The sequence below is a fragment of the Panthera leo genome, chromosome F3, assembly GCF_018350215.1.
Source record: "Panthera leo isolate Ple1 chromosome F3, P.leo_Ple1_pat1.1, whole genome shotgun sequence".
Lineage (NCBI taxonomy): Eukaryota > Metazoa > Chordata > Mammalia > Carnivora > Felidae > Panthera > Panthera leo.
The window spans coordinates 39,543,660-39,687,838 of record NC_056696.1 but is presented as its reverse complement, the minus strand read 5'-3'; the positions used below and the strand labels follow the sequence as shown (position 1 = coordinate 39,687,838).

The window sequence follows — 144,179 nt, the reverse complement described above, 5'->3', positions numbered from 1 at the left end:
GACTCAACCTTATAAAAAGTACTTTAGGTGTGGGGACAAAACTAATTAAGATGGAACATTTCAGGGGCCAAAAACTCTCTTTACCCCCCCAAAAATCTGCAAATGGCACTTGCTAACAGCTTTCACTCCTCTGAGAGCTACAGTTACGTTGAGCTGGAAAATAACTTTCAATCATTTAAACTGATAACTTGCTAGATTATTAAATGCTTGTAAGTCATTCAAATTTTTTTAATGTTTATTTATTTTTGAGAGAGAGAGAGAGAGAGAGAGAGAGAGAGAGAGTGGGGGAGGGGCAGAGAGAGAGGAGACACAGAATCGGAAGCAGCCTCCGGGCTCTGAGCTGTCAGTACAGAGCCAAACATGGGGCTCAACCCCACGAACTGTGAGATCATGACCTGAGAAGTCAGATGCTTAACCAACTGAGCCACCCAGATGCTCCTAAATCCTTGTAAGTCATTCAAATACATATTTTTGATATGGCAAGTACTGCAAAGGTGAAATCCAAAGTAGAAATCCAGGGTCTCTGCCCTCAAGGAATTACAGGGAAGTGGTGAGGCAGATAGGAAACAGGCAAGCAATCTCTGTAAAGAGCTCTGATAGAGCCTGAGTGTGATTTTTCCCCCTCCAAAATAATTATTACATAATAACCCTGAGTGAAAGGTGTATCTTGTATTCGACTATATTAGCATTTCCCTGACACTCACCCCACTAATCTTTTGCTTAAGCATAGTCTCCAAGAGATGCAAACACAATGACATCCTTGGCTCTTGACACAACTTAAGCCCTTCTAGAGCTAATGCTCTGACAGCAGTTTTCTAACACAGTTCTGGGTCTGCCTGCCATAGAAAGGCCTTTCATGTATCCTCCTTGGAATTCAGGGGAAGTCACAAATGATCAATTAATTATGAAAAGATTATTTATGTAAGTGGTCACTGAAACCAGCATTAGCATCCCGAAAATATCTTTTTATTTTTCTTTCTTTAGCTCCAGACCATGTGTTTAAAATTTATTTATTTTTGAGAGAGAGAGAGAGAGACAGAGACAGAGAACGTGAATGGGGGAGGGGCAGAGAGAGAGGAAGACACAGAATCCAGGCTCCAGGTTCTGAGCTGTCAGCACAGAGCCCAATGCTGGGCTCCAACTCACGAACCAGGAGATCACGACCTGAGCCAAAGTCAGATGCTTAACTTACTGAGCCACCCAGGCACCCCCAGACCCTGTGTTTAAATGAAATCAACACTTGGTATAAAAATGAAGTCTGTTACCCCCCATTCCCAATTTCCAGGTGCCTCTGTAGAACTCCTGATAATTTTTAGAATATTGAATTCAACACAACCAAAATATAAACAAAGACTTAAAACTTGAAAATTGTTGCGAGGGCTTCTTTTCATGCTTTTCAAGAGCATATATCTTCTTGCTTCGTGTAATAATAATAGTACTAATAATAATATCTTATATTTTATAATGCTTTTCACTTTTGGAAGGGCTTTTCTATGAATTATCTCAGATTCTGTGGTCTGTGTCCCCTCCAATTTTAATGTAGTCATTTCTAATTTCATGGTCTATGTCGGAGAAGAATTTGAAATTATAACATATTCATGGATTTTTCTGCTTAAAGGAGCATGGCCCTTCAACTGAGTAGATCTCTTCTTAGCAAGTATGAATTGACAGTTATTTTCCTTAAGCCCAGTTATCATCAGGTACTGCTTGATCCACCCACTTGCAGCAAAGTGATTAATCAACCTATTAACATATGCTATATGTAATAAAGAGAAAATCCCCAATTGTTTAAAATACTTTTATATAATCCCTCAGACTATTTATAATCTGTTTAAACACATCTGTTAATTCCCACAGTATATCATTATACTATCAAATTGAAATTTGTTTTAAATGTGCAATATTCATTGTTATTTGTATTTATCGCTGTTAAGGGATTAAAACCAAATGATAACTGGTCATGGGGTAGGGGAAGGAACAAGAATGCAATCTGCTAAAGTGGCTTAAAGTATTAAACTCCATTTGCAAAATCACATTGAATGTATTACCATCCAAATTAAGATTTTAAAGTACAGAAGTTTCTTGCAATGCAGCAAACAATGAAAAGTCAAAAATGGAAAGGCATCCAGCCTGAAATGAATCACCACACAAAGTGAGAAAAATAGGAACACCCACAGATTCCATTATTTGAAGGGGGAAAAAAAAAACTTCCTCTATTTTACAGTAGAGAACAGTAAAGAGATGAGGGAAATGGATGGGGAGAATGTCCTTCTTCCAAGGACAATTATTTAACTTAAGAATGAATGGCCTTGGGGCGCGTGGGTGGCTCAGTCGGTTAAGCGTCCGACTTCGGCTTATGATCTCGCTGTTCCTGAGTTCTAGCCCCGTGTTGGGCTCTGTGCAGACAGCTCAGAGCCTGGAGCCTGCTTTGGATTCTATGTCTCCCTCTCTCTCTGCCCCTCCCATGCTCATGCTCTGTCTCTCTCTATCTCTCCGTAATAAATAAACGTTTAAAAAAAAAAAAAAGAATCGCCTTAAATCCATGAACCTCTACACTTAATTCTAAGAAGTCATCTTGTTGAGATAAACCCTGTAGCCAATAACTTTGTTTCTCTTTTCCTACAACCAGAAACACTGGTTCATTGTAGAAGATACAGATGAACAAAAAGATCAAATCAACATAAGCCCATCATCCAGAAATAGATACTGTTAACGCTTTTAAAAGCTTTATTGGGGTTCACATACTGTACAATTCACCCATTTCAAGTGCACAATTCAATGTCTTTTAGTATATTTACTGGGTTGTACAACCATCATCGCAATATAATTCTAGAACATTTCATGACCCTATAGAGAAACCCATTAGCAGTCATTTTTCATTTTCTCTACCACACATTACCCCTCCTCAGCCCTAGGCAGCCATTAACCTGTTCTCTGTCTTTCTAGATTTGTCTATTCTGAACATTTCAAATAAATGGAATTGCGTTTTGTGACTGACCTCTTAGACTTAGCTTAATGTTTTCTAGATCCAAGTTGTAGCATGTATCAACACTTAATTTCTTATTGCTGAATAATATTCCATTATATGGATATACCATATTATGTTTATCCATTTATAAGGAATATTGGGCTGTTTTCACTTTCTGACTGTCGTGAAAAATGCTGCTATGAATATCATGTTCAAATTTTTGTTTTAACACCTGTTTCAAGTCTCTTGGAATCTGGGAGTGGAATTTCTGGATCATATGTTAACTCTGTGTTTGACATTTTGAGGAACTGTCAGTCTATTTTCCAAAATGACCGTGTACCACCTTACACTCCTGTCAGCAACATACAAAGGCTCTGATTTCTCACATCCTTGTCAACACTTATTGCCTCTTTTTTTTTCTTAATTAGTGTGAAGTGGTATCTCATTGAGGTTTTGATTTACATTTCCCTAATAGCTAATGATGTGGAGCATCTTTTCATGTGTTTATTGGCTATTTGTATATCTTCTAGGAAAAATGTCTATTCAAATCCTTTGCCCTTTTAAAAATTAGGTTATTTTTCTTTTTATTGTTCAGTTGTATGCTTCTTTACATATTCTGGATATAATTGTCTTATTGGATATAAGCATTACAAATAATTTCTCTCATTCTGGGGTTGTCTTTTCACTTTCTTAATGACACCATTTCTAGCACAAAGTGTTAAATTTATCTATTTTTTTCTTTTGTCTCTTGTGCTTTTGGTGGCATACCTAAGGAGGTTTTGCCTAACTCAAGGTCACAAAGGTTACTTGTATGTTTTCATCTAAGAGTTTAATATTTTTAGTTCTTACATTTGTGGGTATCCATTCTGAGTTAATTTTTGTATATGGTATGAGGTAGGGATCCAATTTCATTCTTTTGCATGCAGATATCTAGTTGTCTCTGTTCCATTTGTGGAAAAGGCTACCCTTTCCCCTATTGAACTGTCTTGGCACCCTTCTTGAAAATCAAGTGACCATAAATGTAAAGATTTATTTCTGGACCCTCAATTCTATTCCACTGATCTATGTATCTACCTTTATGCAACTACTATCAATATTTGGATACTATCAATATCATGGATCCTTCCTCATCTTTTTTCCTCTCTGTGTATTTATTCATATATTGTTTTTTCAAGACAATCACATCATACCACGTATACAGTTTTTAGCCTGTTTTTTTTTCTTAAGAGATCATTAATATCCTCCCATGTCATTAAATAGTCAACATGAGTTTCAATGGTTGCACTAATTTCCATTGTATATGTGTACAATGATAAGTTGAATGAATTCCTTGTGGTTGAATATTTAGGCTGAGGCCAGAATAATATTATTTTCAAATAATGTAATCAATACACCCCAAATACACTTTTATTTGTATCAGTAATTACTTTACAACAAAAAACCTAGAAAGGGAACTGGTAAGTATGAATATTCTTAAGCATCTGATACATACTGTTATTGTACTAATTGATTGGCAATGTACAAGAGTATCAGTGTTCCACACACTTACTAAAGGTGGATATTATTTTGAAATCTTGACCAATTTTGCATTCACGTATTACTATGGATTCACAAGAAGAGAAAATCTCAAAACCAATAGTTTTTGCTAGATTGACTAAAAGTCAAATAACGAGCTTTTCTCTGTCGTAAAAATCTTAAAAGTTAAATGTTATTTTCTTTCCTGTGTGAAGCACCGATTGATTTCCTTCATGGAGTAAACTGCCATTGGAAGAAAACATTTCAAATGAAGTAATCAAGTGATGTAGACTCGTAGAAATGGTGACCAGTTCTAGCAGGGTCTCACTTGATTAGTTTATATTGTCGTGGTCATCAAAATTGAGGCTAGTCATACACATCCAGAGAGTAAATTTGGTCAGTATATTTAGGGTTGTTTGGTCTCTGGTGAAACGATTCACAATAACTGACTCACAAAAGCTGGATGTTGAAAATAAAATGCCCACCTATGAACTTCTTGTGAGTCATCTCACTGACACAGACCAGATTGCTCATGACGTTTGCTCAGCGCATGTTTTCCCTTGCGTGAGGCCTGGCACATAGAAAGTACTCGATAAACGTCAGCCACTGTTATTATTGATATTTATTATTATTTCATCATTATCATTATAGCGCCATGACTATTGTTTCGCTCTTGTCTTTATTGGTAACACATTCTGATCTTTGGTGTGGCTCGATGTTTTGGGGTCATGCTCACTGGAGAATTGAATGAAATGCATACACAGTTTTAACAGGCAGAGGGGTTGGATGGGAGGAAAAAGAATGTATGTAGATATGGACAATTTTATGGGCCAAAATCTATGCTCTTTTCTCACTATGGTCCCTTTCTCTTTTTGCCTTTCCAAGGAAATGATGCTCAGATTTGGGTGAGAGTAAAATGTATTTGAAGTTCACAATCAGGTTACCATGCCAGAAGATTGGGTTGGAACAAACTCTCTTAGCTTTTTCCTTTCATATTGTGTTTGGTCCCTTCTCTTTTTTATAAATATCTTCCCCTCAGGAAGCCAAAGAGTGGAAAGACCAGGCCTTACGTAAGGCATAATTAGTCCTCATCCCACCTGCCTCGCTGCTCTCATTTTCTTTTCTCTCTCTCTCTCTCTCTCTCTCCCTCTCTCTCTCTCTTTGTTAGAAATTTCCATTTTCATATGGATGGTCCATTTGACACTTTGGTGTCTCAGTTCTTTAGCCTTTTTTTTTTTTAAATTTATTTTTGACATATAGACAGAGAGACAGAGTGTGAGCGGGGGAGGAGCAGAGAGAGTGGGAGACACAGAATCTGAAGCAGGCTCCAGGCTCCCAGCTGTCAGCACAGAGCCCGACGTGGGGCTCAAACTCACAGACGGTGAGATCATGACCTGAGCTAAAGTTGGATGCTCAACCAACTGAGCCACCCAGGCGCCCCTACCTTTTCATTTTCTTAATGGTGTCTTCTTTCAGGGAATTTTAAATTTTGATGGAGGCCAATTAATTTTTTCTTTTTTCTTCAGACTGTGAGATCATGACCTGAGCTGCAGTCAGCCGCTTAACTGACTAAGCTACCCAGGCGTCACTCAGTTCCTCAGCCTTCTTGGCCTCTAAAAATCCAATCCTCTATCAGACCTCACTCATCCATGGTCACATTCCTTGCTTTGTCATGACAATCACTGCACTACCTCTGAAATTCTGACTTCAAGAATCCCACTCTCTGGCCACCATTACCCATCCTTCGGGCTCCCCTTCTCTAGAACTCCTGCTCCAGCAATTATTCGACCTCATCAAGAACTCCCATCCATAAATTCTATCATTTTCTCAACTGTAATCATCTACCCATATCATCACATCCTCCTCTTCACCCTGCCAAAAGTCTATAGTTAACATTTATAATTACTTCCTGAAGATATCCTTAAAATCCTTGCCACTCTTTCCCTGAGTTCTACCTGTTGTATTCATTAGGAAAGTCCCCAACTCTGGTTATACCAAACAATCTGCCTACTTTGGGTCTATACTAGAGCAGCTGAATATAACTCAGCTGGTCTTATTTACCATGTCCGCTAGACTTCTTTAAATTCATGGCCCCAAATCTCAACTGGGTGCTTAGTATTGCTTGACAATCCTATTATATGTCTTGTAATGTTCTCTTTCCCACTCTTCAAAACAACTATTTCACACCTTCTATCTTTTGAAACCTCCTAAATTATGGTCATAAAAAAGTAAAGAATAAAGGAGAAGCCTAGGCGATTCAGTCGGTTAAGCCTCTGACTTCGTTTGGCTCAGGTCATGATCTTGTGGTTCGTGAGTTCGAGCCCCACATCGGGCTCTGTGCTGACTGCTCAGAGCCTGGAGTCTGCTTTGGATTCTGTGTCTCCCTCTCTCTCTCTGCCCCTCCCCCACTCCTTCTCTCTCTCTCTCTCTCTCTCTCTCTCTCTCAAAAATAAATAAACATTAAAAAAATTTAAAAAATAAAGCAGACCATCCAAACTACAACTACAACCACTCAGACTACAACTTACCTTCATATACACCCATGTGATTTTCCTCCTAATTCTCTGGATCAAGTGTCCTAGTTCATTTCTAAGGTCAGTCCTTCTACTTGTGTTCTGGATTCTATGTAGTTTTTCATCTTCAAGGACTATGCTTCGGCAATCATTTCCTCTCTCACATAAATCATACATTTTCCCCTTTCTAATGGCTTATTTCCACAAACAATATATCACAATACCTTCTATAAGAGAAAAAAATTATCTTGACCTCATTTGTCCTTCATTTCTAGTTTAGTTTCTCTGATCCTCTTCTTAACAAAATCTCATGAGTTAACTAACTATAATCACTGACTTAACTTGTTTCCTCATATTTTCTCCATAGTCCATCCCCCCCCCCCCCCCCCACAAGAGTCCTCTTGTCCAGGTTATTAACAGCTTTCTTCTTGCCAGACATAATGGTCACTTCTCTATTCTTATCTTGAATCTCTGAGCATTAGGCCCACACTCTCTTTTTCTTGAAATGTTTTCTTCATTTGACTTCTAGATCAAAACAATCTCTGGGTTTTCTTTTTATTTTAATGAAGTTTATTCTCAAACCCTTTGCAGGTTATTTTCTGCTCAGCTTTGAAATAAGCTCTCTGTCCTAGGGCCCTTCTCTCTATATACACATGCTCCTTAGGGACCATTTCCTGTGGCTTGAAATTCCATTTATAATCTTGCAAGAGGAACAACTAGAAAGAACCAGAAGAACTAGAGGAATATTGTAAAATTGGTACACCAATTTTTACCTTTGAACTTTTGTACAATGACCGTTACGTATTCAAACAAATAAAACTTTAAATAAATACGTGGCAGAGAAATTAATTTCTCTCCTGTTTAACTCACAATTAATGAGGGTCTTCTTTACATCTTGGCTGATGCAGAGGGATGGGTTGAATTTGTAGGGTAGAATAGGGGTAACTACCAGTGTTAGGGTTCTGGGAAAAGGCAGGAGGGTTGGGATCCAAACTCCCAGGGGAAGAATCAACCTTTGGTAGAAGGAGGGGCACATCCTCTATTGGCACAGAGTAAAGGAGTTAAGAATCAGTGTAGATATCGGAAGGTTATGTGTTTGATAAGAATCTGAAGCAGTTCTTATGTGTGGCTTCATGTTGCCTATGAAATAGGAGGAAAGTTTCTCTACTCAGAGTGAGGGAATGAGATAGTGGAAATTGGGGGAAGGGACCCTTGAGGCTTGGAGGTAGTGATGGTTTAAAATAATGGTTACTGGGGTTCCTGGGTGGCTCATTTGGTGGAATGACTCTTGATCTCAGGGTTGTAGGTTCGAGCCCCACGTTGGGTGTAGAGATTACTTAAAAATAAAAATCTTGGGGCGCCTGGGTGGCGCAGTCGGTTAAGCGTCGGACTTCAGCCAGGTCACGATCTCACGGTCCGTGAGTTCGAGCCCCGCGTCAGGCTCTTGGCTGATGGCTCGGAGCCTGGAGCCTGTTTCCGATTCTGTGTCTCACTCTCTCTCTGCCCCTCCCCCGTTCATGCTCTGTCTCTCTCTGTCCCAAAAATAAATAAAAAACGTTGAAAAAAAAAATGAAATATTTCTAAAAAAAATAAATAAATAAATAAAATAAAAATAAAAATCTTAAAAAAATAATAAATAAAATAATTGTTGCTATGAGTGGAAGTGCAAGTTGACCAGAGAAAAGCAATAGAATTGTTGAGGGCCTGATTGTAGCTGGTGATCATAAATTTATAGGGTGCCATGCAGCAGATATATATGAGTTGTGACTTTCTTGCATGAAATCTAGGTTCTGCCAGTAAATAGTTGTTTGATCATAGGCAAGTTAGATCAACTTTGTAACTCAAAGTTTCCTTCTTCATAAAATGGAAATTTATTCACTCATTTGTTCATTCATTCATTCAACAAATATGTATTGTCCACTACATGCCAAGCATAGTTCTTGGGTTAGGGATAGAGTAAAAGGCAAGAAAAATTATCTTCCATTATGGGGCTCATGATAATTGTACCTCCCTTTGGGATTTCTGTAAGGGTTACATGAGATTCTAATTTCATCAATTTTAAAATGTACACTATTCCTTGCCCCCCCCGCCCCCCCGCGCCCCGACAACATTTTAAATCTCTGAAACTGAGATGTATCTTAGGACTAATTTGACAGGATGTTTTTCTTTTCTTTGTGTTACATAAAGTAATGGTGCCTCTTATAATCGACAGAGTTCCAGATTCAGTGAAATATGATCAGACTTGTAAATGCTTAATAAAGTGTCTAGTAAACTATGCATTGCAGAGCTGCTCTTAATAGCAGAGAATTGGAAGCAACTCAAATAGTTATCAACAGGAAACCAGAGGTATAGTGCAAACATCCAATGGAGAAAGGGAAAAGAGTAAAGAGTATTTCTATACACTATTATAAAGTGATCTCCAGGATATGTTGCTAAATGAAAACAAAGTGCAGAAAAGTGTCTGTTGTAATTACTGTTTCTCTAAAAGGCATGTACATATTTGTGCACATATATAAAATATTTGCTTATATTTTCAAAACTGGAAGCACAGACAAAAAATTTTTTAAGTTTTAACAATGACCTGGGAGCTCTCTGGTGGCTCAGTCGGTTAAGTGTCCAACTTCAGCTCAGGTCATGATCTTGCAGCTCGTGAGCTCGAGCCCCACATCAGGCTTGCTGCTGTCAGCCCAGAGCCCGTTTCAGATCCTCTGTCTTCCTCTCTCTCTGCCCCTTCCCCGCTCACGTGCACACCCTCTCTCTCTCTCTCTCTCTCTCTCTCTCTGTCTCTCTCAAAAGTAAATAGACCTTAAAACAAAACAAAACAAAACAAAAAACCTGTAAGGAAGGCAGGAATAGGGCAGAAGAACCAAAGATAAAATCTAACCTTTTCAGAACATACACTATTTTTGAAGGGTGCCTGGGTGGTTCAGTTGGTTAAATGTCTGGCTCTTGATTTCAGCTCAGGTCATGATCTCACAGTTTGTAGGTTCGAGCCCTGTGTGGGGATCTGCACTGACAGTGTGGAGCCCACTTGGGGTTCTCTCTCTCTGTGCCTTCCTCCCTCAAAATAAAGAAATAAACTTAAATAAATAAATAAATATTAACAACAGCAACAACAAGGAAACTGCTTAAGTATTAAAAAAAAGAATATACACTACTTTTTAGATTTAATTTCAAATCATGTAAATGTCTTACATAATTACAAAACAGCACTAAATCAAAATGGAAAAGAAAAACAATTCCTAAAACTCAGAAGCAAAATGAAACAAATGAGCCCACCAGTACATTGATTTCATGTCTTAACCACACAGAAAAGAATTATTTTACATGGATTCAAAACACAATAATTTGATTATACATACCTAGTGGAATAGATGTGAAATTTTTTTTAAAACTTGAAAGACATTTAAAACTGTTTTCAGTAATCATATGATTAGTAACAATTTTGGTTGTCACTCTGAAGTTATTCAAATATTATTTTTTGCAAATAAATAATTACATTAATATTCTTAGAAACCAAGATTTTTGGTATAAAAATGATACCAGTATAAAGTCAAAGGAGTTAAATAAACTTGTAATCTTATAATTCTAAATTTGAATTGAATGAACTCATGAAGAAAAAGAAGAAGAAGAAGAAGAAGAAGAAGAAGAAGAAGAAGAAGAAGAAGAAGGAAGAGGAGGAGGAGGAGGGGGAGGAGGAAGAGGAGGAGAAGAAGTAGAAAAAGAAAAAGAAGAAGAAGGAGGAGGAGAAGGAGGAGGAGGAGGAGGAGAAGATGATCATCTTGGTTCTGTCCACTAAAAAGGTCTAAAAGACAACAATCAAGTTAGTAGCAATTAGCATTCCTAATGCTTAGACTCTGGCTTTTAAATACCATTTTCTATTAAAGGGAACTCAGGGAACCAGGCTCCTGGCAGAAATATCTTCCCAATCTGGGGCAAAAATATGTCAGATGATTCTGGACTAGGCTCTGTCATACCAGAAAACAAGGAAACAAAGACTGTTGGGACTAATTATGTCTGAAGGACCCACAAGCCACCTTAAAGAGATTCCCACGTCAAAGATGGCACAATTTCAGCTTCAGAAAGAAAACATTAGTGACATGAGCTGAAATGCATCAAATATGTTAAAATCTTTGAGTTCATAAAGATTAAAGAAAAAACCCCAACACCTTCATAAGGTCGTATTTGGAGGACGCTAGGGAACCAATTTCTCAGATTCTTGATCATAAAGCAACACCATTAATCAGCACATTTCATGCCTTGACAGGAGTCTGTGTAATTCTGGTACATTTCTGATCTCAGTGAAACAGCTCAGGCTTATCGTAGGCATGTTGGAATTAACCCTCACAGTACAGAATCTAAATTGCATACTATGGAAAAGGAAGACAGAGATGGCAGAAATGTTGGGAGAAAATAGAAACATTAATAGATTATCAGTCCCTGTGTGGATGAAAAATGATCACGGTGGGAGAAGCTAGACAGGTAAAGTTAGAAGGAAAGGAGGTTATTGCCAGATTTAAAAAAAAGAAAAAATACATATCTGAATCGGTGCTCTCAATTTGTCCCACTGCTGAGAAATTTAGAGTTCCTTGGAAAAACTTAGGATGCTCTTCTCTTTCTCTTTCAAGGATTTAATGACCCAGCAACATCCCTAACCTTGAAAAGGAGAATCCAGTACAGCATTTTTACCTCTGTAAAATGAATCCATACTGGCAGCAGGTTTCTAAGTGTTCTGATGGTCATAGCTGTCATATGGTGTCTTCAGAGTGTGATGGCCTTACAATGTTGAACTAGTCAAACCTGTATGTATTTCCCTTTGCTAAGGTTTACAAAAGAAGACTTTATAGCTCAGCACCCATCTATTTTTCCTTAACTCCCCAATGACATCTTTGTGAGTTCAAGTTTTAGGATGAATGTCAAATTATAAAATAGACATACTCTTAACAAGGCATCTCCTAATTTTGCATCCCACAAGCATCACTGTCAAGAATTCTGTACTTCTGTGAATGCATCTGTACTAGGAACTTTGGCAGAAAGAACAATATTAATCACTGAGGTCATAAACTCCATGCTGTATTTGAGATTAGTAGGAAGGTATTTCTAAAGTTATCAATAATAAAATAGCTATCATGCTATTGTATTTAGTTCATCTATAAATGCTTTTATCTTCATGTTATGCTTTGTGGTTAAAGCTACATAGTATATAGGGGCTGGCTCAGTCGGTTGAACGTCTGACTTCAGCTCAGGTCATGATCTCATAGTCCATGAGTTCGAGCCCCGCGTTGGGCTCTGTGCTGACAGCTCAGAGCCTGGAACCTGTTTCAGATTTGTGTCTCCCTCTCTCCGCCCCTTCCCCGCTCATGCTCTGTCTCTCTCTGTCTCTCAAGAATGAATAAACATTAAAAAAAAATAATAATAAATAAATAAAAATAAAGCTACATAGTATAGATTGAACTTGGGTGTCAACTATGACTTCTGTTTCATGCTCCATATCCAATCCATCAGGAAGAGCTATTAATCTAATTTCTACAAATCTCTTGATTCTATCCACTTCTCTGTCTCCACTGCCACTACCTTAGTTCAGCCTACCATCTTTTCTGGCTTGAATCACTGCCTTAGCCTTCCTACCTCAGTTTTACCCCCCTACAATCTTTCTTCCACATTTGCAGCATGAGAAAAAAACCTTAGTTGTGCCACTGGCACTGAGATGTTGGGGTCTTTTGTTACTGCAGCATAACCTGACCTAAGTAGACTGACACACCTGACTCCTTTCAGTTCCTTGGATGTGCCTTTCCCTCCTCTTTTCTTTCCTGTTTTAATTGTTCCAATTCCTATTCAGCCTTCAAATCTCACTTAAAAAAAATTTTTTTTAACGTTTATTCATCTTTGAGAGACAGAGAGAGACAGAGCACATATGGGGGAGGGGCAGAGAGAGAGGGAGACACAGAATCTGAAGCAGGCTCCTGGCTCTGAGCTGTCAGCACAGAGCCCAACATGGGGCTTGAACCCACAAACCGCGAGATCATGACCTGAGCTGAAGTCAGACACTTGACTGACTGAGCCACCCAGGCGTCCCCAGATCTCACTTTAGATGACATTTCCCCTGGGAAGTTTTCCCTGATCCCCCAAGTCTGGATTATGTGCCCATACGATACATTCCTAGGACATCCTGTGCTTCCTTTCTCATACCTAGCCCTCACTACTCTGTAATTGTCTCCCCTCCTCTACTGTAAGCTTGGGTGAGAACAGAGACTACATCTTTCTTGTTCATCACTGTATTCCCAGGTCTGCCACATGGTAGATGCCACAAATCTATTGAATGACTAAATAATTCAATTTTTAGAACTTGAAGGTGTTGTCATATGACTTATCAGGAAACTGCTGTAGAGTTTGAGCTGTGGTCTGATTCATTGTGATGGTACATGTGAAAAAAATATCAATGACAGGCCAGTCATTATCAATCTGTGCTTGACTGTCCTTACCTAGATGTAAATTTATACAGGTTTTCCAAGCCTCCCTATTAAAAGAGTAAGGAGTAGTTATAAACTAATAGGTGTGAGACAGAAGATTCCTGGGGTAAAAGAATGGTAGGCATTATTATTTCCATACATGTCTCAACAGCACCTGAGAATAACATACAGGTCAGCTCACATCTTTGCAGCATTTCCTGTTCTAAGGCACAGCTTAAGGCAAACTCTCAGAATGGTTACGGAGGATGTATGCATTCCACAACTCTTGTCTAATTGAGTCACCCTGGATATGTTCCTGTCCCTCCCTGCCATAAAGCATAATGCATAATAGGAATGTATTAGTAATGCCATCTGTGATTTCCATGTGAACTACTATAGGGAAGGTTTTCTGCGGTCCCACAATTAAAAGACCCTCATAAAATCATGTCAGTGAAGAAAACAGAAATAGCAGTTTAGATTAATTAGATAGTGTTCTGGGAGACCTAAGAGGAAATTTGAATCTGAGCCCTTTATTTTTTCTTAAGTTTATTTATTTATCTTCAGAGAGAGAGAGAGAGAATGAGCAGAAAGAGAGGGAGAGAGCGGCCTCATAAGCAGGCTCTGCATTGCCAGCACAGGAACCCGATGTGGAGTTCAAGCCCATGAACCGTGGGATCATGTCCTGAGCCGAAATGAAGAATCAGACGCTTAACTGACTGAGTCACCCAGGTGCTGAGCTCTTTATTAAAGAACATACATCTGAGACCTGCATGGTTCTGAGGTTTGACTTATAAACCCTGGAAGATAAAGGACTTGATGTTAAATATTAGGCTTTGTTCCTCAGGCCTAATTCAGGAGCGGAAATGAGTTGGAACTCACTAAGCTGTGCATTAAGAATGAAGCATCCCACATGGAAAGACTGACTAGTTTTCTGAAAGTAGTAGTAAAAATACGTGAAGGTGGGGCACCTGGCTGGCTCTGTCGGTGGGGCGTGTGACTCTTGATCTCGGGGGTCATGAGTTCGTGCCCCATGTTAGGCATAGAGATTACCTGAAAGTCTTAAAAAAAAAAAAAAGAATACATAAAAAATACAAAAAAACCCCACAAAAATACAAAAAAAAAAAAAAAGAAGGCATATGGCAAAGGGCCAAAGCTTCTAAGAGAAAACTGAGGAAAGCTGGGCAGGGTTATGGAACGCATATTAGCTGCAGTTGCTTCTGAGGCTTCCAAGGATTTGGGAAGTGCTGGGAACATTAACAATAGTGGTTAGAGCGACATGATTTGAGACCTAATTAAAAACTTAGGAGTGTTGGGGAGCCTGGCTGGCTCAGTCTGCAGAGCATGTGACTCTTGATCTCTGGGTTGTGAGTTCAAGCCCCACATTGAGCGGAGAGATGACTTAAAAAACAAACAAATAAACAAAACCTGTAGTCTAGTGGATTTAGGAGACAAACCTGGGCTTAAATTTCTGCTGTTCCACTACTACCTGTGCAACCTGGAGCAAGTTGCTTCATTACTCTATTTCCTCATAGTACAATGGGAACAAACTACCTACTTGATAAGTTTGTGCGAGAATGAAACATGATGTTTGTAAAATGCTTTACATACTGCCTGGTCTTAGAGTCTAATTAAGTGGGGACTATAATCAAGCAAAGATCTCCAAGGAAGAACTGGGCTGCCCTATAACGTAGGAAGCTGGCTGCCTCTAAAATTATTCAATAAGTCCATTGGCTGTGTGGCAGCGTGCTGTGAAATCGTTCCTCCTGTATGGGCATGAAGAGTGTCAGGGGTTGTGACTGCACTCCAGTGAATGCATTCAGATCTAAGATCCTATGACATGCTAGTGCTTAACTAACTTTATAAATATTGATTCTGAAATAAAACGGCCCCAAAATACACACAACTAAAATTGCAGGAACTACAGGGGGAAATAGACAAATCCACCGGTATAATGGAAGACTGACTGAACTCTTTTATTTATTAATGGGTAAGAGGACTACTGATGGACAAATGTGAACATGAACATTTGAACTTGAACTCCTAAGCTTGATTTATTTAATATATGCAACTATATATTTATTAGAAATAAACACTCTTAGGGCACCTGGGTGGCACAGTTGGTTAAGCATCCAACTCTTGATTTCAGCTCAGGTCATGATCTCATGGTTCATACGTTCGTGGGTTTGAGCCTCCCAATGGGCTCCATGCTGACAGCCTGGAGTCAGCTTGGGATTCTCTCTCTCCCTCTCTCTCTGTCCCTCCATGCTCACACATATGTGTGCTCACTCTCTCTCACGAAATAAATAAACTTTAAAAAAAAGCATTCTTGGGGCACCTGGGTGGCTCAGTCGGTTGGGCGTCCGACTTCAGCTCAGGTCATGATCTCACTGTCCATAAGTTCGAGCCCCACGTCGGGCTCTGTGCTGACAGCTCAAAGCCTGGAGCCTGCTTCCGATTCTGTGTCTCCCTCTCTCTGGCCCTCCCCCACTCACACTCTGTCTCACTCTCTCTCTCAAAAATAAATAAACATTAAAAAAAAAAAAAGTAAAAAAAAGCATTCTTGTCTGACTTAGAATATTTGCAAATCTGATCAGGGACTAGTCCATAAAGCAAATCTCAAGATATTTTGAAGAACTAATGTCCTATTTCTTTTCTGGCCACAATGCAATAAATATATATTTGAAAAATATACATATAATAATATTTACCTTGAATTACTGAGAAAGCCTGTCTAGTCCTATTACTATTAAAGACAATAAATCTCAATGTAACAATTTTTCCATACACACAAAAAAAACCCTCCATGCCCAGATTATTTAGAGGAAATTTAGAGAGATTATTTCCAAGTTTAAAAAAAAATTGTTTTAGGGGCGCCTGGGTGGCTCAGTCGGTTAAGCGGCCGACTTCAGCTCAGGTCACGATCTGGCGGTCCCTGAGTTCGAGCCCCGCATCGGGCTCTGGGCTGATGGCTCAGAGCCTGGAGCCTGCTTCCGATTCTGTGTCTCCCTCTCTCTCTGCCCCTCCCCCGTTCATGCTCTGTCTCTCTCTGTCTCAAAAATAAATAAAACGTTAAAAAAAAAAATAAAAAAAAAAATAAAAAAAATTGTTTTTAAGTAATCTCCATATCAAATGTGGGGCTTGAACTCATGACCCGGAGATCAAGAGTCTGATGCTTTACCAACTGAGCCAGCTAGGTACCCCCCTGATTATTTTAATCTTATATATGTTATTCCAGAGAATGGGGGCAAGGAAATATTCCCCAACTGAGTGTTTGATGCCTGTATAACCATGAAGAGTGTGAAAAAGGAAAATTATAGATCCATCTCACTTATATGCACAGATTAAAAAATGTTAACATAAAATATCAGGTATATGAAAGGTAACGTATTATGGCCAAATGAGGTTTATCTCAGGCATACAAAGATGTTAAAATTTGAAAAACATATAATTTTTCATCCCGATAGCTCAAGGAAGGAAAAAAAGCTCTTAAAGTGTATTTGAGAAACATTCAAAACACATCATTCTTAATGAGGAATCATGTGACTTAAAGGCTTTTATTTATTATTTATTTAATTTGTTTAAAATCAGGAACTAGACATGAATGTTTATTAACGTCACATTTATTCAATACCGCACTGGAATTCTGGCCAGTATAGTCAGCTAAGAGAAAGAAAAGGAAAAGACAAGCAAAACTAACATTACTTAAATTTACTTATTTTTAGAAAACTGAAACTAAAAATCATTAGAATATGAAAAGCATTTAGCAAAGTGATAAAATTTGTAAAAATTAAATTATATAAATTTATAAAAAGTATATAAATTTTATTTTATAAACCAGCAAACAATTGAAAAACATGTTTTTAAAAGGGGCTCATTCACAATCATAATATAAAGTATAATGAGTCCAGGAATAAATCTGATGAAAGATAGACAAGCATCTTTGGAGAAAATGAGAAATTTCTATGGAGATCATTAAGAAAAGCCTAAAAAACTAGAGATGTATAGGAAGGTAATATTGTAAAAATGTCAATTTTCTTCATGAGTTGATGTACAGAAAATGTATTTCCAATCATAATCACATCAGGACTTCGTGGAAACTGATATGTTGGTTCTAAAATGTGTATGTAATAACAAAGGGCCAAGAATAGTAATAACAAAGGGCCAACACGCTCCTGAAAAAAACTTGCTCAACTGGATAGCAAAACTTATAAAGGCAAAGTAATTAAGACAGAATGGTATTAGCACAGGGATAGAGAACTTGGAAGAGAATGTAAGTCTGGAAACAGACTTGCACATCATGAAACCTTGTTATATGACCAGAGATGTCACTGTAGATCACTGGAGAAATTCTAGTCAATAGACGGTACTGGAAACATTGGCTGGCCATTTGGAAAACAAAGAAATGGATTCCTATTTTGTACCAAACAAAACCCAATTCTGTGTGGACTAATGATTTGAATGTGAAAGGCAAAACTTTTAAAGTTTCCTCCCAAATTCTAAGAATTACTTGACTTTAGGGTAGGCAAGAATTGTTTCTTTTTCTTTCTTTAAAAAAAATTTTTTTTATGTTTATTTTTATTTTGGAGAGAGGGAGAGAGAGTGGGGGAGGGGCAGAGAGAGGGAGGGGACAGAGGATCCAGGCAGGCTCTGTGCTGACAGCCGAGAGCCTGAAGTGGGGCTCGAACTCAAGAACTCAGAGATCATGACCTGAGCCAAAATCTGATGCTTAGCCAACTGAGCCACCCAACGTGTCCCTCTGAAGGTTTTCCATAAACCTACCTGCCCACTCATGCATAGTCTCTCCCTTTATCAACATGTCCCAACATGTTCCGTGGTATGTTGGTTACTATTGATGAATCTATGCTGATTCATCATTTTCATCTAAAGTCCACCGTCACTTTAGGGTTCACCCCTGGTGTTATACATTCTATGGGTTTGGACAAATGTACAACGACAGGATCCACCATCATGGTATCAAACATAGTGCCTTCACTGTCAGAAAAACGTATTCATCCCTCCCACCCCCCAGCCCGGGGCAGGGCAAGGACTTTTTAGATGCCCAAGTTGCAAACTACAGAAGAAAAGATGGACACTTTCAGCTATATTAAACTTAAGAACTTTTACTCATCCAAAGATTCCATAAAGAAAGTGAAAAAATCTTGGACTGGAGGCTGGATTGGGGGGAAAATTGCTCTAAAGAACATTATCGGAACATCTGGGCTGAGTTTCAATATAAACTGTGAATTGGATGTTAGTGTTCTATCAGTGTTAAACTACCTGAATTTGAAAACGGTTCAATGTTAACTATCTAAATTTGGAAATGGGTACGTAAAAGAATATTTTTGTTTTCAAGGATACATGCTACAACTTAGTCCCAAATAGATGAGCAAAAGTGATGTGTATATTGTCTATTTTATACACAAATATAGCAAACTGTGAATTGATGTGAATGGTATGTACACAGGAGTTCACTGTATTTGTCATGAAGCTTTTCTGTAAGTTTGATATTTTTTCCAAAATAGAGTAAAAAATGTTTTTTAATGTGTGAAAACCCATGCTATAAACAGGGAGAAAACATTTCCAACACATGCAACTGACAAAAAGATTGGTATCAAGAATATATTTTTATTTATTATTTTTTAAATGTTTTATTTATTTTTGAGAGTGTGAGCAGCGGAGGAGCAGAGAGAGAGGGGGACAGAGGAGCTGGAAGTGGGTTTTGTGCTGACAGCAGCGAGCCTGCCCAATACAGGGTTTGAACTCACAAACCGTGAGATCGTGAACTGAGCTAAAGTTGGACGCTCAACTGACTGAGCCAACCAGGTGCCCCTCAAGAATATAGTTTTTAAAAAGTAAAACCCTTCAGGGCACCTGGATGGCTCAGTCGGTTATGCATCTGACTTTGGTCAGGTCATGATCTCATGGTTCGTGGGTTTGAGCCCTACATTGGGCTCTGTGCTGACAGCTCAGACCCTGGAGCCAGCTTTGGATTCTGTGTCTCTCGGACTTGCTTCGGCAGCACATATACTAAAATTGGATTCTGTGTCTCCCTCTCTCTGCCCCTCCCCTGTTCGTGATCTGTCTCTCTCTTTCTAGGAAAGGAAAGGAAAGGAAAGGAAAGGAAAGGAAAGGAAAGGAAAGGAAAAACTCTCAGAAGAGAAATAGAAATGGACAATCAACATATGAAAAAATGCTCAACATTATGGTACAGATTTATTCTCAATAGACTAGCAAAAATTAAGAAGTCTGATAATAATAAGGTTTGGAGAGAATGTGGAGTACTAAGAAAGGGCCGATCAGTGCTGCTGGCAGCATAGATTGGTACCACCACTTTGAAAACATTTCAGCATTACCTTTTAAAGTTGAATACCCCATACCCTCTGACCTAGAAGTGGTGCTCCTGGGTTCAAATGAAACTCAGGCACATCCACAGGAGATGTGCACAGAATGCTCCCACCAGCCTTGTTAGTAATTACGAGGGAAGATTTGAGTTTTGTGAGGGCATGAGATTACATAATTGCAGAAGAATCACAACAAATTACAAATGTGACAAAACTGGGTAAAGTACCATACTATTTTTTTAAGTGTTTTACACACCTCTATACCTTTCCCTTTTCCTTTTTTTTTTAAAACTGCATACTCTTTGATCCCTCTTCGTGACCATGATTTCTGTAATGTTGTTTATGTAGAGAGAATAAAAAAGACTAAGTCTTTCTTTTACCATGGTTAATTGAGTTTTTTTTAATTATTAATCTTTAAGATGTAAAAAAAAAAAGTCTGGACAGAATCACTGTCTGTGACCTACAAACTCAGGGATTCTGATAAATTTTACTTTGAATGATTCCCATCAATAAAGGAAAAATGTAAAGTGCATTTATAATGATATAATCATGAATACATTCCTGATGGGAGAGAATTTCCATTTGACTTAAGCATTGGTCAGAACACCATTCTCTGCTTACATTTTTACAGATCTAATAAATTTTTACAGACCAGCTTCTAGCTCCCTCCATTTCAAACTATATATTTTTCCCTCAATATGCATATACTTCTGATGCTGGATGCTATAGGACACATTCATATCCTGGTAAGACATTTGTCCCTGCCCCTTCCTACTCTGGGATGGGAAGCAAAAGCCTAACATTAACAGACTGCAAACCCATAAATACATTCCACTGAACTCAAGTAAATGTATCTGCAACTCAACCCACCTTGGCTGGATCCCCAAATGCCTGCTGCTATCTATCACCACCCAACTTGAGAAGTGTTGACGGAGGGGAAGCCGGAGTATAAAGAAAAAGTGGTCCTAATCCATCCTGGTTTAAATACTTCTTTAGAAGATTTTACAAAAACATATGACCGTGTGAACACATGGACAAGGCTCCTCTTTTTAGGGCTTTGGAAGGGACCCATGGGAGTGGGGGCCCTGAAGCTCAAATTTCATTAGCTTCACGGTAAATTTGCCTCTAATAAATACAAAATACTGAAGACAATTCAAAAGTACATAGGAAAATACACGTAAACAACTTTACAGATACAAAATATTATAGCAGTAAAAATGAATGCTTTACTGCTTGCTTACGCTTAACAACTTAGAGGAATCAAAGAAACAAATGCTGAATGATAAAAAGTGAATCCCACGCGGCTAGATATATATTGTTTTTATAAAGCTCAAAAAGAAGGAAAAGGAAACAATGTATCAATTAGGAATGCATCCAACTCTGATAAAACTACTAAAATGGAAAGGAGAGAGAAAAGAAATCCAGCATAGTGGTCGCTGAGGGAAGCAGCAAGGTGTTCAATCTGAGATGAAGGGATATATGCTCATACTAATAACGTGGCGGAGTCACAGACTTTCGTATTATCAGCACGCTTTAAAACTTAACGTTAATTGCTCAAAATGCTATTTTGTATGCACCAAACATTAGGTTGAAAGTATTTCTGAATAGGTAAGAAAAATGTTGAAGTCGGCAAACTTGGCTTTCCTCCTTCCTTTCCCCCTGCTTTCTCCGTATCACGATCTTTTAACTAACTACCAGCTGCGGGGGGCATGTGGCTCCAGAGTCTAGCAAAGCAGAGAAATGGCAATCCATGGGGACCAAAACCGTGACTTGTGTTATTTTCTGTTTGGTGATGGGTGGGGTGTGGTAGTATGGAAATATTATCCAGCGTATCAAATACATCATGTTAAACTTACTCCATTTAGTTTTAGAGTTATTTTGCCAGCTAAAAGCAGAACGGGTTTTCAGGCCTCTGGGGCCTCTGCCCCTCCCTTTTACACTCAGACTTCCCACTTTCTAAGTGTACCAGGCCCCCGCGCCACCCGCTTCAGTCTTTCCGGGCGGTCTAACTGTTTTTCACCAGTCCTGACCCACTCGATTACGTAAATTCTTCCAAGAGGATCCCCAAACCCGCCCCGCCCTGCAGAACTTGGCCAGCTCCAGCCACGCTCCGAAGTTTACCAGCAGCCGGGAACCGGGAAGGGCAAGGAAAGGCGCGGAACTTCCCAGTCCCCGCCCCTCCCTCGTTCCTCCCGCCCCCCTCAGCTACAAGCCAAGCTCCGCCTCCCGCGGTAGCCCCGCCTTCCCCGCCGCGCTAAGGCGCGCCGCGGCCTCCTTCCAAAACCCGGAGAAGTGGATTCTGCGCTCCGCACGGCCTTTCCTAACCGTAGTGTGGCCGAGCGGGTCCAGGCTTGTCGGCAGGAAACTGGGCCCAGCGCCTGGAGGGGGAAGGCGGCCCCGAGCGGGAGCGGACGCGCCCCAGGCCTGCGCGAGTGAGCGTGCCGCGGGCCCCGGCCGCTCGGCCCTCCTTCCCGTCGTGCTCCCTTGCCTCTGGGACGCGGGGCGCTAGGCCGCGGCGGTAGGATCCCCCCCACCCCGTACACAGTCCCCCTCCCACCCTTGCAGTCGCGGGGTCCCGGGCCTCCGGCCGGAATCCTGCGCCCCGCCCTCCCCGTCTCCTAGCAGCGCCGTGACGTGCGTGCGCCTTTGGGTGCGGGGCTGCGGGGCGGGGGTGAGGGGCAACGCCCGAGGGGAGGGTCTGGGAGCGCGCCCCGGGAGGGATCCGGCGACTGGGAAGCCGCGCCGCTCCCCGCGCCCTGCCGGAGCCGGTTCCGTTTCGCCATTTGAGGACCTTGAGTTCCAAGCTCTTCCCTGCCGACCCAGAGCCGTCCCTCTCCCCACCTCCTTGACATTCGCGGAGACTTGGGATAGTAATTCTAGACCTTCAGTTGCATTTTTGTTGGAATTTTTCTGGAAAAATTGAATCTGGTAACTTATCCTAAGAATTTTTTTTGAGAAAGGTGTTTTAGTATATTTAATAGGCTCAAAATTAGGTTAAAAGCCTTGTTTCACAGCCCACAGTCATTTTGCAAAAACATCTTTGGTGGAGATCGGCATAGCAGTGGTTGAGAGCTTGCACTCTGGAGCCAGAATGCCTGGGTTCTAACACTTGAGAATGGTGTGAGCTTGGACAAGCCACTTAATCTCTAGCTGGCCAAGTTTCCTCATGTGAAAAATTATAATAGAATACATAATACAGCATAATAAATATCTATATATGTCCGGGGGGGGGGGGCGGTGGTGCTAACCTACTTTCCAAGCTTGTGAAGATCAGGTTAACAGGTCTTGAAGCGCTAAGCACTGTGGAACATAGCAATACATACGGGTTACTTATTACATCAAAATAGCATTTTTTCTCCGTGCCTTGTGGTTTTGATTTTCGAGATTCCAGCTGTGAAGTGTTTCTCCTGTTTTGTGAAAACGTAATAAAAGGATTTACTCCAGAATTTCTGTAATATTTGGAATTTCAATGTGCAAGTAGCCAGTAAACAGAAGCAGGCAGTATGCACAAGGCTGTGCTGAGCAGTGTGCAAAGTTTCACCACTCCCATGTGTAAGGAAAAGGGCTGTCTGTTTTCACCAGAGGAAATTGATGAATGGCAGAAAAGCTTGCTCTAAGAAGTGTCATGATGCCTTCTTCTATTCCTTTCAGGCAAAGCCCAGGGACACTAGGCTGACTGCAAGATAACCATACTTTATATGTGAATTTTATTCTTCATTGAGGGTTAAATAAATCTCATTATATAATTTCCTCAACAGAATATCAGAGGATGTTTGTTCCAAGATCTCTAAAAATCAAGAGGAATGCTAATGATGACAGCAAAAGTTGTGCAGCTAAGAAAATTAAATCAGATGAAGAAGACCTTCAGCTGGATGAAGGCAGAGATGATTCAACTGATGCTTTAGTTACAAAAGAAGCCACGACGTCAGACAGGCCCAGCACAGAACCATGCCCTTTCCCCAGCACAGCTGGCCAGTTGGCTGAGGTTTGTTTGGTTGGACCTGAGCAGGACGCAAAGGATAGCGATCTTTCTGAAGAGCCTGTAAAGTCATTTTCCAAAACACAGCGCTGGGCAGAACCTGGAGAACCTGTCTGTGTTGTTTGTGGTCGTTATGGAGAGTATATCTGCGATAAGACAGACGAAGATGTGTGTAGTTTGGAGTGTAAAGCCAAACATCTTCTACAAGTAAAGGAAAAGGAAGAGAGATTAAAACTCAGCAGTCCTCAGAAAGCTGATTCTGAGCCCGAGGCTCTACTTAATGCTTTTTATGTCTATAAAGAGCACCCCTTTATTTTGAACCTTCAGGAAGACCAGATTGAAAATCTTAAACGGCAGCTAGGAATTGTAGTTCAAGGGCAAGATGTCACCAGACCTATTATTGACTTCGAGCATTGTGGTTTCCCTGAGGCCTTAAATCTCAACTTGAAGAAATCTGGCTATGAAGTTCCAACTCCCATCCAAATGCAGATGATTCCTGTAGGACTCCTGGGAAGAGACATTCTGGCCAGTGCGGATACTGGCTCAGGAAAAACAGCCGCTTTTCTTCTTCCTGTTATCACTCGAGCTTTATGTGAGGTAAGAGTTCACATGTGTTACTCTCAGAAGCAAGTCAGGTATATACCAAGTTTCAGCCTTAATTACATTAAAGCTGCAAACTGAACTATAATCTTAGTCGTTAGTGCTCTTAGTGATTTTGCTTCTGATGGTAGTTTGTATGAAGAACATAATTTTAGGGAATTTTCCTTTTATTAGATTGGACCAAAGATCTTTTCCTTGAAGGTCTTAAAAATTGCCTTCCTTACAAAATATCTTCAACAGATTTTCTATTCAAGAAGTAAACTTTTGCTCTGGGGAAAGAAATGCTGCTGACTGGGTGACCTGCAATTTTTGTGTCCATTTAACCTCCTTGGATTTTGTGTTTTGAAAAAACTGATTTATACCAAAGTTAGAACGCTATCGTAGAGTTCAAAAGCTACCCTTAAATGTGATTCGTGGTTCATCTTAAAATAATGCTGCCTTACTTTACTTGTGAGTTTATAGTGTATAAAGCACCCCCCCACACACACACATAATTACTTTAACCACAATTTTTACCAAGTACTATTGAATTTGTGGGGTCTGCAGTAGGGCAGGAAGGGAAACCAGTGCAAAATGTAGGCAAAGAGAGGAGAGGTAAAGGAGGAAAATTTGGAAAACTAAGAATTGTAGAAGATAATGTGAGGAAAAAATAAAAGAAAGCACCTCACGTTTAAAATATAGGTAAAACTCACTGGATGTCCAAAACAGAGCTATAGTGCAGGAAATAGGACATTTGTAACAGTAAGTGAATCCATAGGAGAGCCAAGGGTGGGATGCCAAGCTTTAACCAGATCTTCATGGTTTTCTCTTCAGAGGAGCATGGCTGGAGATTGCAGAGTCCATTTGACTGGGAGCAAACTTTCGGTTTTCCCACCTTGGTTATTGTGGGTGCTCTTCCCTGGCCCCAGTTTTGATTTTTCATTGTATGTCTGTGTTTTATAAGAAATGGGTTCAATTTACACTTGATCTTAGCCGAAAGGCCGAGAAGCGATAGAAATGGGTTCAATTTGCAACGGTTTTTGGAGAGAACATCTGCAGTGAACAGAAGGCAGGAGGGTTCATATCCAGTTGGGTTGGACCGTTCCTAGAATCACTTTGAAGATTTAGTCCACATCTGCAGGAATTAATTGCCAGTGCTTTTAGACTTGTTTTTCCCATCTTTGCAGAGCAAAACTCCATCTGCACTCATTCTTACGCCAACAAGAGAATTAGCCATTCAGATAGAGAGCCAAGCTAAAGAATTGATGAGTGGTCTGCCGCGCATGAAAACTGTGCTTCTGGTAGGGGGCTTACCCTTACCTCCACAGCTTTATCGTTTGCGACAACATGTTAAGGTGAGCACCGATTTGGTAAAATGCCTTTGAAAAGCATTGTAAGCAATATGGGAGCTAGTTGTTGTTCTGTTTATTTATTTATTTATTTTTTTGCCCTTAAGGAATGTGATTTTAGGTTAAACCTTTTTTTTAACTTTATTTATTTTGAGGGGGTGGCTGGCAAGAGAGAGAGGGAGAGAGAGGATCCCAAGCAGGCTCTGTGCTGCCAGTGAAGAGCCCAGTGCAGGGCTGGACCTCATGAACTGTGAGATCATGACTTGAGCTGAAACCAAGAGTCGGACACTTAACTGTCTGAGCCACCCAGGTGCCCTTAGGTTAGCCTTTAAATTCCAAGCAAGCCTTAATTTTTTTTAAGTTTTTTTTTTTTAATAAATCTTTTACTGTTTTTAATGTTTATTTATTTATTTTTGAAAGAGAGAGAGGGAGCAGGGGAGGGGCGGCGGGGGGGGGGGGGGGGGGGGGAGAATCCCAAGCAGGCTCCACACTATGAGTTTAGAGTCAGATGTGGGGCTTGAACCCGTGAACCAGGAGATCTTGACCTGAGCTAAAATCAAGACATTTAACCGACTGAGCTGCCCAGGTGCCCCTTAAGTTTGTTTCTATCAGAAAGGGACACAATTTATTGAGTGTCTGTCATATGCCAAATCCTGTTGGATGTTTTCACCTGCATTATCCTATTCAGTTTTCACATTTGCTCTTGAAGGTGGGTTGGCATATCCCATCTTCTATGTTTGAGAAGTTGAATCTCAGAAAGATGGGATTTATCTAAGGATCCATAGCTACTATAAAGTGTGATTTCCTTTTTTGTTTTTTAAGTAGGCTCTGTGCCCAACATGGGGCTTTCACAACCCTGAGATCAAGAGTAGGATGCTTTACTGATTGAGCCAGCCAGGTGCCCCTAGAGTGTGATTCCTACAGAGAAGGAGGTTATCCCATGTAACCACAATACAGTTATAGAATCAGGAAATTAACATGGATACACTGGAATGCATCAGGAATTAATGTTGCTGCCATCTACTCTTCAGACCCCATTCGTGTTTTACTAATTGTCCCATCACCTTTTTTTTTTTTTCCTAATAGCACAAGAATCCAGTTCAGAATCATATTTTGCATCTAGTTGTCATGTCTCTTTTATCTCCTTCAGTTTGGAAGAGTTCTTCAGTCTTTGCTTTTTTTTTTTTTTTTTCATGATCTTGACACTTAAAGGATTATGAACTGCTTAGTTTGAAGAAGGCCCCTCAATTGCTTAGATTCAAGTTACGCATGTTTGAAAGGAATATCATAGAAGAGATGCTTTGTTTTTTTCATTACATCCTTGTAGATGATACATAATGTCAGTTTGTCCTTTTACTGGTGATATTACCTGTAAAGTAACTGTGAAGTTTTATTTTTCCCTTTGTATTTTGAGGAGTATTTTCATACTGTAAATTTCTTGTGCTTTACCACATTTCAAGCTTATTCTTTATATATATGTATACATATAATATATACATATATACACTTACATAATATATAAGTATATACATATATACATATAATATATACATATATATATATATATACTTATATCAGTATAGACTCATGATTTCCTATTTCATTTAAAGGATTATAATCTGGGGGCACCTGGGTGGCTTAATCGGTTGAACATCCAACTCTTGATTTCGGCTCAGGTCATGATCTCACAGTTTTTGAGTTTGAGCCCCACATCGGGCTCACTGCTGTCAGCACAGAGCCCACCTCACTTCGGATCCTCTGTCCTCCTCTCTCTCTGCCCCTCCCCCACTGTGCATGTGTGCTTGCTCTCTCTCTCTTTCTCAAAAATAGATGAACATTAAAAAAAAAAAGCTTCTTTCTCTCCCTCTACCCCTCTCCTCTGCTCTCTTTCTCTCTCTCTCTAAAATAAAAAAAATGAATTAAAAAAGAAAGGATTATAATCTGTTATTACCATTATTTATTTTGATTCTCCAGTAGTCCCCAATTTGAGCAGTGGAATCACCGTCAAGTTGCCTTCTGTGTCCTTTTATTATATCCCCATCATTCTTTGAGCACTTTGTTTCTTTCTGTCTGAAGAAGATGTTCATGCTTCCATTGTTCTTTCCTTGCCTCAGCCCTGGAATCATGCTTTTCTCCAAGTTGCCATGATTCCTTTTGCTACAGGATAGTATTTAGAAACCAAGACCTGGGCTCTAGGTTGGGCTCATTGCTGTTGGCTTTTGCTATTGAGTTATCATTGCTTCTAGGACCTCTTAGTGAATAGAGAGAGGGAATCACTCCATAATTGGGTATTCTGCATCTGTATTTATCGGAGACCATGAGTTCATGTCGATACTTCCAACTCTAATTAAACACAACAAGATTTGTTTTGGGGTTTTCTGTCTCCGTGTTTGTAACCCTGGCAGTGAGAAACTTGCTACCCATTATCTTCTATATATTTGTTTACTTGACCAGTCCTCCTCTATGTAACCCCTTGCCTGTCCTCATCTCTGTCCACTGCCACAGAGTGATGCCTTCTTACTAGGCTCCACCCTGCACCCTCTTCACCCCCTGAGACCACCAACACCCTGTGCAGGGCCACCTTTCTATGGAGGCCCCTTCTCACCCTCCTATCTCTCCCACTCCCTATGCTGGGCCGTGTCTTTCACAGATGCTCTCTGAGAAAATGTGTCTGTCAAGGGGCACCTGGGTGGCTCAGTTGGTTAAGCATCTGACTTTGGTTCAGGTCATGATCTCACTGTTCAGGGGTTTCAGCCCTGCATCAGGCTCTCTGCTGTCAGCGCAGAGCCTGCTTCCGATCCTTGGTCTCCCTCTCTCTCTGCCCCTCCCCTGCTTGTTCTCTCTCCTTCTCTCTGTTTCTCCTAAAAATAAATAAACATTTCAAGAAAAAAATCTGTCCAACAAAGTGATCTTTCAAAAGCCAGGGCAAAATAGCCACCTTTTCAGATGAACAAAGCTGAGAGAGTTTATTACCAATAGAGTATCTAAAGGATCATTAAACTAAGATATTCCACATACAAAGAATCTGATTCTGGAAAGGAAGGTTTAGGATCAAAGAAAGAATGGCGAGCAAAGACAATACTAAGCATATGGATAAGTGTAAACAAATATTGACCAAATAAAAAGTAGTCGTGAACAATTTGTGGGTTTAAAAAAAAAAAAAAAGAAGGAAAATACTGGCCAAATGTAGCATATAAGTGCAGAAAGGTTGTGATTGGTGTAAATCAATTGCCCTTGATTGTTCAAGAAAAAGGTACATATGTCAATTAATTTTAGATTTTATTAAATTACAAATATTTGTTAAAATTCAAGGGAAGCGCTAGAAGAATGGGAAAAAAAAAAAAGTTTCTAACTTCCAAACTGGCAGAATGCGGGAAAGTGGAAGAGGAATAGAAGGGATGAACTCAGTTCAAAAATATTGAAATGGATTTAAATGCTTACAGTATTTCTGAAGAAACCAAGCAGAGCTCTATAGCTCTCTGGATACAGATCCTTACAACCCTGAAATTTTATCATTCTCTGTGAGCTTGCCGTTGTGTTGCTGTGTCCTTGAAAAGTGGAATACAATTGAATTTATTAGATCATTTGTAACTCGACTTTTCGCCAGGCACCGTCTCATTTAATCTTTATAATAATTATCATTTCCATTTTATGAATGTGAGAACAGAGGCTCACGCCATTTATTAAGTGCTATAGCTAAGACTCCTACTGAAGTTTACTAAACAGCGCCTACTTTTAACTACTCCTTCAACTATTATAAAACTGTTAAGAGCCTTGAGCAACTTTAGAAATCATTGTGCCCAACCTTTTAATTTAAAACGAAATAGCAGGCCCAAAGGGGTTTAGGGATTTGCACTTGTTTACGGAGCCAAATAGCGGTCAGCCTGCCTGCAGAGCCCTTCCTGGTCTGGTCTCTGCCTACTTTCAAGCTTCATCCAAGTCTTTCTTCCCCTTTTTTACCTCGCGGAAGCCTCTGTGGCCTTGGAAGGTTCTTGGATGTTTTCCTTCCACCTGGTCCTCCTTGCTAGCTCTCACTACTTCTGTGTTAGGGTTTAGCTTATATGTTAGCGAGGACTGGACAGATGCCTCCGTTTATTGCATACCATACTGACCTCATGAGTATTTATCTGATCCTTCCTTTGTGTTTGTTACAAGTTTCATGAGAGCAGAGACTACGTCTGACTTAATCATCATTGATTCTGAGTACCTAACCTCAGTGACTGGCACATATTAGCCACCCAGTAAGTATACATAGAAAGAATGAATAAAGGAAGGAAGGAATATTATCTAATTTATTATCTTTTTCTCATTTATTCAGGTTATCATTGCAACTCCTGGGCGACTTCTGGATATAATAAAACAGAGCTCTGTAGAACTCCGTGGTATAAAAATTGTAGTAGTAGATGAAGTAAGTAGTGTTACTTAGAACATTAGTTACATAATTTTATATAGTTTATGAAAAATACATTATAGTTATATAATCTCACTGTGTGTTCAGGCATTTTCTCCCCAAAGGAAAAAAAAATTAGGGATTTTTTAAAATTGCAGTGGTCATTCTTTTTTTTTTTTAATTAAAAAATTTTTCTTGAGAGAGAGAGAGAGAGAGAGAGTGTATGCACACTCAAGTGAGGGAAGGGCAGAGAGAGAGGGAGACACAGAATCCAAAGCAGGCTCCAGGCTCTCAGCTGTCAGCACAGAGCTCCACATGGGGCTCTAGCTCAACAAACCGCGAGATCGTGACCTGAGCCGAAGTCAGACGCTTAACCAACTGAGCCACCCAGGAGCCCCTAATTGTGGTGGTCATTCTTAAGCTAGTTCCTGTGTAGCATTGCAACTACCCTAAGGTATAGTGCACTGAAATTAAACCACATTAATAAATAAAATTAGCTGTCTTTTCCTAATTGACAGAAAACACAAATCCAACAGCTACTGTATTCTCAGTGATAAGTTTTTTAAACACTTGACACTGGCTATCATTTGTCTACAAAAACAAATGGATCAATGGCAAATAACTATTAACAGGGATTTTGGAAGTAGCTGAGAATGCTTAATTGGATGACCTTTTGTATTTTTTTCTACGTGGTCATAGGCATTTGTGGTTGTGATTTTCAGTGGTACATAGAGCAGATAAGCATTTTTATATTTTTGGTTTGCTTACAAGATAAAATAAATATGTTAGTATCTGCTGATATTCCACCATGTGAACAAGCATGAGGACACAAAACCATGTGTCAGCCCAGGCTGGACATGTGCCGGTTCTGCCTGCAGGGCATTGCACTTCTGCCTTCACACACGTCCCAACAGCAGTAACAGAGCAGAGGCCCAGCAGGGGTCACAGATGTGGGGTCCAAGTGCTGACCAGTGATGGCAACCTGGCCTGCCTTCTGTGGGGCCCAGTAAGTAGCAGTAGGTTGCCAGGGGGTGTGGAAAGAACACCTGGATGAGACCGCAAGACTGGGATTTGAGCCTCTACTCTACCTACTATGGGATGCTGGGCAAGTCATTTAATCTTCCAGACATTGTGAAAATGTCTCATAGACTGAAAAGTCCTGTAAAAATGTAAAATAATGTTATTCAGTCCTTTATTATTTTTTTTCTGTTTTTTTCCCTTATATATTTACCTTTTTTTTTTTTCCAGTGAGAATACTTAAGTTCTACTCCCTTAGCAAATTTCAGTTATACAGTATAGTGTTAATCAACTGTGGTAACCACATTGTGCATGTCAGACCTTACCTGTTTTATAACCAAAAGTTTTTACCCTTTTATCCTAAACCTCTTCCTGTTTCACCCACTCTCTAGCCCCTGGCAATCATTTTTCTACTACTTTCTATGAATTTGACTTTTATTTTCTTATGTTGAACTTTTTAAATTTTTTATTTATTTATTTTTTTTAATGTTTATTTATTTTTGAGACAGAGAGAGACAAAGCATGACCGGGGGAGGGTCAGAGAGAGGGAGACAATCTGAAACAGGCTCCAGGCTCTGAGCTGTCAGCACAGAGCCCGATGGGGGGCTCGAACTCACGGACCGCAAGATCATGACCTGGGCCGAAGTCGGCCGCTTAACCGACTGAGCCACCCAGGCGCCCCATGTTGAACTTTTTTAAATTGCACATATAAGTACTATCATACAGTATTTGTCTTTTTCTGTCTAGCTTACTTTAATGCCCTCCAGGTCCATCCATGTTACTAAAAATGTAAGAAGTTTAAGTCTGAATAATAGTCCATTGTGTATACATACACCAGATTTTCTTTATCCATTCATCTGCCGATGGACACTTAAGTTGTTTCCATACCTTGGCTATTGTGAACTGTTACTCAGTCCTTTAAAAGGTGCTGCTAGGTCAGCATTTTCCTGGTGTGCCTTTTGGTTCAACTGATTTATTGCATTGGATTATCATCAGACTTACTGCCACCCTGCAAGTATGAATGGGCTTCCCATTGTTGATAAGCCCATGTTGTTAAGTTCTTGCCATCTTATGAGCCTGAGAAACGGATCATCACATTGATTTTAAAGTTAATTTCCATTCCTGTTTGCTTCCCTTCACGACATTTCCATCTTTGCCAATTAATAGGGTTTCACAGGACACCTCAGTGCTATGCTCAGAATACAAAAGGAGTATTCATTCAGCAAACCTATACTGAGTGCTTGTTATGTGCAGCCTCTGTCCCAGCTCCTCAGCATTTAAGGAAATGAGCTGGTAAACAACATAATTGGTCATGTACTGAAACTGAAGTCAGCATAGAAGTGCTATTCAGAGTCCTTGGCTCTGAAACCTTCCATCAGTCCCCCAGATAGACTTTAGGTCTTCTTTCCTCTCTGACCTATATGTAGATTGACCAGCTCTAGATGAGTTTGGATGGAATCACAAAGAAATTTTAAATACTATTCAGGCCTACAAAGTACTGAAACCTTATTGGAGAAAAAGACATATACACTTGAAATTAAGCAAGAGCATTATCATATATACTGAAATACAAAGTACTAAAGTGTGTAATGTAGGCCAGGGAATGGCAAACTCGTGCCGTAAAGGACCAGATAGTAAATATTTAAGGCTTCAGGGGCCACTTGGTCTCTGTTGAAACTGTTCAGTACAACCATAGACAGTAGGTAAATAAATGGGTATGACTGTGTTCGCATAAAACTGTTTACAGAAACACACAGAGGTCTGAGTTTGTCCCAAGAGCCTTAGTTTGCTGACACCTGATATAAGCTGTTAGTAAAAAAAAAAACAGGACTATGTATGATATGCTAATTTTTCAGTGCAATTAAGGTCAAGAGAAAGAAATAAGAGATTGTGTGAATTGGCACTGTAAAAAATGGCCTCTCCGAGGTAATGGGATTTGACCTGGTCGTCCACAGATGGAAAAGGATTTAGAAAACTTGAGAATGTATCCAGTATTCCAGGTGAAGAAGCTAACATAGGCAGAGGCAGAAAGGCCAAGTGCATGCACTGAGAGACCAACCAGCTTGAAGCATTCTTCCTGAGAAATAATAGGAAGTAAAGTTGGGTAGTTAGGGTGGGGTCAAATTATAGAGGGCCTTGAAAGGGAGGAGGAAGATCTTGGATTTGATGTGGGAAACAATGAGGCTTTCAAAATTATTGAGTTGGGGTGTCACAAGTGGAAAGTGGTGGTTGAGCAAGGTTATTCTGCTGCTCCGTGCAAGAGAAATTAAAGAAGAAAGAATCTGTGGGACAGAGTGGCTAGCAACCCAGACAAGAGGTGAGTAGGGTCAGGGACAGGGCAGAGGCAGTGGGAGTCATGAGGACATCTGAGAACCACTGTAAATCATTCATGAATCTTCTGATGACTGAATATGAGAGAGGATGGAGAAGAAGGTGGTTGACGTGACTCTATAAATGCTGGTTGTGCCTCTAATTTTAAGTAAAGGGCAAGTGGGTAAGAGTTGGAGCTTGGCAATAATATTTGAGTTTGGTTTTAGAAATGTTGAATTTCTTGTGAATGATGGATGAAATGCTGTGTGGATATGAGAAATGTGCATTAGCATCCATGAGACACACTGGTTTCTCTAAGGGAGGAAGGTTGGAGAGGGACAAGGACTGGGGCCAAGTGTCTGCTTATGGAGTTTGAAGATGAGTCTGTAAACATGGTGTAGTTTGAGAGACCAGGAAGGAAGTGAGAACAAGTAATATCCCTGAAAAGAGAGGTCTCTGGACTATGAAGATAAAGGAAAAGGCATGAAAACTAAGATAATTCTTTTGGAATTAGAAAATCTGCTCTGTCTTCCTACCTATTCTTTGGCCTAGAATTCTCTCCCACCCCATCCACCTGCTCTTCCTTTATGTGTCCGTGGCTCTGGAACCTTCTGTCAGTCCCCTAGATAGACTTCAGGCCTTCTTTCCTCTCTGCTCTGTTGACCTCTATGTAGACTTTATAATTTCTTTTATGTTCCTTGGTTTATCCCAGTAATCAAGCACAGTGTTTGCCCAAGTTTCCCTAATGGTAAGAATTACCCAGTGTACTCAGCAAATGTAATAAATGACCAGACCTCTTATTTGGATATGCTGACTCAGTAGGTCTGAGTTGGAGTCCAGGAATATTTAAAAACTCATTCTGGTTGATTCTTTAGGGAGATTTGGGACACATTGACTAGTGAACTGCCTGACAGTGCTTTTTAAGTGCTTAGACTTGATGAATGCTTGTTTGTTTATCAGATGCATTTTTGGAGCTTTTTACATGCTAGACACTGTCCTTGGTTTTGAGGATACAATGGAAAGTGAGATAAGCTCTGACAGATGTATGTGCACAGGTAGTGTGACAGAGACAACAGGGGTTTTCTCAATTTGGTATGGGAGGAGGGCTCTCTGAGTGACTTTGATGCTGAAATCTGAACAAAAAGGAGCCAGCCACACGAAAATCCATCTGGAGGAAAGACTGCTTCCATCAGTCTCCAGCTAGTGTTCAGGAGCTGATGTGGGAGTGATCATGGGGTAGTTGGGGATAGAAGGCTGGTGCGGCAGGGTCGTGGGACGTGAGATGGGGGAATGGTAGTCAATTATGAAGTCAGAGAAGTGGATGAGGATGAAAACTGGAAGACTGTGCTTAACAATTGGATTTTATTCTACATGTGATGGGAAATTACTGGAGGGTTTAAGCAGAGGAGTAACAGATCTGATTGATGTTCTAGAAGATTCTGGATGCTTGAGGTAGATGGCTTCTGGTGTGGGGGTGACAGGATGAGGAGGAGTCTCACAAATGTGAGCTGGAAAGAAGTAGCTGGATTTGGGGGTGTGTTAGTGTAAACAGATTAGATGCAGGGAAGCTTGGATGAGAAGAGAAACTGAGCGAATTTATTTCTGATGGCCTCTCTGTTTTCTGAACCAGGGGAAGCAAGGCCATCTCCTGAGATGAGGGGGGCTTAGTGGGATTATTGAAGAAAAGCAGGGGATATTTGCAAGACATAGCATGGGTGTGCACGTGCTCTGTGTCTCATAGTAAATTGAAACATTGAGACTTACCATGCTGTGAACGTGGTCCCAAGTGTTTTATATATTTTATGCTTATAATATATCCTCATTAATGCTCATAGCAGCCTTATAGGGCAGCTGCCATTATCATTCCCATTTGTAAAAGGAAAAACTGAGGCTTACAGCCATTCGTTACCTTGGTTAATTTAAGGTCATAGGTAGAGTCAGGTTCAAACCCAGACCATCATGATTATTTTAGATTTTTAAATGTCACAGAGTGAATATTAAAATGTGTGTTCATACTTTAATAGTATGTTAGTGGACGCTTAAAAATACAATGCCTTAGTCTAAATACTCTAAAATAGTTAAATAACTTATTTTTCAAAATTATAGATAGCTAGATTGTATTTAAAAATCAAGATAGCCTTAATCTTTATTATTTTGAAGCAGCTTTAACTTAATAGTTTTCCTTCTGTTTGCTTAGTAATACATAAATTGTTTTTAAAGACCGGCAACACAGGAGTATATACTGAAGTGGAAGCCCCCAACAGTAAATGTTTTTACTTATTTAATATTTTATTATAAATATGCATCCATGGTTAAAAAAAAAAACAACTTTGCAAGAAGCTATAAAATGAAGAATTAAATTGCACCCCCTTCTACAGCCTGCAAGCCTTCTCCCCAGAGTCAACAATTGAGTTTCTTGAGTGTATACACAACTGGTATCATGTTATACATAGTGTTCTGTACTTTGCTTTTTTCCTGCTAGCAGTGATTCATTATCACTTAATAAAAGGCTTTCCAGTCATAATTAATGATAGCAGAGGGTTGTATTATGTGGATCTACCATAATTTATTTACTAAATCCCCTATTGGTGGATATTTAGGATATATACATTTTTTTGCCACTGTTAATGCCATAAAAACCTTGTATATCATTGAAAACCTGTAATTACCCAATGTATAATTTTATATAAATATGTATTTTCCCAATTTATCCTTTACCTTTTGACATTGTGGTATATTCTTCTGTGTAAAAGTTTTAAATTTTTCATGTTCATAATCATTTCAGTTTTTCCCTTGGGTGGCCCAGGGTTTTAATGTCCAGTAGGACTAACTTTAAAATGATTTTATTTTAGGCTGATACCATGTTAAAGATGGGCTTTCAACAGCAAGTGCTTGACATTTTGGAAAACGTTCCTAATGATTGTCAGACCATTTTGGTTTCAGCTACAATTCCAGCTAGCATAGAACAACTAGGAAGCCAGCTTCTGCATAATCCTGTGAGAATTATCACTGGGGAAAAGAACCTGCCTTGTTCCAGTGTGCGCCAGATTATTTTGTGGGTAGAAGAACCAGCCAAAAAGAAAAAATTGTTTGAAATCTTAAATGTGAGTAGTTGCGCAACCCTGTTTTGTAGATTGTGTTTGCATTTTTCACAGTCCTTAAGATTGTGATTTTTAGATGCAGCCTTTGGGGAATTTAGTATAGATACTTAATAACTAAATTGCTTTACCTCAATTCTGTGGGATCAGATAAATATTTATTTATATAAGCTTACTGTATGGATGCAGAATTGCCCTTTTTCCCCCCTATTATAGAAAGATGTTTAAATATCAAGACTATTCTTTAGTAATATTTTTTGTTTGAAAAATTTTTAGTAGTTTTATATATCGGGTTAAAGACAAGTTCTTTCTTGATCATTCTGTCCTTGGGAAATAGAATCTTTTAGCGGTAACTTGTTTAAGCAGAAATTTGTTAAGTGGGTGATATGTGTTGCACAGTTACTTATAAATAAGGTATTAAGTTAAATATGTTTGTATTTACTTATGAACAGTATTTAAAATTTTAAATTGCACTCAAAATTTTAAAATTATTTTTGCAATATTAATGAAGTATTGGAGAAATATGAACAGCAGTAGACTGTTGTGCTTCTGTTTGTGCATATTTAAAAAACATTCATTTTAACACTCATTTTTCCTCTATAAGCCTGTTGATAACTAGCTTATACTAATGCTTTCAGAAAAACTTCCCATTGTAAATTATGTTGTATGAGTAATTTTAGACATATGTTTTTCGTTTTTCAGGATAGGAAACTCTTCAAGCCTCCAGTGTTAGTATTTGTGGACTGCAAGCTGGGAGCAGATCTGCTGAGTGAGGCAGTGCAGAAAATCACTGGTCTAAAAAGTGTGTCTATACATTCGGAGAAGTCACAAACAGAAAGGAAAAACATTTTGAAGGTTTGGCACTCAGCATTCTATTTTCAAGGGACCCCCTATTACCAGCTGGTTTTTAAAGCGACCTTTTTTTAATGACTGCAAGAACTTCAGGCAAGCAGTGACTGTCAGCTAATTGTTCCTCTTGCTCAGGCTTCTGTGTCTTGGGAGCAATAAGCCTGTTCCCTACAGGGTTATCTGCTAAATAGATTACTAATTCAGAATCTACCATTTCTGAAATCAGGTCAGTTTAGACGGGGGCAGAGCAGTAGTTCACCCTTGGAAAGGGTTTGCTTGAGTACATTAAGAGAAAACATTTGATGGGGTTGGGCGGGGGGTGGTTGGGAAGAATTTAAACCACACAGATTTCTCAGGTATTCTAAGACCTTTACTTACTGAAAAGATACTGCAACAACAATGTTGAAGAAAGTATTAAAAGAAGAAAAGGTATCTGAATTAGATAAAACCACATAAGATAAATTCTGAATAATGAAGTTTGTTGCTTTTCGGGGAAGGGATTACTTGAAGGAGACTATGAAGTTGTGGTGAGCACCGGAGTCCTGGGACGAGGCCTGGACTTGATCAGTGTCAGGCTGGTTGTCAATTTCGATATGCCTTCAAGTATGGATGAGTACGTGCATCAGGTAAAGAGATTTTATGTTTCCTCCCTGAGTTCTCTTGGGCAAGGCATTATCAATAGAGTGGTAACTAAAAAATAAAAAGTTTTGGGGTGCCTGAGTGGCTTGGTTGAGCATCTGACTCTTGATTTTGGCTCAGGTCATGATCCCAGGGTTGTGGGATCAAGCCCTGAGTCAGGACTTAAGATTCTCTCTCTCTCTCTCTTTCTCTCTCTCTCTCTGTCCCCCCTTCTGCCCCATTCCCCTGCTTGCTTGCTCTCTCTCTCTAAAATAAAATAAATGAAAAAAAGTGAGACAGTATTCTAAAAAAGAAAAAATAAGTTTTATCATAGACCTAAAAAGATTTTATAAACTTTATATAGTTTTGCTTTTAAAACATACATGTATATAAGCTAAATTTTGTTTTTAAAAACTCTATGTGTGCCTAAAATGGATTAAAAAAATAATTGGAGGGGCGCCTGGGTGGCTCAGTCAGTTAAGCGTCCGACTTCGGCTCAGGTCATGATCTCATGATTCTTGAGTTTGAGCCCTGCCTTGGGCCCTGTGCTGGCAGGTCTGAGCCTGGAGTCTGCTTCAGCTTCTGTGTCTCCCTCTCTCTCTGGCCCTATGCCGCTCACACTCTGTCTCTCTCTCAAAAATAAACATTAAAAAATTTTTTTTCTAAACAATTGGAAATAACCTAAAATATCAGTTTAATAAAATTTTAAGTAGTGGTTTTTGTTTTTGTTTTTAATTTCCTTTCTATTTCTTACTTAGCGAGCATATTAAATAGCGTTTATAATCAGGGGGAAGAAAAGGCTTTGTTTTAAATTGGTCTATCTGGCCGAAATAAAATTGATCCGTTAAAGTATTTGTTTTTTTAGGAATCTTGTCTTCATCTCTTCTTCATATCCTTATTTGTTCTAGTCTTTCGCCTATTAAAGTTTTGTTTATTTTGCTGCCAAAGATAACAGCAGGCTCTTCTTTCTAGCAGAAATAGAGCTTTCTCTTAGCGTCGTGTTATCTCACTGACTGCTACCTGTCTTCCTTCTCCGGCATCACTTACAGACTTTTCAAGTAAAGCCTTTCTGTAATGTTCTTAGAATTACCTCTGAATGCCACATTTACTTGGATCACCCACTGAAATGCTTTTAGTGCCTTTAATGCATTGTTGCTTTTATTTTTACTCAGACTTAGTAATATAGCAGTGCCTCTCTCTCTCTTTCTCTCCCTTTGGTCCCACCTCATTTACCTGTGCATCAGGGAATTGAGTATTACACAGGAGTTGATTGTTCAAATAAATGAAGTTTATTTTCTTTTGAATTTTTAATAATTTTCTAAAAATACTAAAATACTTAAGAAGCTTCTCTGCTTCTTAAATAGAGCATGCTGATTACAATTATGTAACTTTTTCTTGCTATCCCAAAGTCAACCCTATTGCTCTCAGTTATTCATGAGTTATCGTTCACATTCACAGTGTACCCTGAGCAATGGCCTCAGGGGGTGTTGAGTATGTAGAGTTTCTAACCTCTACTCAGAATGGCCCCATATCCTTCTGCTTTTCTAGTTCTTATATCTGGGTATGTTTTGTTTGTTTGCTTCAGTAATTGAACGGTACATATACACAATAAAAAATAATACAAATTACAAAAGATATAAAGTGAAAAATAAGTCTCTGTAAGGTAACCCTCCTATTTTTGAGTGGTTACAACAGTTAATGGTGCAGAAATTATAAAATGCATGTTTATGCACAAGTACACATGTATATGTGTACCATGTTACGCTTATTACGTAAATGGGACCACATTCCTCCAACTGTTCTATGCCTTGCTTTCTTTATTAAATATATCTTAGGCATCTTTCCTTATTAGCACACATAATAGGTACCATTTAAAAAATATTGATATGTATGGAGTGCTTACTATATGGCCAGGCACTGTTCTAAACTCTTCCAATGTTTTTACTTGCTTTCAGTTGGGCTTGATCTATTTTCATTGCTACATGGTAGTGTATTGTATGGATTACCATAATTCAATAAATCCTTTACAGTTTGATGGATAATCAAATATTTCCAATATTCTGTTGTTAAATAATGCTGCAGTGAACATCCATCTATACAGTTGTTTCTCTCATGCAATATATTTATAAAATAGACTTGGAGGAGACTTGCTAGGTCAAAGGAATGTGTATTTTATTTTATTTTATTCTATTTTTATTATTGTTTTTTAAGGATATGTGTATTTTAAATTCTAGTAGGTATTCCCAAGTGTTTGCTTTTAACTTAGGGGGCAGGGACTTCTGGGCACATAATTTGGAATTTGTTGAGTCAGCTTTTAGAGTCTAGAGAGTATTGCAGTTATGTTCTTGAACAGCTTATGTTACAGTATAAAATATCTCAGAATAAATTATGTCTCAATTGATAGAACTCCCATGCTATACAACTCACCACTTGAAAGTCAATTTACTGGTTTTTAGCATATTCATATTGTTGTGCAGCCATTACTACAGTCAATTTTAGAATATTTTTATCCTGAAAAGAAACCCCATACCTGTCCCTTCAGCAGTCATTCCCCATTCCTTCTCTCTCTCTCTCTCTCTCTCTCTCTCTCTCTCACACACACACACACACACACAAAGACACACACACACACACAAAGACACACACACACACACACACACCTTAAGCAACCACTACTCTATGCCTGTCTTTATAGATGTATCTCTTCTAGACATTTCCTATAAATGGAATCATAGGTATGTACTCTTCTCTGCGTTTTTTCACTTATCACAGTGTTTTCAAGTTTCACTCAAGTTGTAGCATGTATCTGTACATTTTTTATTGCTACATTATATTCCAAAGATATACTGCCTTTCTTTGTTCATTAGTTGCTAGACATTTAGCATGTTTCTACTTTCTGTTTGCTATGAATAATGCTGTGTGTATCCATGTACAAGTTTTTTTTTTTAATTTTTTAATGTTTATTTATATTTGAGAGAGAGACAGTGCACAAGCAGGGGAGGGGCAGAGAGGGAGAGATGGAGACAGAATCTGAAGCAGGCTCCAGGCTCTGAGCTGTCAGCACAGAGCCTGACGTGGGGCTTGAACTCACAAGCCATGAGATCATGACCTGAGCTGAAGTCGGACACTTAACCGACTAAACCACCCAGGCGCCCCATGTACAAGTTTTTATGTGGATGTAGGTTTTCATTTCTTTTATTTTAATACCAGTCTAGTTAACATACAGTGTTATATTAGTTTCAGGTATACAATATAGTAATTCAACAATTCTGTACTTTAGTCAGTGCTCATCATGATAAGTGTACTCTTAATTCCCTTCATTTATTTTACCCTTTCCCTTCCCCGCTCTGGTAACCATCAGTTTGTTCTCTATGGTTAAAAGTTTGTTTTTTGGTTTATCTCCTTTTTTCTTTGTTCATTTGTTTTGTTTCTTAAATTACACATATGAGTGAACTCACATGGTATTTGTCTTTCTCTGACTTATTTCATTTAGCATGATACTCTCTAGGTCCATGTTGTTGCAAATGACAAGATTTCAGTCTTTTTTATGACTGAATAATATTCCATTATATATATATATACACACACACACACACACACACCACATCTTCTTTATCCATTCATGTATCATGTATGGATGAACATTTGGACTACTTCCATAATTTGGCTATTGTAAATAATGCTGCAGGGGCTCCTGGGGGCTCAGTCAGTTAAGTGTCTGGCTTCAGCTCAGGTCATGATCTCAAGGTTTGTGGGTTTGAGCCCCGCATTGGGCTCTGTGCTGACAGCTCAGAACCTGGAGCCTGCGTCAGATTCTGTGTCTCCCTCTCTCTCTCTGCCCCTCCCCCACTCATGCTCTGTCTCTGTCTCTGTCTTTCAAAAATAAATCGATGTTAAAAAAAATTTAAATAGTGCTGCAATAAGCATTGGAGTGCATATTATCTTTTTGAATTAGTATTTTCCTGCTCTTTGGGTAAATACCCAGTAGTGGAATTACTAGATCATATGGTAATTCTATTTTCAATGTTTTGAGGAAACTCCATGCTGCTTCCCACAGAGGCTACACCAATTTGCATTCCAACCAACAGTGTACTGGTATTACTCTTTCTGTACATCCTTGCCAACATATGTTCATTTTCATTTCTGTTGGGGACACACCTAGGAATGGAATTGCTGGGTCATATAGTAAATTTGTGTGTAACACGTTGAGGAACTGCTAGACTCTTTTCCAATGTGGCCTCATGATTTTACATTCTCACCAGCAATATATGAGGGTTCCAGTTTCTCCACATCTTTATCAACACCTATGTTATTTATGTTTTTAAGTATAACCATGCTAATGGGTATAAAGTGATATCTCCTTGTGCTTTTGATTTGCATTTCCCTAATGACTAATGAATATCATTTCATGTACTTGCTGGCCCTTTGTGTATCTTCTTTGGAGAAATATCTTTAAATTCTTTGCCTATTTTTTAATTGGGTTGTCCTTTTATTATTGAGTTGTAAAAGGTATTTATATATTCTAGAAGATCCTTATCAGATACATGATTCACAAATCTTCTCTTCCAGTACGTGAGTGCAGCTATATTTTATATTAGTTTTTAGTTTTATTGGAAAAATTCAGTAACATAAATAAAGCAACATTTCTTCTCTTGTGCCCAGTCTCATTCCATAGATGGCCATGTTTTGTTTTGTTTTTACAACGTTAAAAATGTCCTATATATTGGCAGCAACGATCTAATCATTTAAATACTCTGAATATAGACTTTGTTCTACATTTCAGTTAAGGAACAGAAATTGACCATGACTGTGTATTTACCCCCTTCTTCTGAAGAGTTTCTCAGTATATTTGGAGACAAGTAAATTTTGTTCCTTATCATGTATTTCCATCACAATTTTGTGTTCATTTAATTTTATCAAAATGAGAACTTTATGCAAAAATGAGTTCACTTAAATCTCACATTTCAAGGCACTGAAGTACTCTAAAGAGTCCTCTTGCTCTAAAAGCAGTAGCTTTCAGAAAGTTTTTACCTTACCCCTATCCACAGTAAGAAACATCTTCATGTCATTGGCCACCCCCTCACAAGATACCGGAACTGAAACACAGGGTTCACAAACAATCCTTACTGGTATTATATGTGATCACTTTCGTATTTTCTGTTTGAGCTATTTCATTAAAAAGATGCTGGTGGCAGTCTACCTAAATTGATTTCACAAAATACATTGAGATGTACAATACAAAAAGTGCTATGGGAATGATGAACGTTAATCTTAGTAAAGCCTCTTTAAATACTAATCTTAATTTTCTTGCAAGAGACATTAAGGTTTTATATGAACATTTTGAAAATGTCCTTTGCATTTCATTTCAGGTTGGAAGAGTGGGGAGATTAGGTCAAAATGGAACAGCGATTACTTTCATCAATAACAATTCAAAAAGACTCTTCTGGGATATTGCAAAAAGAGTAAAACCCACAGGATCCATTCTTCCCCCACAGTTACTAAACTCCCCTTACCTTCACGACCAGAAAAGAAAGGAACAACAGAAAGATAAACAGACACAGAATGATCTGGTTACAGGTGCTAATCTTATGGACATTATTAGAAAACATGATAAAAGTAATTCTCAAAAATGACTTGTTATACCACTGAACAATTTTTTATTGTGTATGTTGTCCATGAAATTTCTGTATCTTATTACTGTATGGTTTGAATCAATGGGACATGTACATGAAGCAAAAAAAATTTAACATAATTTAAATTTTTTTAAATTGAGTATCAGATTTATACCACCGTATTATATTTATTTCCCTTTAGTTCTCATAAATTAAAAAAAAATCGGAAAATGAATTGCTAAATAAAATAAAATTTTTTCTGTCTAGACAAAGCCTTTTTTTTCCCCCCAATACTCTTGGAGCTGCTGTCAGAGCCAGACACCTGCACAGCGAGCAGTCAGACTCAGAATGGTGATAGTTTTGTTTAGTGTCCCCAGTGCGCTGCGGGCACATTGGCACTTGGGTTATTGTTGAATAAATAAACGTTAGGAAGAAAGTAAATGATGGAAACTGGAAGAAATGATTGGTGCTTCTTTTTTTTTTTTTTTTTTTAATTTTTTTTTTTTAACATTTATTTATTTTTGAGACAGAGAGAGACAGAGCATGAATGAACGGGGGAGGGTCAGAGAGAGGGAGACACAGAATCCGAAACAGTCTCCAGGCTCTGAGCTGTCAGCACAGAGCCCAATGCGGGGCTTGAACTCACAGACCGCGAGATCATGACCTGAGCTGAAGTCGGCCGCTTAACCGACTGAGCCACCCAGGCGCCCCTGATTGGTGCTTCTTTAAAAGATCAGTGTGAAATATGTTTTATTCTCAGTGGTTTTCCCTTCAGCTTGGTAAACATTTTTTTTTTAATATAACTTACTGTCAAATTGGCTTACATACAACACCCAGTGCTCATCCCAACAAGTGCCCTCCTCAATGCCCATCACCCACTTTCCCCTTTCCCCTGCACCCCATCCACCCTCAGTTTGTTCTCTGTATTTAAGAGTCTCTTATGGTTTGCCTCCCTCCCTCTCTGTTTGTAACTATTTTTTCCCCTTCCCTTCCCCCATGGTCTTCAAGATCTACATATGAGTGAAAACATGATATCTGTCTTTCTCTGACTGACTTATTTCACTTAGCATAATACCCTCCAGTTCCATCCACGTTGCTGCAAATGGCCGGATTTCATTCTTTCTCATTGCCAGGTAGTATTCCATTATATATATAAACCACATCTTTATCCATTCATCAGTTGATGGACATTTAGGCTCTTTCCACCATTTGGCTTAACATATAACATTCCACAATGTTATACTTATTATGGGCTGCTTATCAAAATAACATCAAGTTATGTTAATGCTGCATTGCAATTACAGTTTTATGTTAATGTCAGTTTGCTAATTCAATTGATAATATTAAATAATGGAACGAAGGATAGGTGTTTTGCTTTGATACATCAGTTCTTTCATTTCTTTAAAAACTGTTAGTTTCAGTTTACTTGCAGGATTTAGGTAGTATGTTACATAAATATTGACACTTAAGTTTTATATCCTAAACATCCTCCCCAAAGGGGCGTGGCAGAGATTTATGGAACTAACTAGAGTCCCTCAGTAGGTAGTTTCTTCATGTCCCCACCCAAAGGAAAGTACGAGGTCAGAGGTTCCCCAAAGAATGTGACCCTCAAGACTCTGGCTTTCTCTATCCTGATTCTATGTTTGCTAACTGTTGAGTGGTAAGTATGTCTGATTTCAAGGATGAGGCAACCATTAAGGTCCCACGGTGCTGTAGCCGGTGCATTGGGAGGCTGAAATCCAAGCAGCACCACCATGCTCAACATATAAAAGGGGCCTTAAAAGTGTTGATAACAATAGAGAAAGGGCACTTTTTCAGTAGTCTCAAACTTGTGTATAAATGTATAAATAAAAGCAGTATAGAGAGATGAGAGCTTTGCAAATCAGTATTTTTAGAAGATTATATGTATTTAAATCTTCAACTTTTTAAACCATCACCAGTGGGCACTAACATCTTTTTTTTAAGTAATCTCTACATTCGACGGGATTGAACTCACAACCCCAAGATCAAGAGTCATATGCTGTACCACTTGAGCCAGCCAAGCACCCCTAGAAGACTATATTTAAACAAAAATAAATAGTGTTGGGCTATAATGTAACCCCACTGGTCAGCCTCATTGGCTCGTTGACTGGCTTCTGTTCCCACTTCTATTCATGCGTCCTTCAGTTGCCTTCTTATGTTCTGCCTGCTCTCATTTTGAACTGTTTTATCGCATTGGGCAATAGACCACCCTCTTTGAAATTCTCACTTCCTTCAAGGCAGCAGGTGAGTGAGACAGTGGTGGGGGAAAGAGTACCTAACTCACAGGCTCATCATGAGAATTTAATCAGATTAAAAAAAAAAAAAAAAGCCAAAGTTTTTTGTTTTTGTTTTTGTTTTTTTTTTTGTTTTTTTTTTTGGCTTCATCACATCTTCGCAAAGAACATTGCCAGATATTTAAACTATGACTCACACTGATTAAGTAAAAAGTTAAATCTAAGTTGGACCCATGAACTGTCGTATTTTCTGATAAAAACTTTTTTTTTTTTTTTTTTTGGTGCAGGCTGAATGTTACTCAGCTTGCATCCTTCTATGGAATTTATATACACCTCTTACTGCCTTGTTATATTTTCTGCTCACCACAATCAACACAAAGTTTGCTCTACAAATGTAGGGAGGCATGGCCTGAGAAGTGATGTGTCATTCAGGGTGACTTTCCTGGCAGCCAAAAGTAAACCGACTCCAGACAGATAGGACCCTTTTGTTGTCTCCAAGGCATGCTTACAGTGACCCCGGAGGCTGGAGGGCCACGGTATGAACACCAACAAACGATAATTAAGTAAGCAGTTTTCTTGTTGCACTGTTAGTGTGAGGGCCTATGTTCTCATTCTGTTTAGGATGTATGGCACCCGTGGTGTTATTTGACAGAATTACAAATGAAGTGAATACAAGACAAACGTTAACTTTATAAATATGTTTACAAAGAGTAATTTGTAAAATGTTTGCAAACAGTAATGTTTTGAATTTTAGCTTTCTGAAGAATTCACATGTCATCCTTATTTTTCTCATTTCATCTCAAAGATGAAAAGTTGACAAAACTGTTTGCAGAGAACTGGGTTCCAGTTATAGCTCCACAGTTGTATTTTTTTTTTTTAAACTAGTGGAAATTCATTACCATCCCTAATCTTTAGTGTTGCTCATTTGTAAGATGAGAGGGTGTCCTTTAAACTTCTCTGCGGTCTTTCCAAACCTATGTTTTCTGTGCTTCATACTTTTCTTTTTTATTACATAATCTGTACACCTGACCTGGGGCTTGAACCCACATCCCGAGATCAAGAATCACATGTTCTACCGACTGAGCCAGCCAGGTGCCCCTGTACTTCATACTTTTAAATCTGTCTCTCCATGTCTGGAATATGCTTCAGAATAATACGGGGTGGAGAGTCTGGATAAAACAAGGTTGGCTAAGACCCGATCATTATTGAAGCCAGGTGATGATGGGGTTTTTTACTGTTTGGTCTATGTCTGATGTATTTGAAATATTCTATTAAAAAATACATATACACACACACACATACATATATATGTATATACACATATACATATTTTACATATATATAAAATCTTCAATCCTATCCTTTAACTTGTGCCTTAGTTACACATCTTCAACTTTCCACCAAACTTTTGGCTCCAATTCACCCTGTCTGGAGCCAAATTTATCAGGTTCCTTACAAAAAAGCCAAATTCCCTCCTTGTGACTTCCTACTGCCTGTGTGCTACCACTTTCCAAGCCATGTTCAGAATCGTGGTGTCATCATTGACTCATCTCTCTCCCTCTTCTCCATTTCTGCTTAGTCACCAAGTCCTGTCTGTTTTTCTATCAAAATGTCCACATTTTTATGCTGCCACAGAAGCCTAAGGCTCCGTCACCCCAAATCTGAATTTTACTAGAGCCAATTAGAATTGGCCATTCTAATTCCTGATCCCCTGCCACTCAATGTTCCTCCAATCCAGAGCGGGAACATACTTTTAGAGTATAATCTCAGAAACCTTCAGCAGTTTCCTGTTGACAGCAACATTAAATCTGAGTTCTTCTGGCTGGTGTCCGAACCCCTCCTTCATCTGAGTCCACTCTACAGCTTTCTACCTGCTGTTCACAAGCCGGAACCATCTGCTGTGGCTTTCTCTGCCTACTAGAACAGTACTGAACACCATTGCTAAAAGATTAAACGTTCATCAGAACTTCCATGAACACATTCACAGTACTGATAATTAACCGCTGGCAATCTGAACTGTTATGTCACTGGTAAGCTCTCAAACACCCAGCACAACTAAAGGAAAGCAAAGAATCTGCTAGTGAAGGGACAATTTTAATTAAAGACGGACTGTTGCTAGCATTTTTTTTTTTCCTATTTTGAATCCTGGTAATATTTTCATTGGAATTCTGGAGAACCTTAAGTGCTTGGAATCAGATAATAATAGTAAAGTGAATTCTGAGACTAGGGCAGCATTTTAGAACTGACAGAGTTGCTCTGACATACGAGTCAGGCAACTGAGTGCATTTCATTAAATGTGGTGGTTTAGAGAAAGGAAATCAGGATATTTTTAAACAGTTGTTATGATTTTTAAGACATTTCACACAGAACAGTTTATGGTTTCTATGCATGCGAAAATATAAGACAGAAAACTCCTAATCAAAAATGCCATTTTACATAAAATGTACACACACACACACACACACACAGGAAGTATCTTTGGAAGAATATTAGGAAAGCAAATGTGATAGCCCATGAGGAGGAGAGAGCTGGGACTATATGTCTTTGATTTTTTTTTTAAGTTTATTTATTTTAAGAGAGAGAGAGAGAGAGGTCAGTGGGGGAGAGGCAGAGAGACCTAGAGAAGGAGAGAGAGACAGAATATCCTAAGAAGGCTCTATGCCTGTCAACACAGAGCCCGACTCAGGGCTCGATCTCACAAACCGTGAGATCATGACCTGAGCTGAAATAAAGTGTCAGAAGCTTAACCAACTGAGCTACCCAGGTGCCCAAAACCTCCATAGCTCTTCTTGATTAATTTTTGAGTGTGGTTTCACTCTTGTATACATAGTATTCTCAAATAACTAAATTATTAATCCTCATTCTGTTTTGCAAAAATACTGCTTTTTCCAGTCTTATGAAAAAATTAAAGGCCTCAGTAGCCTTTGTGAGACTAACAAACTCGATCAGTTTATGTTTTTAAAAAAACGCAAACACAAAATCAGATGCATGTTTATGATAACTACTTTTTCTAATACCAAAATATGGACACAATCTTACAGAAGATTTTTTTCCCTAATGTATAAATGCATTCATATGGTCAGTCTTGCACAGGTTTGAAATCCATCATGTTAATTATACATTTATTAAATTGCCAGAAATCCAGGCCATGTCATTGCTGCACAGCTCTTTGTTGATAGACAATGATGGTGACATTTTATGATATTCTAGACCTTATGATCCTTAGTGCTAATGATTAACGTACACTGAGGTCTTTTACAGAAAGTCAAGCTTCTTTAAAGATCTGAAAACATCAGACCAACAGCTTTGAAAGCAAAGACCATGTCTCTGAGATTTGGGTGAGCTTTATTATCTGCTCTTCTAATCTTGAGAAAATGCTGGTAATTGGGGAGTTTTAGTTGATTGAATTATTTTTTTAGTCTCTAAAAAAGCCAACCAGGATGGACAAATAAAAGCAAATTCACAGAGCTGCTGGGAGGCATAACTACATGAATGGTGCCCCCGCCCTTGAGTTGTGCAAGAAGGTCGCTGTGAGTTTTAGAGCGTTTCCCGCAACTAGTGAAGTGAATGTTGGGTTGAACAGTTAACTCTTCACATGGTTTGGCATCTTCGGTAGCAATGCCATTCCTCATGGCTTCTCTGAGCTCCTTGGTTACAGTGCTGTACAGGCTTACGTTTTAGTATTCACGGTGCATCCTGACAGTGCTGAACACAGCATGGAACACTGGTGTTTCCCTGCAGCTGGTGGTGGGTAGGGGTGTGTATGGGAAGGGCAGACGTTATTTGACAATAACAAGGGAGAACAAGTTTATCATGGTTTCATGAGCATCAAGGCTTAGCTTTGTGCTCATAATGTTTCTATGTCATGAGACGGAGCAGGATCCCCAAAAATAAATATGAAGACAGTGTTTTAATTGGTTGAAAGAGCAAGATAGTAGCCACTTACTGTAAACTTTTATGCTGTGATGGAGAAACACTATTTCATTACCCTATTGCATTTAAAATGAACGTGCTAGGGGCGCCTGGGTGGCTCTGTCATTTGAGCGTCCTACTCTTGATTTCGGCTCAGGTCATGATCTCACGGTTCATGAGGTCGAGCCGGAGTGGGGTTCTGCTCTGACAGTGTGGAACCTGCTTGGGATTCTCTCTCTCTGCCTCTCCACCGCTTTGCATGTGTGTGCATGCTCTCTCTCTCTAAAAATAAATGAACTTAAAAAAAAATAAACATGCTAAAAAGTAAAATGGTAATTATGAAAATGGGTCTGTGAATTTAATAGAATTTTTAATAATGGCAAATAATCATCAATTAAATATTAAGTGACCAGTTTCTAAGCTTTTAATAATACAAAATGAAACCAATGATACGATTATGTTTTGAATGCTATAATCAGTGAAAGTAGAGGTGAGTGAAGACATCATCAAAGGTCAAGAAAGGGAAGAAACAAATCAAATAAGGATTATCTATATCCTTTCTGATTGATTTTTCTTACTAACATTAGTAGGGAGTGAAAAAAAAAAGCATACAAGCCTAGATGGAGTTGTAATGGACTGAAAGAGATTGAGGTAATATTACTCCCTTTATATATATACATATATATTCCCTTTATATATACATACACACACACACACACACACACACACATATATATATGAAGGGAGGTAATATTACTTTATATATATAAATTTATATATATATAAATATATACACATATATACATACACATATACATACATATACATACACATATACATACACACATATATATATATAAAGGGAGTAATATTACCTCAATCTCCCTTTATATACTCCCTTTATATATATATAAATTTAAATATATACATAAATATAAATATATATATTTATATAAATATAAATATATATATATATGTATACGTATACATATATATATATATGAAGCAGGCTCCAGGATCTGAGCTATCAGCACAGAGTCCGACGTGGGGCTCAAACTGGCGAACCAAGAAATCATGACCTGAGTGGAAGTTGGACGCCTAATTGACTGAGCCAACCTGGCAGACCAGTCTTTCTTAAATAGACTCTGGTTCTTATCCACAATGTAAAGCTACTGGAGATGCTAATGATTGAATTACTTCTAAGATAATAACTTAGATTTCCTTTCTAACTGGATAATAGGCACTGTTTCTCTGATGAGTGAAAAAGGAACTATTGTAGATTAAAATTATTTAGTGATTCTGTAAGGAACAAAATAACCACACACAAACTTTTAAACTGTTTAACGGAGGCAATGAATAACTAACATTGTGCATTTCCTGGGTATCAGGCAGTGTTCTAAATACTTTTGATGATTAACTCATTTTAATCCTCACAAATGCTTATGAGGTAGGTACTGTTTTTTTAATCAACATTTTACAGATGTTCAGAGGGGTTACCTAAGATGCCCAAGGTAAGTGGCAGAGCCAGGACTCAAAGCCAGACAGCCTGGATCTAGCATTTCTGTGCAGAACCACCTGTGAGTTTTGGTACAGGTAAAATGACATACAAGTTCCCTCCTCTACGCCCTGGGCATTCCCGTTTCTTCACAAAGCAGGACCATAGCCTCTATCTAGAAACAGAACATTTGGAGCCAGAGCGACCACCTGGTTGACTACTTCTTTTTCCCCTCTTAGTGCCCCTAGAGATGGAAAGTGTGAATATCAGTGGCCTGTTGGAGGACTAGGGCAAGAGTCCAAGCCTTTTGATTTCTTCCATGACATCATTTTGCAGACTTTTTTAGTCCCTAGAGCTCCTAGTAGAGTACTGTACTATGTTTTCAATGAATACTTAGACAAGGGTGTATATAGCCTATGACTTAAAATAAAACATTTAAAATCTATTCATATGTTAGTAAAACATAAAATAGCACAATAAGAACACTATAAATAACATGATATGACTATGCCTTTTTAAAAAACTGTGGATATATGATGGTTAAAAGGAAAGCTGAATTCAACGTATAATATTTGGCAATTTATAGAGAGCATCCATAAAAGTGAATCACTGTGTCATGAAATAAATCAGATGGAAAAGTAATCCTTTCACATTCGTACTGTGCTTTATAGTTTCAAAACCCTTTCCGTAATTATTAATGCTGGTAAACAAATTGTATTATATTTTAATGTACATTCTCGGTTGTTGTTTTTTTCCTCCTAAAATATTAGGAAAGGAATTGTAATGAAATCTTGATCTGGGTTCTCTAGTTCTCTTTACTTGTTGATATATAATTCAGAAATTTACGAAAATTGAACTCTCAGGTGTGGCAGATTAGATTGCTATTCAGCCATTTCTCTCCCCCTCCATCTCGTGGGGTGTGGGGTATACCTTTCTGCCCACTGGCTTGGGCTTGGCTCTGTGACTTTGTCCAGTGGACGAAGAGCAGATTTGGACAAGGGCAGAGGTTTTAAATAAGCTTGCATGGTTTGGCTTGTCCTCTTGTGATCCTGGGTGCCGTGAGAGGCACGCCAGCTAGCCACTGCCCCTTCAACCTATTCCCAGAAAGAGAGGCGCAGCCTCTACCTGCGGCCTGAGGTAGAGTCACCCCAATAACATACAGAGCTATGAGCCGTAGTTGTTTTAAGCCACTGAGATTTTGGAGGTGTTTGCTATCCACATTATTGCAACAGAAACCTGGTATCTGTGGAAACCTTTACATTGGTAGAAAAAGGAAGTCGCCGTTACTAATGACCTACTATGTGCCAACTGCTTCATATTCATTAACCATGCAATTCTTACAACAACTCCATGTGGTGGGAACGATTATTATCCCATTTTTTAGATAAGGAGACTGAACACAGAGAGGCTAAGTAACTTCTCCAACATCACACAGCTAGTCTACTAAGGCATGGATTAAAGCCCAGCTCTATATGATTATGAAAATTGTGCTCTACTGCCTCACATACTATTGCATGGTTTTTAAAATCCCCGGTTCAGAACAAGAATTTTAAAAATGAAAAATATTAAAAATAATACACAAACAGTATTATTATTCCAACCATAAAACAGTATTTAAAATTTTTTTTAATGTTTATTTATTTTTGAGAGAGAGAGAGAGAATGAATGAGTGGAGGAGGGGCAGGGAGAGGGAGACACAGAATCCAAGGCAGGCTCCAGGCTTTGAGCTGTCAGCACAGAGCCTGACATGGGGCTCGAACCCATGAACTTTGAGATCATGACCTGAGCTGAAGTCAGATGCTTAACCGATTGAGCCACCCAGGTGCCCTGCAACCATAAAACAATATTTTAAAAGGAAAACCATCCAAGTGAAGATGGAATGTTTGGTTCTATATGTCTAGTATAAATATTAAACATTAACTATAAGACAGAGGCTCATGACACACTGGAACAAGCTAGAATTCAGACACCAGCAGCTACATCTGAGGAGAGAAAATGTTTGTTGAGAGTTATTATTAAATACCAAACACCTGGTGCCTGGCTGGCCCAGTCAGTAGAGCGTCTGACCCTTGATCCCAGGGTTGTGAGTTCAAGTCCCATGTTGGGTACGAAGCCTACTTAAAAAACAACAATAAATAACTAACATCTGGAAGGATTGTTTCCAAGTTTCTAGAAACAAGGAACTAAACGTTTATTCTATTCTGAAACTATTGTGACAAACTGTACCTACTTGTCCTGAAAGTTATTGTTTTCATTCATCCGGAGAGATCAGGCCACAGCCTATTCCAGCAATGACCCCCCTGGATGTTATGGTTGACAAAGCCTTAAAAGATGTGCAGTTTTATTGGGAAGCCCCGAAGTGGGCTGAGATTATCTTGTTGTTCCTCCATTGGTTCGTTTCTTTTTGGTGGAAAGAAGGAACACAGGTGGAAGCCATAGCTATCAGAGGCGCTGGCCACATGGGCCCTTTATTTTATTTTTCCCTTAGCTGCCATGGCTGCTCCTTCTCATTCTCTTTATGGCCAGGGAGAGAATAGGCCTGGTTATATTCCGCCCCCTGCCCAGGCCTCCTGAGAGAGTCAGAGAAGGAGAGGGGACCAGGCAGCCGGGACCCTGGCTTTCCAAGACCTGTGACCAATTCCCCACATACCTTCCTACCCCCCTGGCCGGTGCGGTGCGTGGGAAACAAAGGTAACCTTGCGTCCTCCCCTCCTCACCCTGCACCCCTCTCCCCCTCTTGCAGTGCCATTTCTGTCCTCCCCCTGCTGTTGCCTGACTGTCCAAGCCCCAAGCCCCCTTCCTCATCAGCACCACTGCCCCACACCCCCCATTCCAGCTTCCTTCTGATTTAAATTTGCTCTAGCTCACATCAGAAGGACTCTAATGAGTTAATTCATACTGTGATTTGGGGAAAATGGCTTACTTTAATTTTTTTCCTGTCCCCCCCCCCCCCCCCCCCCCCCCGCTCCCTTGAAGGAACAATTAAGTCCTATTTGGATAAACTAAATAGTGGGACTTCAGGGACCAAGAAACACGAAATGGCAATAACCAAGTGTATTGAATGCTGTGTGCCAGGCAAATGAGTTTACTCATTTGATCCTTATAACAACCCAATATGGTAGTCACTATTATTATCATTTCCATTTTAGAGATGGGAAAACTGAAGCACATGGGAGTTGAATATGGTGCCCAGGTCTAAGTAAGTCTTGCTCCTGATATCTACTGTGAAAGAAGCAAGAGATACCTCTCGTGTGAGTGCTTTCATGGGACCATATCCCTCAGATGATGCTTATACCGCTCTGAAGACTGGCCAGTTTCTTGAAAACACATCTTACGTTGATGGGCATTGCTTAATGCTGAATACTTGTTGAGAAGAGCACAGACGTCTATTAAAGCCAAGGAGCCCTAGCTGTAGAAAGTAATTGAGAGACAGTTTGTCCAACCACATCAGTTTACAAAGGAGGATACAGAATCTAACAGGCTTAACGGATTTGATTGGGCCTCCTGGCACCTCCTGACAATCTGCTCTGTGGTCTTTCAGTATCAGCTGCTCACCCCCTCTTTCCCAACTCTCATATAATAGGTTCCCAAGTTGTATTACTCCTCACCTCAAGATGTCTGTCACATTGACTGCCTTGCTTCTGCACCTGGTCTTAACCAGGTTCCTCATTACCTCACGCTTGAACCGACACAGTGACCTTACCTGGCCCGCCTGCCTCAGCCACCCGCCCTGCTTCTGTCTGCTTCCCACAATCACACACGCTTGTCTGCTCATCTTCCTCGAAGCCTGGTTCTGATCTCGACACAAGCCTGGGGCACAAAGGCCTGGATTCAAACTCCAGTTTTACCATTTTGTCACCAAACAGACTCAGCCATTGTGGTTAAACACAAAACAGGGGAGGAGGTGGGAGACGGACGCCAGGTTAAAGCTCAGCTCCCCTCTCCCCACCCTCCCTCACCCCCACCGGCACTGAGTGGGGCAAAGCATCAACCCAGAGCACCCAGGTGAACAGCAAAACTGGTACTGAGAGGCATTACTAGCCATCATTAAAGCTGGCATTTCTGTTGTTGCTCTGAGTACGTTCAGGGGTGGGGAGAAGAGGGAGGAATGTGGAAGGGGTGGGAGGGACAGTGAAGAGAAAGAGAATCCCCATACCCACTGCGTGGATTTGATTTCTCAGTGAAAACCTCTCCCCTCCCTAGAAATGGAAGCAGAAAGGCAAGTGTGGCCGGAGCTGAGGGTTATAGCAGGGCAGGGAGGTTGGAATGAAGAGAAAACTCTGGGAATGTGAAAAGGATTCCCCATCGCCCTTACAACTCCAAGGTGCAGAGTGGGGAGAAGTAAGGAGCACAGCTCAGATGGTCCAGGGCCGGGTACCCCACATTCAGACCACACCCCCAGCCTAGAAAAGCAGAGCCCCTGCTGCCAGTGTGCCATCTGTATTACCCTGTGCTAGGTACTTTTTAACACAAAGGGAGAATTGAGTGCATTGTGCACTCAGGTAAGAAGGTCAATTTACAGATGAACCCGTGATGAAGGAGTATCAGTTGCTACATTCCAGGAATGGGCCAGATTACTAAAGATTTAAACAGCTTAGGGAAATGGGAAGAAACGAGGCTAATGAAATTCAGTCTCGCAAAGCTGGAAGATCATGCATTAGAGTAGAATCCATAATACATTTAAGTGAAGTCTTAATTGTTAGAATTGCTGACAATAACGAGGAAAGAGTCCTAGGGCTGGATAATAAGATCGCGGAGAGTCTAGTTGCAAACAGGGTATTTCCTCATAGAGCAGAGGAAGTAATGGTTCGTCTACGTAAATGAGTTTCTCACATCTCATTTAGAATCCTGGGTGTAATCCTGGGCTTGTAGATATGCTGAAATGGAACATTATGTTAAAAAAAAAAAGGCAGTCGGGGAGTGGCTGAGGGGAGCAAGAGAAACAACGGGAAAGGTTGATTTGGAGCTCAGGAATGTGCCATAATACATATATTTTTAAAAAATATTTACTTATTTTTGAGAGAGGAGGGGGGTACAGAGAGAGAGGATCCAGAGCAGGGTCCACACTGACAGCAGGGCTCGAACTCATGAACTGTGAGATTATGACCTGAGTCGAAGTCAGACGTTTAACTGACTGAGCCACCCAGGTGCCCCTGCCATAATATTTTTTAAAGGAATTTTTTATCCTTCTCCTGAGCTCAGTACAAGAAGAATCTTTAAATTTTGGCTCAGGGCCCATGGGCACCTGTCTACTCAGTCGGAGTGTGCAACTCTTGATCTTGGGTCGTGAGTTTGAGGCTCATGTTGGGCATGGAGTTTACTCAAAAAAATAAAAATAAAAAATAAACTTTGGCTCAGGTGTCTGGAGTTTCAGACCGGGGTCCCCACAATCCTTTTCATGCTTTGTCCTCACTCTTTTGCTGACTTGGTACTTTGCTGGGCATTTCTGCGATAAGGATACTAAATTCATGCAGGGAGAGAGCAGGGATTCTGAGCTGGGGAAAAGGAAATGGAATAATTTTGAAGCTAGCATTAATTGAGCACAGTCTGGCATACATGAGCACGGAGTGGGCTCAATTTCATGAAGTCAGAAACAGCCTCAAACCACAGACCTACATTAGCAGGGGTATATGAAGTCCCAGGGAGGTATGAAGAGAGGCCATGAAGCACATGGTCAGAGAAATGGGGAGACATAGTGTTCTGTCCTTTTGTCATCTGGGTAGAGTGCAATCCTCTCATGACTGACTAAATAAAAAAAATTTTTTTAAGTTTATTTATTTTTGAGAGAGAAAGAGAGGGCACAGGGGGAGAGACAGAAAGAAGAAGAGAGAAAATCCCAAGCAGGCTGCATGGTCAGCTCAGAGCCTGACACAGGGCTTGATCTCATCTCTGTGAGATCATGACCTGAGCCAAAATGAAAAGTCAGATGTTTAACCACCTTGAGCCACCCAGGCATCCCTGACTAAATAATATTTGAACCCACATATTAGAGCCCTGCTCTCTCATTCCTGTATGCAATGAGAGAAAGAAAGAGAGACAGATCCTTTTGACCTACCCTGTTCGATATTGTGGCTATTGAGCACTTAAATGTGGATGGTTCTGTAAGTGTGAAATACATACTGTGTGTCTGAGAAAAGGACATAATCTCACTAATGATTTTTAGGTGGATTGTGTATTAAAATGATATTTCTGATATGTTGGGTTAAATAAAATATATTATTAAAATGAATTACCCTTTTTATTTTCTTAATATGGCTACTAGAGAATTTAAAATTCACATGTAGCTTATATTGGACAGCCTGCTTTCGATTTTCAAATAGTGGAATGGATTTCTAGGGTAGCAGTTTGCATTCCTTTATTAGATTTCTGGAGAGGGGGAGCAAACCGATAAACTAGGAGTCTGTTTTCATTTGCTTTTCTCAGGAATATAATCTCGAACTGCTCAAGCTAAACTGTTGTCAATTAGAGTGGATATTTGGGGCCAATGAAAGGCTTGTGGTACAGAAATTTAATTAATAATATTTAAGAAACGCAGCTGGGGAGGAATAAAGGACAGAGTGAACAAGACAAATTATTTAGGCACAGTTTCACGTGAATTAAGCCCATACAGTCCATTTAAACCTCCACCATGGCTTGTGAAACACTGTTCCTCATAGAAGACAGCAAAATGCCATCATTTACTCATCTTTGTATGCTAGAGGAAACCGAGAAAATGTTAATCTAAGGAGAACACTAAACTCTGTTGTGCCCCAGATCATTGTGTTTGGAAAAAAAACATGTAAAACTCTTTCTCTTTGTGGATTTCTTTTTTTCCTGAGTGACTCAGAGAACAGACTGTGGCCTAAACTAAAAAAAAAGAAGAAGGAAAAAAAAGCCTTATGCAAACGGGTAAAGGCATGCGGATGGGTGTGGAATTATTCATGAAGCTACAAAACTGGAGAGACACTCCCTTTTCTCCCTTCTGGAAAGACTGAGGACGTATGTAATTCTTGTAATCCAGGTGGCTTCCCACTTGGCAACTGCTCTCTTAAAACCACAAATATAAGTAGCAATCACTTGGCACAATCTTTTTCATGCTGTTTTTTAAATGAGAACACTGATTTATATGAACACACAAACCAAAGAGTGATTATAAACACAGCTGAATGTACATCATTCTAGACCATTCTAGGCATTCTAGACAGTACTGGGGTTGAAATTTAACCAATAAAAGAAATGAGATTATAAACTCTTTGCGGGTTAATATGGACAGCTGAGTGATTTACACATATTCAACATTCTTTCTGAGACCATCTCGTCTTTTTTTATACTTTTCAAAAGGTAAGTTAGTCTTATTTTTCATTCCCTTTGGGGCAGCAGCTACAATTTTGGGGAGAGCAAGAATGTCCTGTCCCCTGTTTGGGGAGCAAGAATTCTTGTCCCCTTCATGGTCCATCTAGCTGGACTGGGAACCAAATTGACATGAGACAGATTGACAGGAGAAAATTGAATTTAATAGCATACGTACAGAGAATCTACATAGCATGGAAATTCTACAGCCAATCAAGCAAAATGAAGTATATATGTCATCCTGAACCAAAGAAAAGGGGCTAAGGGTCTGTGATTTCAAAAAAAAGGAATGCACTTCACAGGATAATAAGGAGAGTAGATGTTTGGTAATTAGGTGTTTGCCCTGCCATACGATGGGTTACTCAGATAAAATTTATCTCTGGTAATAACCCTTGTTCTGGAAAGACTCCCCCCTTCCCCACCTCCCCCCATCCATTTAGATTCATCTATGTAGTTAAGGGAAAGGCAAAACTTTCTCTTGAGCTAGTAGAGTCTTGATTGCTTTCAACTCAAAATAATCCGCACACCAAAGTGGCACATTCTGGGGGGCCTGTCCTGAACCCCTTCAAATTCTACTTGGAAGCGTCAGCAAAATGTTTTCAACAGAATGTAAACAATGACCTTGGGCCATGTTGGCAAAGTACCATGGGAAGAAGACACCAACGAAAGTCAAAACTGGCCTGTTTAAAAAAATTGTTCTTCCTAAGTGAACCCTAGAGCTTCCTTTATATAAAAACTGGTTACCCAATAGGCCTCGGGGCTGCCAATGGTTTTTAAATCTTACTAATCTTCTCTGGAATGAAACCAGTATGATACAAAGAGAAAAGAGCTGCTGGAACATTTACTAATCCCTGAGTTCTTTTCTTTTTATATTAAAAAAGGATTACTAGCTTAATGTAATTGTTTTTAAATTACTGGTAGTATTGGTAAATGTATTTAGAATGTGTCTCTGAGTGATCACAGCTGAATTCATACAGATTTCATCATGAGACCATATCAAAAAGTACAAGCATATTATGGTACATACTTCCAAGGCTCTTGGTCTAACGTGTGTTAGAATTTAGAAAGAACATACAAACTATGACAGATTTTAAACTATCTTTATGTTTAAGTCTTTTTTTCCCCCTTAATGTTTATTTTATTTTTGAGAGAGAGAGAGAGAGACAGAGAACAAGTGAGAGAGGGGCAGAGAGGAAGGGAGACGCAGAACCTGAAGCAGGCTCCAGGCTCTGAGCCATCAGCACAGAGCCCAATACATGGGGCTTGATCGTGACTTGAGCCAAAGTTGGACACTTAACCAACTGAGCCACCCAGGCGCCCCCGTTTGTTTAACTCTTATGCTTATCATAAAGTCACACAAATTTGAGAACCAGAAAGAATCTTCGTAAAAAAAGAGCAGTGGTGTGGAACACAGGCAATGGTGCCCAATTTCCTGATTCCTGAACCTGACTCTGTGACTTAGTAAGTGTACAGTATCAGGCAAGTTATTTAACTTCCTGGAAACTCAGTTTCCCCTTATCTGTAAAGCAGCAATAACTACAGTAATAGTACCTACCTTATAGGGTTATGGAGATTAAATGAGATAATGTATATATCTCACCTAAAGAAGGGAGCCAATACTTGCTAGCTATAATTATTTAATGCAGTAATTGTGTTTCACAGGTAAGAAAATGGCAGCAGAGACTAGTCTGGTCCTATCATTAAGTTATGACAGAGACATAGCTGGAATTCAGCTGCTGTGCTCTTACCACTTTTCCTCAACTTCCAGTTTGTCCTCTGGACTTATTTTTATTTATTTATTTGTTTGTTTGTTTATTTATTTACTTCTTTATCTATTTATATTTGAGAGAGAGAGAGAGAATAGGAGTAGGGGAGGGGGCGAGAAGGAGAGAGAATGAGAATCTTAAACAGGCTCCATACTTATTGCGGATCCCAACTCAGATTTTGATCTCACTACCCTGGGGTAATGACCTGAGCTGAAATCAAGAGTCAGAAGCTCAGGGGCGCCTGGGTGGCTCAGTCAGTTGAGTGGCTGACTTCGGCTCAGGTCATGATCTCGCGGTCCATGAGTTCGAGCCCCGCGTTGGGCTCTGTGCTGACAGCTCAGAGCCTGGAGCCTGTTTCGGATTCTGTGTCTCCCTCTCTCTGACCCTCCCCTGTTCATGCTCTGTCTCTCCCTGTCTCAAAAATAAATAAAACGTTAAAAAAAAAAAAAAAAAGAGTCAGAAGCTCAAACAACTGAACCACCCAGGTGCCCCTTTCCTTTGGACTTTAAAATGATTAATTTTTATAGTCTTAATGCACTTTTTTGTTACTGACCTCAAATGCAACTAAATACGAACACCTACAAAGCAGAAGAATATAGCCCATGTTTTAACAAGTAAAAAGTTATGAAATTGGCTAAATTGTAATAGATTTGTATCCTAAAAGACCATTAATTAGTACGAGTTAATCATTTTCTTTAAATCTTAATCTAGAAGGCTTCAAATGTGCTTGCTTTGCTTCTGAATTCTTTCTACCTGTTTTCTTTCAGTTTGTCTCCCTCTGGTGGATCTTAAAAAAATACTAGCTTTTATTTTCAGAATAACTATGGATTATTTGGGACAGGTTTTGCACAAGTTAAGAGCTCATCTTGTCAGCCTGGTTTATGTTGTGGAATTCCTAGAATACTGTGTTGCCTGGGTGGGAGTCTTTGCAGAGACTCCAATTCAAGGAGGGTAGAGATAGGCTAACGACATTTGCTCCATGACACCAACAGGAGCACTGATAAACACATGCAAAGACACAAAAGTGTATTCAGAGAACTACAAGTGGTTTGAAATGGCTGGGAACAAAGTACAAGCAAATAGCGGTGAAATGCTATGGGAAGAGATGAAGTGGAAGGGTAAGCAGGGGCCAAGTCACTGGTTATGTTTGAATCTTATTTGATAGGTAATTTGGATTAGGCTGCAAAAACCAAAATCCAGTAAGTGGCTTTTAAAAAACAGAAGCTCAGTTCTATCTATGTAAAAGAAGTCAGGAAGTAGCTTGATATGGAGCTCCTTGTCATTGGGGATCCAGGCTCTTTCCAATTCCACTTCCTCCGTCCATAGGGTGTGGCTTTTGTCTTCATGGTCCAAAATGACTGCCAGAGCTCCAGCCATTGTATACCCTTATCTAATTGGAGATCTATATTTGCACTTCAGACTCAATTTTCCCAGAAAATAAACTGATTTCACAAATTTTTTAAAAATGTTTATTTATTTTTGAGAGAGAGTGTGTGCAAGAGAGAGTGGGGGAGGGACAGAGGGAAAGAGAGACAGAGGATCTGAAGTGGGATCCATGCTGACAGCAGAGAGCCATGAACCTCGAGATCACAACCTGAGCCAAAGTCTGACGCTTAACCAACTGAGTCACCCAGGTGCCCCTAAACTAACTGATTTCTACCCCCAGACTAAGTTCTTCCCTTTTGTTCTCTAGCTCCCTATGTCACTAGAAGAAAGAGCAATAAAATGAGACTGAGAAGGAGGTATAGAAACCCTGGAGCTGAGGTGAGAGAGTTCAGAAAACAACAGAGGAGTGATCTAAAATGGAGTGGTGAGGAGCACCTGGCTGGCTCCATTGGTGGAGTGTGGGACTCTTGATCTTGGGTCATAGGTTCGAGACCTATATCGTCTGTATAGATTACTTAAAAATAAAATCTTAATAAATAAATAAAATGGAGCATGGCCAATCATGCTAATGCTGCAGAGAGGTGAAGTCACACAGGGTCTGAGGTCAGCTTTTATTAGAGCTGACGGTAACGTGATTGGTGACCTTAGGGAGGGTGTGTCTGCACTTTTTCGTAGAGCAGAGCCCTGCTCAAGCAGTGTTGAAGCTCATGGGTTAGAATTTGCACCTCTCTTGCCTCTTACTGTATCATAAAGGTGAGATAGTGGGGGTGGAAGTTAGTTGGCAGTGAACTGAGAAGTGAAAGGAGGGATAAAGAAGTACAGAAAGGGAGTGTTGGCCTTCAAGAAACTCACATGAAAGAGAAGTGTCCTGTGTTGATCCCTGTCATGATTGACCCAACCTCATACTGTGAGGTTAGCCTCCAAGCAGAAAGAACCATGGACATGTCAGCTGTGTCCGTGGAGAGGTCCCAGACTCCCTTATTCTATTTGCACCTTTGTTCTTAACCTTTAGCTCTATTCCTGTGTTTGCTGGAAATCTGATTATTTGGGGCCTCCACGGCCCCTGCTTCTTTCTTGGTTTTAACGACAGTCTTAAGTTTGCAGCATTTTCTTTAGGGTACCATCTTGTGTTTTCCTTCTGGCTTCTACCACTTCCAGCTGCCCAGGCCACCAGCCCTGCCTGAGGCAGCCTCTTCTACATGAATCCAACGTGCCTCATACCCCTCTACATCTGCCATGCCCTTCTCTAAGGGAGCACTGACGTGAAGAGGGATGGAAAGGTAGAGAAGGAGCCAGAGGGCGGAAAGAGCAACAGGAGTGGGCATCTTTTCTTTTTTTAAAGTTTATTTATTTTGAGAGAGAGAGAGAGAGAGAGAGAGAGAATGAGCGGGGAAGGAACATTGAAAGAGGGGGACAGAGGATCTGAAGTGGGCTCTGTGCTGACAGCAGAGAGCCTGATGCGGGGCTTGAACTCATGACCTGTGAGATCATGCCCTGAGCTGAAGTCGGACACTTAACAGACTGAGTCACACAGGCACCCCTCTTATTTATCTATTTATTTTTTTCAGAAGAGAGAGATGCTGAAGATGGAAGGAAAGTGGGATACTTGATGTAGGGAGGCCCCTGGGAGATGGAGAAAATGAAAGTCAGGGTACAGGTGTGAGACTGGCCCCAAGTAGCAGGAAGAACACTGATTTCTCTGAAGCCTGAGCTAATCAAGGGCTCAAATGAAGGGAAGGAAGTTTGTAGCTAGCTGTGGATGAGACTGGAAACTAAGAAAAGTATTATCAGTAGAGTTATTTTAGATGACTGAAGACGCAGTTGGTACTGATTTAGTTCACATTTATGGAGAACTTCTGTTCCTTGCAGTGTGCTTGTGATTTTCGTATACATTATTGATTTTTTGTTTGTTTGTTGTTGTTTCAGGGACAGAGAGTGCGTGTGTGTGTGTGTGTGTGTGTGTGTGTGTGTGAGGGTAGAGAGAGAGGGAGAGAGAGAGAATCCCAAGCAGGCTCTGTACTCATCTCGAGTCAGAGGTAGGGCTTAATCTCACAACCCTGAGATCATAACCTGATCAAGATCAGACGCTCAACCCACTGAGCCACCCAGACACCCTATGTTATCTATTGTAATTCTCATAAATATATTTAACAGTCAACTGTATATGGTCAGAACACGTATCAATATAAATTTATATACAGTAATGTTTCACATTTATCAAATTGTTTCACATGTTTTATCTAATTTGATTTTTCTAGCAATTATCTCATTTTATAGGTTAAAGAAGCCAAAGTTGAGACATAGATGAAGCAATTTGCGTGACAAGAAGGTTTTATGACTTTAGTCTCCCAAAGGAACTATTATTTTAGTGAGCCAAATTTGGAAACAGATTTGGAAATATAAGGCATTTTAAAGGGCTGCTGTTTTGGCATTAACAAAACACTCTGCCTGAACTGGACAGCAGGGTTCAGTTGGGTGTTGGAGAGTGAGTTATGCCCCAAGTCAGGCAGATGCTAGCCACTGGCTCAGAAAACCCAGCCTTGAAACGAAATGAGGTTCATTCCGGTTGCTCACCCTATGAGTCGTATGTTGGCCAAAAGTACATTTTCTAGATTCTCTTTTATTTTTTTTAAGATTTTATTTATTATTACAATTTTTAAAAAATATTTATTATTTTTGAGACAGAGAGACAGAGTGCAAGCAGGGGAGGGGCAGAGAGAAGAAGACACGGAATATGAAGTAGGCTCAAGGTTCGGAGCTGTCAGCACAGAGCCAGCCCAACATGGGGCCTGAACTCATGAAATGTGAGATCATGACCTGAACCAAAGTCGGATGCTTAACCAACGGAGCCACCCAGGCACCGCTTAAAGATTTTATTTTTATTTATTTATCATTTTATTTATTTTTATTTTTTTTAACATTTATTTATTTTTGAGACACAGAGAGACAGAGCATGAACAGGGGAGGGTCAGAGAGAGGGAGACACAGAATCTGAAACAGGCTCCAGGCTCTGAGCTGTCAGCACAGAGCCCGACGCAGGGCTCGAACTCACAGCCCTCACGGGCCGCAGGCTCCAGGCTCCGAGCCATCAGCCCAGAGCCCAACGCGGGGCTCGAACTCACGGGCCGCGAGATCATGACCTGAGCTGAAGTCGGCCGCTTAACCGACTGAGCCACCCAGGCGCCCCTAAAGATTTTATTTTTAAGTAATCTCCACATCCAACGTGGGGCTCGAACTCACAACCCAGAGACAGAGTCACACACTCCACCGACTGGGCCAGCCAGGTGCCCCTAGATTCCCTTTTCTTATCTTCCTACAAAATCTGAGGTTCTAAAAAAATTAATCAACTTGGAGCAAAACTGAGATTAGCACTGCTCCCTCTTAAAGATGGGTTTTCATTGCTCTTTTGATTTTTAAGACTGCAGTGAGTCCATTACAAAATGACTGTTCCATCTTGTGGTTGTTGCCAGGGATTAAGTCATAATCCTCATCCTTCATAAAATAAGATGTGTCATTATTACAACAGAGAGCTTCTAAAATGCATGATCCCAGTTTCTCATCACTAGCCTTGAATAGGGTTTTTCAGTGTTTGGGAGAGTTCTATTAAGCTATGCAATTTAGTAGCCTACATTTACAGAGCATTAATCCTCTGCCAGGCTCTATGCTAAGCACTTTGCATACATTATCTAACTTAATCCTCATTACGATGCTTTAGGGTAGGTAGCATTATCATCTTCAATTTCCATATGAGGAACCTGAGGTACCCAGAATTAAGTGACTTTCTCTTCTGGTCAGCTGTGGACAGGATTTGAAGAGAGAAGTACATCTCAGTGTAATAAATAAAAGATCAAAATTCCCCTATACAATCTGGAGATGGCTCATGGGTGATGCTTGATTCTGTGGAGTATTATTTCTGTGGCTGGAATTAAATTGGGGGAGCTTCTAAAAGTGAATAAGAAGAGGGAAGTGTGGTTAGTGTTCTGTGAACAGTTCAGGGCCAGGCACTTGGGGAGACAAGAGTGAGATAGACAAGGTCCTGCTCATTTTGGGCTTATGGTCTTGGGGGACAGATTACGATTTGGTTCTGAGGCCATGCATTGTCTGTGGTCCTATTTAACTCCTAGCGATAACCTTAATGGACACTTAATAGTTTTAATAGGATTTATTTCTCATTTTTAACCACTTACCGCATTCCCTCATGGTTGGGCATTGAGAATTTTTCCAGTTTGGGGCCAATATGGATTGACAGTTTTCCTGCATACTTTTTGGCTTCTACGGAAATATTTTTTTTTTTTTAATTTTTTTTTTTTTAACGTTTTATTTATTTTTGAGACAGGGAGAGACAGAGCATGAACAGGGGAGGGTCAGAGAGAGGGAGACACAGAATCCGAAACAGGCTCCAGGCTCTGAGCTGTCAGCACAGAGCCCGACGTGGGGCTCGAACTCATGGACCGCGAGATCATGACCTGAGCCGAAGTCGGCCGCTTAACCAACTGAGCCACCCAGGCGCCCCATGGAAATATTTTCTTAGAATACATTTTTGTAGTACAGTTACTAGGTCAAAGGATGTGAATATCTTTATGGTTCTTCCCATACATTATTATGGCCTCTGCCTTCAAGAAAGATACCAATTTCTGTCACTAGAAATGTATACTTTTTTTTTTTTAAAGATTTTTTTTTAAGTAATCTCTATAGCCAACATGGGGCTTGAACTCACGATCTTGAGGTCAGGAGTCACATGCTCTGCCAACTGAGCCATCCAGGTGCCTCTATACTTTTACTTTTGATGCTAAATCACCAGCACTGAAATTAAAAAAAACAAAACAAAACAAAACATTTTTTTTTTTACTTGTAACTAATTTTTTTACACTTGCATTTAATGATTGGCTGTTTATGTTCTATTTTTATATGAATTAATTTTGTGTACAGGTTGATTCTTTTGTGTGAAATACTGTTGCCCATTTTCATATTGTTTTCTTTCTTATTCTACTTATAAACTTATTTTTCTTATAAAATTGAAAGAAATGTTTCCATTTTCTGTCATATTTAATATATTTTTCTTGTTTACTTGCATTTTATCATTTCATTGTTACAATTTTGAATTACACATAATTCTCAAATTTTTATATATTTGAGATTGTCAGTCTTTCCTTTGGTATATCTTTTGCCTACAAACCGAATGACTATTTTCCCATAGATCTGATAAATATTATATTCTTTTTTCTGATGGTTGCTCTATAACTTAACCTTAAATTTTAGAATCTTTTTTTCTAGAGAGACAGAGAGTGAACCTGTGTGCGAGTGGGGGAGAGGAAGAGAGCATCTCAAGCAGGTTCCATGCTCAGCACAAAGCCCCTGGTGGGGCTCCATCTCAGGACCATGAGATCATGACATGAGCTGAAAGCAAGAGTCAGATGCCCGACTGAGTGAGCCACCCACGCACCCCTAGATGATTTTTAAAGTTAGTTTTAGAATGAGTACTTTATCATCCATTCAGTTTTTCTATATAGTTGGAGGCACTTCTGATTTCCCTTTATATCCTATTGAATACATTTCTATTACCTGTACTTTTTGCCTTTTCTTTTTTTTTAATTTTCTTTTTTATTTTTTAAATTTACATCCAAATTAGTTAGCATATGGTGCAACAATGATTTCAGGGATAGATTCCTTAATGCCCCTTATTCATTCAGCCCATCTCCCCTCCCACAACCCCTGCAGCAACCCTCAGTTTGTTCTCTATATTTATGAGTCTCTTCTGTTTTGTACCCCCCTCCCTGTTTTTATATTATTTTTGTTTTTCTTCCCTTATGTTCATCTGTTTTGTCTCTTAAAGTCCTCATATGAGTGAAGTCATATGATTTTTGTCTTTCTCTGACTAATTTCACTTAGCATAATGCCCTCCAGTTCCATCCATGTAGTTGCAAATGGTGCACTTTTTGCCTTTTAAAAGATACTTATGCTTTAAAAAATTTTGAAAAGAAAATTTAAAAGAAAAACCTTTAACTGTAAACTTCATCTGGACACTGGGGATAATATTAATAGTTACCTCATAAAATATTCAGGAATAAATGAAAAAAATCCCTTGTAAGACATTTAGTATACTTTCCACCTACACGCTTTGCATAGGAAATACAGCACTAGAAACGCGTTATTGTGCTTAGCTTGAGGACAAATAGCCATTTTTACAACTTCATTTTAAGGTGGACAGACCATGTTTTTTTTATACTATGGATCGACAAAAGTCAACTCTTCTCATTTAAAAGCCATCTAAGGGGTACCTGGGTGGCTCACTCAGTTGGTTAAGCTCTGACTTCAGCTCAGGTCATGATCTCTGGTCTGTAGGTTCAAGCCCTGCAAAGGGCTGTCAGCTCAGAGCCTGGAGCCTGCTTCCGATTCTGCGTCTCCCTCTCTCTCTGCCCTCTCCCGCTCACCCCGCCTCCCCACAACTCCTCTCTCTCTGTCAAAAATAAAATAAACATTAAAAAAATAAAATAAAATAAAAAATCCACCTTAGTGAGCTGCCATATGTCACTCAGAATCCAGCTCCTCCCTCCAGCCGGATTTAAAGGGGCCGAAGCTCCGCGCGGTGGCTGAGCCGGGGAGGGGCGGGCCCCGTTGCCTAGGAGAAGTGGGCGGTCGGATCTAGTGTTTGGACTCGCTGAGACTTAACAACGGCGCTTCCTGGGGGTGGGAGGAAGCGAGGGCGCGGTGCCCGGCGCCACGTCCAGCAGCCAATCAAAATGCAGGGCGCCCATTCAAATCGCTGCCGCAGAGGGAGCAGGTTGTGGGGGCTGTGAGCGGTGTGGGGACTTCCTCCGGGAGGTCTCGGAGAGTGGCGAACCCTGCGGAGGGGCGAAGTATCGGTGTCGTGGGGGCGAGAGGGCGTCTTCTTTACCGGCGACCGCTGAGGTGCGGGCGGAGGCCTTAGCTCGGGTCCCCCACCACCCCGGAATCCGGGTCGGCGGCGGAGGCGCCCCCGGAGGACGCGCACGGGCGGCGCCTCTGCGGGGACAGCGCAGCCGGACTTCAGGGCCTCTCGGCCCACAGCCTCACCCACCGAAGTCTCGCCCAGTCGGTTGACATTAAGAGGTACACTCGCTGTCCCAGCCCTCGGAGTGACTAGCTTGAGAACCCATCCACGGGGATCTTTTGGTTTGGGTTGTGACAGTTTTTTCCCCCTTCTGTTCATTCCACTCCTTTTAAAACTCTATGGCGAACCCCCTCCTGCCCCCCCCCCCCCAAACAAACAGAAAGCCGTGTCTATCAGCGTAAGTAGCAAATAGTTTTTAGCTGCCCTAGAATTTCCGGAATCTTCTTGCCTTTACATTTCTTTCCATAATAGGAACACTCTATACTTTTTTAAGAGAAAAGGTTGAAGGGAGGAGCTTACGTCCTGACGATTTTTTTGGGGTGGGGGTAATGACTGTTACTCATTTAGAACTTTAAAAGATTTACTTAAAGATTAACTTCTATTATTTTGTTCCTCAATAGCATTATCTACGGAATTGAGCAAGTGTCATTTTACAAGTTAGAACCCGGCATGCAAATTTAAAGACTTCTTTACATCAATATAACCAGTTTGGGGCAGAGCTGAGTAGAAGCCAGGCCTTTTAGCTGTCACTGCTGTTTTTTTTCTTCTAGACATTAATGCCGGATAGATATTGTTGACATATTTACTTACACACCTGTCTACTTTGTTGTCTAATTGCTAGAGGGCAAGCTGTCCACTAATCTTGCATAATTTTTCTCAACACAAGTAATTAATTTACAGTACTTCTATTTATTGTCTGCACTACTTATTTGGGAATACTCTGTTTTGTGACACCACTCAAACTAATCTCCATGACTGTTCCTGTATTTAACATACATGCAACAGGTATTATCAAAATGCTTTACTCCAGCCTTTGATTTAGGGGCTAGGGTTTCTGTTAGTCCCTCTCCTAATCTGCAAACACAGAGTACTTAAATAAAAATCTCTGCTGACAGGCGCTCCCTCCCTCCCTTCCTTCTCCTCTTCTTCTCCTCTTACTCCTCCTCCTCCTGCTGCTGCTTGTGTTAAAATACACACTTATCATCTTATCTACTTTTATGTACACATTTTATTTTTTTTTTAACATTTATTTATTTTTGAGACAGAGAGAGACAGAGCATGAACGGGGGAGGGTCAGAGAGAGGGAGACACGGAATCCGAAACAGGCTCCAGGGCCTGAGCTGTCAGCACAGAGCCCGATGTGGGGCTCGAACTCACGGACCGCGAGATCATGACCTGAGCCGAAGTCAGAAGCTTAACCGACTGAGCCACCCAGACGCCCCTATGTACACATTTTAATGTGTATATCCTTAAATACATTCACATTGTTGTGCAGCCATCACCACCATCCATTCCCATAATCCTCTGTCATCTTGTAAATCTGAAGCTCTATATCTATTAAACAATAACTCCCATTGTCCCTTGCCCCCAGCCCCTGGCAACCACCGTTATACTTTCTGTCTTTATGATGTTAACCTCTCTAAGTACCTCCTATGAGTGGAATTATACAATATTGGTCTTTTTTTTTGTGACTGGCTTATCTCTCTTAGCATTATGTCTTCAGGGTTCATTCATGTTGTAGTAGATGGCAGAATTTCTTTTTAAAGCTGAATGATGTTTCATTGTACACGTATACCCCATTTTGGTAAGGCCATTCGCCAGCCCATGGACACTTGGGTTGCTTCCATGTTTTAGTCATGTGGAATAATGCTGCTATGAACATGGGTGTACAAATATCTCTTCAAGACCCGGCTTTCAGTTCTTTAGGTTACATATCCAGAAGTAGAGTTTCTGGATCAAAAGGTAATTCTGTTTTTTAATTTTTTGAGGAACTTCCATACTATTTCCCACACTGGCTGTGCCATTTTATATTTCTACCTGTTGTATTCCAGGGTACCAATTTCTCCAGTCCTTGCCAAGACTGTTTTTTTGTTAGTAGCCATCCTAATGGGTGTGATGTAGAATCTCATTGCAGTTTTGATTTGCATTTCCCTAATGATTAGTGATGTTGAGCATCTTTTTTATGTGCTTGTTGGCCATTCATATATCTTCTTTGAAATGCACTTTTTACATCTTTTAAGTCGTTTGGGACGTTTGGCCTGATATAGTGGTTATCTGTGTATTCTTTCTAGACTAAGGAAATGGGAACAGGGTCTTGTTTTTGAAATCCATAGTATCTGTCAGAGGGCCTGGCACATAATGGGGACTCAGTAAATATTTGTTGCACAATGACTGTAAGCTCTTTGAAGGCAGAGATTTGTCTGAAACTGCTTGGGAATAGTATCTGAGGAGGAGATCGTGGTTTATTCTAATGTGTTCCTCCGGGAAGTTACTTTCACAATGGAAGTTTCTCATATTTAAAAAGAAAATGGTTTTTTTTTAATGTTTATTCTTGAGAGAGAGACAGAGCATGAGCAAGGAAGGGGCAGAAAGAGAGAGGGAGACACAGGATCTGAAGCAGGCTCCAGGCTCCAAGCTGTCAGGACAGAGTCCAACGCGGGGCTTGAACTCACAAACCACGAGATCATGATCTGAGCTGAAGTTTGATGCTTAACTGACTGAGCCACCCAGGTGCCCCTAAGTTTCTCATATTTTTTAAAGTCTGTTTAGAGTCTGTGTAATCTCATTTTTTTTTTTTTTTTTTTACAGTTTAGCCGATAGTTTTGGAAACTGATACTTAAAATATGGCTGGAAGTCAAATGAACGTCTAAAGAAGAGCTTAGTTGCTTCACTGACCTCCTTTTTTAAGACAACTTGCTGCCACAATGTCAGTGTTCACCACACATAATAGAAACAACAGCGATATCCTTGGTATACCTTCTTCCCCAGGGAGTTCCTCGCTGAATGTCCTCACCCATGGTAGCAGACCTGAGCTGCATTTGATGTCGGATATGACAGAATGTGAACACGATGATCCATTATTGAGATCGGCAAGGAAAATCAGAGACATAAACAGTACTTATGTGATTTCTGCCTGTAAAAAAACAGGAGATGTACCTCTGACTCCTAACCCTGTAGGTAGATTGGCACTTCAGAGAAGAGTCACAAGGAACAAAGAATCCTCTTTGCTTGGCAGTGAGTTGGGAGACTCCGCCGAAAGCACTGCAGAAACACGTCTTACGTTGCGGCGGCGTGCTAAACCAGAATCAGTGGAGAAGCGGAAAACAGCTCAAACAGATTGTGGGGAAAAGTGGAAAACAACACAGAATGTGGGCAGTGCAGCCGAAAATGATGGTGCCTCACTGGAAGCTAGTACAAATGTAAGGACTGTACATAAAGATAAAAACCCTTGTATTGCACCGGTTGTACCTTTAGCGGCCCCAAAACGCATTAAAATGATGGCCGCTGAAAACCACAAAGAGACATTTGTTGCCCTCCCTGGGGCAAATGAAAAGGTCGCACTTAAGTACTTAAGTAACAGAGCACCCACTGGTTCCCAGGGTCAGACTGAAGCTGTTCCATCGGGACGCTTGGCAACCAAACCTCTTCCGAGCAAGGTGAACATCAAAGTGTCGGGGAACCTACCTCACAGAAGTATTGGGAAGGATACTGCAAAATCTGCAAATAAATTTGAAAGCTTAGAAAAAAGAAGAACACCTACAAAATACATCGCAGGACACCGATTGACACCGAAGTGTGACACATCACAGCTGACGAGCCCAGCTGCATCGTCACTGCTGAAAAAGAGGGTGCCTAGCCTGCAAGCTACACAAAAGCGAACAAGTTCTCTGCCTGCAAATGAAAGGGAAAGGTCACGAGAAAATACACTCCCTCTTGAAGAGGAAACCGCAGGTCGGAACCCCCCTGCAGAGACAGACCCCTTAAAGGTGGAGAACAGTCAAGTGACAGTGGCGGTACGGGTGAGGCCTTTCAGCAAGAGGTATGTTACACCTTTTATGTTTTCTATTTATCATTATTATTTTAATGTTTATTTACTTTTGAGAGGTAGACGGAGTGTGAGCGGGGGAGGAGCAGAGAGAGAGGGAGACACAGAATCCAAGGCAGGCTCCAGGCTCTGAGCTGTCAGCACAGAGCCCGACGTGGGGCTCAAACTCACGAACCCTGAGACCATGACCTGAGCTGAAGTCGGACACTTAAGCGACTGAGCCACCCAGGCGCCCCTCACCTTTTAATGTCTAAGGCTGAGCTAGTGACACGTAATGTGTGTAATTCCTCTCTGCTTTTGGAAAGTGAGCGTATTCGCGTATCTTCAGGCGTGGCGTGGCATTTCTATGTAGAGAGGACTTTTAGGTTTAGTTGTAGTTCCCTGAGTATTTTTGATGATTGGCTGTAAAATTAAAACATTGAAGTCACTGGAGTTTGCAAATGTAAATTTCTTTCGATGTACTGCTTTTAAAAAGTCGGAAATACTTAAGTCTCTAATGCAGTCTGCTTTCAAATCTGCAAGATATGGTGGGCTATTCTCTGTTTCCCTTAAAAAGAGCACTTGTTAGCTCACTTACTCCCCATAAAGGCCCTTCCAAAACCCCTTCCAGTGTAGAATCATCCCATCATCATCTCTGATCTATAGTAGTTATAAATGCAGTGATATATTAGATTTGATTTTGATGGCAAAAAAAAAAAAAAATCTGTCTCCAAAGTGATTGGGAATGAGATGGTCACAGATTACAGGTAAGGCTGAAAAAGATGGACGTGAATGTGGCATCTGATTATTTTTGAGTGTTTTACGGAGTGACCGTGAAAAGCTTCAGAGTTAGTAGTTTTTGACTTGTATATCTAAGCAAGATATGAGAGGATATGGTGGCAATGGGAAGGAGCCTCTAGTTTGAACCTAAATCAGTAGTTTGAGACAAGTTACACAGTGCTTTAAAGCCTGTTAGTAAAAATGTGGGGTTAGTGACAGGTGAGAGAACTGAGGGTGAGTTGACTGGAGAGAGAGAGGGTGGGGAAACCTAAAAGGCCTCCAGAATCATGATAGGATGAGAGGCAACAGAAAGAACAGAGCTGGTAGGAACAAACCCCATGATGGAGGACTACCCCGAAGAGAACTTAGCAAGGGACCCAGTGCCTGATTCCAGACTCATCAGACAAGCCCTGTAAACTGTGTTTATAGCCCGGGTGGAGGGGCATTTGTCAAATTGATGAGGCAGGTGCTTTCCAGGACGAATTCTGATCTAAAGCAGAGTTGGGACAAAAAGGGGTATCTGGGACCAAACAAGGACTGATAATGTTCTCCTGCAAAGGTAGAGTAAGTGAAAGATTTCTACGTAGGTCTGAGATGGAAGAAGGATGGACATGAAGATCCATAATATTAAGGGAGATAACCTAACAGAGGGAGGCGCCTTTGGATTAACAGTAACAATAGCTAGTGGCCAAAAGAGATTTATGATTGAAATTATACTTAACTGAGTTTGTTGCACTTATATTTGCATTTCATGTCAGCTTCATATAGATCTGCACCTACAAAATTTATTTATATTAAAAAGTTTCCAGATTTGAACTGAAGAGTATAGGTAGGTTATAGTAGGTGGGATGAGAGAAGGGAGAGCTCAAGAGAAAAAGGAAAAAGATGGAAAATCCTGTAAAAGGAGGGTAACTTTTCAGATAACATTTTTGGAACTCCATTTGCCCTTTAAGTGGTGGCAACTGGAGCCAGGGGAAGTATATTTTGGAAAACCACCATAATTATGTTAGCTGGTCTGCACTGTCCACGGAAAACTAAAGAATTATCTTGCCCTACAGGAATTTTATATTTAACTGGTTTTGAGGTTCTTATTATATTTCATGGGAAAAATACTCAAAATAATTAAAATAACTTAATAGTTTTCTTTCTGCTTCTTTTTCTTTTTTCTTTCTTTCTTTCTTTTCTTTTTTTTTTTTTTTTTTTTTTTTGTGCTTCTTTTAAAGAGAGAAGGTTGAAAAAGCATCCCAGGTGGTCTTCATGGATGGAGAGGAAATCGCTGTGGAACATCCCGACATGAAACAAGTTTATAATTTTATTTATGATGTTGCATTCTGGTCTTTTGATGAATCCCATCCAAACTATGCCAGCCAGACAACTGTTTATGAGACCCTAGCCGTTCCGCTCCTGGAACGAGCCTTTGAAGGCTACAATGCCTGTCTCTTTGCTTATGGTCAGACCGGCTCTGGAAAATCATATACGTAAGTTTTATTCCAAGTACAATTATTGAGAAACCTTTAAGTCTTTGGTGAGAAGCAGCATGGTTTGATAGAAAGAATGTGGTTTTGAAACCATACAGATCTAGGCTCAGATCTCATCCATTTTATATACCGGTTCTGCAAACTTGGGCAAGTTACTTAACCTCTGGGCTTCAGCTTATGCAGAAGATACTGTTTAGCTTGTAAGTGTCAATGGCCCATTTGACTGTACATTATATTTCTTGTATAAACCAAAGCCCTGAGAGGTTATTTTGTAAGTATTCTTGTGAGAATTAAAAGTAAGTCATCTGATAAATGGTAATGGTATACCTGTCCTAGAAGGAGATACTCAGAATTTTAACAGTAGCTAACGTTTACTGAGTTCTTACTATATTCCAGAAACTGTATTAAAGACTCTGCTTATACTGTCTCACAACAACCCTCTGAATTAGATAGTTCCTATTTATTCCCATTTTATAGAAGAGGAAATTGAGGTTTATTGGGGTCAAGTATCTTGTCCAGGGTCACAGACCTAATAAGTGGTGAGATCAAGATTTGAACTCCAGAAGATATGGCTTCAGAGCCTACATTATTAGATTTTAATGAGGTTTAATTAGCTTGCTTCCCATTCACTCCCAAACCCTTTTCCCCAAAAAGAATTTTAAAAATGCTAATTTTATGTAACTTCTCCCCCGCACCCCACTCCCCATTTATTATGTATTTTTCAGGATGATGGGACTTAGTGAGGAACCAGGAATAATTCCAAGGTTTTGTGAAGATCTTTTTGCTCAAGTAGCCAAAAAACAAACCCAAGAGGTATGTTCTCATCTGTAAACCTTCATATCAGACTAGAAAACAGTCAAATCAAATTAAAATCAGAGTCCTCGCCACTAAGGAAATAATGGAAGATGTGCTGTGAGAGAATATACAAGATAAGAGGGAGATAGGTTTTCTTAGATGAGGGAACAACTGAGCTTATTTTGGAAGGAAACAGCAGTTATTAGCTTGGTGAAGAGGGGGAAGGACATTCTAGGCAGTGGGAGCAGTGTGTGCAAAGATTTGAAAACGAGAAGGTAGGGGGGCGCCTGGGTGTCTCAGTCAGTTGAGTGTCCAGTTTTGGCTCTGGTCATAATCTCGCGGTTGGTAAGTTCGAGCCCCACATCGGCCTAGCTGCTGTCAGCACAGAAGCTGTCAGTGCAGAGCCTGCTTCAGATCCTCTGTCCCCCTCTCTCTCTGCCCCACCCCCACTTGTGCTCTCTCAAAAAATAAATAAGCATTAAAAAAAAAAAAGTAGAGAGACTTTGGGAATCTATAAATTGTTTACTTTAAGCATGGAATCTGAGGGTGGGGGTGACAAGAGATGAAACTAAAGAAGCAGGCAGAACTCAGCTTGTGAAGGACTTTATGAGTCATGCTTCCAGGAATCTGAAAGGCTATAGAAGGTCAACAGGGAAGTCAAAGGATCATCTTTGTTCTTAAAAAAAAAAAGATAGCTCTGGCTGCAGTGTGGCGAATGGATTGAAAGGAAGTAGAACTAACTGGATGCAAAGAGATCAGCTGTGGGACTTGTAAACTGTGTAAGGAAGGCATGACAAGGAGCTAGATTAAGTCAGTGACTGTAGGGTTAAACATTTGAGAGATCTTAGTAAGTAGAACTTATCTTCTTTGAAGAAATGTCTATTCAAGTCGTTTGCCTATTTTTTAACTGGGTTGTTTGTCTTTTTGTTGTTGAGCTGTAAGAGATCTTTATATATTCTGGATACTAGAACCTTATCAGATATATGATTTGCAAAAAAAACACAAGGGTTTTTAAAATAAGTTGCATGCTGTGTCTCTATTCCTCCTACTAGGTCAGCTACCACCTCGAAATGAGCTTTTTTGAAGTATATAATGAAAAAATTCATGACCTTCTGGCTTGTAAAGGTGAAAATGGGCAGAGAAAGCAACCAGTAAGATTGAAACAATTTATAATTTGCTTTTAATTTGTTTTTGTAAATGCATGTAGTTATATTGGTTCTCAAGATGAACTAGAGAGCTTACATTTTGACTAAAATTGCTGTTAAATGATAGCAAATGCTTGGAATCTACAGTCTAAATAAGTAAATCGATAGTAAATAAGCTGAATGTTATTGTTAGTGGAAATTAACTTAGGTATCAAATTTAACCTCTTGTAAAGCAAATATTGTATACAAATTAAAGATAAAATATTTGTTCCAGAGTTGAGTCGGACCACTTAAGTCAAATGCCAAATCCCTAAAAGTCTATAAAAGCCAAAACCAGAAGTTTAAAAACTGTGTTGTTATTATAGAATATGTATCTTACCAGATTATTTAGCAAATTGATAACATTTGTGGTTACAAAGTTTAAAATGTATAATGTAAAACTGAAAACAATTTTAACTGTCTGAAATTTATCGAACATATTTTAGAGACATATTTAGAAGCATAGAGATACTAGTTACTGCAGGTCTTAAGAATAAAGAACTAGTAAGATATTTGATGCTACAGTCAACTGTAGCATATTGTGCGATTAGAAAACAGTTTGGATATCGAAATTGTCTTAATGCCTTACAGATTTGTGTTTGTGAGAACCTTTATATTTACCCCTGGGTCAAGTAAAGGCAAATCTCTTTGCCTTAAACTCAAAATATAGACAAAAAAATCATTTAAAATTATATTTTATATGAAATAATTTGTCATGCCCTTAATAGTGCCAATGTTTGCTTCCACTAGCTGAGAGTAAGGGAGCATCCTGTTTCTGGACCATATGTTGAAGCTCTGTCAATGTAAGTGTTTGGCTCAGCAAGAGCAAGGAGAAAAGCAATGAGTAGAGTGAATATTGTTCTCATTTGCCTCCCCAGCTTTGAAACCCTGGATAACTATTTAGCCTTCTATTCTTAATATTATTCAAATAACCATTCCTTCTCTTTCCAACTAGAGTGTGGGCTGCGTGTTTTTGTATTTGTTTATGTATTTCACAACATGTGTAAAGTGCCGAGCATAGAGTGTTATGCTGTGTGTGAAATACTTGATTTTTCTCCCTACCCCCCGCCTTTTCCCCATTAAGTTAAGCCTTCCCTCTTGAGCTGCTTTATATATCTATTACTTGAAGCTGAAGAGGGGAGAAGGCAATAAGATAAGGTCAGTGTTGAGAGTGTGAAACATACTGAGTCATTTACTTCATCTTTCAACACTCCCAAATGCTTTCTTATTTTTTATTTTTATTATTTATTTATTTTTTAATTTACATCCAAGTTAGTTAGCATATAGTGCAACAGTGATTTCAGGAGTAGATTCCTTAATGCCCCTTACCCATTTAGCCCATCCCCCCCTCCCACAACCCCTCTAGCAACCCTCTGTTTATTCTCTATATTTAAGAGTCTCTTATGTTTTGTCTCCCTCCCTGTTTTTGTATGATTTTTGCTTCCCTTCCCTTATGTTCATCTGTTTTGTATCTTAAATTCCTCATATGAGTGAATATATGATATTTGTCTTTCTCTGACTAATTTCGCTTAGCATAATACCCTCCAGTTTTATCCACGTAGTTGCAAATCGCAAGATTTCATTCTTTTTGATTGCCGAGGAATACTCCATTGTATCTATATACCACATCTTCTTTATTCGTCCATCCGTCGATGGACATTTGGGCTCTTTCCATACTTTGGCCATTGTTGATAGTGCTGCTATAAACATTGGGGTGCATGTGCCCCTTCGAAACAGCACACCTGTATCCCTTGGATAAATGCCTAGTAGTGCAATTGCTGGGTTGTAGGGTGGTTCTATTTTTAGCTTTTTGAGGAACCTCTGTACTGTTTTCCAGAGTGGCTGCACCAGTTTGCATTCCCACTAAATGCTTTCTTAAGGGAAAGGGAAAGTGATTAGGAATGGATTCGGCTCCATTTAATAAAACTGGGATTATGTTAAGATCCATACATACCAGCATATCCACCCCCATGTATACATCAAGTGTATGTTTTAGTCTCATGAATTAGACTTGAAAATTATAATGTTAAGAGCTAAGCTGTTTCATTAATTAAAATCATACTTTTTGGTAAAATTAAAGCATTTTATTTTCTACCCTTCAAAAATGGAGATAGTGAAAGATTCTGTGAGAATCAGTATAATAATACCTATGAATTATTCAATTGTGGTCGTTAGAGGGTAATTATATAATTGAGAGGTTATTATATTATGAGAATAAGAGTGTAATAATCAGTTAAATTGATTTTGTCTTCTTACTTTTTAAAAATAGGAATGTTGTCAGTTCTTACTCTGATATCCAGGTAAGATTGATTGTGTTTTATTTTCTTTCCACTAGATAAAGATCATAATCTTAAGTATTCATAAGAATATTTCTCCTTAATTACTACTTACATAAGTAAAAAGTTAATCTTGTTAATTCATTATGAGCTGATTTTGTTTGTTAAACTTTAATCAAAAGAATTACTCTTCTTAACTAAAAATAAAAGTTGACGATCATAGTAGCTGAGAGTTATTGAAATAGCATTTTAAAAATATGATTTGCCTGGCTGGCTCATTTGGTAGAGCATGTGACTCTTGATCTTGGGGTTATGAATTTGAGCCCCAAGTTGGGCATAGAGATAACTCAAACGTAATAAAATCTTAAAAAAAATAAAATAAAAAAAGGTGTGATTTCCTGTTTCAGATACCTGTGATGGAAACAAAATTGACAATGGGAATACAAATTATTGAATGATAAACATGTATTTATTTCATTTTATAAACAGATTATAAAGCATATATGTTGCCAAACATGCTTATGTAACTTTTTGTTCCTTAATTTGTTCCGATAAATTTTAGTTTACAGTTCTGACCTCCCTCTCTTCTTTCCTCTAAGAGTTGGCTAGAATTGGGAAATAAACAAAGAGCGACGGCTGCTACTGGTATGAATGATAAAAGCTCCCGATCACATTCAGTTTTTACCCTGGTGATGACCCAGACCAAGGTATTCTTTCTGTTGATTGTTTTCTTATGTAAGATAACGACTGTATTCAGGTTTTATGTTTTTCTTATTTTATTCTTTAAATCAAAGGTAAGAGTATAGTAATCTATATATATAACATAATTGGAATTGAGTATACACAATATAACTGAATGACTTTTAGTATATATGGCAGGGTTTTTTTTGCTGTTTAAAAAGTCAATAACATGATTATTAATTTATATTATTGGTGTTATCATATCAATATATGATAATAGGTTATCAATATATGGTAATTGTATAGTATTTGGAAAAACCTATCAGAAAGTCAGAGATTTAAAAAAATTCAGCCATAGGTTCCGCTACTCAAATAAAGCATCTTTAAATATTGTGGTATATTTTAGTATTTTACAGTCACACTTAAACACATTTACAAGATCTACAACAATTTTATGCTATTAAAATTCTTTGCCAAATATAATTTTTCATAGCTGTGAAATATTCCATTGACTATTCCAGTTCCTCAAGTTTTTCTCTACTGTTGGACATTTATGTTGCTTTTAAATACCTTGCTCCTTTAATGTTGGGATAAACAACACCTTTGTGTTCATTAAGCTTTTGCTCTATTTATGGTTTTTTTTCTTTAATAGAGTAGTTGTGAGTTTTTCTCTCTTTAAAGTCACTTCTTTGTGGCATAATGCAAGCATTACTCCGTATATTCTTGGATATGTATGCATTATAAGTTGTCACAGATTCATGAAGGGATAGTTTCAAAAATAAATGAGTGGTTTGTAATCTTGTATAACTTTCCATTTCAAGACTTACATTGATAGCAAGTCGTAGAAGAATTTATGACATACTATTTTACTATCATTTTGCTACAGATAGAATCTGTGGAAGGTGAAGAACATGATCACAGAATAACAAGTCGGATAAACTTGATAGATCTGGCGGGCAGTGAACGCTGCTCCACAGCTCAGACTAGCGGAGAGCGCCTGAAGGTAAATATGAGGCTTTGGTGGGGCACCTGGCTGGCTCAGTCAGTGGAGCATGTGACTCGATCTTGGGGTTGTGAGTTCAATCCCCACGTTGGGTGTAGAGATTAATTAAAGAAGTAAAATCTTTACCAAAAAATATGAGGCTTTTCTAATTTTGATAAAACTTATTCCCCACGGCATTATTTTTAGGAGATTAATATGAAATATATTTAGCAAGAGCAACAGCAACAATAAAAAACAAAAAACTTTATGTGCAGTTTATAGATTGCATTGCTGTGGTTTAAAACGAGATCTTTACCTTTCGTTTATGTTTACTTTTTAAAGAAAATTAGTAAATTTTGAGTTGTAAAAAGGTGGTAGTTTATGGTAGAAAATATTTACTCAATAATTATATGAGGGAAGGAATATATTTTGTGAAATAAATTTATTGCTGAGCAGTTATTTTAAATTAGATGTTATTATCTTGTATGCAGGAAGGTGTGAGTATTAACAAGTCCCTGCTCACATTGGGAAAGGTTATATCTGCGCTTTCTGAACAAGCAAACCGGAAGAGAGGTTTTGTTCCTTACCGTGAATCTGTTCTTACATGGCAAGTATCTTTTGAAGTACAAAGAATTGTATAAAATATAGTGAATACTGTGGGGAAAAGAACAATTGACTGACTTCATGTAGCTTTGGGACAGAGCAGAAGTGCTTAGTGGTGTGAATTCTGGAGCTGACCTACATGGATTTGAATCTCAGCTCTGCATCCTATAAGCTATGTGACTTTGGTCAAATCCTTAATACTCTAAGAATTTTTTTTTTATTTATTTTTTTTTAACGTTTATTTATTTTTGAGACAGAGAGAGACAGAGCATGAACAGGGGAGGGGCAGAGAGAGAGGGAGACACAGAATCCGAAACAGGCTCCAGGCTCTGAGCTGTCAGCACAGAGCCCAATGCGGGGCTCGAACTCATAGACCGTGAGATCATGACCTGAGCTGAAGTCGGACACTTAACCGACCAAGCCACCCAGGCGCCCCAAATCCTTAATACTCTAGTCTGTTTCCTCCTCTGTAAAATGGGGATAATAACAATGCCTACCTCTTAGGGTTATAGTGAAGATTAAATAATTAACGTAAAACTCTTAATACATAGTATGTTCTATATCCATGTAAGCACCTGTTACTATACTTACTATTTTTAGTGCTTAATGTTTAATGTTTGATATCACCGAACATGTTGGTATGTGTGTAAAGTGAAATTGTCTTGTTTATTTGACTAGCATTTTAAGCGTTCAATATGTGTTTTCATTAATGAATATGTTTTCATAAATCAGATACATTACATTCAAATTACATCTGTATAGATTTAATATCTACTTGTGACAAGCATTAATACATCATAATTCTGGTAAGGACTGTGTCTCTACTTGACAGCAACATGTCTTTACAATTGGCTTATTAGAATGTAGTTGTCGCCTCAAAACACGTAAGGGAAAATCTGATTTGTGTGTGTGTGTGCCTTTTGAAAGTTAAAGAATAGTGAAATTCATTCTGCATTAATAAAGATAGGCATTTTAGTCTCATACTACCTTTTTTCTTCTAAAGTAAGGCTTTTGCATATAGTAGAAAACAAAATTTTTGTTTATATGTCCATTCATCATATTCAATATGAGCACCTGTTCAGAAAGGTTGTGGTAGCACTGGAACTACAGGGATGAGCAACACACATCGTTTGTTTCCTGAAGTAGCTCAGAGTCTAGCCTGGGGAGAGGGAAGAGCTACCTTACTAAATACTTGATGGTTAGCCATATTTTAAAATCTTTGCACTGGTTATTGTTTCATGAAACAATATAAAAAGTATAAAAGGAAATAAAATGTTCGTGAGATCTAAAAGTAGCTACAAATATCAAAAAAGCTCTGAATGGTGGGGTGCCTGGCTGGTTCAGTCGGCAGAGCATGCGACTTCTGATCTCAGGGTCATGAGTTCAAGCCCTACAATGGCCACAGAGCTTATTAAAAAAAAAAAAAAAGTTCGGAATGGTGTTTGAGTGAAGAGTATAATTCTGTGTTTTATACCCTATTAGCTTGTTTTGTGCTTTCTAGATAATCACTGCTATTAAGTTGTTGTAGAAGCAAAGTCTAATTATAACTTACTTCCCTTGAAGGCTGTTAAAAGAAAGTCTGGGTGGAAACTCAAAAACTGCAATGATTGCTACAGTCAGTCCTGCTGCCAGCAACATTGAGGAAACATTAAGCACGCTTAGATACGCCAGCCAAGCCCGCATGATAATCAATATCGCCAAAGTAAATGAAGATATGAATGCTAAGTTAATTAGAGGTGACTATGTTTCTAAAAATTTAAAAATTATTCTGTAACAGTTAAATCTCAAATATTAATTTTAGTCATGAAAATGTGCAATTTAAGAAAATTAAAGATTTTTCTTTCATACTTATTTATAATAGATTTTAGTCATCATTCTACAGTGATGGTGGAAGTGATGATGGAAGGACAATGGGAAAGAGAATAAAGAAACCATCAGGAAAATTGCGTAGAAAATAGAGAGTGGGTAAAGGGGAAATAGCAAGTATAGCAAAATCATCTTACAGACTGAGCCATAGATGCATACAGCAAAATAACAATAATATTATTTACTATTTTTTCTCTTATGACCTTTTCTCCATTGTCATTCTGTTTATCAGCTCTACTCTTGCTTAGTTCATTGATCTAAAAGATAGTGATCCTGGGTGCCTGGGTGGCTCAGTCGGTTGAGCGTCTGACTCTTGATTTCGGCTCAAGTGATGCAGGGTTGTGGGATTGAGCCCGCATCAGGTTCTGTGCTGAGCATGGAGCCTGCTTGGGATTCTCTCTCTGTCTCTCTGTCTCTCTCCCTCCCTCTGCCCCTCTTCCCTGCTCATGCACTCTCTCCATGTATAAAATAAAATACAGGGACGCCTGGGTGGCTCAGTCGGTTGGGCGTCCGACTTTGGCTCAGGTCATGATCTTGCAGTCCTTGAGTTCAAGCCCCACCTCAGTCTCTGTGTTGACAGCGTAGAGCCTGGAGCCTGTTTCAGATTCTATGTCTCCCTGCCTGTCCCCTGCTCATGGTCTGTCTCTCTCTCTCTCTCAAAAATAAATAAAGATTAAAAAAAGAAATTAAACAAAATAAAAAAAAATAAAAAAAAAATAAATAAATAAAAAAGATAGTGATCTAAAGGCTTGAGTTTCTAGCAAAGGCCTAACTTCATTTATGCTAAATACTACATTCTGTTTATCTCTTGGGAATCACCTGCTGAGGATGGGCTTGAGCACCTGCTAGGAACCCTTGATTTGTGCAGTTTCTCTTGGCTTATGTGGAACTACCATCTTGTCATAGTCCTTTGTCCTCTGGTCCTTTTGAGCAGCAGAGGGTGAATAGCTACTTCAGAGGAGAAGGCCAGAGAAGAACGAGTTTATTGTATCACAGTCCATTTTCTCCCTTTTGGATTCCCCTCTCTTTCACAAATAGGGCTGTTTTCATTAAAAATAAGTATTCTGAATTCCAGCTTGAAAAATCTTTGATTTTTATCAGACATGTTTTTATGAGTAAGGTTTGCCAGGGCCGTCCTAGTTTATATCTGCTGTCTCAGTGTGATGAATAGTTCTGCCTTTCCTTCTCAAAAGTGTCCCACTTTGGACACTACATTATATGGCCATAGTGTTTATGAGGCAGTCGGGGGGTGGGGGTGAAATTCATTAACATGGGAGCACTTTTTCAGGTTAAGTAGGGATTTATAGGTAATGTAAGTAAAGTAAAATTGATTTCTGCAAATATTGTTTTATTTAATAATATTTAAAATTTCAAGTAAGATTGGAGGATTAAGCCTCCTGTGGTAGTTATTACATATCAGATGTTGTTAATCATGCATCTTTTTACAAATATTTAGAATTGAAAGCGGAAATTGAAAAGCTAAAAGCTGCTCAAAGAAACAGCCGAAATATTGACCCCGAACGATATAGGCTGTGCCGGCAAGAAATAACATCCTTAAGAATGAAACTGCATCAACAGGAAAGAGACATGGCAGAGATGCACAGGTGGAATGTAGTCAGTACTTCAGATGTCAGGGTGTTGTCTGGACTCATTGGACTGGTGGGGCTGGGGCTGGTGGAGAGGGAGGAGCTTGGGAGGGGTCTGCAGCTCTGTTTCTCTACTTTCTGTGTGAACAGAGCAGTCCATCCCAGACTGTCATTTGTTAAATATTCCGAAGTGGCTTCCTAATCTTTACTGATGGTCTTTTGAGTCTCAGTATTACGTGTCTGGATATTTTTAACTCTATTATTTTTGTCTTTGGAAAGAGCCTGGAAAGAAAAATTTGAACAAGCCGAAAAAAGAAAACTTCAAGAAACAAAGGAGTTACAGGTATCATTTCAACTCTCTAAACTGATTTGAAAATTAAATAAAGATGACAGTAAATATGCAAATCTAATTTCTCAAATACTCATTGCATACTGACTCTGTACAAAGCAATACCATAAACAGAACTGGCGTAAAGAAGTGTCGAGATAAAGATTGTGATTAGTTAGAGCCCATGGCTGTGTTGGAAAGTTAAAATATAAACAAACCATCTAATTCTATTTACTTTGGTTCAACAAATATTAAATATTTGTGCTGTGCTGGGCATGGGGGTGGCCCAAGATGAATAAAATGTAGTTTTGGCCCTCAGAGAGCATGTGATCTGAAGGGAGGTTTACAAAATGTAAATAGATGACGGAAATGCAGTTTGACTTGACTCAGTTGAACCATATGACACTGCCATTTTTTAGATAAAAAATGGTTGAACACTGGGAGGGTCATGGGGTCATGTGGTTCAATCTAATGCAATGAAAAGTGTGTAAAAGGTAGAGAGCAGGAGATGGGAGGGAGTAATTAACTTTGATGGGGATGGTTATTAAGGAGGACTTTAAAGAGAAAAGAGACAAGATTTTGTTAGGCTACCAAAGTCAAGATTTCTAAGCAGCAAGTCCCATATTCAGAATCATGGAGGGACAACACAGCTTGGATGTTCATGGAATTAACTTGTTTATTAATGCTGGTGACAGAGATTAGACTGGAGGGAGATGCAAGATTCAGATCATGACATAGTTATGAATTTGAATTTAGGTGACTAGGAGCTACTGAAGGGCTCTAAATGGAAAGGGAGTGACATGCGTAGACTTGTGTTTTAATAGATTATTCTGGTAATGGTGGATTTGACGGAGGAAAGACTGATGATGTGTGGGGAGATTATTCATGTAGGATCCTGTTACCATGTTTAAGGCAAGAGATGGTAAGAGCTTGGAGGAAAGAAGTGGTGGGGGAATGTCTAGTGGAGGAGCTGGATTCATGAGATAGAAAGGCGTTAAAATTGATAGGCGCACAGGGTGTTTTTCGATGTGTGTGTTGAGAGAAATGGAAAAGTAAAGAATGATGCCCAGGTTTCTGAAGTGTGTGCACTGCATTGTGAAATTATGAAGTCATCATAGCGGTCAAAGAAGTCCGACGACAGTGGGTTAAAGAATGACTAAGGAAATAGAGCCATACATGTAAACCTGAAAACCTCAAGTGGGAACTGAAGGAATCAGGAAGGGGCTGTGAGATTGTGGGGAAATTTTATTTTGTTCCTTTTGGTTTTGTTTCTTTAAAGGATGGAAGAGACTTAAACTTTTTTTAATTAATTTATTTATTTACTTAATTTTGAGAGAGAGCTAGAAAGCCTGAACAGGGGAGGGGCAGAGAGAGAGAGGGAGAGAGAATCTCAATCAGGCTCCATGCTGTCAGGCTCCGAGCCTGATGCAGAGCTTGATCTCAGAAACCATGAAATCATGACCTGAGCTGAAAACAAGAGTCAGACGCTTAACCCACTGAGTCATGCACCCTGACTTAAACTTTTTTATAGGAATCAAAAGCCCTTAATGGAATGAGGTTCTAAAGGGAGATGGGAGAGCATGGGTCAAGGGCAAAGGTATTGGCAGCGAAGGAAACACTTCAAATGATTGGTAGGCAAAGTATCATAAGAATTGAGCGGAAGGGTGGAATATTCCTTGGTAGTGGTCAGTCCAGCTTCACAGAAGTGAGATTTCAGTTTTGAAGATTTGGCTTTGAAGCTTGGGCAAGATTTTGATAGGCAGAAAAAAGGAAGAGTGCATTCTAGGAAAGGAAAATTATGTGAGAGTAAAGGTATAAAAGTTTAAGGTGTGCTCAGAAGAGGATGTGTAGATCAGTTTTATGGGAGCAGGCAGTTTGTATAAGGTCATAGGGAGATAAAATTGGCAGCATATGTTATGGTTAGTTTATTGATTTTCAAGCTAAGAAATTTGTTTTATCCTGTGTGAACCGGAAAGTGATTGAAACTGACCAGGGAGTTGACATTTTGAGAATACTCTTTCAGGAGCATTAATTTGGTATAGGATGTAAGATGGACTGAAGACAGGAGGAATTGTTGACAGGGCGATCAGGAGGCTGCTGCAGTCGTTCAAGTATGAGGTGATAAGGGTGTGAACTAAGGTGATGGCAGCAGACACAGCAAAAGGAACTGACCCATTCTAAAGACAATCAGTCAATAAGAATAGGCACAGTTTGGGGATGATGGATTGTTGTATGAGACGGCTGAGGATGGTGAAGATCAAAGAAAGGTTAGCATAACTCTAAAAGTCTAAGAAGTATGATGGTAAGAGTCATAGAGAAGTCATGAAGTAGAGAGTCTAAGAAACCTTTATTGAGACCTCACATACAGTGATTTTAATGTTTAACATAGACCATTTATTTTAGGTGGATTTAATAATTTGATGCTTGTCATTACGGTTAATTTGTTTTCTCTGATCTCTGCTAGAAAGCAGGAATTACATTTCAAATGGACAACCATTTGCCAAACCTTGTCAATCTCAATGAAGATCCTCAGCTATCAGAGATGCTGTTATATATGATAAAAGAAGGAACAACGACAGTTGGAAAGTATGGACCAAACTCAAGCCATGATATTCAGTTATCTGGGGTGCTGATTGCTGATGATCACTGGTATGTCATTCTTCTAAAAATAAAAAGGCACCTGTTCATTTTTAAATAGGCTTCTGTATCTTGGTAATGTATGGTTTCCTTCACATGAGGCGTTCATTTATACTGATTCTTTGGTATAATTCTTCAAATGCATCTTTTAGCCAGACAAACTGACATTCTGAGTGTTTCGCAAGGAAGATAGGTTAATTACTCTCAGTGTGAGGTACAGTGTAATGCTATTTCTGTTTTGGTGTATGTGATCTCTTGGTTGAGGGATCATTTCTTTTCTTGGAATGATAATCATTGACATTAAACTAAACTTCCATCCATCTTTTTTTATTTTTTAAGTTTATTTTAAGTAATCTCTACACCCAATGTGGGGCTTGAACTCACGACCCCAAGATCAAGAGTCACATGCTCTTCTGAGTGAGCAAGCCAGGCACCCCAAACTTCTATCCACCTTACATGGCAAGATTTTTGGTTGGACTGAGAAATTAAAAGTTCTTTGTTCGATGTGAATTTTGTTCATATGAATTGAATGATTATATACATATTGTTGGGATGACAGTGTACGTAAACTGTTTTGGCTCCGTGTTGTTTTCAAGATTCATTCATGTTGATGTTCTTTTATTTTTACTGCTGTGAAGTATCTTATTAGGTGTATTTATCTATCTTTTATATTATTACAGTATATCTCTTGTCGATAGACATTTGGATTGTTTCTAATTTTTTGTTACCATGTTACTGCTGTGTCTATTCTTATACATGCCTCTGGGTACAAATGTGGAGAGTTTCTCTAGAGTAAGTTTCTCAGATGATAAACTGAGATGTGAGCCCTCAAGTGGTAGCCAGTGGGAACTTGGGAGGCCTGACCTACCAGACCAGTCATGTTTAACTGTGAGCAGCCTTTCCGTTTACCCTGATCTGCTGTATAAATATTATGATGGTCTAATTATGCTAAAATAATATTAATTTTTAAAGTTTGAGAAACACTCTTAGATTATATCTAAGAATACTTGAGATTATAGGATATGTTCTTATTCAACTTTACTTCAAAGTAATTTCAAATTGTTTTCCAAAATAATTTTCCATTTGTTTTCCAAAGGGTTTTCCAAATTAGTTTTCCAAAATTTGTTTTCTGAATTTGTTTTCCAAGATGATTATGAGTTTTTACTTCCATTGGCATCGAGAGTACCTATTTTTCTATATCCTTGTCAACACTTGGTATGCTCAGACTTTAATTTATGCCAGTATGGTAGACATGATATGGTATCTCATTGTGGATTCTTTTTGCATTTCTTTGACTAACAGTCTTTCATGTATTGGCCATTTTCGTTTTCTTTTATTTTTTAAATGTTTATTTATTTTGAGAGAGAGAGAGAGAGAGAGAGAGAGTGAGCAAGTGGGCGAGGAGCAGAGAGAGGGGGAGAGAGAGAATCCCAAGCAGGCTCTGGGCTGTCAGCGCAGAGCCCAATATGGGGCTCCATCTCACGAACTGTGAGATCATGACCTGGGCCAATATCAAGAGTCGGGCATTCAACCACTTGTGCCACCCAGGTGCCACTAGTTTGTCTTTCTGTGACTTGCCTATTTATGTCTTTTGTCTGTGTTTTAGTTGGATTGTTTTTTTACTTGGTAATTTGTAAGAGTTCTTTATATATTCTCATTGCCAAGCCTTTGTTTTGTGTGTTGCAAGTATCTTTTTTTTCCAGTGTGTAGTTTATCTTTTCACTCTCTTATTGTGCCTTAGGATGGATCAAAGTTCTTCATTTTATTGTAGTACATAGCATCAATCTTTTCCCTTTACAACAGTTGTGTCTTCTTTAAGAAATCCTTTCCACGCTGAGGTCATAGAGATGTTCTAAATTTTCTTCTAGACGTTTTGAAGTTTTGCTTTCACATTTAAGTCCTTAAGTAGTTCTGGGGTTTTTTGTTTGGTGTGAAGTAGGGATCTAAATTCATTTATTTCTCATGTGAATCACCAATTCTCCCAATATCATATATTAAATAGTATAATTGCTTCTTTTGTGATCTGTAGTGTTCATATAAAAATTTTCCAAAAATATGGGAATCTTTTTCTTCTCACTAATACTCTCCATAGTCTTAATTATTTGAGCTTTATAATGTCTTTGTATCTAGTATGGCAAATCCCCTTCTTCAGGTTCTTTTGTTCTTCTATTAGTTCACTGCTTTCTATAACAAATAAATCTATTATTTACACCAGTGGCAAAGATACATAACATAATCCCGAAGTGTTAATGGTCCAGTAGGGGACTAGGAAGTCCCCTGCTTGCCTGGCAGTCTGTATTTCCCCTTTTAGTACACTCATCACTATTGTCTTACCACACAGTGAGCTTTATGATAGCTGGGTTTGTGTCTGTCTTCATTGCTGAGACATACCTAGTACATGGGGGCTTAATGAATGAAAGAACTTTAGTAGCTATCAATGTGTATTAATGTTACACGGGTCTTGCATTCTTAGTGCTTAGAAGTAAAGTCCACTTATAGTTAGAATCCTAAAGACAAGCTTCTAGCATTTAAAAAAGAAATTGTTTTTAAGTTTATTTATTTTGAGAGAGAGAGTGTGGGAGGGGCAGAGAGAGACGGAGAGAGAGAATCCCAAGCAGGCTCTGTACCATCAGTACAGAGCCTGATGTGGGGCTTGAACTCATGAACTGTGAGATCATGACCTGAGCCAAAACCGAGTCAGACACTTAACTGACTGAGCCACCCAGGCGCCCCAAGCTTCTAGCATTTAAGTTGGTCCTTGAAGGACGGAAGCAATAACATTCTTCCTATGTTGAAGAAATGACTCAAAAGAGAGAAGCTGATGTCAAGGCAAATTCAGAGTTCTGATATGGATGGTTGAGTATAAGATAGGATTCTTATGGGGAAACAGTGATGGATAAAGAATGTTGGTGGTTGAAGCCAGATTGTGGAGAGTTCAGAATGCCAGGCCAAGGAATTTTAATGTTAGAGTAGATAGACCTAGGAGAGAGAAGGAATCGGAACAAGTAGATATTGTTTAAATCTTTACCTGGCTAAGACCCTAGACTGGTAGGAAGGATGTATTGCTTAGGGGTGAGCTATTCCTTCCAGATTCTTTTCTCTAGATGCTCCATTTGAACCGTTATTCTTTAATTATAGATCTTGGAGCCGAATCGACAGCTAGAGGTTTTGGGTTAGGACTCAGCTTTTGCTGCTGTTTTTTCCTCTCTGTCAAGTTAATCCAAAGATGACTTTGGAGTGTCTTTCCTATTCTCTAAATAAAAAGACTCAAAGGAACGTGTAGCATTTATAGCTGATTTTCCATAGTGTCAGGGTCCAGTTAATTAGATTTAAGGAGTCTAATCTAAGCATCTAAGTGCTTCTATGCTTTTCCTTCTGTATTACCCTACTTTTCATGAGAAGAGAATGTTTGTTTTCCTATGCATCTTTAAAACTCCTACATAAAACCAGAAATTAAAAAATAAAACATTTAAAACTGTTTCATTCATAGGTCACTATTGTCAATCTTCTAATGTTTTTTCCTTGAATTTATTTCATTTTATTTTTGGGGAGAGGATTGGTATTTTTCTAAAGTAGTTGTTATCAAAATATATACAGTGAACATCCTTCCCACCACTGGTGGACAGAATTGCTAAATAAGCCAGGCTTTTTTTCACCAAAAGTTCAAAATATAGTTGGAGGAAAATAAAAGAATTTTAAGTTTTTTTGGTCAGAAATTGATATGAACCTTAACACCAAAGGAATAGCCCAAGCAGGATGATTTCATATTGCCCGTTTCTTACTTTTTCATTTGTCTTGTAATTATAACAATATGCTTCTTATCTTAACAGTATTATAAACAATTCTGATGGGATAGTGAGTATCATCCCAGTTGGAGAGGCAAAGACATATATAAATGGAAAACATATTTTGGAATCCACAGTATTACATCATGTAAGTTAGCTGGTGATAAAAATATAACAAATTGTTTTACTTTGGGCAAGTTGTTTACTTCATGTGAATCCCAGTTTTCTCCTAAGATAAGGTAGTGAACTAGATTAAGGATTTTTTAGTTCTAAAATTATCTTTTCTATTAATTTACTAATTGCCTTTGTGTAAAGACACAGGTTGTATCAGTGTAAACCAGTACCTGAAGAGCTGACCACTGATAACATCATTATATGTCCAGTAAAGAGCTGGGCTTTGGAATTAGGCCAGACAAGGCTGAAGCCCTGGTCATTTGCTAGGTGATCTTTGAAAAAAATTATTTAACTAGGGTGATTATATATCACCCAAAGCGGGACATTTTGAGAGCATTTTCTTTTCTTTTCTTTTTTTTTTAATGTTTATTTATTTATTTTTGAGAGAGAGAAAGCATAGGCCGGGGAGGGGCAGAGAGAGAAGTAGACACAGAATCTGAAGCAGGCTTCAGGCCCTGAGCTGTTAGCACAGATCCCGATGCAGGGCTTGAACCCACAGACCATGAGATTATGACCTGAGCTCAACCGACTGAGCCACCCCGGTACCCCGAGAACATTTTCAATAATTACAGTGGGAGAACAGGCATAAACCAGTGTGTTGCAGACAAAGCAAGACATTTGGTCACTTCATATATATCCTACTTTTCGGGGTAGGGGAGGCTTAAATGAAATAATGTATAGCTCTTAACACAGTGTTTGCAAATTGTAAGCTCAGCAAGTGCTTATTGTTAATTAAGTTCTGTGCTCTTTAGCTTCCTCATTCCTGAAGTTGAAATAATAGTAGTGTCTCATTGGGTTGTTGTGAGACATAAATGAGATAATGTATATGTAAGTTGTTTAACACAGTGATTGGCATATAGAAAATATTTAATGTTAGTTGCTATGATTTGTATGTTTATTATTACCATATTAGATTATATTGAATTGTTGAGATTAATGATTTGTCCCATGTAAGTTTGTGGTTCAAACTCACCTCAAGTAGTAAATTTTTTGTGTGCTTTAGGGTGATCGGGTGATTCTTGGTGGAGATCATTATTTTAGATTTAATCATCCAGTAGAAGTCCAGAAAGGAAAAAGGCCATCTGGTAGAGATACTCTTATAAGTGAGGGTCCGAAAGACTTTGAATTTGCAAAAAATGAGTTGCTCATGGCACAGAGATCACAGTAAGTATTATTGTTAATAAGAAATAGTAAGAATATGAGAGCAGTCTACAAGAGAGAGTTAATCATATTGTGTGTCTCCAGTATTAATTCTTTGGGTGTTAGTTTCTGGTGATATGATCTTTCTCTTGGCACATTCATTCATTTAACAGCATTTATTGAGCAGATGTTATGTATCTGTCACCATACTAGGAGATACAAAACATGGCTGAAAGTTAACTACTCCCCTGGAGGAATTTATCATCTCATGGTCTGAGAGATAGTTGTGATAGAGTTCCAGGACAGAGTCCTGCACTGTGTGCAGTTTATGGAGTGAGGGGTACTCCTAGCCCCAACCAGGAATCAGCAAAGTTTTCTAGGTGATAAGAAGACATCCAATGGAATGGAGTCCCAAGAGACTGTTAGAAGTTAGCCAGCAGAACAGGGAGAGTGTAACCTTTTTTTTCTTTGCCCCATTTTTAGTTCCTGCAATATTGTAGGATTTCTAATTTAAGCAGTATCCTAGTAAACTAATTGGTGAAGTATACATAAATAAAATACTATGGAGTTTGGACTTTATCTTAAAGAATATGGAGTCATTAAAGAATTTTAAGCAGACAAGAGACAGACATGATCAGAAATCACGTTTTTAGAGCTCATCATGATCCAAGTCTGGAGAATGGATTCGAGTCAGAGTGAGTGTAGATTGCAAATGCAGTTCAGAGATTGTCGAAGTCAGAGAAGTACAGTGTGGTGGGATCTGAGAGAGAGTATCAAGGAGGAAGAATCAACCAGGCTTGATGAACAAAGAAGATGAAAAGAGGAGGAATCAGAATGACTGTTATGGACTGGGCTAATCCTACTTTATCTTTTTTTTTTTTTTTTTTTAATTTTTTTACATTTATTTATTATTGAGAGAGAGACACAGAGCATGAGCAGAGGAGAGGTAGAGAGAGGGGAAGACACAGAATCTGAAGTAGGCTCCTGGCTCTGAGCTGTCAGCACAGAGCCCGATGCAGGGCTCAAACTCATGAACTGTGAGATCATGACCTGAGCCAAAGTCAGTCGCCCAACCAACTGAGCCACCCAAGCATCCCCCTACTTTGTTTATCTTTTAAAAGTCTGAACTTGCTTTTGCTCTTTTTAAAAAACATTATGGTACAATATAATGTAACATAAAATTTACTACTTTAACCATTTTAAAATGTACATTTCAATGGTATTAAGTATGTTTGCAATGTGTACAGCCGTCAAACTATTCATCACCCCCAAATGAAACTCTGTACCCATTAAACTGACTCTCCATTCTCCCTCTGGCCCCCCTCCTGCCCTGGGCCCTGGTCACTGCTAGCCTCCTTTCTTTTGCTATTCTTTTTTTCAGTAAAATTGGGAATGGAAATTTCTATACAGTACTTGCTAAAGCGTTGATTTTATTGGGAAGAAAGAAGCTTTTAGTTTTCTATATTTCTTGATGCTTTTTCCCTTACATATTGAAAGATGACAATACTAATTTAATGTTTTGACTTATCAAAATGTCAAATTATTATAGATGGTTGAAAACATATACTATCTGTTTTATCAGCTCTCATATTATTTTTAGTTATTTCAATTTTTTCCTAATCTATGACTTAAACGTGAATTAAAAGTTACTGATATTTGAAATAAAATTTTTGTAGTAACCATTATTAAACATAAAATTTTATGTTTATTGTAATGTTAGCTATAAGATTTACTGCAGTGTTCACTATGACATCATATTTTTATATGACTTATTTTCTTTAAGGTTAGAAAAATATATTTACTTAAATATCAGGTATCTGCTCTAGTAACCGAATTAGAAATAAGCAAATTTTTATCCTTTTATATTGCGTGGTGTAAACAATTCTAAGAGCAGTAAAAGTTTAAGAATACTGTTGGTTGAGTATGGGAAAATTTTGAGTTTAAAATTTTTGTTTAGTGGAAACATTTTAAATTGATTAAGAACTATGGTATATAGAGGATTCTTAATATATTCTGTGAATATCTTGCTACTTTGTAGACTTGAAGCAGAAATAAAAGAGGCACAATTGAGAGCGAAGGAAGAAATGATACAAGGAATCCAAATTGCAAAAGAAATGGCCCGGCAAGAGCTTTCCTCTCAAAAAGCTGCATATGAAAACAAAATAAAAGCATTGGAAGCAGAACTGGTAAAAGGCAGAACTGGTTTTCTCTTTCTCTGCGGGTGCACCCCAAGTAATGTATTGGCTGTAAAATTGATTGTATCCCTAGATATCAAAGATTAGAGATAAAACCACAGTGGGTCCTGGCTTTCTTTAATTTTACTTTAGAAAGCAAGTTAGCAGTAGACAAATGGCTGCTGGAAGACGAAGAAAAATCGAAAAGCTTCTGTTCTTTTTTACGAGAAGGCCCTTCTTGCCTGAAAGCTTACATCTTGGTGATGCTCACAGCTCTGCTCTCACATCATCACACAAATATTTCAAAAGGGACATCTTGCATTCCCACAACCCATTTTAGAGGAGAATGCTCTACAAGGTTTGACTTGTGATACTTATTCTAAGTTAGATTAGTCAGGCTGAATTAGGTAGAGGAACTACAGGGCAACTTTCTATTGGTGAGTGGATTTCTTACACACTGATTAAAGAAATGGACTCTCGTACACTTTTATATTATTTTTGGAAAAATGCTGTGTATTTTTGCCCTAGTTATTTTTTATTATTGTTCTTTAAAGAAAGAAGAGTCTCAAAGGAAGAAAATGCAGGAAATAAATAACCAAAAGGCTAATGACAAAATTGAGGAATTAGAAAAGGCAAAACAGCGTCTTGAACAAGAAATATATGTCAACAAAAAGCGATTAGAAATGGAGACTTTGGCTGCAAAACAGGTAATTTCATTTTGTAGGTACTTGGCTGTATTCTAAGCAACAGTTGGATTTTTTTTTTTTTTTTAAGAACTTAAGGGACCTGAGAGGAGATGGCTGAATCTGGGTCTCCAGATGAGAAGGGCTCTTCTTTTTGTTTTGATTAAGATCACTTTATACATATATATATACACACACATGTATAAAATTTTATACATTTTATACATATATACATTTTATATTATATATTATATATATACATTTTATATATAAATATATACATTTTATATATATATATGTGTGTGTCTGTGTGTGTATGTGTATATATATATGTATATATGTATATATATACATATGTATATATGTATATATATGTGTGTATATATATATATACACATACACACACAGACACACACACATATATATATATATATATATATATATATATATATATATATATATATATGAATGAAGGGCTTTTCTTGCCTGAAAGCTTACATCCTGGTAATGCTCACAGCTCTGCTCTCACATCATCACACAAATATTTCAAAAGGGACAGAGCTCTTATTTCTAGCTGGTTCTATTACCGTTTTTTTTTTTTTTCCTTGTTATGCTTCCACAACTATCCTGTGATCAGTCATGCCAAATAATGTAAGTGAATGAAATAGTGCTAGGGCACAATATGTGGAAGGAAGAAAGACACAGCTCTAATACTGGGTCACATTCTAATGTCAGAATGAAGCTTTCTCCATCTGTGAAAAGAGTGGCCAGCAGGCTACTTGCCTGAGTGACTCTTAAGAGAACTCACAGTGGGGTGTTTGTTATCCCAGTTGTATGAACTCAATCACTGAAACTTTTGTCATCTCAGTGAGGACAGAGGCATCTTCCAGGCGCTGACTCACATTAATCAAGTTCACAAGACTGAAGCATAAAACCAGAATGTCAGTATTTTAATATCTTCAATTACCTTTTAATCAACCTTTGGCTATTCTTTCTTCTTACATTAGTGGTTCTTAAAGTATGGTCTCTAGACCAGCTACATCAGCATTACTGTTCGAAATGCAGTCTGAGTCCCCACTCCAGAAACTACTAAATCAGAAGCTCTGGAAGCGGGGCCCAGAATCCATTCTAACAAGTCTTGCATGGAATTCTGACAAATACTAAAGTTTGAGAAGTGTTGTTTTTATCTCTGCTTTGATTCCTTGTATCTTAACCTCAAAGTTTTATCCTCAAGTGGCAATTTTATTTTTCTTTTTTCCAAGTTTTGTGGCAAGACTATGGGTAGAAGAAAATACCTCTAGTAACCCCAAAGTTCTGATACAATAATGTAGTGATGGTACATTACCCTAGGACACAAAGTACCTAGTGAATCACTTGAGAGTCTTAAAAGAAAAAAAAAGCTGTTTAAATCTTGAAAACAGTAATTATTAATGGGCTATTTGTATGAAATGAGGTTTTCTTGGTGTCTTTTAAATGTAAGTCTATTTAGTCAACAAATGAACTCTTTTGAGCAGTTTTTTTCTCTTTTTTTTTCCTGAAGGTTTTTTTTTTACTTCCTATCAATGGGAAGAACAAGATTAATTTATGTCATCAGAAATTCCTAATGATTTTGTTACAGGGCAAATTTCATAAAGATATTTTATAAATCACTTTTTAAAAACATTTTTTGCTTAATAAAATATACAAAACTTGTATGAAAATGAGGTTTAATTATACTGTGTTACCATTATCAATTACAATTTCTCTTTTTGTATATTCTCATGTGTGGGTCTATGTGAATGAATACCAATTAGGCTTTAGAAGACCACAGCATCCGCCATGCAAGAATTCTGGAAGCTTTAGAAACTGAGAAGCAAAAAATTGCTAAAGAAGTACAAATCCTACAGCAAAATCAGAGTAATAGGGATAAAACTTTTTTAAGTGAGTATATGATGATTTTAGCAGGCATTTTCAAGTTTTATATGTTATTTCATATAATTACTAAAAAGTTACTTGCCTTTGTATATTACAAATGGTTTATTCTAGATGCTGCTGACCTTTTGGATCTAAATAAATAAGTTTGTAGGCATGACTGTTTTAGAATATTCATATTTTAGAATATTTAGTTACAAAGACAAATAGTAAACAAAATTTCAAGTGTTATTTTAATGTGTAAGATGTTTTTATTTTTTTAAAATGCTTATTTATTTATTTTGAGAGAGAGAGTGAAAGCAGAAAAGGGGCAGAAAGAGAGGGAGAGAGTCCCAAGCAGGCTCTGTACTATCAGCACAGAGCCTGACGTGGGGCTAGATCCCACAAAACATGAATTCATGACCTGAGCCGAAATCAAGAGTCAGATGCTTAACTGACTGAGCCACGCAGGTGCCCCATGTAACGTGTTTTTAAATACAATCTCTTTTTCTGGGGCACCTGGGTGGCTTAGTTGGTTAAGTGTCTGACTTCAGCTCAGGTCATGATCTCATGGTTCATGAGTTCCAGCCCCACATCGGGCTCTGTGCTGACAGCTCAGAGCCTGGAACCTGCTTCACATTCTGTGTCTCCCTCTCTCTCTGCCCTGCCTCACTCGTGTTCTCTTTCTCTCTCAAAAATAAATAAACATTAAAAAAATAATCTTTTTCTAATTTTTAGTTCTTGTATTTAAATGGAACCTAATCACTGTGTAGTTCATCTTCTTTTTCACTTGGATGTTATTTTTCACGTATACTTCTACACTGCTGTATAGAACACGCATGTTTTTAATTGTAAATGTTTTTCATTATGGAAAATTTTCAACAAACTGTAAAAGTAGAGCAATTACTACAACAGATCTTATATCCCTATCATCCAACTTTAGCAATTACCAACATGTTCAGTCCTGTTTTGGTTATGCTCAGTCCCCCGGCCTCCTTGGACTGCTTTGACGCAAGTCTAAGACCTTCTACCATTGATCTATCAACACTTCACTGTGTATCTCTGAATTAGATGAGGACTCTCTTTTCTCTCTTTCGCTGTCACTCTTTAACCATCACCATGATATTATTATCAAACCTAAAAAATTAATAATAATTTCTTACACTCATCAGATTTCTAGTCTACATTCAAATTTCCTGGGTTATATCATAATTTTTTTTTATATCTTGTTTGTTTGAATCAGGATACAAGTGTGATCCACATGTTGTGTTTGGTGGATATGCCTTTGAAGTCTCTTTTATTTATTTATTTTTATTTTATTTATTTTTTAAGTAGGCTCTACGCCAACATGGGGCTTGAACTCACCACCCTGAAATTAAGAGTCACATGTTCTACTGACTGAGCCAGCCAAGTGTCCCTTTTTAAGTCTCTTTTAATCTGTAAATTTGCTCTTCTTTTTTTTCTCTTTCCCCTTGTAATTTGTTTGTTGAAAAAATCAGGTTATTTATCCTGTAGTTTCCCACATTCTGGATTTTGCTGTTGTATCTCCATGGTGTTGCCTAACAGGTTCCTCTGCCCCTAGATTCCCCATAAAGTAGTTGTTATTTCTGCAGGCATGTCAGACTCACATTCAGTTTTTTAGCAGAATATTTGGTAGTTGTATTGTATACTTTTTATAACTTCTATTTTTAAACACATTGAAAACTATTATATAATATAACTGTTGTTATATCTGTTGCAAGAGGTTAAAAAAATACACTCACTAATAAATCTTTTTATTCCTCTTAGGGCCTAAAAACAGTGCCTTGCAATGAATACTTGATTTTTTTTACCATGTGAATAATGAGTTTTATCCTTGCAAAAAAAAGTGTTCTAATGGAATATTGGTTATAAGTTTGAGTAATACAGAAAATATTTATGATAAAATCTGAAATGTAACTTAGGAAAGTGGAATTGTGGCCTAAGTTATTTCCCTTTTTTGTTTTGATGTCCTGAAACATATGTTTGTTTGTTTTAATTTTCAGGCAAAATAAAAAAAAGATTGTAGTTCTATATAAGTAAGGCTGTAGTATACTTTACCTAAAATTTTAAACAAATTAGAAGTTAGGAAAGAAATAAATGAGAAAAACAAATCTTTAAAGATAGAAGAAAAAGCATTGTCTTTGGCATTTCCTCTCTTACAAAATCTTTTCTGTATCAACTTTCTGTGTCACCTTCACCTTTTTTCTGTATCTCCACAGGTGAAAGACCTCATTTTCTATGAAGAGTATTTTATTTCAGGCTTGAGGAAAAGTTACTCACATATTGCCCTTACTTTCTGCAATAAATAGTTAAAGCCATTTATTTGAAATCAATATATTTTTTTCAGGAGTTGGTCTGCCTAATGATAGAAGTTAGGGCTCATATGTGTATTTTGAATCTTCTCTTTGTGCTTTCTACTAGTTCAGCCAAATTGGAGCTCCATGAAACTCTCAATGATGATTCAGGAAGCGAATGCCATCAGCAACAAATTTAAAAAATATTATGTTTTTGGCAGGTGAGCAATTATCTTAATTATACAGTAATTCTTTGTTTTAAACTAACTGACCCTCATATGATTGCTTTCTAAATTTAGTTTCCATAAAGGTACAGTATCTGTAGTGCCTGCCTAGAACAGTATCAGAATCCCCAACAACACTCGCAGATACCCCTTTCCGGACTCACTCTGGAGTAAAAGACTTTCGACAATTGCCATACTGTACTAAGTATGCTTATAAAATAAATATTTATTTTAAGCATTTTTAAGTATATTTAAGTATACAATAAAATATACTTATTTTATAAACATAATAATTTTAGATGTTTTAGGAATTTACTAATTTTCTTTTGAGTTACAAACTTATTAATATTACAAGTTTGGAAAGAAATATACATGATTAGAATTTGATTTTTAAAATTTTTATATAAGAAGTTATTCTTATATATACTAGACATGAGTTTTACTTTAATAAAAATGTTAACAGTGGAGAGAGATATTTAATCAGTGGACTGCATTTTCATGGAAGTTATTCTAATTCAGAAAACCCTTAGTATAAATGTGTATGTATGTTTTAGGGTAAGCAGTTTTCTTTGGTTTTTCTTTCAGACATGATGTATCAGATAAAGGAAGTAGTTCGGACACTTCTGTGCGGGTTCGTAACTTACAACTAGGGATCTCAACTTTCTGGAGTCTGGAAAAATTTGAATCTAAGCTGGCAGCAATGAAAGAACTTTATGAGGTTTGGAATATTATTAAAATCTCTATAAACTTTTTGAAATAAAAAATATGTAAGTGACATGTTCTTAGTAAAGAAAATTGGTAAATAAAGGAAAAGGCAATTTACATTACCCAAACCAACCGGTATTACCAATTATGTATGTTTATTTTACTTTTGCCTATAGATGGGCTTCTATTGATTTGTTTTAATATAGTTATGAATGTAGGGGCGCGCCTGGGTGGCTCAGTCTGTTAAGCGTCTGACTTCAGCTCAGGTCATGATCTCACGATTCGTGAGTTTGGTCCCCGCATCTGACTCTGCACTGACAGTGTGGAGCCTGCTTAGAATTCTCTCTCCCTCTCTTTCTGTGCACCTCCCCAGCTCATTCTCTCTCTCTCTCTCTCTCTCTTTCTCCCTCTCTCTCTCTTTCTCTCAAAAAAATAAAAATAAAAAATATTTAAAAACTAATATGCGCAGATATATTTTTAGTTCTATTAAAATAGCAAACAATTAGAAACACCAAAAAGCACAGCAATGGGGAAATATAAATTTAATTATGTAAAATGCATATTATAGGCATTGAAGATCATTACAAATGATACAAAGTGTTTTATGTCTATGAAATTTCTTCTTCCCTTAAGTTTAAATGTAAAAGTTTGAAAACACACAATTATAACTGTGTGTGAACAGATTAATAGAATATACAAAATTAATATAATTAATGTAATAATTTCCAAATTTTCTGCAATGAATGTGGATTGCTTGTGTAATTATAGCAACAAAAAAAACTATTGAAGTCATTTGATCATTCTTGCTTTGATAGATGCATTAAAGTATGGTTTGTGAGTTAGCTTCATTATCTTCCTACTTTCAGCTGTTGCAATATTCTTTGATTATTTTTTCTATATAATTATACTATTTCTGAATCAAGCTCTATATGTATAGTATTTTTTTAGAACTTTAATTAATATTACTTTAAATACTTCAAATTATCAGGATTAATATATTTAACCAGGGAGTGATTGAATTTTAATGTTGTCATATTATTTTCCTTCTGAGGATTTATCTTTCCTGTTCTTACTATGTCTTCTAAATCCCAAGTTTATTTTTTTGAATCATTTAATGGTTTCTGTTTCTTTTATTAGTAGAGCTCTTTTAATACAATTTCTAGCATCATGTGCTTGATTTTTTGTTTTATCAGGAATGGGATATTTTTAGACTTCTATCGGGTAACCTATACTTTTGCTAATTTTTTAAATTTGAAATGTAACAAACTTAAACTTTTTTTTTCTCTTAGTAGCTAAGCATTTTTAACCCAACTTAGTAGAAACCATATATATATATATTTTTTTTTTAGAGTAATAGTAATAACAAAAGTGAAGATATCTTTTGTGATCCTGAAGATGAATGGGAACCTGACATTACAAATGCACCAGTTTCTTCCCTTTCTAGAAGGAGGTAAAGACATTTTTATTTTTTTGTTCTGGGTACACATATATATCATTTCCTTATTTTAAAAGATCTATTGTCATAATGAATATGTCTGTGCAGGAAACCCAGTAACATAAGAGAAATAGTATGTTATTGATCAAATTACAGCACTTGGGGCATTAAGTTGTTTATCAGTCAGTTAGAATAGGAACAAAAATGGTTGGCATTTCACCAGTAAGTCTTAAGAGTGACATAAGACATAAATAACATAACTTTTTTTTAAGTCATATTTATGACTTAAGACATAAGAAACTAAATCTAATTTCCTATAAAAATGAATAGTGTTTATTACTTTTAAATTACCCTTTTTCAAGAACTTGGCATATTCTATGATATGTTATTATAAGTTATAGAACTTTAAATGCTGTCAAGTTAGTATGAACACCACAGAAGAATAAATCATGGTGATAGAGAACTTCTGTATATGACAAAGGCTGCTTATTAACTAAAAATATAAAAGACTTCCACGGTGAATAGATGCTTTTTGAGAAAAAACTAGCTCTGTTTAGACCTCAGATACTTAGATTACAGAGGGCAAAATGGTATAATAGAAAGGCCTTGGTCTTGGAACCAATTTAGCTGCTTAGTTTGGTTTTTAAACAAAGACTTCTTTTTAAATAAATACTTCTTAGTTTGTTTTTAAACAAGACTACTGTCTGCTATGTCTTGAGGATATAAAGATGAATAAAAAATACTCTCTGTCCTCAAAGACCAGGCACTGAGGAAACTAGAGGAACAGTTGATAAAGACCCAAAATTAAACCAGGCAGAAGGACTGGAGAGGAAAGCCTGGTTTTATACATATTCAGGAGGAAGAACCAGCAAGAACTTGGCTGGCTGTGGGGTTGAGGGTGATAAAAGGCTCCAGAATGAATCCTGGTCTAACTAGGGCGACTGGTGAGGGGAAGATGGTATTCCCTGAAATGGAGGTTCAGATCAGTTTATTTTTGACCCTGATGAGTTTGAGATTCCAGGGAGCATCCAAGTGTATATTCAGGTCAAGAACTTTGAAGGAGGGATTTGGGAATTTTCAGGATATAAGGGTCAATGGCATTCATCCATCCAAAAGAAGCATCATCATTATCAAGAACATTTATTGAATGCTTGCTAAGTATTATCTCATGTTGTTCTTACAACAAATCTATGAGGTTAGTGCTGTCCTTACCTGCCTTTTACAAATGAAAAGGCCAAAGATTTAAAGAGGGTAAGTAACTTGTCCAAACTCATAGAGCTAATAAGGGAAGAATGGGCACTCAAATCCAGGTTTGAGTGACTCCAGAGATCCTGACTTCCTTGACTGCCATTGCCGGATAGCCCCTCCTTTGCATATGAAAGGACAGAATCTTTCTGGTTAAATAATTTTTTTTTTCCACTTCATCACTGTCAGCTGCAGCTCAGAATCCGTTTGGGTTTCCAGACCTTTTCAGGCCTTTCTTGTTTTGGACTCATTTTAAACTCGTAAAATTTCAGAGAGATGTAATTCCTTTATAGGGGTTCTTCCCCCTGTACTTTTGTCCTATTTGCTGTATGCCAGCTCCTAAGCTGCAGTAAGAAATAGCCAAGATCTAATAGTTGATACGTGTTATCTTATATGTTATATACACAACAGCTGTGTGTTTCAAGCTGAAAGAAATACAGACCTTGTCCTTTAAACAGATTCTGAATTCCTTGAGCATAGGGAACACATCTGTATCCCCTACAATGTAGTATAATAAGAAAGTCACAGGCTCATGTCACAGTCCTGGGTTCTAATTTTTTGTATTAAGTTTTTAATTTTAATTCCAGTATAGTTTACAGTATTATGCTAGTTTCAGGTATAGTGATTTATGCAGAGTGTGGCCATGGGCAAGTGACATTACATCTTTAGGCTTCAGTGTTCTCGTCTACCAAATGGAGACAGTAATACATATCTATTCTACAGAGCTTATCACTGAGTTTAAGTGAGGTCATATATAAAAACAATTGCTTCTCCTGCTACTTCTATGACCACCATGGGGCTGATGATGATGATGTTGTGAAGTAGTTATAAGGATTAAGAAATAAAGTATGTAGGGATGCCTGGGTGGCTCAGTCGGTTAAGCGTCCAACTTCAGCTCAGGTCATGGTCTCGGCATTTTGTGCATTCGAGCCCCATCTCGGGCTCTGTGCTAACAGCTCAGAGACTGGAGCCTGCTTCGTGTTCTGTGTCTCCTTCTCTCTCTGCCCCTCCCATGCTCATGCTCTGTCTCTCTCTGTCTCTCAATAAGAAATAAATGTTAAAAAAAAAATAAAAAAATAAAAAAGAGATAAAGTAGGTAAAACTCCCACTGCAGTGGATGGGTGTTGAATAAATGGCAGCTCTTATTATTATTGGGTGCTTAATATGTATTAAGTAAAATTAAATCTTGGAATTCAGAGATGATCTGAGATCTGATTTCCGATCTAATACCAATAAACAGATAGTGATATCTTTAGGTGATTTATCTGGAGGATTTCAAAACAGAGTTGGGCTCTCCAAAATGAGCTAAAGATGGCCTGTGGGGGAAATTGAGTGGATGGGCTTGGGGTACTTATGCTAACTGGAGTAACATAAGCCTCCCAAAAATTCAAACCAGAAGTACAAATGCCTGAGGGGGTGAATTATAAATCCTTTTAGATTTTATAATTACTGGTTTCTTATTATCTTTTATTATAAATAGATACAGACTTAGAATTGTGGATCACAATATGAGCATTAATAATTAATGGACATCGGTGGGTGACAGGACGGGTGAAATAGATGAGGGGATGAACACTTAGCATGATGAGCACTGAGTAACGTACAGAAGTGTGGAATCACTGTATTGTGCACCCGAAACTGATAGAATGCTGGATGTTAACTAGACTGGAATTTTAAATTAATTAAAAATAAATAAATCATGAACATCAAAATTTTAGCTTAGTGAAAGTTGGTGATTTACATCTTATTTTCTGCTAACTTCAGAAAAAATTAGGCACCAGGAATCTACTCCTGAAATCATTGTTACACTGTATGCTCACTTGGATGTAAATTAAAAAATAAATTATTAAAAATAGATAAATAAATAAATAAACATTAAAAAAAATAAAAAAAGAATTAGGGAACCAGCAGAAGTTTAAATTGTTGCTGAAAAGCCAAAGCTTCTTTTAATATTTTTTAAGATTTTGAAATCCAGGTGTTTTCGTTTGGTAAAGAGGTTTTTTTAAGAACTTCTATAATTTAAAAGTATCATATTTTTTTTAAAAAATGAATTGCTCTTGGTCAGAGACCTTGTATATGAAGTTTCAGCCTTGTAAGAATGTTTATGACAGAATTGCAAACTCTGAGAATGCCTCCAGGTAATGGAAACACTGACAGATTCTTAATTATGGAACTGCTACCCGGCCACAATACGCACAGCTGTTCTGCAATAAAATAGACTGGTTTGGCTGCCTATAAATTTTGATATGTATTGTGGACAGTTAAAAGTAAAATTTCCCCTGAGGTTAAGTGAAAATTCTGTGAAAAGAACGTAACAAGCATTTTATTTGTGTTTAAACATTGTTTAACCACGATAGTGTTAAAAGAGTAAGTTTTCCTAGTTTAGACTTATTGTAATAATATACCCTTTCCTTTCGTCCCTAAGTACAAAAAACTGTTACTTTTGAGAATTGACATTTCCTCTCCCTACTACCAGTCATACTGAGAGTTGATTTTTCCTCGCCCTGTTATCAGTTATATTTCTGTGTTTTTCTTGTAGGAATTCATGGGGAAAAATTAAATTTGAAACATTTAGAGGACTACAGATAGAACGCGTTTTTGTTTAACGGTCTTTTCCACAAACAGCATTTTTCTTTGAGGGGCCGATGGTAATAGAGAGTTCTGTCAGGAAAGAGACTTCAAAGGATCCCCTAGATTTAGATCCAGGTCACCGCTCGTGTCTTCAGGGATGTAATGAGGGCTGGAGTTGGAGTTTAGAAAATTGATAGATGAATGGCAGGCAATCTGGAAGTAGGCCGCCTTTTCCAGTAGCAGTTAGGAAGAATGAATAACAGCTAGACAGCCAGTCACACTCAAGGGAGAAATCTGAGTGGTTTTATGGGCTGTGGGAAAAGAGGCAGCCAAAAGAGTGATTAAGGATAGAGTCATTCTCTCCATTTGTGCTATTGCTGCTACACTTCACAGGTGTTATGCTTTTCACACTGTAGCAAATACTTACTTGAATGTTTATTCAAGTGTTTAGAATCCTTCCCAGGATGTTCTCAGGATAAAATCCAAGCTTCCTTAATTGGCATCCGAGGTCAGCCTCAAGCTGGCCCCCACACACCTCCCAGCCTCATCCCTTGCTGCTCTTTCACATCTTAGACTGCGGTCCTTCCAAACCTCGCTTGGCTCTTTGCACGCGCAGTACTTTTCTCTCATCGCCGGGTCTTCCCGCATCCTGGCGCCCGTGTCTGAATACTCTTCCTTCTTTCTCAAGCCTGCCTCCTCATTTGGCTAACTCCTGTGCATCCTTCAGTGTCACTGTTCCCAGAGGCCCTCCTGACTCCTTGGGCCAGGTTGAGTTCTCCAGAATCTACCACGGCATGCTCTGCTCTCATGAAACATCACTTTATTGTAATTATTTGCCTAATTTTGTTACAGAAAAGGAGCCCAGAAACCATGTTTGCTTGTTTAACCACAGTATCTAGAGCCTGTAAATAGTAATACTCTTCAAATATCAAGCAAATATTGTTTAATTAATAACTAACTGTATGCTTAGAGTAATACCTCTAAATAGTAAAGTTCGTGCTCAGTAAACCAAATGAACTATTTCTTGATGAAAAGGTTTCCATAGAAAAGACACACGTGCATACCCAATTTCTTTAGAGAATGAAGAATATTCTTGGGGTGCCCAGGTGGCTCAGTCGGTTGAATGTCTGACTCTTGATCTTGGCTCAGGTCATGATCTTGTGGTTTGTGGGATTGAGCCCCACATCAGGCTCTGCATTGACAGCACAGAACCTGCTTGGGATTCTCTTTCTCCCCCTCTCTCTGCCTCTCCCTCTCTCTCTCTCTCTCAAAATAAATAAACTTTAAAAAAAAAATCTGTTCCTTTTTTTTTAAAAAAAGAATATTATTAATATTATTACTCCATGTAGTATATAACTACTAATTTTATGGTTTATCTTTTTTAGGAGCAAAAGTTTGATGAAGAACAGGAGAATTTCTGGTTGTTTACATGATATACAAGCCTACCCAATTCAGAATTTGCATTCTTCCCATTCATCAGGTATTTTTTCATCAAATTTTCTTACATCCTGAGAAAATCATCAAGTCCTGGCTCAGTCACTACCTTGTGTCATGTTCTTGTTGCAAATCATTTCATCCAAACTTTCACTTTTTTTGCAAAGTGAAGAGGGTGGGCTGGGTGGCCCTTTCCATGTCTAAAATTCTGTGCTCAGAGCCTTTTAATAGAGTGCCTAATTCAAATGTGGAAGGAAAGTTTAAAAGAAAAAATTACAGGAATTTTTCCAGCAAATAATTATTTTATGTGAATATGGATGACAGTATTAACTTTCCTATAGAAGGTGGACACCCTGTAAATTTGCATGTGTAACTACCTGTAAGAGTTGAAATTACTACCAGGTAGTAGGGGCTATACAGCAATAAAAGAGAAAAACGCCTACTTCACTCAACAACCTGGATGAATCCCAAAAACGTTCCATTGAGTGAAAGAAACCAGGAAACAAAAAGTACATACTGTATGATTATATTTCTGTGAAGCTCAGGAACAGGCACAACTGATGTATGGTGACAGAAGCCAGAGCAGTTCGGAAGAGAATAATGGCTCCAGAGGGAACCTGTTGGAATGTGCTTGTGGAAACCTTGCACACATTGATCTAAGAGGGGGCGCGCACACATGTGAAAGCAATAAGCTGTATACTTAAGACGTGCACACTTTACAGAGGATAAACTATACCTTAGGAAACAAAAAGTTTTAAAGTTGCTGTGTAAGTTAATAATCTGTGTGATAAGGGCACTAATGGGATACAAGTAGTCGTAAAAGAAATTATATTTCATCTTGACTTTAAAATAGAGAAATTTAGTTTCTTTCTTTTTAAACCCAAAATTACTTTTTAGGAAGATAATTATCTTAATACTTATTTAATCTAAGGGAAACAAAATAAGCTGTAGGCTTTTTGTTTACCAGCACAATAAAAGGTTATGTATCTGTGGTATCGTTATTTATTCAGTATTATTTGAGAGTAAGAGGTTTTACAAAAGTAGTTTTTCCAGATGAATTAAAGCTGCCTTTTTAAGGGCCATATTTAAAAATTAAGTAAAATACAAAAGGGCTTTGCTTGTTCGCAGTTTTCAAAGAGGGAAACAGAAACCCCCATCTGCATTTAGTATGGACTCGCCCGGGCTGCGGGTTCTGGAGGGTGCACTTTTCAGCTCTGGGAAGTTGAGCAAATGTCTAAACTTCTCACCTTAAGGGCCATATATTTATATTTTTTTAATGAAAAAAAAAAATTTAAGTTTATTTATTTATTTTGAGAGACGGAGCGTGCACGCCGGCAAGTGGAGTAGGAGCAGAGAGAATCTCAAGCAGGCTCTGCATTGTCAGCAGAGCTCAATGTGGGGCTTGAACTCACAAACTGTGAATCCATGACCTGAGCCCAAATCAAGAGTAGGGCGCTTAACCGACTGAGACTCCCAGGCACCCAGGGCCATATTTTTAAACTAGAGTTTTGCAAGGCTTTGTAAAATGTTGATGCTGGATTTTATCTGTTTATTATTTATTTTATTTTTAAAAATTATTTATATATTTTATTTTACTTTAATTTAATTTTATTTTTTTAATTTTTTTAATGTTTTATTTATTTTTGAGACAGAGAGACAGCATGAGCAGGGGAGGGGCAGAGAAAGAGGGAGACACAGAACCAGAAGCAGGCTCCAGGCTCCGAGCTGTCAACACAGAGCCCTACACGGGGCTCGGACTCATGAACTGTGAGATCATGACCTGAGCCAAAGTCGGACGCTCAACCGACTGAGCCACCTAGGCGCCCCTATTTATTTATTTTAAAGACAGGAAACAAACCATAAGAGACTCTTTTTAACCAGTTAAAAAAATTTTTTTTAAATGTTTATTTATTTTTGAGAGAGCTGGAGAGGCAGATTGTGAGCGGGAGGGGCAGACAGAGACACAGAATCCGAAGCAGGCTCTAGGCTCTGAGCTGTCAGCACAGAGCCCCAAACGGGGCTCAAACTTGCAGACTGAGGTATCATGACCTGAGCCGAAGTTGGATGCTTAACCGACTGTGCCACCCAGGCTCCCTGCTATTGTTCTGTTTTGTTTTAATATTTATTTATTTATTTATTTATTTATTTATTTATTTATTTATTTATTTATTTCAAGAGAGAGCATGCAAGCATGAGGTGGGGTGTGTGGGGGAGGGACAGAGGAAGAAGGAGAGAGAATCCCATGCAGGTTCTGTGTTGTCAGTGCGTGTAGCTTTCTATTAATCATGAGATCATGACCTGAGCCCCAATCAAGTATTGGACACTTAACCAACTGAGCCACCCAGGTGCCCTGATGCTGGATTTTAGAATGCATTAACATCATTACCTTCTTAAACAGAGATTATATTGGTAACTATTTATGATGACTAGATTATAATCATTATTATCATAATATTATTACCCTGCAGTGTAGAGTTTTTTCTCTTCCCAAATCAAATTCATCTTTGGTCTAGACTCTTTTTTTTTTTTAATACTTTTGTTTTGTTTTGTTTTGTTTTTTTAAGTAAACTCTACCCCCAACATGGGGCTGATCCCGAGATCAGGATTCTTATGCTCTACTGACCGAGCCAGCTACGTGCCCTGTTCTAGACTCTTAATAGTCCCCATCCTTTGCCCTCATTCTACCTTCCTTTTAGTTTGCTGTTTGTATTGCCTATGAACTGTATCAAAAAAATAATCTTATTTATTAAATGAGAATCATTATACTCATGAGTTAGCATTCTAGTATAAAGTTATTTCCAGAGGCTCCAAATGAGCTCTTTCAAGCTTTTCCATTTACTTCTGATTTGGATAGTGCTTAGAAAATTATGGTGAAAGTCTGTCTCCCAGAGATGTGATATATTAACTGTAGATAATTGGCTTTAGCCTATTTTGATTATAGTATACTTAGAGATGGAACTATTAAAAGTAGAGCTACTGAGACATTCCTCTTAATATAGTTTGCTTTATTATTGCCTACGTTTACAGCTTATGAATTAAATTAACTTTACATTATGATATTTATATTTATTATTTTTATATTATTTTATTTCATGTAACTGCCATTGTTTCCACCAATTCACTGTTTCTTAGGTGTTCCCAAAAAGTAAATAAAGAAGGAGATTGAACCAGTGGTTATTTAGTTTATTTGAATTGTCTGTTATTTATATTGTTGAACTACTAACCTATGGATTGATGCCATTGAAAGATTAATTGACTTCCTTTATGGACTTGTGTTTTCACTTTGGCATATAGAAGTAAGGGTGTATTGAAATAAGAACAGCCTGCTTTGAAATTACTGACGAATGAGTCCATAATATGCTTGCATTAATGTATTTGTTGGAAAGTGTTGTGCCTGAAAAGTAGGCTTAACATGGCTATTTTCTGCCCATATAGGCTTACTGGAGAAATCGAGCACCATTTCCCCAAGTTCAGCAGAATCTTTTCTTCCTGGAATTTGCAAAGAATTGATTGGGTCATCGTTAGATTTTCTTGGACAGAGTTATGATGAAGAAAAAAGCCTGGCAGACAGCCTGATTAATAATTTTCTTAAAATTTATCATGGGCTATTTGCCATTTCCAAAGCTCATGAAGAACAAGATGAAGAAAGTCAAGATAACTGTAAGCAACCTTACTGCTTTTATTAACTTACATGAATGACTATTTTCTGCACATTACATTTGCTTTTGAATGATTGCCACATTTGGCATGCATTTTCTGACTATGGTAAAATGTTTCTTAAACATTTTAAATCCTAACCTTAACCCTAACCTGAATCCTAGACTAGAATAATCTTTTTTTTTTTTTTAATAAATTTTTCTTTTAAATGTTTATTTATTTTTGAGAGAGATGGAGACAGAATGAGAGTGGGTTAGGGGCAGAGAGAGAGGGAGACACAGTATCCGAAGCAGGCTCCTGGCTCCGAGCTGTCAGCATAGAGCCCGACATGGGGCTCGAACTCACCGAGCTGTGAGATCATGACCTAAGTCAAAGCGTCCGAAGTCGGATGCTCAATTGACTGAGCCACCCAGGTGCCCCTAGACTAGAATAATCTTTTATTTGGAGATTATTTCTTCCAATAATTTTCCTTCTTCTTTCGAAGTGTTCTCTTCTGATCGAGCAACCCAGTCACTTACTATCCAGGTCACATGTGCTTTTGAGCAGCTTGTGGTTCTAATCAAACACTGGCTGGATGATATTCTACCCTGTACCAGCACAGCAAGACTTGAAGATGAACTGAGACAAGAGGTTAAAAAACTAGGAGGCTACTTACAGTTATTTTTGCAGGTAAGTTGATTTGCTGATTGTCATTTGAAGAAGTCATTTATTCAGCAAGTATTTATTGACCTTCTACTGTCTGCATCTTCCCTAAAATTAGATCTGTAGGATTTTCAGAAGTGATTTCTGTTTTGCAATTCTGAAAGTGTGGTTTTCTATGATTGTTTATTATTTATTGCCTCTGTGCCAGGCACTGAGAATTCTCAGTGATTGACAAATATTAACTCATTCAATTCTCTTAACAACTTTAGAAGTAGGTACTTTTCTTAATCACCATTTTATAAATGAAGAAATGGAGGCACAGGATATGTAGTCTTTCCTGTTTTATAACCAGTAACATATTATACTATGCTAGCCCTCAATAATGGCTATTGGGAAGAAAGGCGGAGTCTTGCTTTGGTTATATATTGGGTATCAACTTGTGCTGAATGAGTCGAGTCACAAGCCCACTGGTATATGGTCAAGAAAAGTAATTTTTTTTTCCTGTTTACCTTATATCAAGTGAGATTAGGCATGGCTGTGAAGAAGAAGTAAGATAAAAGCTTCTTGGCTGTCACATAAAATCTGGAAGGAGGCATGGTGGCTCTGTTCCACACCTTGAGAGCTAAGCTCCTTCTAATGTACCCTCTGCCAAGCCGCATGCATGCCCTTTATTTCATGGTACACCCTAGTGGTGGAGCTCTGTCTGAATTCAGTGCAGCAGGATGAAAGAAGTGACAAAGAAGGGAAAGGCCAAATGGGCCTTCTTTTAAGGGTAGGTTCTAGAAATTTCCATATGGCATTTCTCTTTATAAGTCTTTGGCCAGGACTTCATTACATGACCACATCTAGCCATAAGTATAATTGGGAAATTATTTTTTATTCTGGACAGCTGTGTACCTAGTGAAAAATCAAGAGTTCTATTACCATGGAAGAAGTAGAGAATTTGATACTGGTTAATACCTAGTCATCTGCCATATCAGTGAACTCTTCCTTAAGAATTCCTTGACTGTCTGAGGGAAGTAGTTATGAAAATACCAAAGGGGATAGGTTCCACTTTTTAAAATGGGTAACTTGGCTTCTTGACAAAATGTTCTAGAATATTTGAACAAATCTTATGTTATAGCGCCCACCAAGAGACTTTCTACATTCTACTATTGTAGTAGAAGGTTAGTTGTATCAAATACTTCCTGAGTGGGCTATTTATTTATTGATAGGATTTGGAAATGTTTATTTGGTTGAGTAATCTAGTCAAATTGAAATCAAATGTTTATTTTTAATTATCCATTATTCTTCCCTAGGAGGTCTTTCTGGGTCTCCCCGTGACTTGGTTAGACATTTCTCTTATTTGTTTTTCTGTTAGGCCTGTACTTCACCTGTTATGCCCTTTAATATATCATATTTACAGGCCTGCATACCTCATTGGGCAGAGTAAGCTTTGGGTAGTTAGAGGGACAGTGGGTCTTTTTTCACAAGGACTCATCATACGATAGCTGCTTGTTTGGATACTTGTTATTGAGGTAATGAAAAATTCACACTGGATGAAGGATCACTTGGGATATAAGTGGTGAGGAAACAGAATGACCCTAAGACAGACAGGTGGACTGCAAACAGGTGTGGGTGAAGTATTAGGTGAAGAAGATGCTCTGAGCACAGGGCCATGAAGATGAAAGGGAAAGCTGGCCAGAGAGCAAAGCTGGGGAGCCAAAACCTGAGGATCTGACTTATGCTTGAGCCTGGAAGAGGAAGCTAGCAGAGGGGTGGTCTGTGGTGGAAAAGAGAGTTTGAGATATACTTAGTCTTAGTTGGCTCTTAGGTTTGAGAGGCAGTTCAGGAACAGAAAAAAACAAAACAAAACAAAAAAACCACTATTGGCATTTGGAAAACCAGTGTTTGAACCCATGCTGAATTAGTTCTGTGTCCTTGGGCAAGCTGCTTCACTTTTTGAGTCTCCCATTTTGTCACCGGGAAAATAAAAATAAGGCCTGTCTGGCAAGATTGCCATGAGGATCAGATGGATGGATGTGATAAGAAGGTACCTGTTAGAGCAACTGGTGGGTAGTTTCTTTCCTTCTTTTCATTCTCTGGAAAGACCACTCTGAACTTAGGGGTTGCGACCTACAAGCTCTATGGGAAATGTTTTATAGGAATTGAGGATGGAGAGAACAGGTGACCTGGAGGGGAAGTTAGATGGAGCTCAGGAGACACTTGCGTTATGTTGGCACAACTGAATTTAGTGACTACACTTACTAGCTAAGTATGGTGTGAGAAGTCTTACCTTTTAGCAGTATTATAAGCATGTCCCAGAAAGCAGGCCAAGAGAAGTATTTTGAAGAGAATCACTGTAGTTGGCAGGTAACAGAAAGAAAAGCTCGGGGAACACCTCCTCGTTGGTCATGTGCACTCTGGTGCAGGAGAAGCCTTTTGTTTGGAGGGTGGTCTTCTCCCCCTTTTCCTTCCCTTTCTTCTTCCTTCTCCCCTGATAAAAGAAAATATCTTTGCCCACCATCTGTCAGATGGCTCCCGGGACAGGAAAAGTTCAAAGGCAAAAGCGCCATGGTTTTGTTCCTTCTTGGGGGGTGAGGGACTTTCACTTATCACTTCTTTCTTATATTAGTTAACTGCATGCTTGTCTTATGTCTCCTATTAGTGTGTAAGGTCTTTGAGGGTAGAGACTATATCCTAGTCATTTTATCCTCGTTAGGAGCTATAGGGTTGCATGTTTTCTGGCTCTGAGATTTTTATGAAACATAGTCACCATATCGATGAATGCAGAATTTGTTTTCTTCAAATTGCTTTTCTTGTCTTTACCACCCTGTGTAATCTCATGTATCTTATGTAATGGTCCATTTTTATTTTATAGGGATGCTGTTCAGATATCTCATCAATGGTAAAAGAAGCTCAAAACAAAATAGTCCAAATTGTACAACAAGCTGTGAAGTATGTGGGACAGTTAGCAGTTCTTAAAGGGAGCGAGCTACATTTTCTGGAAAACAGTAGCAATAAGGCTACCAGTGTTCAGGTAATTTGGTAACATTAGTTTTGAAAGACTTCATCTGAGGGAACAGTAGACTCCTGATAATAGTATCACTAAACATGATAAGTTGTTTTTATTTGAAAATAGCTCATACTTTTAATAGTTTAGCAATATAATTTAAAATGGTTTCAATCTAAGTTGGCTAAATGTACTGGATAATTCTGAAATCCTCATTTTACTTTTTGGATCTTTGCTTTCATGATAGCCACCTACTTAGCCAATGAACATATGAAGAACTCTATAATTCTAGAAAATTTGTGTTTGCTTGCTTTAAGTTTTCATGCCATTGAAAACATAGTAATAGAATGTTACTGTGTTCTAGGAATGTATTGTCCTGTCTAAGATGACAGACATTGTTTATAGCACGTTATATGTGGAATGCTAAATTACAGGTTTGCTACCTTTCTTATAGACTGTTAGATCTTATTCCAGCTTTAGTTGAATTTAATAAACTTGGAACTTATTATAATCCTACAATAAGCAGAAAATAAAATTAGTTGTTTGATAATTTTTAAAAAAATGTAAAACCTGAGTTTTCCAGTTAATACTTAAAAACTTTTTCTAGGAGGATTTCATGGATGCTCTTTGTGATGGTGTAGGCTTAGGAGTGAAGATTCTATTAGATTCTGGACTAGAAAAAGCAAAAGAACTTCAGCATGGACTCTTAAGGCAGTGTACCCAAAATGAGGTAAGAGGAATGAAAGAACATTCTACATAGTACCAGATGGTCTGTAAAGGTGATTTAAAAAAATTAGTTCTGGGGCATCTGGGTGGCTCAGTTGGTTAAGTGTTTGACTTCAGCTCAGGTCATGATCTCACGGTCCGTGAGTTCGAGCCCCGCGTGGGGCTCTGTGCTGACAGCTCAGAGCCTGGAGCCTGTTTCAGATTCTGTGTCTCCCTCTCTCTCTGCCCCTCCCCCACTTGCACTCTGTCTCTCTGTCCCTCAAAAAATGAATAAACACCAAAAAATTTTTTAGAAATTAGTTCAATAAATTGGATTCTTATAGATTTATGTATTTTAATTTGTGTTGAATAATTATTTTATTGAAAAGGCTGATGCTATCATTATGTCATGGTGATATTTTCCCCAAGTTACTCTTGAGTTACTGCAGCCTCTGTTGTATAATTTTGTCAGTTATTATCCATGAAAATTCAGCCTGTGGATACACTCCAGAGCAGAATGGAGTGTGGCGCTGACACCTAGTGTTCACTTTCTGCTTGTCTTTTTCTTCTTGCTCTTTGGTTAGGTCTCTACTTGTCCACTTAGGAATAGAAACTACCCGGGCACCTGGGTGGCTCAGTCGGTTGAGCGTCCGACTTGGGCTCAGGTCATGATCTCTCAGTTGACGAGTTGGAGCCCCGCGTCGGGCTCCATGCTGACAGCTCAGAGCCTGGAGCCTGCTTCCGATTCGGTGTCTCCCTCTCTCTCTGCCTCTCCCCTGCTCATGCTCTGTCTTTGTCTCAAAAATAAAGATAAACATTAAAAAAAAAGAATAGAAACTACCATTTATTGATCCAATATTTTAAACTAAATATTTTGACAGAGGCGTTCACCTCTGTTATTTCATATTAAGACACAGAACCAACACAGATTTGAGTAACTTCCTAAAATATGCTTCCTCCCCACCTCCTCCAGCTAACTAACATGAAAGCATAAAAGCAATGCTGTCTTAGAGGTGGCACTGTGGTTAAAACCTGTCTCTGTTATTTTCCAGCAATCATTCATCAAGTCAGTGCTCTGACTCTGTTTCCTCACGTGTCCTATGTAATAATACCTATGTCCTAGGTTGTGACATTATTTATTAAATTTATTAAGTCACTTATTAAATCATCTCTCAGTGACAATTACAGGACTGGTGCTTTATGTGTAATAGTGGTGAACCTCCCCACTTGCAAGGTAGGAATTACTCATCTTCCTGTGTGTTTCACTGAGCTGGAGAACCTTGTCCAGTCTCGAGCCAGGGTTTTATATTCTACCCACCTGACTCCGAAGCTCAGAACGCTAACTAAATAAGTTTTGTAAGCCATTGTTCAGGCACTAACTTTCTTCACTGAGAGTTACTAGTAATGAATTGGGGATTCAGAAGGTAAGTTCAAATCTTACCACAGTGAGTTTCAGAGACGCGTCTGTTCAGCAGTCACATTGTAACAACTTCTTGTTAAAACCATCTCTGCCCATTCCCTTTCTTTTTCTGGAGTCAGTCAGCTGGGATGGAGCTCCCTGGGGTTTTGGTTCCTGAGATCATCCCCCTTAGGAGGGATATCATTTACATACATATTGATTTACCTAGGGAAGTAAATCCGGGAGAAGACTGTTAGCTTCCACCCCTCTGGCTAGTTGTTTCCAGGAAGGCATAGAGTAAGTTAATTTTTTTTTTTTTCATTAATGTATGTCTAGCTTATCTTTCTGGGGGAAACTTTCCATATAAGCCAGAGGGGATCTCCATTCCTTTCCTCAGACTAAAGGGCTTTATAGGTTAATCACTGTCCGAACCGTCTCAGAACTGGAGAAAGACCCTGAACATTAAGTTGCTCTCCCACTTCCTGTGTAGCTTTGAGCTGCTTGCCTGAGCCCCACTTGTTCATTTAAAATGTGAAGATGATCATAGGTACTTCGTAAAATTGTTCTGAGGATTATGTGCCAGGCCAGTCAGGTTCCTCAGCTCGCTTGGTCTTGTTCTCTGTGGATGTTTGTCTCTCTCACTTTGTGCTTTTATTTTGTTTTTAAAATAAAAACTCATCCAAAAGGAGCTCATTTTGTCACTAGATCAAGATATCTGGGTCTAATCATATTGTAGGAGACATGAGGCTGATTTCAGTTCTATAATGCAACTTTGAAGAAAGTGGACTCCTACTGGCCACTGCTGACATCTTCAGCTTGGTTTTGCTCAGCAGCACATTTATCACTAAAACACTATCACTGTTTGCAGATTGAATGTCTGCTGGCAGTAAGTGCAAGAGGCTATAGAATAAGTTAATGAAAAGCAGAGATGAAGTAATGCATGTGAATGTGCACAGCAAGTAGCAAAGCAGGGTGTGGATGTTAGCTTTGCTATTGTTTTGAGGAAATAAACAGCAAATGAGTCAGGCCCATCTTGCATAAAATTCATATTATCTGCATTTCATGCAGACCTCTACCTCCCTTCCTCTCATTTTCTCTCTGTGGTATGCCACAGCTATTTATTTAGTCATGGTGGGGTTTTAGCTTATCGTATTCTTAGAAGTTAAAACTCAAGAACCTATGGCAAGAAAGCAAAGAATCTAAAGAAATAGAAAATAGGCTCAAACATAAGGCATAGGAGTTATAATTGTAAAGCTGGAGTCAAGGGGAAAAAAGATATTTTTTTCAACCAGATACAGGAAATCTAAGACGTAGGGAAGAGCTGTGTGGGTAAAGCCAATTAAATTCTTAAAATAGAATCCCCTGGCAGAAATTAAGTGAGAAGACACCTTAGGGGGCAGCATTGAGCAGCACAAAAGCAAAGGCTTAGAATTTACACTGGGGTTCCGGCCCTGGCTCTGAGTCGTAGGAGCGCGGGATCTGTTTTCTTATTTGTAAAAGGAGGACAATTGCATATGCAGTATAGGGCTGTAATGGAGAAGCAAATAATAAAACATGTAAGTGAAATAACTTGGACACAGGAAGACAAGTATTATATGATCTCATTTATATGTGGAATCTAAAAATAAAGGTTAAATCATAGAAACAGAGAACAGACTAGCGGTTACCAGTCAGAGGGTGGGGATGGGGAAATGGGTGCAGGTGGTCCAAAAGTACCAACTTCCAGTTATAAGGTAAGTCCTGGGGATGTAAAATGCAGCACAGTGACTATAGTTAACAGTACTACTATATTGGGTATTTGAATGTTGCTAAGAGAATAGATCTTAAAAGTTCTCATCACAAGAAAAAGGATTGTAACTATATGAGGTAATGAATGTTAACTAAACTCCCTATGGTGGTCGTTTTGCAGTATACTGGATCATGTTGTACACCTTAAACTAATCCAATGTTAGTTGTCAAATATATTTTAATAAAACTGGGGAAATGTATTTGTAGTTCTTAGAGCATAATATTTGCTTTATATTAGTTATACTCTTCCAAGGGAAGTCTTGGAAATTTCATTCCTATAAATATTTAAATATAAGGCAAAATGCTATTATTATAACAAACTTCAGAGGGTATCTATATTTAATGTAGAATCAATATGCAATTTATTTTGAAAGAAATTTTGCTCACATGATTTAGGTACCCCAGTTGTTTAATTATAGTCCCAATAAAAGAACTCGAGTCTTTTGTCTTCATAGACGAAAATTCTTCCCTGTCTTGTCCCATAGAATTCTAGGATTTCTAAACTTCTAAATAATTATTTGTATAATAAAATATGTTAACATTCTCTATAGGTTACCAAACAGATGAAAGCTAATGCCATGGGATTGATTGGATCTCTTGAAAACATCTTTGCTGAGTGGAAAACAGTAAGAGAAGCTTTAAATTGTTTTTGTGTTTACTTTTCCTTGGTGTATTTTATCATTTCATTTGGTTTAAGTTTAGATATGATATGTTTATTTATGTTTTTTAAAATTTTTTTTAATGTTTATTTATTTTTGAGAGAGAGAGAGAGAGACAGAGTGTGAGCAGGGGAGGGGCAGAGAGAGAGGGAGACGTAGAATCTGAAGCAGGTTCCAGGCTCTGAGCCCTCAGCACAGAGCCTGACGCGGGGCTCGAGCTCACAGACCATGAGATCATGACCTGAGCTGAAGTCAGATGCTCAACCAACTGAGCCACCCAGGTGCCCCTATTTCTGTTTTTATCCTTAGCCAGATAATTCCTTTGTGCATGTTTAGTTGAAGCACGTACAGTAGCTCCCTAGCTACTTCCTCTTGGATGTCATAACTTATTTGTTTTAGTAATACATAAGATATTGTATAGAAATTGATTAATATTGATGTATTTTATCTATTTCTTAGTTTAGTAACTGTCAGCTTTTGCTGAGATAGTCATTGGCTGAAAAATTGTGTTTAATAGGGGCGCCTGGGTGGCTCAGCAGGTTAAGCATCCAATTCTTGATTTTGGCTCAGGTCACGATCTCATGGTTCCTGAGACCTAGTGAGCCCCTGTCAGGCTCCAGGCTGATAGCACAGAGCTTGCTTGGGATTCTCATTCTCTCTCCCTCTCTGTCCCTCCCCCCATCCTTCTCTCTCTCTCTCTCTCTCTCTCTCTCAAAATAAATAAACTTTAAAAAATTTTGTTTATGGGAATGCAAGCTGGTGCAGCCACTCTGGAAAACAGTATGGAGGTTCCTCAAAAAACTAAAAATTTAGAACTACCCTTCGACCCAGCAATTGCACTACTAGGTATTTATCCACGGGATACAGGCGTGCTGTTTCGAAGGGACACATGCACCCCCATGTTTATAGCAGCACTATCAACAATAGCCAAAGTGTGGAAAGAGCCCAAATGTCCATCGATGGATGAACGGATAAAGAAGATGTGGTATATATATACAATGGAGTATTACTCGGCAATCAAAAAGAATGAAATCTTGCCATTTGCAACTACATGGATGGAACTAGAGGGTATTATGCTAAATGAAATTAGAGTAAGACAAAAATCATATGACTTCACTCATATGAGGACTTTTAGAGACAAAACAGATGAACATAAGGGAAGGGAAACAAAAATCATATAAAAACAGGGAGGGGACAAAACAGAAGAGACTCATAAATATGGAGAACAAACTGAGGGTTACTGGAGGGGTAGTGGGAGGGGGGGGGTGGTCTAAATGGGTAAGGGGCACTAAGGAATCTACTCCTGAAATCATTGTTGCACTATATGCTAACTAATTTGGATGTAAATTTTAAAAAATAAAAAATAAAATTAAAAAAATAAAGAAAAACAATAAAGTACATTAAAGGTTAGAAAAATGTGGTTAATAATATGCTTAAAGATTTTAAAATATAGGTGAATTAGACAAATTATTTTATTTTCATATGACAAGTAAATAGAAAAATATAAACTAAGTATATAATCAATGTGTTAAAAAGGAGGGAAATATCTATGTCCTAAAAATTTTTACTTAAATAAAAATAAATAGGAGATACTAAGTTGAACTCTAAAAAATTAAATAAATTTATCGTTTATGATATTGGGTAATAAAGGGTACTAAGGTTTTATTTCATTCCCATGTAATAGGATGACTGGATTTTGATTTAAAATTAATTTAAAATTCTTGGGGTACCTGGCTGGCCCATTCTGTAGGGCATGTGACTTGATCTCAGTGTCACGAGTTCAAGCCCTACATTGGGTGTAGAGCTTACTTAAAAAAAACTTTTTTTGTGGAGGATACCTGGGTGGCTCAGTTGGTTAGGTGTCTGACTTCTGTTCAGGCCATGATCTCTTGGTTTGTGAGTTCAACCCTGCATCAGGCTCTGTGCTGACGGCTCAGAGCCCAGAAGCCTGTTTTGGATTCTGTTTCCTTCTCTCTCTGCCCCTCCCCCATTCATGCTCTGTCTCTGTCTTTCTCTCTCTCTCTCTCAAAAAAAATAAAAATAAAAATAAAAAATTTAAAAACCAACTTTTTTTAATTAAAAAAATAAAATTCTTATTTCTTTTGAAAACAGTAATTATTAATATTGTATTTGGTCTTGCTTGTGGAAACAGAATTAAGCATTCGTGAGGAAAGTAACTCTTTCTTGAACATAAGATTCTGGTGATTAAAATCATATTGACTAAGCTTTACTGTCATGTAGTCTATTGTGTGGTTTTAAAAATATTAATTTTATTTACAGAAAAGTTTCAGAAGCGAACTACAACAAGAAAATTCTGGATACCAAGATTTGAAGAAGATGGTTAATCTTGCTCCAAAATTCTTGAAGTTAAAACATTGCTTAGAGCAAACTATTCAAATTATTATTTCTGCACTGAGAGGTATATGCTCCAGATGGAATTTGTAATTAATCAAAATTTTATAGTATAAAGACTCTCAGACATCTGTTCTTTTAATTTCTAGTTTAATTCATGAATCCAAGTCTAATTAATGCTACTTCCTTGACATTAATTACCAATATAGGAACTTGAATGGTTGCATTCCCACTTAATATATATAAGTACATTACCTAAATAATTAGATCCTAAAAAACCAGGTGCTTAGTTAGCAGATAAACTGAGTAATCTTAAGTAGTTTAGATTTGTCTTGATAGGGTTACTTTGACCTAAAAGATATTTACAGTCATATAACAGTAATAAATACATGATAAAAAAATGAAAAGGTTAATTAACTTTTTCTTTTCCTTGCATAGGATGCCACAGTGACAAAAATCTTCTCAAGAATTGTGTTGAAAGTCTGTGCAACTTGACCAAGGATTTTCATGATGACTTCAGCATTCACTCTGCTTCTCTTGACAGCTGTGAGAAGAGAATGCCTCAGGGCAGCCACAGGGGGCTAGAGTCTCTAGTCAAGTCACTCCTCTTCTGTTTTGAATCTGAAGAGAGTCCTAATTTGTTGAAACCCTGGGAAACTTGTAATCAGAATACCGGAGAAGAAGAACAATCTAAATCAAGCAGGACTGACTCCGTGAGGAATAAAGGTGTACCAAAGCGTGTCTATGAACTCCATGGCTCATACCCAGCAGTGGCGTCAGAGGAAAGCACACCCAGTAGGATTCAGTGGGTATGAATTCTGCTACGTAGGCACTTTACGCCCATCCATCAAAGAGAGAGAACACTGGGCAGGCAATTTTCCTCACATAGAATATAAAAAGCAGGAAACCAGCATAAATGTTTCAAAGAAGTGCATGTATGTTGGTGGTCTTCCACTGGGCAGGGACAGCATAAGCAGCATGGAATCCTGATTTCAGAATGTGCATTCAGAAGTTTCTGAGACAATTTCGAATAGACATTTTCTGTATTGGAACATGGTGGCAATAGAATGAAATTAGGAGTTTGAAAACAAGTGAATGGTCTCTTCTCCAGGTTCTCATTGCCTTGAATTTTAAGTGTTTGTTTTTAATATTGATATACTATTTCTGGTTGGTTCTTTAGCTTGTTTGTAAATGGTTACTATAGTTATTATAAGTTATTTTCTCATGAGTGGAAACATGTGAACAATCAGCTACCTTTGTGCCTGTGCCTTCTCTCCTCTGCAAGTAGCTACGATGAGGTTTGTGGTCAAGTTGCCAATGTGTTTAACTAGGGCAACGTAACTTACATTGTTAAATCTAAAACTCTTTTCTTGAAAGGTTAACTGGTTGCCATTTTGAATAGTGTGTTCAAGGCATGGTTTCCTTTTCTTTCCAAATTATAAGTAGCTACCTAAATATAGTATGATTATATATTAATATGACTTGCTGGCATAATAATTCACTATGTTATCTCTGTTCCATAATGAGGGCTGTATGAATATAATTTAAAAACCTATTAAATATTGACAGAATCACACTTACTGAATGGGGTTAGGAAATCAGAGGCTGGACCTTTTCTTGATAATGCTTGTTTTGTTAAATACATAATGAAAGAGTTTGTACATGATTTGGTAAAGATGAAAGATCTTTATTATATCTCACAGCTTAAAACACTTTTGATTTGCAATCAAGTAATAAAGAGAATATTCTACTTTTGGGATCTTTCATTAAGGAACTGACTTGAGGTTTTTGACCACACACATATGTGTAATTTGGGAAGATACCTAATGGTTCTGCTTAGATGATAACGAGTAGTTCCTTGAGAATAATTCTTGTAAATAACTTGATTCTTGCATTTGTCCTTTTCACTTGCAGGTACCACTTGCACATTTGACACGACTAGTGAAAATCAGATGTTAATACCATAAGTAAATTTGATCATTTCTTTGTTAGGGAGAGACTGTAAATAAATACCGGTTATCGTAGCCAGAACAATGTTAATACACCATGTGCTGTGTTGCCAGGTGCTTTCAAATGGTGCAGAGTAGGAAATTTTGCTTTCATTTTCTTTTTTTTTTTTCCTTCTATGTTTGGCATTTGAGCTTGCATTCTTTCTGAAGTTCTAACCATACTTTTAATAGTCAATGCTCTGCCAAGTAGCACTTTTGCGATCAAGTTTTATAAAGTTTATCGCTTAGATGTACATTAAAGAACTTTTCTTGAAGGTTGTACTTCTTTGAAGAATTTTCTAAAGTATCAGTACAGTAGTTTTCATCTTAATGTTTGGTACTTTATCTTTACCCTCTGCTTTCTAAACTCATAAGTTCATTGGTCAGAAATCTGTTAGTGTTGTAAAATTTTGCGTATGTATATATATATATTTATACTTTCAAGTAAATTGTTATGCAGTATTTGAATGAATGATGAAACATATATTTGCTATAGAATCATGTGCACTGATAAGAATGTTATAAAGAGAATGCCTTTAATAAATCTTGTTGGCTTCAGAATTATCTCTTGGCCTAAGGTATTTTTAGTCTATTGGTTTTCTTCATTTACTTTATTTCTGACTCAAAATTACTATAATAGCTCTGCCTTGATAATAGTTATACTAGTTACCTAATAGTTTTATTTGTAACTGTGATAATATTTATACTGGTATCTCAAATCAAACAATTAGGAAATACTAAATATTAGGACAACTACTTGGATTTTTTTTTTTTTTTTTTTTTTTTTTTTTTTTTTTGACATTGCTCTGCCTCTTTGCAGTTGGTTGTCTGGAATAGATTTATCCCCATGTGCTGTAGTGGAAAGAGCATGAGCTTTGGAGTTTGACACATTTTTCATTCATTTAGAGTATGAATCCCAACAAGGCTATTTAGTAACTGTATGACCTTAGACAAGTTGCTTGCTATCTTCTTACCCATTTCCTCATTTGCAGCAAGAAAAGTATTACCCCTCCTCATAGCCTACCTGAGCAGTAAATGAGAAAAATGTAGGAGTAGGTCCTGGCATGTAGTGGATTGTTAGTAAATGTTAGTGTCTGTCCCTCCTTCCATTACTAGCAACTAAGCCCTTGTCACGATGCATACAGGATCACGTTTGGTGCAAGCCTATGCCACTTGCAATATTCTGCCCATGTACTGAGTTGTACTCCAATGCTTTAAACATGGCATACTTGAAAACAGATCTGCCATTAGGTTCTGTGATAATGAAAGGACTAAACAAGATCTCGCCAGCCTTTAGGAAGGTAGAGTAGGACATAGGTGTGCCCTTCATGAGGTCCTTCTGAAATTTTTAGCAAAATATTGTTTAGTTAACTAATTAGCCTTTTAATTTTTTTAATGTTTATTTTTGAGAAGGAGGGGAAGGGCAGAAAGAGAGGGGGACAGATCCGAAGCAGGCTCTGCACTGACAGCAGTGACGCTGATGCAGGGCTCGAATTCACAAACCATGAGATCGGGACCCAAGCCGAAGTTGGGCTCCCAAATGACAGCCACCCCGGTGCCCTGGGAATTAGCAGTTTTAAATTTGCAGTGCCTAACTATGTGCCGATAATGATTTTGTGGCTTTAGCGAATATGGAAAGTAAGAATTCGTTTATCACAGAGGAGGGGGAAAGGTGTCAGTGTGGTTCAGTTAAGAGAAGGTTGATCTGGGGGCGCCTGGGTGGCTAAGTCGGTTAAGCGGCCGACTTCGGCTCAGGTCATGACCTCGCGGTCTGTGAGTTCGAGCCCCGTGTCGGGCTCTGTGCTGACAGCTCAGAGCCTGGAGCCTGTTTCCGATTCTGTGTCTCCCTCTTTCTCTGACCCTCCCCCGTCCATGCTCTCTCTCGTCTCAAAAATAAATAAACGTTAAAAAAAATTAAAAAAAAAAAAGAGAGAAGGTTGATCTGTTCAGCTTCTTGTGGGTGATTCAGCAGGGAAGCTTGCACTCTGGAGTGTGCAAGTTAACAGTCATTGTAGGATATAATCAAGACTGGATTTTCTCATCTTTCTTCCTTTAGCCATTATTGGTTTATGGGCTTTTTAGAAGAGGAGTATGGGCATTTAGTTTATATCATCTGATAACCAGTTTCATTCCACTTATTCCAATAATTATTTATTTAAAGCCAGCCATACTTCTAGTGCAAAGTCATAGAAACGTGAAAAAAAGCTTAGATTGCCTCAAATCCGGGACTTGTGAAAGACCCAGTTTGTTGGATCCCCAGTTGTTCACAACATTATGCCTTCTCATCAGTGCAGAAGATGTCAACACACTAATGTCGAGGTACATGAGAACCACCAGAACACCACTGATTGACGCAAGAAAGAATTCAGGAGGACACCATTTTGGTTAAGCACCTGGCTATTCACATTTCTTATCACTGAATCCCCCTGAAATCAGATGCTTATAGATTTTTAAGAGTATAAGAGGAAATTGAGTCTTTTCTGGGAACGAGTCATGCTTTTGTTTCTCTGGCTAATTTTTGGTGTAAATGTCTGAATTTGTCTACACCATGAAGCATCTGCCCTGCCTCATTTTCAAGATGAACAGGTTGAGCTGTCCACTAAAAAGATGGGGAATCTCTGAAATTTTGAAAATAGATATCACTTCTTTTGACTTTTCTCTGTCTTTTAAGCCCTTCATTTTGGATGCGGGGCTGTGAATTCACGGTTTCCCTTTCCTTCTCTTTCAGCAACTCCATTGCTGGCCGCCCCCCACCCCCGCCCCCCCACTTCCTGAAACTGCTCTAAGGTTGTTGGTCATCGTGTTTTTTTAAAAAATATTTATTTATTTTTTTGGGAGAATGCAAGTGGGGGAGGGACAGAAAGAGGGGGACAGAGCATCTAAAGTGCGCTCTTTGCTGACAGGCTGACATTAGCGAGCTCAATGTGGGACTCAAACTCATAAACCGCGAGATCATGACCTGAGCCGAAGTCACACACTCCACTGACTGAGCCACCCAGGCGCCCCACATTGGCCGTCTTCTAACTGCAAAGCCCAAAGCAATTTTTCAGTCTTCATCTTACTTGGTTGCTCCCTCTCTTTAGAAATTCCTTCCTTCTGTGTCCCCTGTAACAGAAAATTCTGGCTTCTACCTCTTGGATTGGTTTTTCCTTTTTTTTCATCTCCATGTATTTCTCATTCTTCACCTATTCTTTTATTTATTTTTTTAATTAATTAATTCATTAATTTTTAAATTTACATCCAAGTTAGTTAGCATGTAGTGAAACAATGATTTCAGGAGTAGATTCCTTGATGCCCCTCCCCCATTTAGCCCCTCCCCCCTCCCACAACGCCTCCAGTAACCCTCAGTTTGTTCTCCATATTTACGAGTCTCTTCTGTTTTGTCCCCTCCCTGTTTTTATATGATTTTTATTTCCCTTCCCTTATGTTCATCTGTTTTGTCTCTAAAAGTCCTCATATGAGTGAAGTCATATGATTTTTGTCTTTCTCTGACTAATTTTGCTTAGCATAGTACCCTCCAGTTCCATCCACGTAGTTGCAAATGGCAAGATTTCATTCTTTTTGATTGCCGAGGAATACTCCATTGTATATATATACCACATCTTCTTTATCCGTTCATCCATCGACGGACATTTGGGCTCTTTCCATACTTGGACTATTGTTGATAATGCTGCTATAAACATGGGGATGCATGTGCCCCTTCGAAACAGCATACCTGTGTCCCTTGGATAAATACCTAGTAGTGCAGTTGCTGGGTCATAGGGTAGTTCTAAGTTTTTAGTTTTTTGAGGAACCTCCATACTGTTTTCCAGAATGGCAGCACCAGTTTGCGTTCCCACCAACACTGCAAAAGAGATCCCCTTTCTCTGCATTCTCGCCAACATCTGTTGTTGCCTGAGTTGTTAATGCCATTCTGACATCCACCTATTCTTTTAAATACTAGTGTTCTTGAGGATTCTGTGCCCAGTGACCTCCTCTATGAAGTCTACTGGCATTCCCTAAGGACAGCTGAATAGTGTAGCTGTTGAGGATACAGGTTCCAGAGGCTTTGCCAATCACTCCCCTGCTTCCTGCCCACTCCCTTGACAGAGGTAGAAGGTATACAGTGAGCATAAGGTTTTTGTCCTGGATGACTTAGTGGATGGTCGTGCTTTCCACTAAGATGAGGAATATAGGAAGAATTAGATCTAAAAGGGTGAGGGGGATGAGGTAATTTTTTAGGTACATAAAATTTTTTTAAGTAATTTTTCTTTTTTTTAAATGCTTATTTATTTTTTGAGAGAGAGACAGAGACAGAGCACAAGCAGGAGAGAGGCAGAGAGAGAGGGAGACAGAATCCGAAGCAGACTCCAGGTTCTGAGTTATCAACACAGAGCCCAACGCAGGGCTCGAACCCACGGACCATGAGATCATGACCTGAGCCGAAGTTGGACGCTTAATCGACTGAGCCACCCAGGCGCCCCTAGATACATTTAAATTTAAGGGGGCTGTAGTACTACCGGGTAGACTCGCTGAGTAAGAGTGCTCAAGGGAAAGAGATGTTAATTTGGGAGTATCAGCTCATACATGGTGGTTAAAACTGCTCGAGTCGACGAAATCAGCCAGTAATAGTGTCTGACTTTTCTCCAGTTAAGTGCTGTAGCTGTATTGCCTGTTAACCCTCACTTCCAGGACTCTGTCAGGTAGGTACTGTTCTTATCATCATTTCACAAATGAGTAACTGATTTCTAGCCCAACATGGTAGTTTTACTTGTCCTTGGACTTCGTATAAATGGAATCGCACAGTGTGTCTGTGTGTGTGTGTGTGTGTGTGTGTGTGTGTGTGTGTGTGTTTGGTTTCTTTCACTCAGCAAAATGTTTTGCACTTCCTCCAGGCTGGAATGTGACTCAGCCCTTCAGCCCTTCAGCTCAGGAGTGTCGAATGGATTAGCCCCAACGGATTAGCCCTTCACCTGTTGATGGACACGGGAGTTCTTTCCAGTCTGGCTATTTGTCCACATGGATCTCCTATTTTTCTAGATTTCAGTGTGGGACTTTGCTCAAGCTCTAATTTTAGGATTGAAAGGGGTTCTTCTTGCATCTTATCCTTCCAGACTTTAGGTCATTTCCATTAACGTCTCCACTAGGCCTCCCCTGTCAGCAGGATCGAGGCTTCCCATGTCCCTGTTGTGTTTTCTACTCGTGCCTCCACACATCCCCTTCCTTCTGTGCCACTCCTGGGCCCACTGACTTCCTGCCCAGAACCCACAGCCCCTGCAAGCACTCAGGACACTATCTTCTGTACCGTCCAGGCAACGTCCCCAGAGGACAAACCCTGAGGGGTCTTAGATAAACCTAACCTATTTACTACTCAAGAACAGAGAAGGAAGAAAGACTTCTCAAAGCTCCTAGACGTGAGTTCAAATTCTTTCCCTGCTTCTCTGGAACAAAGCCCCCTCCCCACCACATAATTGAGGACAGAAGTTGGTTCAAGTGAATAATGAAGTCACTTAAGAATGGCAGAAGAAAATTATCTCAAGCCTAGTCTAGGGCACAACTTTTTCCATATGATTCACAACCACCTTCTGGGAAGGGATTAGCATTCCTGATAAAGTGCTTGAAGAATGTGTGCTAGAACAAAATGAGATTATAAACTTCTGGGAAGCTAGGGTTACTCAGCTGACTGACTAACCGAATCCTCTTTAAAGAGACTTTTTTTTTAAACCAGTAATTCTTTAACCATTCTCTTCCCTATGAAATTTCTCCACCAAAAAGGTCTCTTGGCACTGACTTGCTCGAAGGCCTCTTCCCTGGTAGCAACTTTGAAATCAAACTCTGACATGTGCTTATCATCCATCTGGGACCTCGCTTTGACATTGTGAGAGGATTCTGGACAGTCATTTGGGTAACGCTGAAGTTGACATAAGTCACTTTTCATAGATTTAAGCATTTAACAATTTTTTTCAAATACTTCCTTGCCTTCACTCTTTAAAAGGTGAATATATGAGTTTGGGGAGAAGCTAAAAAAGAACACATGAGGAGCTGGAGAACACAGGGCTAGGGCCTTGGCTGCCCAAACAGCTAGGAGGAAAGACAGAAAAAGGCAGAGGGTAAAAACTAACACCTCAATCTTAAAAATACCCACAAAGAGAGGGCGGCGGGGGGTGGGGGTGGGGCAGGTAGCCTGGAGTGGCACCCCTGTGGAACCATAGGCTTGCCAGACCCTACTATATGACTCTGGGCAAGACCCCCCCCCCCCCCCCCCCCCCCCCCCCCCCGCCCCGTGCCTCAGTTTTCTCATCACACCCAGAGATAATAACACCTCCTCCCAGGGGCTGTTGTGAGATTAGTTGAAATTGTTAGGCCAGGGCCTGGTACATGGGTTTCAGTGAGAAGCGGTTATTATTAGTGTCATTATTATGAACGCATTAATATTATCTACCCAATTTCCACCCTCAGGCCTGGGATGGGCTCTTTGCCTCCCTGATGGCACCTCCTCACAGCCTCTGGCCACTTATTAGTCTGGCTTTGTCTGCAAAGTGCAATGGTCATTGTTTCTTCTTAGAAGTCACTGGACACACCAACATGTTAGACGTTTCCCTTCTGGCCATGGTTTCAGATTCTAACAAATAGAATCACAGCCAACGCCTCCTGTGAGCTTGTACTCTGTCTAACCTTAGTGAGTAAGGACGTTGCACTCAGTGCCTCCCAAGCATGATCGTATTTCATGTTCAAAGTAACAAATAATGTACCGTTATTGCCGCCACTTTAAGGGTAACAAAATTAAGGTCCAGAGATGTTCAGTAACTAGCACAAGATCACACAGCTGGAGGAGGCACAAAGCCTGGAATTCTAGATTCCTGATTACTAAAGCCTCTATTCTTTGCCACTGCCTTACGTTGTTCCAGTTGGCCATTTATGTTCAAGTCTGGCTCCTGCGCCCTCACTCCTACGCCAATTACACGTTAGAGGCAAGAGTACTGTTTTGCAGAATCCTTAAAATAACACAAGAGTCCGCACTAGTTTGAAATTTTGCACATATAGAGATCTCCGTTCTTTTCATTTCCCTCAGGTTCTATGTCCTCCCTAGCCACACCCCCAGTTTATCATCAGGCTAGGGGATCGAGAAGTGTGAAGAATGCATCCCCATTGCCAAGTTCACATGGGTCTGGCATATGGGACCTGAAACTTGTCAAAAGCATAAGCACTCAGGTCATATCCACACAGCTTAGATTTTGGGAAATTCCACCTGAAGTAAACTAAAGCGTGCTAGACATCAAGGGAAATTTACAGCAGAGCAACCCAAGCTCTTTATAACCCATGTGCAAATCAGCAAGGAGTTTCAGAGTTATTTGCAGAGTGGTGCTTTTAGTAAGGTTTTCTCAAGAAAAGCGAATAACCTCTGGGCCTTCCAATTCTCCTGGATCTTTCTGTAGTATTGAATGCTTTCATTATCCCCCTGCCTCCCTTGCAGAATGCCTCCCTGGCTTCCATTCCCTGAACACTGTTCCAGTCCCTTCCTACTTCTGTCCCATGTGATCTCTGTCACATTTCTCTTGTGATCCCCAAAGCTCGGGGCTTGGTCTCTCTCTCTCTCTCTTTCTTCTTCTTCTTCTTCTTCTTCTTCTTCTTCTTCTTCTTCTTCTTCTTCTTCTCTCTCTCTCTCTCTCTCTCCTTTCTCTACACCTTTCCCTCAAGGACCTCAAGCACTTTCTATGTGGGTTTTCCACATCTCTCAGCTCAACAGGCTCCCACATTCCAACTTTTCATCCCCACCTGTCTCCTCAAACATATTTTTTTCTTCCACAAACTTCATTTGCGCCTGACTTGCTTGTCACTGCCTCGCAGTTCTAGAATCTTAGTCTTTACTCTGTCTCTCTATGTCTCCCATCATCCAACTGGATACCTATTCTATTGACTCTTTTTTTTTTTTGACTCTTTCAACAAAGCTTCTCACATTTGCCTCTGTATTTTTTTAATTGAACAAAAAAAAATTTTTTTTAACGTTTTATTTATTTTTGAGACAGAGAGAGACAGAGCATGAACGGGGGAGGGGCAGAGAGAGAGGGAGACACAGAATCAGAGGCAGGCTCCAGGCTCTGAGCCATCAGCCCAGAGCCCGAAGCGGGGCTCGAACTCACGGACCGCGAGATCGTGACCTGAGCTGAAGTTGGACGCCTAACCGACTGAGCCACCCAGGCGCCCCCCACAAAAAAAATTTTTTTAACTAAGTAGGCTCCACACCCAGCATGGGGCTTGAACTCATGACCCTGACATCAAAAGTTTCATGCTGTACCAACTGAGCCAGCCAGGTGCCTTTGTCCCTTTCCTTCTTTTCCCACTGATAGAACTCTAAATCTCTGTCACCTTGTGCCTAGAGGCTGCTAGTGACTGATTTTACTCCTCGATTCTCCAGTTCCATTCTCCCCTGCCTGCCATTTCCAGGATAGTCTTCTTAAATCTCTGAATTTATTTTTTTTCATCTCCTTCTACAAAGAATTTCAATATTTTCTTCTGCTTACAGATTGGCACCCAAATACAGAGCTTGGCACTTTACTCCTTTTATAATCATACTCTTCCGAACTATGACCTACTCAGTGCCTCCCAGATGAACCTCGTGAATTCTGACCCCAAGTTTTGGCTGACATGCCACTTCATCAAGGCCTAGCCACCCCTCAAATGAATCTCTCACTTTATGAAAATCTCTCACTCAAATATTTAAAAAAAAATGTTTAAATGTTTATTTATTTTAGAGAGAGAGACAGAATGTGAGCAAGGGAGCAGCAGAGAGAGAGGGAGACACAGCATCGGAAGCAGGTTCCAGGCTCTGAGCTGTCAGCACAGAGCCCGACGCGGGGCTTGAACCCACAAACTGTGAGATCATGACCTGAGCTGAAGTCAGACGCTTCGCTGACTGAGCCACTCAGGCACCCCTCTCACTCAAATATTAATTGAATGCTGTTGGTGTGGCAGGCAGAGCACTGAGGCATTGAGGATAGAATGACAAGGAAGACGGCCCAGGACCTCCTCCCATGGAGCTCCTATCCTAGGGGAAGGACAGACAAGTCTGCAGTAATGACAATATGGTGTGACCGGTGGTCTGACAGGGGATGTAGAGGAAGTGCCTAGCCCACAGGTTCAGATGTGATATGCAAGACCTGGAAAATGAGGGGGCTTCAGCCAGGTGAGGAGGCGGGATGCTGAATATCTCAGGCAGAAAGAACAGCATGTGCAAAGACCTGGAGGGGAGACAGAGCTGGATGCACGGCCAGTGGGGCTGGGGCTGATGGAGGCGGGGCTGACTGGAGAGACAGAGGCGGGAGACATCCTCAGAAGGAGGTCTTCAGGGAGACACTTGTAAGCTGTCTCAAAGAGTTTGGCCACTGAAGGATATTAAGCCAGGAAGGGATTTTGAATTTGGATTCTAGGAAGATCGCTCTGTTTGTAACATGGAGAATAGATTGGTGAGGGAGAGGCTGGTGAGCCTCTGATCTCAAGGAGGCCTGAATGAAACCCACGGTTGTATGCATGGGCACAGTGTGTGGATTCTAGAAATATCCAGGAGGGAAAATGGGCAAGACTGGGTGACAAGGAAAGACAAAGAAAAAGGTGGGATGACGGGGTGCCTGGGTGGCGCAGTCGGTTAAGCGTCCGACTTCAGCCAGGTCACGATCTCGCGGTCCGTGAGTTCGAGCCCCGCGTCAGGCTCTGGGCTGATGGCTCGGAGCCTGGAGCCTGTTTCCGATTCTGTGTCTCCCTCTCTCTCTGCCCCTCCCCCGTTCATGCTCTGTCTCTCTCTGTCCCAAAAATAAATAAAAAACGTTGAAAAAAAAAAATTTAAAAAAAAAAAAAAAAAAAGGTGGGATGAGTCTGATGCCCAGGTATGTGGCTGGAGCAAGTAGGTAGAGGTTGGTATGATTTACTAAGACAGGAAATACCAGAGGAAGATGGGAGGTAACAAGGTGCATTTGTTTGCCACAGCTGCTGTAACTAGTTCTGCAAACTAGGGGCTTAAACAAGAGACGTTTGTTGTCTCAGAACTCTGGAGGCTAGATGCCCAAAATCAAGGTGTCGATTCCTTTTGAGGGCAGGGTCTGTTCCAGGCCTCTCCTTGTGGACGGCCTTCATCTCCCCGTCTCATCATACTGTCTCCCCTCTATGCATGTCTATATCCAGACTTCTCCCTTTTATGTATCATTATGTTTTTTAATGCTTATTTGTTTATTTTGAGAGAGAGAGAAAGCATGAGTGGGGGAGGGGCAGAGAGAGAGAGGGAGAGATTGGATCCCAGGCAGGATCAACGCTCAGCATGGAGGCCCACACGGGGCTCGATCTCATGACGGCGAGATATGACCTGAGCTGAAATCAAGAGTTGGATGCTTGCCCGACTGAGCTGCCCAGGTGCCCCTCCAGACTTCTCCCTTTTAAAGGATACCAGTCATATTGGATGAGCATCTACCCTTATCTCATTTTAACTTGATTACCTCTGTGAAGACTATCTCCAAATCAGGTCATGTTCTGAGGCACTGGAGATTGGCACTTCAACATCTGAATACGGGATGGAGGAAGACAACAATTCAGCCCATAACAGGAGGCATAACAAGCTTAGTTGTAGATCCATTGACTTGAGGGATCTTGGCACATTCAAGGTATGTCATCCAGTAGAAAGTTGACAATATGAGTCTGAAGGGTGAGACGATGCTGCTTTATTGGTCTTTTATATTTTCGTGCTGTGGTATATCTTTCCCCTTTTCATGTAGACTTTGCCCCTACCTAGACATGTTGTCTGAGGGGCTTAATGAATCCTTTAGTTCTTACCGTCAGTAGTTTACTAATGTAAGGATAAAGGCTTTCTCCCATTTGACAGAAGAATAAACAAAAAATTTAGAAAATTTAAACTATCTGTCCAAGATCACACAGGGAGAAATCATTAGAATTAGGCCTCAAATACAGATTTTTTAACTCCTAATATCACACTTTTTAAATAAAGCTTGATAGTGGAAGGGTGGAGAGACGAAGAGAGGGTTGGATGATGATGAATGGGGGGAATGAATGGGTAAACAGGTGTGTGGATGGAAGGATGGATAGTTAGAGGGATGTCTCTGTCTGTCTGTCTGTCTGTCTGGGTGAATAAATGGGTGGATGGGGAGACGGACAATGACAAGAGCTTGCATTTATTGAGCACTTCCTCTGGGGAAATTCTCAAACTAAGAGGCTCAGGCCAAGTAGAGTTTATACAACTACGCATTTAGTCATCAAACAATTCTATGAAGGAGATAGTATTGTTATTCCTACAAGACTAGCTGGAGAAACCAAGGCTTGGGTCGGCCAGTAATTCTCCTGGGGCTATCGGGTGAGGAAAGGAGTGGAGTTGAGATTAGAACTCAGCTCTGTTTAAAAATTTTGAGGCTCTGAGGGTCACTTGGGTGGTTCAGTCGGTTAAGTGACCAACTTTGGCTCAGGTCATGATCTCACAGTTTGTGGGTTCGAGCCCCGTGTTGGGCTCTGTGCTGACAGCTCGGAGCCTGGAGCCTGCTTTGGATTCTGTGTCTCCCTCTCTCTCTACCCCTCCCTAACTTGTGCTCTGTCTTTCTCTTGAAAATAAATAAGCATTAAAAAAATTTAAAAAAAATTTTTGAGGCTCTGTGCTAATTAGTGCACTACTGTGCAAATGTCAATGCTGCTCCCAGACTTAGAACCTCCCTGGTTTCATTTGAGTCCATAATTAGTCAGCAAGCATTTTTAAAGACTGTACGTAGGCAGGACTACACCAGCTCCCTGTGGGAAGACCCTTTCTTTCTTTGCTTCTCTGAATAGCTGTCTTGTCATTCTGTATACCATCATGAAATTGTGAACTTTAAGACATTCATATTTTAAATGTCTGCTTGTTCCTAAATGCCCTTTAATTTATTTATTTATTTTTTTTTTTACCTGCCCTAAGCATGACATACTACCTGGCAGGCTGAATTTTCTTTAAATAATTCGATTTTCAATTGAAGCGTAACAAATACATAAAATGCACAAATCATGTGTCCTGCAAGAATTTTCACTATATGAATCAATATAGCCACTACTTAGATGAAGAAACTGGATATTCCAAACACTCAGAATCCCTCCTTCATGCCTGCTCCTCGTCATTGCCCCCCACAGGGGACCTCTACCCTGACCTCTAACGCCACCGTTAACTGTGCCTGTTTTTGAACTTTATATAAGTAGAATTGTATCTGAATCATTTTAGGTCTACCTTCTTTTGCTCAGTGTTATGTTTGCAAGATTCGTGGTGTAGTGTGTAGCAGTAACTCATTCATTATCATTGCTATATAGTATTTCACTGTATTGCAATTACCATATTCCGATTTGTTTATCCACCAATGGATAATTTGCATATTGCCCACCCTCCCTGTAGCCATACAGCTTAGTCGTTTCGTTTGCTAGTGCCTGGTACACATGCCTGTGAGGCAGGTGTAGTTCCCTGCTGTGGCTTTGGCCATGGGACTCGCTTTGCTTAAAAGGGTCTTAGTAGAAGGGACGTGCTGCCTCCTCTCTGGCCTCGGAGAGCCCAGCCTAGATCACCTGACCATACAATTATGAGCTAAAAAAATGCAGTTTCTGTTTGCCATGGAGATTATGGGCCCACGGTTAGTTAACACTCTGTGCTGCCATATCATGCCATGTCTATTTGATGCAATTTGTTTTATTCTGTGCTTTATTATTACAGTAAAGTTGATACGAGCATATGTGAGAAGGTCTTTTGGTGCCCACATTGACAGTTTCCCAATGGCTCAAAATTTTAAAACTTAATAGATGGGAGGTCCTCAGGCCATTTCCTTTAACCATTTTATTACAAAAGATATCATATACCCAAAAAGGAAAAGTAACATCTCTATGCCTTTGTTTTCATTCAAGCCTCTAGAGAGATTAATATTAATTGCACATGTATGAATAATTCTAAGACCCCAAGTGGTTAAGGACTGGCTCTTTAACTGTGTGTGCAGATGCTTACTTTCCTACAATCATGAGGCCTTGCAGGGTCAGTGGGGATGTGGCCTGGTGGAATCCAAGTGGTGCCTCTCTATGTCTCTACAAGCTAAACCCAACCCACTTTGAACTTGTTCTCTCCCCGTTGGTGCCCTTGTTAGGGTCATACATCACCTGCATGCTTCCCCCAGACGACCATTTCAACTATACATCATCCAGGTGAGCGGGGGACTTCTTAAAGTATTGCTCTTATACATCAACACAGTGAGCCACAGCTCCGGGAATCTATTAGTGTAATACGCCATCAGGGTGAGGCATATTGATAGAGCAAAGCTGGTCGATCTGTGAATTGTGGATATCTAGAAGTTCGGGTCAGGAGAGTAATGCAGATTTCAGGTTGGATTGATGTGGCTATGAATGGTATTTTATGATATAAAGTTTACCTCTGATTTAGAAAGTAATTTAATGTGGGTGACAGCTGAGGTTCAGGCTAAGAGAGGTCGACATGGTAGCTATCTGTAGCTCTTGGAAGATATATTTTAGGAATAAATTACTGGTCTTGATACTATTATTTCATTTTGTGATATGTCATTGGGGGCACCAGAAAATTGGCCTGGGAGGAAAGTTTTGCACATAAAGCAAAACGGGCTCATTCTGCTGCCTGCCAGGTAAATAAATATGAGGTGAGTGGGCCTCTGCGAGGTTCAGTTGCCATCTGTTTCAGTTGGTTGGAGCTGCATTCTCAGAGGATCTTGCTCTTGACCTAATGTTTGGGTAACAAAGCAGCAGTTGCAATACATACATTGTTAACAACTTCTACGAGACTTTGGTGATAAGAACTGTAGCGATCAGGCAGAGGAACAGGGGTACATAAGGTACAATGACCAGATGCTGACACGTGGTTCAAATAAACTACAATCCAAATCAGGGGACACATAGTTATCTTTGTTGTTCAGGAAATAAGAGGCTTTGTTCTGTCCCACAGATATACCTGATGGCTTCTGACTAGACGTGGAAAAAATATTCTGGTGACCCTCAAGACTCTCTCTGGTGACTCTCAATACTACTATGTTATTTCACTTAATCCTCGCAACAGCCTTATGAGTTAGGTACCATTATTATGTCTATCTTAAAGTTGAGAAAAGGGAAGCACAGGATGGTTGAGTGACTTGCTCAAGGTCACACAGCTGGGAAATGCTGAAGATGGGATGAATACGAGTATCTGGGTCTAAATATTTTGCTCTTGACCACCAGGAGAAGAGAATCTCAAACCTGGCTGCACATCAGCATCACCTGGGGAGGTTTTTAAAAATATCAACACCTGATCCCTGACTCCCAGGTTTTGTGTTAATTGCTGTGAGGTGAGTTGGTCCATAAATATGTTTTAAAGCTTCCTAGGTACTTTCTGTTGTGCAGGCAGATGAGAACTACTCAGTACCTTTCAATAAATGGTACTTATTTTTATTATGATATTTTAATGCAACTGCACCAAAAAGCAGCAGATGTTACTTATCAATTAGCATTAAAGGAGCAAAGCCATTAGAGAACTCTGAGCTAGAGGGGCCACCTGAGTAGTGGGCTGCTCATTGGCTCAATGACGCCACCTGCAGGCAAATAAGACGAGTGCAGGGCTTCTTACAGGAGTGACTCGCATTACCCACCATTGTCTGTGTTAAGACATCAGCGTGGCCGACTACACACTGCCTTATATAACGCACAAGCTCCTTTTTAAAGTAGAAAATGTTCACTTTTAAACCGAACATCAATTTTTTAGAAAGGTTTTAAAAATCACTCCTTATCTCAAAGGCAATGTGTATTTTGTTCCAACTGAGATGCCTTTCATAGTTCATTCCGGTCATGACAAACGGACCTTGTGTTCTGTCCTTTCAGGCAGCTGAGACAGAATCGTGTGCTGTTTGTGAGAGGGCTCCCTTCCCTCTGCTGGGCCTGCCAGTCCCCGTGCGGGGAGTCTTAATGCTGTCTCTGTTCTCATTCTCAGTGGCTGAGGGCAGGAATCGGCACTGCAGGCCAAATGGAAAATGGCACAAGACCAACTCATTAGTACATCCATTTGGCATTTTCAGTGAAAATTAGGAAACAGCCACTCTTCCAAGGGTTTTCTATTTAATGATGGCAGGACACAAATACAAATTAACATCCTAATACTGCAAATTCTTTTGATTTATATATATGTATATTTCACATTCAGCCAAATATACATATATATTTTTTAAAATATTTTTTTAAGTTTTATTTATTTATTTTGAGAGAGAGAGAGCATGAGTGGGGAGGGGCAGAAAAAGGGAGACTGAGAGAGAATCTCACTGACAGTGTGGAGCCTGATGTGGGGCTCGAAGTCGAGAACCATGAGGTCATGACTTGAGCCGAAATCAGGAGTCATATGCCTAACTGACTGAGCCACCCAGGTGCCTCGTATCCAAATATATTTTTTAACTTAAGTATAGGTGACATACAATATTATATTGGTCTCAGGTGTACTACATACCTGTTCCACACTTACATACATTATGAAGGGCTTACCATGGTAAGTGTAGCTGCCATCGGTCATTATACAAAGTTATTACAATATTATAGACTATATTCACCATGCTATACTTATCTCGGTGACTTATATATCTTATGACTGGAAATTTTTATCTCTTAATCCGCTTCACCTAGTTCATCCATCCCCTGTGGCCTCCCTTCTGGCAACCACCAGTTTGGTCTCTGTTTTTAAGAGTCTGTTTCTGTTGTGTTTCGTTTGTTAATTTGCTTTGTTTTTTTTTAGATTTCACATATAAGTAAAATCATATGAATTTTGTCTTTCTCTGCCTGACTCATTTCACTTAGCATAATATCTTTTAGGTCCATCTATGTTGTTGCAAATAGGAAGATCTCATTCTTTTTTATGGCTGAGCAATATGCCATTGTATGTATACCATAAATTCTTTATTTTGTTCTTTTGGATGCCATTGTAAATGTGATTGTTTTCTGAATTTCTCTTTCTGCTAGTTTGTTACTAGTGTATAGAAATGCAACAGATTTTTGTATATTAATTGTATATCCTGAAACCTTACTGTATTTATTAATTCTAGTATTTTTTTAATGGAGTCTTTAAGGTTTTCTTATATATAGTATCATATCATCTGCTAATAGTGACAGTTTTACTTCTTTCTTACCAATTTGGATGCCTTTTATTTTTATTTTTTGTCTGATTGCTGTGACCTGGACCTTCCAGCACTATGTTAATAAAGTGGCAAGGATAGGGGCACCTGGGTGGCTCAGTCGGTTGAGCATCCAACTTCGGCTCAGGTCACGATCTCACGGTTTGTGAGTTCGAGCCCTGCGTCAGGCTCTGTGCTGACAGCTCAGAGCCTGGAGCCTGCTTCAGATTCTCTCTCTCTCTCTCTCTCTCTCTCTCTCTCTCTGCCCCTCCCCCACTCATGATCTCTCGCTCTCTCTCTGTCAAAAATAAATAAACTTTAAAAAAAAAATAAAAAAAAAAGTAAAGTGGCAAGGATAAACATCCTTATCTGGTCACCATTGACTATGATGTTATCTGTGAATGTGTTATACATGGCCTTTATTATGTTGAGGTATGTTCTGTCTATACTCACATTGTTGAGGGTTTTTATCATGAATAGACGTTGAATATTGTCAAGTGCTTTTTCTGCATCTATTGAGGTGATTGTGTGATTTTTTTTTATTTAGTTAATGTAGTGTATCTTATTGATTGGTTTGTAGGTATTGAACCATCCTTGCATCCCTGTAATAAATCCCACTTGCCCATGGTGAATGATCCTTTTAATGTATTTTTTAATTCAGTTTGCTGGTATTTTGTTGAGGACTTTTGCATCTGTACTTATCAGGGATACTGGCTTGTAATTTTTTTTGTACTGTCTTTGTCTGGTTTTGGTATCAAGGTAATGCTGGCCTTGTAAAATGAATTTGGAAGCATTCTTTCCTTTTAAATTTTTTTGGAACCATTTGAGAAGGATAGGTATTAACTATTCTTTAAATATTTTATAAAATTCAATTGTGGAGCCATCTGGTCCTGAACTTTCATTTGTTTGAAGTTTTTAAATTACTGATTCAATTTGATTTCTAGTAATTGGTGTGTTTAGGTTTTTCTGTCTCTTCCTGATTCAGTCTTGAAAAATGGAATATTTCTAAGAATTTATCCATTTCTTCTAGGCAGTCCAATTAGTCTCTTGTAATCTCTTGAACAATATGTTAATGTTTCTAATGTAGTATAAGCATGTGAAATTATCTGAAACTGACCAGTAAACTTTCCAGTGCTACTATAGAGTATAGATTGTTATGAATAACACTCGATTTTAGCTCAAAGTTTTGACCCTATTAACACTTACATAATGAATAGGACTATGAAGTTCATATGTGTAATTTTAGAAATCGAAACTGATAAGCTTTTTTTTTAATTTTATATATTTTGAGAGAGGGAAAGAGAGCCCTGGTGGGGGAGGGGCAGAGAGTGAGGGAGAGAGAATACCAGGCAGGTTCCACACTGTCAGTGCAGAGCCTGATGCGGGGCTCAAGCTCATGAACTGTGAGATTGTGACCTGATCTGAAATCAAGAGTTGGACACTTAACCGACTGAGCCTCTCAGGCACCCCAAACTGATAAGCTTTTATTTATTTATTTATTTATTTATTTATTTATTTATTTATTTTTAATGTTTATTTGAGAGAGAGATCATAAGTGGAGGAAGGGCAGAGAGAGAGGGAGACACAGAATCCGAAGCTGTCTCCACAGAGCCAGAGGTGGGGCTTGAACTCACAAACCATGAGATCATGACCTGAGCTGAAGTCAGGTGCTTAACCTACTGAGCCTCCCAGGCACTCCAAACTGATAAGTTTTAAAAAAATAATTGAAAGGCTCACACTCTGTCTCTCTCTCTCAAAAGTAAACATTAAAAAAAATTTCTTTAAATATATAATTGAATAAATCTATGGTGTCCCTGAAGTCTTAATTTTATAACAGTTATGTGTTATCCATTAGATTATATATATATAGTATACATGTATATACATATATATATGTATATATATATACATACATACATAGTAAGAGTGTGGGTTGCTGTTCTGTGTATGGTGGGTTAGGAAGACCTCCCTGATATGATGATATGGGTGCAGAGACCTACAAGAAATGATGAAGCCAGCCACACAGGGCCTGGGTGAAAGCATTTGAAGCAGAGGAAAACACAAAAGCAAGGCCCTGGGTGAGAGCATTTGTAGCAAGGAAAACACCCTGTGGGGCTCAAGGTGGGAAATCTTTGGACTGGTAGGAGAGGAGAGTGTGGTAAGTAAGAGGAAAAGGCACAGCAGACCTCACAGACATTTACAATGACTTTGGATTTCGCTCTGAGTAGAGAACCACTGGAGGGTTTCAAGTAGAGGAATTACATGATTTGATTTCAATTTTGAAAAGTTTACTCTTTCTGTTGTGTGGGGAATAGACTGTTGGGGAGTAAGGCCAGAAGTAAGAAGACCATTTAGGAGACCATAGAAATAATCCAAGGGAGAGGTGATGGTGGCCATCAGGTGTTGTCCTCTTATAAACTTGATCAGACTGTACTCCAATCACATAAGACCAAACTCACAGAGTGGATAAAAATGAAAATGTTGGTGGGGATTCCATCTTGGCTTTTGAAGTAGTTCAATGGTCATAGAGAGCTCTGGGGTCGAGAAATCTTCCCTTGGTGCTCTATCCAGTCTAAGCTCATTAAGCAACCATGGAATAATAGAAAGCAGTACCAGGACAAAGCCAGGGAACAGCTTGGGATTCACAATGTCTGGGATCATTGATCTTGGTTTGTAAAGGGGAGAAAAGTAATCCATGTTAGTGTCAACATGAAAATCGACCTGGGGTAACTGAGCTGATTCTGGAGCCTAAGATCAATACAAATTTCTCATTACCACCTTAAAAAAATTTTTTTTTTGAGCATGATAAATACATATAAGAAAAATTGAAGAATTGATTATACCTTAGATTTTTTTTTTAAGGTAATGAAATTATGTGGAGAAGACTACCCAACAGGAGCCCCATTTGTCAGGGACCCAGACATACAGCATATTCCCATGACAAGGGAGCTGGGGAAATGACTGTCACCCTTTCACTCTCCTGCCTCCCTCCAAGCTCCTACTGAGGCTCCCCATTGGCCAGATCCACTAGGAAGTCAGAGGGCAACGGAGCCCCTAAGGGTTTTCAGTGGGGGTCTGCTTCCCCAACATGGCATGGCATAGAGTGGAAGTGAATTTAGCTTCGACCCTGAAGGGCAAATACCTTTGGGGTGGTGGAACGTGTGAAGGAAAGGTCCTTTCTCTCCTCCTCCTACTTTGGATCTCCCTTCCCTCATCAGAAGGGGAATTGGAGAATTAGGGAAGAGGCCCTGGGCAAGGAGCCTCCAGTCTCAAGAGAATTAGGCTTTGCAAGAAACCCAAGGTGGAAGAGGGAATAAATACTTTTTTAGCATAAAGAAGTCAAAGTTATGTTAACAAAGGAAGAGATCTTGAATGTAGACTTGAGGAGGGTTTACTAATAGGATTAACTTTTGTAGTTTCTAAGGGGTAATCAAAGAAAAACATGAAAAAACAAAACAGAGCAAAACACCAAACTGTAACAGAGAGAAAGGGAATCACCCCTGCATCCTTCCTTCCGGCCCCTCTCACCCTCCTTGGGACTGGAACTCCCCCTTCCCCACCAATGGGTGGAACTGGCAGAGGAAAGAGGCTGGGGCTCACCCTCCAGCCAGAGGTGTGTGTAATGCCCTGAAAGAGGCTTGAGGCCTGTTCACTCCTGAGGGAAGGAAGGCTGCAGGGAAGGGAGGGAGACAGGACTTGGGGAAGGAGGGCTCTTGTGTAGCCTGTGACATAAGAGAAAGGCCCTTTGTCTGGTTGCACGAGGAGGGAGAGGACGTGTGAAAAACACTTAGCACTCGTCTTAACACCGAATAAACGTGAATTGTGGCCACTTAATGCTTTCACTCTCCTGTGCCACAGACTCCCGCACACGGCCAGCACCAGATCCCCGCTTCAGCTACAGGAGCCCTACTCTCTGGGCTCACCTCCCTGTTGTGAAAGAATCTTCTCTGGAGGACCCTGCTGCCTTCCAGGTAGATCTTGCTACGCAATGTGTGGTCTCTCCGCAAAGGCTCTGGGGGAGAGGGTCGGGGGAGGGTGGGATTCCAACTTTCCAGGCCTTCATCCCTTTTCCCAGCGAGAGTACTTGCCTGTTTGATCCTGGAATTGGCCCTTTGTCACTGCTGGGCATACGGAGGGGTGGGATTTACAAATTAGGCATAAGATCTGTGGAAGGTGTTTGATCTGTGAATTTCTAGACTCCACCTCAGTCTGTGGGGCCTCTGACAGTTCTGAAACCAATTCCAGATGAGACCTGAGGGGGCCGCGTGGAGGGAGGGGGG

General features: G+C 39.0%; 2 protein-coding genes across 4 annotated transcripts; both read left to right on the top strand.

The window, feature by feature from the left end:
- The first annotated feature begins 22,044 nt into the window (after window positions 1-22,044).
- DDX59 (DEAD-box helicase 59) lies at window positions 22,045-43,761 on the top strand. Of its 3 annotated transcripts, none has more exons than XM_042925523.1 (8): window positions 22,045-22,304; window positions 23,545-24,362; window positions 25,532-25,699; window positions 30,012-30,101; window positions 36,263-36,514; window positions 37,211-37,363; window positions 37,855-37,983; window positions 43,345-43,761. In XM_042925523.1, exons 2-8 carry the CDS (start codon window positions 23,556-23,558, stop codon window positions 43,606-43,608), a joined length of 1,863 nt encoding a protein of 620 aa, XP_042781457.1. In that variant the 5' UTR covers window positions 22,045-22,304; window positions 23,545-23,555; the 3' UTR covers window positions 43,609-43,761. The 3 variants fall into 3 exon arrangements, with proteins under 3 accessions (XP_042781457.1, XP_042781459.1, XP_042781458.1); XM_042925525.1 differs by having other exon boundaries at window positions 22,094-22,112; XM_042925524.1 differs by lacking the exon at window positions 22,045-22,304 and adding an exon at window positions 22,489-22,714.
- A 24,798-nt stretch (window positions 43,762-68,559) lies between these two features.
- Window positions 68,560-124,299, top strand: KIF14 (kinesin family member 14). The gene is made up of 30 exons (XM_042925787.1): window positions 68,560-68,819; window positions 71,410-72,640; window positions 74,629-74,883; window positions 75,609-75,696; window positions 76,731-76,829; window positions 77,613-77,665; window positions 79,132-79,162; window positions 79,738-79,845; window positions 80,706-80,822; window positions 81,293-81,408; window positions 82,968-83,140; window positions 84,727-84,874; window positions 85,136-85,199; window positions 87,649-87,833; window positions 91,652-91,754; window positions 92,784-92,944; window positions 94,959-95,106; window positions 95,649-95,801; window positions 97,571-97,697; window positions 100,110-100,203; window positions 100,792-100,924; window positions 102,261-102,361; window positions 107,548-107,642; window positions 111,032-111,256; window positions 111,738-111,922; window positions 114,756-114,914; window positions 115,495-115,617; window positions 119,331-119,405; window positions 121,719-121,857; window positions 122,229-124,299. Exons 2-30 carry the CDS (start codon window positions 71,526-71,528, stop codon window positions 122,603-122,605), a joined length of 4,950 nt encoding a protein of 1,649 aa, XP_042781721.1. The 5' UTR covers window positions 68,560-68,819; window positions 71,410-71,525; the 3' UTR covers window positions 122,606-124,299.
- The last annotated feature ends 19,880 nt before the right edge of the window (window positions 124,300-144,179 follow it).

Excerpts from the sequence above, each read along its gene's own strand:
- DDX59 (XM_042925523.1), top strand. The coding sequence starts at position 23,556 with ATGTTTGTTCCAAGATCTCTAAAAATCAAGAGGAATGCTAATGATGAC. Across the intron at positions 24,363-25,531 it reads TCACTCGAGCTTTATGTGAG|AGCAAAACTCCATCTGCACT; the intron begins GTAAGAGTTCAC and ends CCATCTTTGCAG. Across the intron at positions 30,102-36,262 it reads AAATTGTAGTAGTAGATGAA|GCTGATACCATGTTAAAGAT; the intron begins GTAAGTAGTGTT and ends ATTTTATTTTAG.
- KIF14 (XM_042925787.1), top strand. The coding sequence starts at position 71,526 with ATGTCAGTGTTCACCACACATAATAGAAACAACAGCGATATCCTTGGT. Across the intron at positions 74,884-75,608 it reads GGCTCTGGAAAATCATATAC|GATGATGGGACTTAGTGAGG; the intron begins GTAAGTTTTATT and ends TGTATTTTTCAG. Across the intron at positions 84,875-85,135 it reads GACATGGCAGAGATGCACAG|AGCCTGGAAAGAAAAATTTG; the intron begins GTGGAATGTAGT and ends GTCTTTGGAAAG.